The 101,795-nt window shown below is 38.5% G+C and overlaps 2 protein-coding genes across 3 annotated transcripts; both read right to left on the bottom strand.

The window, feature by feature from the left end:
• Positions 1 to 13,816: 13,816 nt before the first annotated feature.
• Positions 13,817 to 45,808, bottom strand: RH36 (RNA helicase 36). Of its 2 annotated transcripts, XM_008805205.5 has the most exons (6): positions 44,235 to 45,808; positions 37,514 to 37,836; positions 28,743 to 28,946; positions 28,562 to 28,643; positions 16,937 to 17,035; positions 13,817 to 14,394 (listed from the first exon to the last, which is right to left on the bottom strand). In XM_008805205.5, exons 1-6 carry the CDS (start codon positions 44,907 to 44,909, stop codon positions 14,263 to 14,265), a joined length of 1,515 nt encoding a protein of 504 aa, XP_008803427.4. In that variant the 5' UTR covers positions 44,910 to 45,808; the 3' UTR covers positions 13,817 to 14,262. The 2 variants fall into 2 exon arrangements, with proteins under 2 accessions (XP_008803427.4, XP_026664217.3); XM_026808416.4 differs by lacking the exons at positions 13,817 to 14,394; positions 16,937 to 17,035 and adding an exon at positions 17,115 to 17,842.
• Positions 45,809 to 56,080: 10,272 nt separating this feature from the next.
• On the bottom strand, positions 56,081 to 84,930 carry LOC103716983 (uncharacterized). Its single transcript, XM_008805206.6, has 20 exons — positions 83,456 to 84,930; positions 82,954 to 83,157; positions 76,173 to 76,277; positions 75,999 to 76,064; positions 75,749 to 75,913; positions 74,527 to 74,601; positions 74,288 to 74,442; positions 66,918 to 67,053; positions 66,756 to 66,825; positions 66,548 to 66,675; positions 66,374 to 66,430; positions 64,230 to 64,415; positions 64,020 to 64,112; positions 63,080 to 63,165; positions 62,928 to 62,994; positions 62,738 to 62,804; positions 62,521 to 62,657; positions 61,543 to 61,634; positions 61,317 to 61,383; positions 56,081 to 56,575 (listed from the first exon to the last, which is right to left on the bottom strand). Exons 1-20 carry the CDS (start codon positions 84,707 to 84,709, stop codon positions 56,411 to 56,413), a joined length of 3,375 nt encoding a protein of 1,124 aa, XP_008803428.3. The 5' UTR covers positions 84,710 to 84,930; the 3' UTR covers positions 56,081 to 56,410.
• Positions 84,931 to 101,795: the final 16,865 nt, after the last annotated feature.

The raw sequence follows: 101,795 nt of genomic DNA, 5'->3' as shown, positions 1-101,795 counted from the left end.
TGACCGGACAAGGCCGTCGTACAGCTCGGCATGTTGCTTGATCCGGTGCACGGACAAGTAAATAATTACACTGATGTCGGAGGTAAGGCCGTCGTACGACCTGAGCCGTCACGCGATCGGGTGAATCATTGCATTGATGTCGGCGGTGAGGCTGGGGTCAGACTTATCATGGCGGACAGGACTCTGCCGAGCTGATTTGCCGTGGAGAACTGAGGATCCGTAGATGAAAGGAGCCACGCGCATTAATTGTTGCGTAGGCCGGAGATTCACATTAATTGTTGCGTAGGCCGGAGATTCACATTAATTGTTGCGTGAACTGAGGATTTGCCGGGATCATGTGTAATAAATGCTGGGGCAGTGGCAGGATATGGCCCTTGGCCGGACATCGGAGAGGTACGGCCGCGGCAGGTGGTCGACAAAGACCCGCCTTTGAGGTCGGAAGTCCTCTAGGTCGGATGATCCGGGATCGGACGCTCTGGGGTCGGGCGCCGACCTCAGTCGTCCGGGGTCGTCGACTGCGTAATCTTCCGGTGGCAGGGTTATTGTATTACTGGGGGAAAACCGTATTTCCCCAACAGGAAGCAAGAATTGGAAAGTCTCCACAAGACCCTGCATATGAGACAACAAAAGTTAGTTCGGAAGAGTTATTTATCAAATAGCTAATAGGTGCATATCTAATAGTATTAAAGTATTGATACCTACCTTTTGTCTGTTAGACATGAATATCCACCTATGCTCTTCCTCAGACCAAATATCAGCAAGAAGATGAGTTAGAAACTAGAGCAAATTAACTCTCTTTGGTCTCTACCTTAACAACCTACTATTCAATAGGGTATAGGTTGTCGTTGCCATCTTTTCTAAATACTACTAGCAATTGGCCTGAAAAACATCCTTTTTGATGGCAGCCATAGACTAATCAAAGGTCTACATCCTTGTACAAAATCCTTTTTACAGGCATCAAGACAAACATACAACCTCTTGAATATAGGCCTTCTATTTTCACCAGACCTTTGCACATCCAACAACACTATATTGCCAATCACCTCACACTATTCCCACAGATGCCCAAACAGCTCCTTATGGCTTTCCTGTATAATCTAAATCGCATTTCTCTTTGTTTTGTAGCATTGTGTCTTAGATACAAACAACTTCACATCCCCCTAACATTCTCCTTAAATCCTTTCAAACTTCATTTGTTATCAGACCTAATATCCTCTATCTCTCAGCTAGACTCGTAGAGTAAAACTTTATATTTGTAAAACCACCTTTCATAATTGTGCATATGATGAAAGGTTTTAATCTAGAAAATATCTTCCCTTTGCATTGGAGATGCATGTATTCTCCATCTCTATTCCTTCTTGCAAATTGTTGTGACCCTCCATTTATCATTATTCTTATATTGAAATCAAATTCCTCTTGAATGGAGTACAACCTATAGGCTTTCTCAAGTACCTTATGATTATTGAGTTTCATTCCAAAATGGAGCTTGATAGGTTTCTTAAAGTCAGATCACTCATTGAATTTGGGAAATCTTAAAGTCTATTCCAAAATGGAGCTTGATAGGCTTCTCAGATCACTATCATTGTCATCATTAGACTGTGGTTCCTTTTCTTCACTGCAAGCATACACCAGTACATCATCTACAACATTAAGCTTAGACTATTTAATATACTTCCTCAAGTTTATCGACAATCTTCTCAAACAAGTCACCATCTAGTTCATTATTAGACTTTCTTAGTTTGCTAAGAGCAACTAAGTCAGTATCACTCGAATTATTGTCACTGCGACCTGCTCCATTCTCCTCATCTTCATGTTCAATAGGTGCCTTCCCATTGTCTTCTACCACTACCACCTCTATAGTTTCTTCCCCTACCTTCGCCTAGCGATCTTCATATCACCCATATTGGCAGCCTCGTTGGTTACTTCAACTGACCCACCCTTCTGTCTTGCATTCATCGGCACTTGTTTTAACAAGATCATGAACCTTCTCTTCACACCATTGTTCCTGGCACAACCAAGCCCCCTTTTTTATGTGGCTAGACCTATTCATGGGCTGGGTCGAGACCGAGCTTAGGATGCACTTTGCCTAAAGGTCAACACTATATTCTTAGGTCCAAGCCTAGCATTCGGACCTACGTTCCAAGCCCAATCTCAGCCATCACTCAAGCTTTAGGCTTGGAGCGAGCCTTTGGCTTCATGATCAGATCATATTTTAAAAACATGCTAAAAAAATACTCAAAGTAATAATTCATAAAAATTAATGTAATCAAGATCTTATATAACTAATTCTTACAATCAATTGTTTCAAAGTGACATAAGTCAGCATATGCTTAATTATTTATTTAAATCAAATAAAATATTTTAACTAGTCTAAATAGTCTAACTAGAACTCTAAAAAAAAAAAATATCTTCAGAAGATCTAGCGCACTCCTCAAGTCCTGAGCAATCATGATCTAGATTCAAAAAATAGAGAAAGAAAAGATAATGAGCTACACTAGCGCAGCAAGCAACATAATGCCTCAAATAAGGTCTAAACATGTCAAATAAATAATTTATTAAAGAGCAAAATATTTACTAAAAATAAATTAATTTTTAAATAATATATATATCTTTTTTGAAGTTTACTATTATTTTCATGAATTGATACTAGAAACCCAATATCAGGCTATGGCCACGTAACCCAGTGGTATAGTCAGATTGCACAAAGTACCAAATACCACTATTTTTAACTACCGGTGGTTCGATGTCCAAATACTGTTATTCTAATCACCGGTGATTCAGTGTCAAAACTAGTTTCTCAAATTATAAGTAGACAGGGCCAACAAGTAATCTCCATTAGCGGGGCCAGATCAAAACCGTGTTGAGAATACATACATATGAAACAAATTTCATAATTTATCCAATCATAGTTTTCAAATTTTATAACATAACATATAACATATTTTAAAATAATTACTATCATACTCAAATTTAATTATTATTTTATCAAAAATTTAGAAAATATACTTTGAAGCATTAGATTACTTACCTTTTCTTGCTTTAAAAGTCCACTTCAGTTAGACGGGCCACGTTCATCTGTTTTAATATAATTAAAATATAATTAATTTCATCATCTTAGAAGCCAAACAAAGTCAAAACTTAAAATATTATTGGGGATACGATCTTATGCCCCTAAATTTGATTGGTTAAGTGGCAATGCCTTACTGCTTGGGTCGGTTCGAGCAAGGTGAACTCAACTGGTCAGGTTAAGACATGATTTATGGCCTAGGTAATGGGTCGATCTACCGCCTAGATACCGGGGCGGTTCAGGACCTCCACACTAGGTTAACTTGGATCCGCGAAAAAAGAAAAACAAGGCTTACACTAAGATTCCTAAGCCTACCTAGATAGAGAAAGAGGTAGAAGAGAGATAACTTCAGTCTGGGTTAAATCAAGGGTTTGGTCTGGTCTTGGTTGTCAATGGCATGAATCATTCCTGTCTCTAATCTACAGGACAAACCAGAGAAGTCAATCATTTTTTTAAATAAATAAATAAATAAATCAGAATAAAATGGAAAGAAAAAGAAGAAATAAGAAGAAGAATAAAAGGGGAGAAAGAGAGGGAAGAGTAGAGGAAAGAGAAAAGAGGAAAGAGGAAAGAGGAAAGAGGCTGGGGTACTGCCGGAGGTCTAGCAGCACGGCCCCAGAGAGCCGGCGGCGGCGGCAACTATGGCGGCAGCCGGTGGAGGTGGCAAGACCGAGAAGGTCTCAGTTTGGCACAAAAGCAAGAGAATGGCAGCTCAAATTAGGTTCACTCGCATTGTAATCACATGAAGGGGGTGAGGGAGTTACCAAGGGCGGTGGTGGCAATGGAGCTTGGCCGGAGATGGTGGTCTTCGATGAGCTTTGCTGTGGCAAGGCTCGGAATAGGGAAAATAGGACAACAAAAGGCTTCTAGAGAGAGAAGATGGGAGTTTGGCAGCAATGCTCGGTTGAGGTGCTGCGGTGGCCACTGGAGAAGAAATAAAAAGAGGGAGGAGAGTTTTTGAGGTAGATCTAGCCGAGGGGACTCAAAAATTTCTAGAAATTTTGGGAGAAGTGATAAGCTCGAATCAAGCGACCTTCGCTAGTTGCAGCGGCCCCCAACGGCCACCGGTTGTTCGCACCGACTTGGCAAATCCTCAACGGCCACAACTAAGGTGGCCTTATCCCAACCGCCTGAGGATTGGGCAAAAGAGAAACGCAACATCCTTTTGTGTTTCGATCCCCTTTTTTTTGCGGTTTTCTGATTGAAGTCAGTGGGCATTGTCGACTTCAATCTGGGATGGGCCCAATTGGGCCAATTCTCCCATGCAATGCACTGATTCAAACGTAGAAATTGTCCTTTCAATGATGATGTGTGCCCCTCATTGATCTACATCATCATTAATTTTTTTTGTCTAGAATTGATCTAGACCTCTAAAAATCTAGTAGAACAAGCCCAAGCCATCTAAATTACTATCTAGGTTTGATATAAAATGCATCCAACCCAGTTCATTAGCCCGATCCAACTTGTTATAGTTAAAATCTCGTTCTCCAACCCAAAAACAAAAAAAAGGAGGAAATAACTTTATGAATAGTCGCTATAACTTTTTGAATCAAGTTAAATTTGGTCATCCATAAAACCATGTTCATTAGGGGACCGGGTTGTATCTTTTGCACGTGAAAGAATGATTAACCTTCCTTCAAGTGAAATCATCATTGGATCACATGCTACATAAATCTCAAAGCACTCTGAAGTCTAATATCTTCCATCGGCATAGATCTCAAGGCAGGCAGCTGATGATCCAACGGTGGTTTTGCACGGAGAAAGGTTAATCATTCTTTTTTGTGAAAGATACATGCTTGTCCCGTTCATTAGGTTTACCCCTTCTCTCCAAACTCCTATTAGAAACAGAGGTTAATTGCCTTACAATTATCAGGATTTCAATTCTCCTCTCTAATGTCAAATAGGAGTTTTGGTACCAGACCATTGGTCCATTCCCTCTTATATCTCTAGCCTTCCTTTGTTCTTGTCCTTAGCTCTCTCTCTCTCTCTCTCTCCAAATTTGTTACTTCTGTGATGACCGAGTGCCACTTTTCAACCAGATCCTACTTGGACTGGTAGCAACTCGGGATGATATATCAATACATTTAGCAATTCTCTATGGTCATGCTATCCATAGCAACAACAAGAAAGAGCATGGCTATATCACCTTCAAGTCCTTAACTATTCATTCTCATCTATTATGTATCCATCACAAAGTAAGGTAATACGCAAAAACAAACAAATAAAAGATGTTTTGTGGACCTCGAGCATCATGTTTGTACTTCAAATATATGTGTAGGAATATAGTGCTATTTTTTTTTCAATTGAATGGATTTGAATGCTTTATAGCATATGTGAAGCTTCAACTTTATTACATAGAGTTTCAATTTTCTGCAGACAAATGAGGATGTTATGGTGATGCTAATATAATTCAACAGTTGTAGGTTTCCATGTGATTTTTGATAAGTTTTGGGCACATTCAAGTGCAAAATAATTGATAGATGTGATTGTATCTGAGGAAGCACTGACAAATATATGATCCAAGACACTATTAATCCTTGAATTGTTATGCTAAAAATTTGACATAGAAAAAAATGTGTCTGATCTTGAAACAAAATATTTTAAATCTCAATATATCATCAGTTGTCTCAGAGGGGGCTGACACCAAGACAAATGAACGCTAAAAAAGAAATAATATTTTTTAGTACTATTTAGAGTCCTGACCGATGCTTATAAGCGTCGGTACATTTCGGGCCGATGCTTTCAAAAGCGTCGTGAAAGCATCGAGCAAGTGGGGGTGGGATTTTTTCTTTCCGACGTTTTTTGAAAGCGTCGGCATTACCTAACTCTATGCCGACGCTCAAAAGCCGACGCTTTTGAGCGTCGCGTCGTTTGGAGCTAACTGACGCTTAAAAACATCGGGCAATATAGGCCCATGCTTCCATGGGTCGGCTTGCGTTGGACTTTGCCGACGCTTATTAGTCGCGTCGGCCCAAGCTAGGGCCTTCGCCGACGTTTTAAAGCATCAGTAAAGACATGCCGTGCTGTGCCAGTTTGCTTAATGCCGATGCTTTAACGCATCAGCAAAGGCCAGCCGTGCCATGCCGAGTTGGTTATTGCCGACGCTTCCGAGTTGGTTATTGTCGACGCTTTTAAGCGTCGGCAATAATGATTTTTTTTTTTAAATTAAAGAAGGAACAAAACCCACAAACACAGGACGAAGAGCAGGAGGAGAAGGAGGAGAACAAGCGTAAAGGAAGGAGAGAAGGGAGGAGGAGAAAAATACCTCGAGTGGAGGGAGTTGGGGTCGGTTGGTCGACGCTGAAGAGGAGGGAGGAGGAGAAAAAATACCTCGAGCGGAGGCATTGGGGTTGGTCGGTCGACGCCGAAGAGGAGGGAGGAGGAGAGGAGGTTGGAATCGGACGGTTTGCACTGAAGAGGAGGAAGACGGGGGCTAGGACAGCGCCGGAGAGGAGAAAGACAGGGGCTAGGGCAGCACTAGAGAGGAGAAAAAGGGGATCGTGCCGAGTAACTAGGGCAGAATGAGGGCTCGGGGTCGGGCGCCAGGTTTGGATGGGGTCTTCGCCTTCCACGATGCTTATAAGTGTCGTCTTAGGTCTTAACCTTCGACGACGCTTATAAGCATTGTCTTAGGTATACATTCGACGGTGCTTATAAGTATCGTCTTAGGTAGAACGAGAACAACGACACTTGCAAGCGTCGTCCTAGGTGCACTCCCCATGCTTCCTAGGGTCGTCTTAGCTTGAGGCGTCGTTTATTCTTTCAAATTGCCGACGCTCATTAGAAGTGTCAGCAAAATTTGGTTGGAAGCTAAATTTGCCAACGCATCCCTCTAGCGTCATGAATCAAGAGTCGGCTTTTACCCTTTTCTCTGTAGTGGAAGATCTCAATTTATCTCGACTGATATATCTATATCAAGATTGAGACAAGTTATTTTTTAGTAATATTTATATACAATATATACAGATTATGAAATAATAAGCAAAGAATAATAGAAAAATTATAGAAATAGTTATTCTTTATTTATTTAGTAGATATAATATTATTTAATTAATCATTTAATAAAGGAAAAAGGATTATTAAATAATTAATAATAGTTAAAAAATTAAACTATTGACAATGAACTTGTATAATAGTGTAATATTGATAAGTACAATAATTTTATCAAACTTATAACAAAGTATTTAACATGCAATGAATTATATAGATAGTTAATTGGAGGATAATCATACTCATAAAATTTAGTGTTAAATAAATATGAATAATATATTAACCATTGAGATATATAATAATTTATATAATAATTTAAATACTTGATTTGTTATAATTTTTAACTTAAATATAACTAATTAGTGTAAATATTATGTGTCAAATAACATTATTTTAATTCATGATTATAATTCACATCATGAAATGTTAGAAAGGTTGCATCTTCATTCACTTAAGCATGAACTAGCATTTTGCATGTTCAATGCATGTACAAGGGTAACAATAATATGATTAATTTATATTTTCCATTAATGAAGCTTAGTTCTACTAAAAAGAGTTTTGGATAAGTGAAGCTTCTAACCAAAGAAGGTGAATTAGGAGACTCTTATGTGTGTGGAATTTTAGAAAAGGTAAATTTTAGCAAAATATTAGGGAAGAAGAGTCCAATTAGTTTGAAATTCATGATATGGCATGCTTGATTTCTCTATTATTTTCTTAGATTTTTTTTGAATTTTAAAGAGGGTAGAGCTTTCTCTCTTGTACACATTTAATAGATATAGAGATACAAAGATATGCAAATAGTTATGAAGAACAAAATTTACATCCTCACTAATATAGTTAGAAGTGTTTATATTGGCAACAAGCAAATTGCATCATTTTGTAGGTAGATTTCAGAAGATCATTGTTGATTACAATCACTAAGGATTTACTATTGTTTAAATAAAAAACAGAAAATTACACTTTAACTATCACGAAAATTTAGATTTTTAGTGATGAATTTTCAGTGACGAAATGCAAGTCTAGTTACTAAAAACTCTGTATTTAGTGATGAAAATAAGAAGTGATCACAACAAACCATTTTAGTCAATGTCTTTAATGATAAAATGAGATGTCATCACTAAATATGGATTTTTTGTGACTACTTTTCATTTTGTTACAAAAAATCCATCACTAAATAGAGCTTTTTTTTTATAGTGGAAAAATAACTTTGGTGCTAAATCAATATTGGTCAACTCACTAATGATGATTTTATGATTCGTCTAAAACTATTTCTTTGCAGGCTTTGCAGGGGTTTGGTTTTCATGAGCGGTGGATTAGATGGGTTATGGGCTGCATCCGGATCCCGTCCTTTGCCATTCTGGTGAATGGCACGCCGTTCCGGTTCTTTGTGTCATCTGGAGGGTTGCGCCAGGGATGCCCACTATCCCCGCTATTGTTTATTATTTGTGTAGATGCCCTGTCTAGACTCCTGCGCCAGGCTGTGGACACTCAGGAGCTGGAGGCTTAGAGACCGGCGATTGGGGCCCCTGCGATATCTCATCTACTCTTCGTCGATGACTGTTTGCTTCTTGCCAGGTCGACGCGTCAGTCAGCCCGGATTATAGGTCAGATTCTTCAGGCCTACTGTGCAGCATCAGGTCAGAGGGTCAATATGACCAAGTCAGCCATCATCTTCAGCCCAAACACTAGACTGGCTATGAAGCATTTGATAGTGGAGATTTTGGGGGTCGGTGAGCAGGTGGGCACGATGACGTATTTGGGTATCCCTTTGTCCGACCGGCGGCTGTGGAGCGGGGATTGTCTGCCCTGTGAGCTTGGTATCAGGCGCAGATTAGCGGGGTGGCGGATGCATACTCTGTCTATGGCAGGGAGGATCACCTTGGTACGTTCGGTTCTTTCATCAGTCCCTATCTATTTGCTTACCAATGCCATTGTTCCGGTGAGATTCCTGCGATCCCTGGAGCGGCTGTTCAGGGACTTCATATGGGGGAGGAGCAGTGGTCGAGGTGGGGTTCACTTGATGGCGTGGGAGGTGGTGTGCCAGCCTACTAGTTGTGGTGGTTTGGGGGTTCAAGCATTGGCAGCGAGGCGTGAGGTTCTACTAGCCAGACATGCGGCTAGATTTGTGCTTGAGCCCGAGTGTCTATGGCTCTCGCTGATGAGGGCTAAGTATGGCGCCTTGGTATCGGGCGTGCGTGGGGGTCGCCGTCATTCTCCGGTGTGGAGGGAGATGTGTGCCAGAGCTACGGTGGTGCTTCCGGAGATCGGATGGGCTATTGGCGACGGTCAGTCTATCGATGTGATGGAGGACAGATGGGTGACTGAGGTACCGCTTTGCAGTATGCCGACCATGGTAGACTCGGCGAGATTAGCAGGGTGGAGGGTCAGTGACTTACTGGATGCTGAGGGAGGGCGATGGAGAGAGGGGTTGGTTCGGGAGGTTTTTGGAGAGCAGTTGGCAGAGTTGGTTCTAGCCCGAGCGACCCCTAGGAGGGGGAGGCGGATAGGTTGGTATGGATACCGACGGGATGATCACGGGTGCGAGCTAGGGATCTTCATGCAGTGTTCAGGAGGGAGCCAGTCCGACAGTTTGAGGGGCGGTGGATATGGAGGTGCGGGTTCACCCGCGTGTGGCACTCTTCATATGGAAGGTGGCGTGGGGCTGCCTTCCGACTAGGAGTGTGTTAGCGCGGCGTGGTATGAGGATCCCTCAGTTTTGTGAGGATTGTGCAGATATCGAGGAGACTATGGAGCATGTTCTGTTGCAGTGCCCTAGGGCCCGAGACATATGGAGGAGTTCACCGATACTGCTACCGGCCTCGGTGGTGTTGGTGCAGGATCTGATCCATTTGCTGAGAGATTCCATGCGGCATCCCAGATCTATTGAGGTAGGGATCTTTGTAGCGTACCTGTCCTACCATATATGGTTGGACGGAATACTGGTATATTTGAGGGGAGGAGGGCGCCTCCGAGGATGGTGGTAGACCGGGCGATGTTGCGTGCGAGGGAGGTTATCGGGGCGACTTCGGCAGTCACCTCTGGGCTGGTCAGGGACATCTGGGGTGCTCATCACGCTGCTTCAGCGCCACGGTTTGCCATTGTTTCTTGGGCACCCCCACCCCCTGGCTATCTCAAGGTGAACTTTGATGGGAGTAGGTCGGTAGATGGTTTGTGTGGAGGGGTCGGATTCGTGATCAAGGACCATTGTGGTAGGTTGATAGCAGCAGGAGGACGGCGTACGCCTGGTTTTACAGTGGTTGGTGCAGAGCTACAGGCAGCCTGGGAGGGTATATCCTTTGCGAGGCAGATAGCCGGGGCCGAGCGAGTGTACCTCGAGGGTGACTCATCGGTGGTGATTGATTTGATTCGGGGTGTGGATCGGTTTGGGGATGGCCATCCCCTCATCCGAGAGTCCCGTAGGATGGCTCAGATGATGGCTGACTTTCAGGCAGCACACGTGTTTAGGGAGGAGAACCGGGCAGCAGACTGGGTCGCCTCCTTTGTCGCTCGGCACTCAGGTGATTTTTTGTGGACGTCTGATGTAGACGTCCCTTCACAGTTGTACTTTTTACTCTCCCGTGATTTGGAGGGCTGTACTCACGTTCGTACTATATGATATGAGTAGCCGCTTTTACCAAAAAAAAAAAAAAACTATTTCTTTGGTGGCGATATTTTAAAATGGTCATGCCCTCGGCTTGAGCCCTCCTCTAGTTTAAAAGTTTCCGACTTTCCGGTTGCATCCTACAACTTATTCATTTGAGCTAATGTCGTCCCTCCACTTATTAGTCATTCAGCATTGTTACAATGCCATTCTGAATGACCAAATTACCCCTTTCCCTTATTAACCCTTTCACTTAGTCCTTTTTGCCGAAATTGTTCCATTCCCATCCTTCAAGTTTCTGCTTGATGGTCCTCGAGGCCAAAACTCCAATGATTCTCAGGTTAGCCTCCGACGATTCTCCAAGACATGTGGTAGCATTATTCCTTTGGTGCAACCTGTAACCTTTTGGGCTTGGAAAGTAGGCCCATTTAGTAAATGGGCTAGGCCTTTGCTTGGGTATTGAAGCTCGGCTTAAGACCAACCTGACCCAATTTTTTTTTCCTTGTATTATTTATTTATGTTTGATTTATTTGTAGATTTAATTGATAATTATTGTTGATATGTGAATTTGATAGGATAATAGGCACGTAGTAGGTTGTTGTTAATATTCAATTATTCATATTTAGTATCTTAAAGTATTTTGAGCCTTGTAGCCTTGTAGCCTTGTATATTTTTATAGTCCGCCATGCAGATATACGGTGTCTGTTATACTTTAGATTTGGGGCATGAAATTACAAATGTGATTTATTGTGAAGAGCTCCCGGCAAGAAGCACCTTCAGCGAGAGAATATACGTTGACTTGCACTCTATTTAATGGCGAATGTTGGGTTAACAATGTTCATTTTGCAAGGAGTTAGAATGATGCTGCCAGAGTCCACAATTAAGATGCACCCACCTGAATGGTTATCTTCCGTCGGCGGGGGGTTTGACTTCTGGTCAATTTTTAGCCAATTTCTGGTCAATTTTTAGCCAATTTTGCGGTAGGTAGTTGTGTTCTTGGTCATGGGAAGAAGAACAAGGAAAGGGAAAGAAGATCACAGTGTTACCTCGGCTTCGGCGGTATCCGGTGGCCCCGATTTGCAGTGAGGACAATGACTTGCAATTGCGAACTCAATGTGAGAAAGGAGAGAGAAAGGAGCCCGATAATCACAAGTTTAAGTTCCATATAGTGGTAGAGAAGACTTGGGGCTCCGGTGGCCCAAAGTCTCCGACTCCTAGTCGGAGTTGCAAAGAGGAAGAAGACTCCCTCTGGGAGTCTTCCACAAGCATGAAACGCGCGGGCCAGTGGTGGGCTAAGCCAATCAAGTGGATCGGGCCCGGACTGGGCCTTCACAAAAATAAACAAAAAATGTGCATGATTTATTTATGTTACTTTCCACTTCAGAAGGTTTAGTATCCATGCATTGTAGCCATGCGAGGTTGAGGCAGCAACGATGACCCAACATATGATTAATAAAGGAAATTTAGATCAGATCATATACACTTCCAAGTCTCCAACAACCATGCGGCTTGGTAGGTAAGAGTATGTGCTTAGCTTATTGCTTGTCAGGTCTCCAACATTCGATAATCGACGAATCATAAGAGATGACATAAATTCCTCGACCAATGAAACGATAATGGACGAATCATAAGAGATGACATAAATTGCTCGACCAACATTCGATAATGGACGAATCATAAGAGGCTCCACTTCATCCTCTGGGACTAAATATAGCCCCGTATAGATTTTCATATACTTTTTTTATTCAAGCCCCAAAATCTTTGCCAAGCTAATAATTTAAATTTATTTAAATCCAATCATAAACACTAGAATTAACCCATGATGGATTCTAATGGATCTATGCGGTTCCCTAATCCATATGCTTTGTGAACCGGTCCTCTCTGTTTTTATTTGTAACAATCCAAATTGTCACCCAAAAGGATTAGCAAGAAAATGGTATTTAATTTTCTTGATCCTATATAAATACCAAAATCTACTTAATGCATAGCCGATGTAGGACTAACACACCTATGTAAAGAATCCTTGCATCTCCTCTTCATCCTCCTATCTCTATCTTCTGCCTTCTCTTGCTTTGCCTTCATCCATAATTTACCAGCATTCCACTCTTCATCACTTTTTCTCTCTCTTCTGCCATGCTCCACCTTCATCCGCTGTCCACCAATACCCCTCTCCTCCTTTGGCGCATCATCTTACCCTTCACCTGTCTCCTTTTTCTTTTAATTGTCTAACAATGCCCAATTACCATAGTTAATGATGACGATGAGAGCAGACCAAAATTTGAGCACATCCATCATTTCTACCTCAGAAACATCACGCATACCTAATTGTTTGGCCATCTACCCCATCATCATATGATGACTTACGTCGTTACTAAGAAAGATGACATAGTAACAATGATTTCAAAGATTTCAAAAGACAAGCCTTTCTTCCACGCACAACCGTTGCCATGAGACTGTCAAGTCGAACATGCGAACGCACATTATACAATTCTATGTAACTTTTTTCTTTAAATCTTTCTAAAATGTTGATTAGCTCAATAAAAAGTATAGCACAACCCCCAAACCTCTCGCTGTCTCTCTCATTCTAGCATGCCTAGCAAAATCTATAATTCAAATATTCATTTGTTAAATTTTATGAAAGAGTCTTCCATAACTATTGTATCATCCATCCTTTACCTAGATTTTCAGAATCCCAATATCTTCAGAAAATAAAAAAAAGATGTTCCACATACCAGTGCAACTAGAGCTTAACCTAAACCCATGTTCAAGTTTAGATTTTCTTCTTTATCTTATTTTATTTTTATTTAGTGAGATATATAATTTGAAAATAAACTAACTGATTGGATTGACAGAGTCGATGTGTCTACCAAAAATAAATGTTGCAGCCTTCGTGTAAATGGATTGTGTATGCATTAAGAATGTTTTCCACCCAACCAACCTGACCTATTGTCACCTCTAGGATTTAACAATATTCATTTTTTTCAAAAACGTACCACATATTGAAACAATGAAAAGTTTGGAACTTTGGATGTTTATTTATTTTTAAATATTGAGAAATTGCTTCCCATACAGAAAGTAGCAAACTTATTACCTCAAAATTTCACACATTCAGGTGGGCAAATCATAAAGCACAGCATGTTCTGGGCGGTTAGTTCATGTTGAGCAAGAAAAGGAAAACTATAGTTCATGATGATCTAAAATCAAGCTGAACAACTTATCTGTATTTTACTAATACAAAAATAATAACTATGCTAAGTACGACATAACACAAGAACATAGCCAACTACAAGGCCTAACTAAATAAGATTTTTCTGTTAGTGAAAGGAAAAGCTGGATGGGTAAGCCTATGTGCAGTGGAGACCACAGGTGCCCCCAAAAATCTATAACTTTGAAGTAATTAAGCAAAAAAAGAGCATACACACTGCTTACTACCCTACCAAAATTTGTGGAACTCGTCAAGGGAAGTGTGGGAATGAAAATGGTAAAGGAATTTGATGTTGCTTTCTTTCTTTTCTTTCTCTATTTTTAAGAATAAATAGCAAAAATTCCATCTACTGCTTCTTTAGCAAACCCTTCTCTACCAATGGTCTCAGAAACATTGGTTCTACCTTTTCCGCTTCTTTAGCAAGCCCTTCGCCGCCAATGTTCTCAGCTTCTGTGCTTTTCTAGCTTCTGCTCTCTCTTCAAACCCATCATCCATCATCTTCATATTTGCAACACGTCTGGCTTTGTAAACCTGCAAAACAAATAGCAAATTGGATTCTCCAATCATCAGCTCCAGCTGAATGAGCTCAAAATCTTTCAACAAATCTATCAACCATCAACATGGGATACGAAAAAGGCTCATTAACTAGGTACATGCTTTATATTTTCTAGACAGCAACAATATCACTTTGTTAAAACTAAAGCAACTAATCATCCATTGATCCACCTATCTACTTCTATCTCTATATACTACTTTAATGGGAGTACTTTTTGTGACCAGAAACTCCCTTTGAAATTGGGCTCCTGTTTTGTATCCAGATTATTTTATGACTGGACTACCCCTTTGTGGAGTTCCAATACAGCCAAACAACATTTTCTTTAAAAAAAATAATTAGTCCAGAATAAACTTCAACACACCCACCGTCCCGATGGATCTCAGATATCTCCAGAGTCCTCATCTACAAAGTGCTTTGGTATCCTAATAAATATGGAAATAAAAACAAATCGCATCCAAAAGATTTTTTTTCCCTTTTGGGTGTGAAAGTAGGAAAGGCCATTTGGGATTGAATGAATCATAACTATGCTCGATTTATCATAGCTACACTTAGGGGCTGTTTGGTTGCCCACATTTCTAGATGCAGGTGCAACTAGAAATGTTGCATATGTATTTGCATTTGTTTTACTTGCCTGCATCTGAAAAATGCAAATGCAATTCTTGTGTTTGTTTGTTTAATATGGAGGTGTGATCACCCTCACATGGTAAGATTACTTCTGCCAATATTTTTATTATCATAATATCATATTATAATTATTAATAATATAATATAATATACAATATTATAATAAAAGACATAAAATTATATAATCTAATAATAAAACAAAATATAAAATATTATGTATAACATAATAAGAATCATAGTATTCATGTAATTATCATATTATTTTGTTTTAAAAATTAATTAGCATCGCTAATATAATATAATAAAGTAATTATTCATATTTTTGTAATAATTATTATGCTTTTATATCTTCATATTAGACTTGTATTATATTATTACATTATAGTTACATAATATATTATAATTATATATAATATATATTATTATATGATGCTATGATATTTTTTGTTATTTAACATATAAAGAACTATAATAAGAAATTATGATAAAATCATGCTAATATTTCATTATTATGATCATAGTAATATTATGATCATATGATTATTAGAAAGAAAGGGAAGTGATGGTAGCCTTCTAATGCTGCACCTAAAGCCCGCATCTAGGATGTGCCCATTTTTGGCTACATCTCTAGATATAGTAAAAAAGGCTATAAAGTGCAACTCAGTTGCCTACATCGTGATCTGGTCTAGCTGCAGGCAACCAAACTCCTGCATCTATTTGTCTGCAGCTAGGATGCGGCATCTAAGACCCAGATGCAGGCGACCAGCACAGCACATGGCTAATGCTAGTTAGTGGTAATGCCAAAGGCCCTGCAAGGCTCTGTATGGCGTGGTCAAGCATGTCCATAATATTTTCCCCATGATAAGAAGGAACAAGTTGGATAGCGACACGAACCACATTTGCGTAGCACCTATCGGCACACAGCTAGATCAATAAATAGATAACCAAGACTCAGATCTGACAGAAGGAGACGAATAAAATCCATTGGCGTGTGAATCCCAGTTCACTGGTATCCCTGCCTCTTTAGCCAGTGTGCCACAGAATTACCTTGCTTTGAAGGATGTGAAAACCTCTTGACGAAAGGTCACACATCCTGATTCTTGAATCACCGGAACAATTCCTGCAGGCCAAGCCAATACTGTGCCAACCTTAATCTATATCGTTTGCTTCCCCAAAAAACTCCCCAAGTTCCACTACATTTTTCAGAATATCCGAAACTTTAAAAGGAAATGTCAGAACCTAATATCTAAGTAATGCACATCCAGTTGATGCCACTTCTGCAACATTTACAGACATGATAATCGTAGAAAAATGCATTTCCATCTTATATGTTCTTGAATTAAAGAAATTAATAATTCGGTTTCATTCTACATAACATTGATAAACCATAGATCATCTTAAAGTCTCCTCCCCAAACAAACATTTTCCTGAATTTTACTTCTATTTTTCATTTTTTTGTTCTAATATACTCAGTTTTGTTTCCAGGCATGTTAGTCAAAACCTGATGCTAATATCATAACTGTACAGGTCATGGATGATACGATACTCAATATTGGCCATTGAACCTTTATACATAATACCATGCCTGCATATTTTAGGTATTCCTTTTATATATCATTGTTTCTAGTTAAAATTTACTTAGTACCCATATATGACTGTATAAGCACAATAATGACTCAAAATAGCAAATGAAAATTCACTTCTTCTTTCCTCAAAAAAATCAATTCTTTCATTTCAGCTAAATAGTGATTACCATAGTACTTTACATCCTACTCACGAAGAATTTAAAAAAAAAGGTTAGGAGCATTCCTATTTTGGAAGTACAACTAGCAAATTGATAAGCTAATCATAAGAAAACCAATTGAAATAAGCTGATTTAGTAAGATAATGTACCTTTGTGATATCTTCCAGAACCACTTTTTCTTCATATTCGGATTTATCTAATTGCTTTCCAATAACAGCTTCTATCTCATGAACAAGATCTACATCATTCTGCAAATAATAAAAAAATTTAAATCTACTAATGCAAGGTAAGAGGAAAGGTAGACTAAAGAACATCTTTTGGATATTATGTGAAAGCATATATGTATATAAATACATACATACATATATATATAGACAAACACATGAATGCACACCCCAATTTAATGGCTTATATGAGAAATTTTTGATGATCCTAAATATACAAAATTCTGGTTGGAAAACTCAATTAACTCAGTATCGAACATCCCAACATTTGATTTTTTTTTTTTTTGGTATAATGGCGGCTTACACACAACGGGTGTGAATGCAGCCAACAAAATCAGAAAATAGGTGCCCACGTAGGGGCTCAGGCAGAGAGCCTTGGTTTCCGCATATGAATCCACCGGAATGGTGAGCAGCAAAGGAGACAACCCAGTCAGCAGCACTATTTGCCTTCCTGTAGACGTGCGTGGCCAAGTGGGAGCCATACTCCTCCAGAAGCCTGCGAATGTCGTGGAGCAGTGACCCTCCCTCCGCATCGCCTCCCTGACCCCCAACCCACTCGATCACCGTGGCCGAGTCCCCCTCGAGGAGGATCCAGTCTGCACCCAGCTCCCGCCTCGTGAAGGTGATGTCCTCCCAAGTAGCTTTAAGCTCAGCACAACCAGCAGACATGTCAAATATACACCGACCGCCAACCGCCACCAGTCTGGCATCGTGCTCTCTGAGAACAAATCCCACGCCTCCACAACTCCCGCCCACACCAGCGCTATCATCAAAGTTCACCTTCAAGAAGCCAGGAGTGGGGTCACCCAGAGACGAGCACAGTCCTGGACGCTGCAAGAGCAGAATGAGAGCCCCAGATTTTTCTAGCCGTCCCTAAAGGCGAAACCCTAACATTTGATTTTAAAAATTATGAAAGTATACTGCAAGTGGAGATCATTAAATTATTCGGATCGACTATTGCATATATTTTTCTGCAGGAAGAACATAATTGTCATAATTGTCAGCATAAAGGTTGGGTGCCTTGTTGATAGTTGAGATAACCCCCCTTAATAAAGGTTAAACTTTCTCTCTTGTTTTCTATTTATAACTTCATGGCAATGCAGTCGAAATCAATAGGAAAGTCGATAGGTTCTGTTTAACCAAATTTAATTCAATCTACAATTTCAAATCAAAGGTTTATTATACTAAACTGGCAGGTTGATACATTAGTCTAGCTCATGCATTAGCTTTTCTCACCATCTGAATATTCAATAGATGTCTATACTCAACAGTTTGGTTTTCTCTAAATGACATCTAGTCAACTATATAATCCAATATCAGAGGCGCACAGTAGTAAAGTCTCATGCTTCCACAACTTCACGGCATTGTGTGTTGCATGTGCCATTCTCTAATGTAATAAACTTAATTAATTCCAATAGTTTAAGAGCCTAGGTGACCTAAGCTCAAATGAACGTTGACATCAGGACTTCTTTATAAATCCTAATATAAATGTCGAACAAATATTTTGTTTTATTTTCTGGATAACCAGATTATTTGGATTTTTGACTCTTCATAGAATACTGAGAGCACTTTTTCATAGCATGACAAATCATATTCCAAATATCAGCATGAAGGCTGAATATTCTGCTCTTCCAATAAGTCCATAGCCTGAGTCAAACTCAAAAGCCAAGGTTCTTTTCTCAGATAGTCAACCCTAAACCCTTCCATTTGGTAAAATTTTCTTAAGGTTCCTTCTAGTTGGAGGCTTTTCATGAAAGAGCATTGATATGATACTCATCAAGCTTAACCTTCTAAATGAAGAGACTGGGAAATTCTTAATTTGATTATGAGCATTTCTAACAAGCCAAAGCAAGAATAGAATAATTTAACCTCGGTCAAGACAAATGAAGTTGCAAATTGGGGCTTGTCCCAATAGTCACAGCCCTCTACTTAGTAACCAAAGGTTCTAGGTTCTGTTCTTGGTTGGTGCATCCAAAATCTAGACCTAGGTAATCATAAAGCAGGTCAGTTTCCTCTCTCAAAAAATAGAAGACATAAAAGACCTAATAGACTAATTCACATCAAACTTAGCATTGAATGGAAACTAAATATATGAAAATCACACAACACATTATGTTTAGGGTTGCATTTCAAGAAGAGCCATATATAATCTAAGAAACAACATAGGCATTAAATTGAGTAAACAAACGGCACTTCATTTTGTGTAGACTGCTTCACCAAGCGAACCCTACTCTAGGTCACAGAGAATCTACAAGATATGATTTAGTAACAAGAAAAGGGGAAAGAAGCTATTTAATTACAATTAAATAGCAACAAAAAACAAAAAAGAGAGGAGAAAAAAAGGCCCTCCTACTACTTCTATTGTCCTTGCAACTCCTCCAACCATTCATTCATCCATTAATGGCAGAAAGTAGGGTCAACAATGGGCTAGGTCAGGCTGAGTCCGTCACGTCCTAGATCCGGAGCATGACAAGGCCGAGCTACTAAAGGGTACAGCCCACGACAACACGAAGCCAACATTACATTCAACTTTCAAATCCATCTAGAATATAAAAGAATATATAGGAATCCAATTTCATTATCCCTTAAATGCAACCAATACTGGTTCAAAGCGTCTAAATCCAAATATAAATACCAAACCCATAATCCTTATTATTCAGAAAATTACTAACTACAAATTTATAATCAACTGAAGAACTAAAGTTTTGCTCTACTATATAGATTGCCCAGCTTGCTAGCGCGAACTACAAGCCTGGACTATTCTTCATTCCTATTGACCATATTCGTTTAGAGAGAGAAAAAGAAAAATAAAGATATATGAGCGACACAACTCAGTAAGTAAACCTTTCACTATCTTATCAGATCAAGCATGAGTTTTTCCATGCCAATGCATCATTTTAGAAAAATAACAGATATTCCAAAATAAACATTTCATAATACAATATAACAAAACAAGTCATAAAGCAAATCATGCGTGCATAAATCATTCATATTCAATAAACATAGCTCCAAGTTCATTTTGCTAATAAATATATAAATTGTTCTTCTATTATTTAGCCATATCATAGTTCAAACATTACTCACAGATATTCGTGCTATGGTCACTTTATATCCGTGACAAGACCCGTGTTCGTAATCGGCATAATTCATATTTCGTATACCAACTTTATACCTATTGGCGGAGCTAGTGTTCATATGGATGCTAGCTTCGGATATCGATTTTTTCAATTCTAGAGACCATACATAGCTATCTGAGAGCCTTTAGTAAGCTCATATGTTTTTCGTAAAACATACATATAAATAGATGAAAAATACTAAATGGCATGATTAGATTCATATTTCATAACAAAGTTATTTTCATTAAAACATTCATATAACTATTTTTTATAATAAAGCATGATTTTCATAACACACATGATCCATAATTCTAAGAAAAGCATGATATTTTTACAAGCAAGTTTTAGCACGAAAAACATGATCATTTGAAAAATAATAAAGAGCGTAAGGTCTACTTACTTCTTTCTTCTTAGACCGTCAAACTTCACTAAGCAATTCAGTTAACCCTACTAAAAACATTAAAAGCGAAATTAATTTTTGATGACGATTTTAATCGAATTAAATAATAAAAAGTAGGGATGATTACCCGGATGATAGCGTTCGATGATTCTGGATGAGTCAGGCCTAAGTGATTCGAGAGTAAATCATAGAGCAGGGACTCGATCAAGGCCAAGGTTGTCTAACATAGTTCATCATCAGTGGGTTCCATAGACACTTGACAAGGCTGGGTGATCAGTCCAGTAGATGACCCGGGCACCAAGGCAGTTTTGGGCTTCTTTTTAGGGATCAATTCGGATTCGTAGAGCAGGTTGACATGACCCGATTCTGGATTTCTTGAATCTTCTAGGGAGAGTATAGAGGAGAGAGAGAAGGGAGAAAAAAGAGAAGAGGGAAGAACCCTTCTTCCAATCTCCCTCTTCTTCCTTTTTCCCTCACCGGCAACAGCAACTTGTGGCAGCTACGATGATCTGGATGCCCTAATCATCTACATCCTCCAGCAGTCGCAATCCCCGGCTGAACCCGGCAGCCAGCGATGCCAAAACCCGGTGGAAGAAACCGAAATAGGGGTGCCCGATTTTGGAAGAAGTTTCGGCGCTTGCTGGCTCAAAACCGTGAATCCAAAGCGTAAAACCCAAAGGAAGAGAAGAAGATGAAGAGTTCCTACCTTCGTTCGGTAAGGCTCTCCGACGACCTTTTCCGACGAGAAACAATGGAAGAACCTCGGAAAGAATGCTTGGAATCAAGAGACCTCTAGCTCTATTCCTTGATGGATCTCAAGGGGAAGCTTGGAAAATCTTAAATAGGCAATGATCCAAGCTCTTCAGAGTTCGGATAAGCTTGGGATTCCGCCTTTTCCGATTGCAATCGGGATCGAAAATGGGGAGAAAGGAGACTCCCAACCGAAGTCCTCTCGCATTCATCACGTGCGGCACACATGCAATTATTGGGCTGGCCTCTTTAGGTTGGCCCAAGCCCAATAAGAGTGCGGGCCAGTCAATGGACCAGGACCTCATAGAGTCAAGCCTAGACCCAGAGCCAACACAAGGTCTAAACAACAGGGCCAACCTTGGCCAACCAGGATCTGGAGTATCAGACCTCAACTCAATTGACTCAACATATACTTTCGAGCCAGGCTAGGCTCAAGACGGGCCCTTAATTTTTTTTAACAAATTTTCAGCCGAACCTGGCCCCAAATTGCTCGGGCCTCCATTTACAATCCATGCAAGCAAGTGAGAAAGTCCCAAATGGTAAGGTGCCAACAAGGTGACGGAGTTGATCTAGTCGGCTTGCACTCATATTCACAGATATCACCAACTAGCTGGGAAATAGGAATCTGTTAGATGCTTACAGCTTGATCTGGCTCGAAGTTTCAATTGGATATCACTAGCCTCAATCATGATACCTCTGAGTTTCACTTATTCTTGAGTCCGGACATTCGAATATAACAACTGGAGAAAACGAAAGAGGTGAAGTTGCAAGAGGTTCAAGCACTGAAAAGTAAAGCTTTAGCCTACAAAAAGCACAATATCTTTTATCAATGGCACCTTTGCTTCCGACATCCCTTGTATATGCTACATAAACTCTTCTATTGGAGTGGGAACTAGTTATGGCAGGCCAACGGATCCTTCAACAGAGCAAACAGTGGAACATGGTCCTGGTAGAATGAAGGGTTGTTCATCACAGCTTTGGTAATGGCAGAGCTTATTTAATACAGTAATGGAAGCAACTATAACTTCAAGCAGTTGACATGCTTAAAGTATTTGTTTAATGAGGTATCAACATGTTTACTTAACATTTGATGACTTAAGTACCTGCAAATGTAGAATAATCTTTCTAACCTTTAGTGCATTTTTCATTCAATGTTTCACATTGTCCGCTCCTTAAATTAATCTAGCAGATGCTCTTCTTTATTTGAGGTTTGTGGTGCATAATTGTTTAAAATCCTTCTGATATACTAGAAATAGTCTATGGAGACTTCTCATGAGAGGTAATAGGTCTAATACAATCACCTGAAAGAAGCAAATATCCTTCTCTACTGACTTGTGGCTAATGGATGTGAACTCTAAATATTTCTTTAGAAAAATATTAACTTGGAGGTCATCATGCATCTTCTAGCAGCTCAGTGTGCTTAAATCAGAGAAGTGCCAGCATTTTAACTCCTCTTGACAAGCCAGATTCTAACTACAGCAGGGTCCCGAAAAATGCAACTCTAAGTTTCACATTATTAATTAAGTATTCTTGAAAACTCCCAATAAAAAATTGGGCGTGCCGGTTCAGTATCGATTCTTGAACCGGCACGCCCCACCCGTACCAATTCGGAACGGTACTGAACAGGCATCGAACCATACCGAACACCGACCGATATGGGTTCCGATACCGGTTCGGCAGACCATGGTCTCAACACCACTGAAAGTGCAACCAGTGCAACACAGAGTTCGAGGGGTAACTAGGTTGAAGCAGCACAATAAAAAACACTTTACTAATTTCAGAACAACAAAGGAGAGGGTTGCCAAGAAGAAGGTGGAGTAGACCGCCGATCGGCAGAGCCACTTTTCTCTCTAGGGAGTCAAAGAAGGCACCCTCTCCAAACAATGAGGCATAGATCCAGGCTACCATTCAGGCAAGCCTAGATGATTAGTGGCAGCAGGATATGGTGGCCAGCCATAGAGCTCCATTTGGGCTCTCACACAACGAGTCGAGCTCTATTTCTGCAAGCAGTAGGGAAGATCTAGAGTTCAGAAGAATATTCTTAGTTAGAAAGGCCGTCAACAGAAGCAGTAGCCGTATTGCATCTATGATAGGGACTTTTGATAGCAGAAAGAAGTGCTCCAGGGAGATTCCACTAAGAGTCATCATCCATGATTTAGATCTACATGCCTTTTTTTAGCAAGAATTCGAAGCAGTAGAGCGTTGACACAATGCTAAAGAAGAATATGAAGAAGGATATGTAGCGAGCTATTGAATCCTGATTCTACTTCAGCCACATCCCAACGAATGCGGCAGACAATACGTTCTATAGATCTGTCATTTTCTTCATACAGGCTGCCGATCCCGTTGTAGATCCTTCAGGATCAAAGAATATTTACGGTGAGCTTCTTGACAACAATAAGGAGTTAGAGAAGTGGATTGTCTCATACAAGTGCAAGTGGTCCACATATGGACTGGCGGTGATGTGTGATAATTGGATTCATTTTGGTTTGTCCAGAAGAAATATTAAGAGGCTAGCTATCTGGATACTCTTCCAAGCGGTCTCCTCGAGTGGCTGAGTGCAACTGGTCCAACTTCGCCCTCAACCATAATAAGCAAAGAAACCGTCTGACACAAAAATACCTCAACGCCTTTGTATATGTTCACTATAATCCGAGGTTGAAGCTAAAGTGCACTCAGAAGAAAGTGGAGCTAAAGTGCATAAATCCGATCCATAATGCTTTCGTTGACAATGATGATCATCCTATAATCGGATGGCTTCTGGGCCAACGGCAAGAGCCAGAGTTTGATGAGCCAGGATTGCCTCCACGACCAATCAATTTTATAGCCAACGAGGCTAAGGTCGATACAAAGCAATGGGTAGATTGCAACTATTCCACGCATTCTTCCAGCTAATCAGCCAAGCTACACGGGTCACTAAAGAGTCAATTATCACATAATTGTCCAAGATATCCTCTCAGAGAAATGATCGAGAATTTCTTAGACGAGGCTACCACGCTATCCGGTCAACTCAATCAGGAGGGCGACATCCATCTGCGAACGTAGCCAGGCAGAAGGACACGAAAGGTAAGCAGGCAACTGCTCAGTGCAGAAAAAAACAAAAAGCAGTTGCAGCCTTGTTAGAGAGTGTGGAGTTAGAGACCAGGAGCAGCGATGACAATTTTGGTGGTCATAGATCTACTGGCCAGAAAGGGAGTGAAGGGCATGAGACCACCGTTTATGAGACAACCACAAGGTGGTCTTCGAATCACCGATAAGTCTCAATTTACGCATGCTATACGAGATAGAGATTATGAGTGCACAATCTGATAGAGCCCACGAGCCTATAATTGTACATAGGACACAGACTCCTCGAGGTTATTCAGGAGGATACGATCTAACTGCAAATGACCTCGAATATGGAGTAGAATCCATAGACATATCAAGTTTCAAGTCATATATTGGATCCTATTACTCGCAGCCACGACAGTCAATGACTCATAAAGATACGAATATGGATATGGTGCGTTTGAGGCATCGTCTTCCAATGGCTACTGTCCTACGCATCCCGTAGCATCTTATAGGTCAAATTTTTCTGCCTGCATATTCGAATAGACCCCTCCATAGCCATATTATCAGCCAGAGAACAACTCTCAGAGCCAAAGCTTCAGTGAAAGATCCGAGAATACTTATAACTTAAAGCGCGTACCTTATGGGATGAACATACAGAACTACAGGGTGCTTGGTTAGAGAGTGGGTTGATGTGCCTTCTGACTATGCTAATGATCCGGATATCTACAAAGACATCGCCACTCGACAAGATTTTAGATATCAATATGTATGTTGTACTTTAAATATATGTAATTGATTGTATTATTTTAGATTTTTTATCTCACTAATTGATTTTAGAATATTTCATATTGCTTCATGTAGCATTCAACATCTCACTTATTATTTTATATTTTGTATTACTTGAAAATAACAAAATATAATATTTAGGTTGTATCAGAATCATAGAAACATCAAAAAATATAAAAATATATCAAATTATACTTAAAATCATTAAAAAAGTAGAAAAAAATGATTACCAATTAATCAAACCTGAAAAGATTAAAAACAAAATTTGGGCATGCTTGAACCTAAAAAGATTAAAAAAATAGGCAAGCCAATTCGGAACCGGCACGTCCAAGCGTACCGACTCACCCGCCAACAAGTATCGGTACCCGTACCTGTTGGCGAACCTTACTCTACCCTAACCCTATGAGTTGGGTTTTGTTCCCCCAACAATGACAAGGGCTTTTAAGCCCTGTCTCCCCCCCTCCCTCTCTAGTTGGAAATATTCTTCAAAAGGTTCAAAACCTAGACTGACTTTAATAATTGGTCGACACCAAGTTAATAATGGTACCAAATCTTGGGACCATGGTCCATCGTACTGCCTCGAACCAACCAATTCGAGGCAACCGAGCCGAACAGATAGGAACCAGGACGATTTGCCCTGTTGGCTCAATATAGAGGCTGAATCGGCTCTAATCTTGGTTTACCATTTGATTAAACCAACGTCAACCCTCCCCCCAACTCTATTCGATCAAACCCCCCACCTCCTGCCCAGCTCGATTCAATTAAAAACCTTTCGTCCTGCTCAGTCTGATTAAAACCTCCACACCCCCAGCCCCCTTCGGCTCACGGTCTTTCGAGAAACCCCCCTCCCCTGTTGCTCGTGATCATAACCCCCTTGAGAACTCACAACCATCTAGAGCACACCAATGCTCACCCTCCCCCTGCCCCCCAGCATCACTAGTAACTAGTAAGCATCTTCCCCTCTCCCACTCTCGCTCTCTCTCCCTTTGCCTCTCTCTCTATCGCTCTCTTTTCCTGCTGCCTCTTCCCCTCCCTCTCCAGTTCTGTGTTTCAGTATATCTCGGAATGGCATGGTATGGACTCTCTCTCCCCCTCCCTCTTACTCTCTCCCTTTCCCCCCTCTCTCTCTTTTCCTCCTTCTGCCTCTCCCCCTCTCTCTCCAGTTCTTTGTTTCAGTACATCCCAGAACAGCATGGTATGGTCCATACCATGCCAAACCGGTCACCGGCCGGTACGCCCTCCAGTATCAATTCAGCAAACTTGCTTAGGATAGCTGGACATCTTGGTAATTCACTAGGACACCAAAACTATTATTTATGTTTAATAATTGTTATTCTGAAAATAATACAATTGCATAAAATAAAATACAAGGCCCAAAGAATGGCATTGTATGTTGATCACCAAACAACAACATATCAAATATCATGTCAAATGAAAAAAAAATGGCATGGTTTTCCCTTTTTCTATATTTTTTATTTTTGGCCAAAAAATGGCAAAAACAAAAGGCAGAAGAGGAGATTACTAAGTTTTGAATTTGGCAGGCTTCCATTCTTCCTCTCTTACTTCCTTCTGTCTTTCCTCCTTTCACATGCAAAGCAATTAAGGAAAAGAGAAGATGCTCAAGCACCCCTCTTGGCATGACCTAGTTGTAATCGTTGGGCACTAGCTAGTAACAATCACCAAACTAGTTTGTACTAGTTGCTACCAAACGAACTGAGACGACCTAGCTTCTCAAGACTTAGTACCCCAATGGTCCGATCAAGGACAAGTTCGTACACATTGGGTTTTAAAACCTTGCTTCAAAGTAAATCAAGTCACAATAATATTGTCCTGAAATCTTGAAAGGATGTAATTTGGAGATGGGCATAAAGACCAACCACATAATTAAAGTTACATTTAGCTAGAGAATAAGAAGGAATAGAATGTTTTTAACCCACTTATTCCATCTTTTATCCAAACACTTATTTGAGCACATGGATTAAACCACTTTTTCAAAGAGGCAAAATGAATATTTCAGGAAAACTGGCATAGCATAAATGCTTTACTTTTTCTCCTCCTAACCCACTTATATCGCTTAACTTAGGAGTAACTTACTCCAATAGAAAGATGGAACAATTTAACCCTCTTTTTTCCCTCTCTAACTTCATTTAACCAAACTAATCAAGCTTTCTATTCTACAATCAAATGCACCTTAAGGACTGCATTACAGCTTTAACATGTTTCAGACTTATTTTTGGTGTTGGGGTGCAGATGGGCTAAAGATAGCAATAGATTATTTAAACTGTTATAATCTAATTTAAAGAAATGATGCTTGTCGATTTGAAAATTTGATTGAAAACACAACTAATTGACCAAGATATGTTGTATCGGTTAGTACCGGTGCATATTGACCATACCATACCGTAACGGTACCAGTACTCGGTTGGAGGCGTACCGGCAGTCGATATGCCGAATCAGCCTCTATACTGGATGTACCGACACTGCAATAGGTTGGTACATTTAGTCTGCCATACCGCCCTGTACCGCTCAATACAGGGCATACCATACCGTACCGGAAGAAAACCAGCATGAAACTTAACTTCAAATTGGTACAGGCCCTGTACCACCCTGTACTAAGGCGAACCACCCCATACCGACCTGTACCGAGGCGTACCAAGGTATGTACCGGCCTGTACCAAGGCATACCGACCTGTATCGAGGTGCACTGAGAATAAAAAATGAGAAAAATAGCTAGAAAGCTATTTTGGTACAGAGGTATACTATACTGTACCATACCACACTGAACCGATGAGGTACCGATACGATACCCGATACCGAAATTGAGGACCGTGATGGTAGCAGTACAGTCCGATACCAAGACAGCGTACCTTAAATTTGATGTATGACTAAGCAATTACTTGAAAAGAGAGATGCATGTTTTGTCCAAATTCTATATCATATGAGACTTTATCTATTAATATGTACACAACAAAATAATATTTGAAAATTATGATCATAACGATGATGATATACAATTCAGATGTGAAAAATAAAATCATAAATCTGACTAGAGCTCAATGAAAAAAGTCAACATGCTAGGTATTGAGAAAATCAACCATCAGCAAACTATTATGAATAAATCCTCTCAAATCAATTAATTCAAGGAGCTGATCAAGCATTAATTTCAATGGATTGCAAAGAATATCTAACCTTTTTTGAAATGATCTAATTCCAATGGAAGACTAACCAAAATGTAAAATAACACACAAAAGGGTTAGCCATGTTCTGCACAGCTTCCAAATGATAGACCATTCTTACTTTATTGTTTAGGTAGTAACTATGTTTATCCTTCTTTTCTTTTTTTGGCAGACACCTTTATATTTTCCATTGCATCTGGTGACATGATACTAATTTAAGCAATACGTAAGTAGGTTAAATTAAGATACAACTTTCTCTATGACAGTAAACCTGCGTAACAAAGCTTATAGAGAGTCCTCCTCTGCCAGCTCTTGCAGTCCTTCCCACACGGTGGACATAATCTCTTGGATACCTACAGCAAGGACAGAAATAGGTTTCATTAAGTGCTTCTCATCATTCCCAAAATATTAAGTACAACAAAACATCAAGAGACTTTCTACTGATAATAAACCTTGGAATGTCATAATTGATAACAAGATCAACTGTTTGAATATCCAAACCACGGCTGGCTACATCAGTGGCAAGCAAAACAGGAACCTGACCGGACTTAAATCGATTTAATGCAGAAAGTCTCAGAGACTGTGACTTATGTGAGTGCAGAGCTACTGCAGCCTGATCGAGTTCTTCCAACAACAAACTCAGTAGATGACAAGTCCTGCATGGACATTGAAAGAAGCATCTGTGATCCCGAATTACCCAAACAAGAAAACAGTGCAAGTTTTGAAAACTTCGCCTCATCACAAGTATGATATTTCGAATTTTTAAATCATAATAAAGAATATTGTAACTAGTGAGGAACCCTTCTGATGTTATGAAGCATATGTTAATCAGTTTCCCAAGTAGGAGCATTTTAGCCATTCTGCCATATCTGAGACACATCAAGAGCATGGATGGCTACTAGAAACATTTTGCCCCCTCCCATAACATTCCTTTTCATTCTCTCCTCTTTTCTTTAGTTTCCCATTATTTTTTTTATATTCATTTGCAGTTAATTATTCATCTTTCTATATATTTTGTTTGTTTCATTTGAAGAACTGTATTTTATGCCCATTATTTTCAGATTTGCAGATTCTTGTGTTTATGTGATCTGTTGGTCTCAAGGATCTATGTGTAGCTGTTGAACTATAGTGTGTTCAGATTTAATCTATAATTATATGCAGTACAAGGATTGAAATCTAGGCCGTAATAGCCAATACCAGCCAAGTGCCAGTATAACCACACAGCCAGCATGCACCAATTAGGCTGAATGGGCTGACCTGCTCAGATTGCACCGGATTAAGGTGGGTCAAACATGAGCTAGTCCAAACTGAATGATACCACCTGATACCTATCAGAAAACCTTTTAAACCCCTTTTCATTGTGTTTTCCACAAGGAGTGTGAGAAAATGACAAATCATGCAATTGAAGCAAGTATTTCAGGATTTGGGATTATAAACAAGCTCACAGCTTGCTAATGGCCTCTCTTCCCCTTTTTACGTCTATTGAAATAAGGAGACGAGAAATTGAAGAAAAGGTAGGGATTATGTGTTAGGAAGGTCTAATGGTTTAGGAACCAAGGTATCATGCCTCAAAGCATGAATCTGCTATCAAATTAGGGTATATTTCTATGTTTCAGTTATATGGCAACAACATCCTCTATTCATCATTGTTAAATTAATACTTGTAGTAGACTATTTCATCTTGAATCTTAATAATCTTCAACATCATACATTAATTTAATGACTTCCACAAGCCTAGTTACATCACACTTCTTAATACACATAAATAGATATTCAATGTTCTTTTTTAATTGTAAGTTAGGTGTTTTGTAATCAACAAACAACAAAAGAACTTCAACACACATCGGATAGGATTCCCAGGATATTTGAATCAATAAACTTATCATATTTCCACAAAAATATAGCATTAAAATAATATAACATTAAAATAGGGCAAAAACTAAATTTTGGAGCCAAATAGTCTTCACTAGGGGCATACTAGCCATACGAAAGAATAAAGATTGACACCACTTGCCAAGAAAGTACACGAGTGCATACCATACTGGCTGCCCACTGATAGATCCATATTACCAGTATTTGCTTGATGCAGTATGGTGATTGAAAAAATAGTGGTATTTGTATGATCATGGAAGAAAGTCACCTATTATACGAATAATCAACTACAAAAGTGAAAAACACAAAATTCAAATTCAACTATTGAGGAAGTTACTAAGATGACAACAACATAAAAGAGAATGGAACAAAGTTATAAAAAAAATGAAAATAGAATTTTACAAGAAAAGGCCACTTTATTTTCATATTTTCAAAAAACAGGTCACGTCCTCCTTCTAGAACTTCAATAGAACAAATGACACCCCTGCCCTTATGACCACATGTGGTTACATCTTCACAATGTGCATCAATGTGTATGTAGGGTGCAATCATTACCAGCATCCATGCACCAATCTGTTTTATGTGCATCCATTACTAAAATTTGTGCATTAGTAAGAACTTATGCACTCAATCCAAGAGGAGGGGCATGTTAGTCCAATGAAATCCAAAACAGACAGTTGCTGCAAAATCAAATAAATAAATAAATGTTGCCAATTTCTGCAAACATGTAAGATAACTTATGCATTAGTCCAAAACAGACTGTTACTGCAAAATCAAATAATTAAGCAAATGTTGCCAATTTTTGCAACATATCATGCAAATTGAGTATGTTGAGTAGTTGCAGATATTCACGCGCCAGGTGTAAAAGTGTTTGAAAAATTTGAAGCTAAGCCATTTTTGCAAGAAGAAGAAAGTGGAGGAATGAAAGAAAAAAAATGGCTCAAATAAGACAGAAACTAAAGAACAGGTCATTTTTGCAAAACTCCCGTTTCAAGAATAAAGGGTAGTTAAGGATTTATGTTAGGATGCTAAATTATGAAAAATGTTAATTGCTTTCTTTACTAGGGTGGTTGATGGTTAAGAAAGGAAAGCATTTACTTATGGTCATTATTGACTAATGCAAATCATACAGAATTATGTTAGAGATTACTTGGTAAAGTTTGGAAAGAAAGTGCATTTGAAAAGTATACAAAATCTACCACAAAGAAGCAGGGAAAGACACTAGAAATAGCTGCAATGACAGTAGTGAAATTCCAGCCATGGTGAAACTACAACAAGGATCAACTCTATATATTTTTATCATTAACAAAATTATCAGCGAAAAAACAAAAGGAAAAGGGGAATAACCAATAGGGGATTTTCGGATCTCACTAATAATCAAGAAAATCAGAGATTTTGATTTAGGCTCAGAAGTGCACAGAAAACAAATGGCAGGATTTCATGGGATTTAAGGAACAAGGTATCAGTCTAACATACCAATGGCATACTTCATCCACAAAGAAGTAATTTATCATTTGAGCGACAAGAAAGTGCTTACTTTAGAACAAGATTACCATAGAAGAAGGAAGAAGAGTATTGAATATGTTGCAGTTGGTCCTATTGCACCTCCAATTGGATCATGATGTCAGTACAAGTTGTTCTAGACTTCTAGTTCTTGTACCAGTTATCCTTGGTCATAACATAACTATTTTCTTGTTAAGGGACTAAATAAGGGTCCTTGGCTATTTTCTTTGTGGTATAACAAGGATCTACTGCTGGGTTAAGGGGACAGAGGTCCAAAGATGATTGTGAAGATTGATAAAATGGTAGAAAGGGCCACAAATATGGACGATGGCTGTAACGGGATTTGGTGATGAATTTTAGACTTCACAGTGATTGGGAAGGGTGAAAGGATGGTGATTAGTACAAGGTGCAGGAAGCATCAGTTCAAGATTCATGCTACTACGATCCAACCATCACTGATCCAACAAGGGACTGTTTGTAGGAATTTCACCATCATTAATCCAAAAGGGGTTCATCAAAAGGATCTGACCAGGTTTGTTTGAAGATCATGATCAAGCATAGATTAATGACCCACCCAATCATGGTCAATAGCATTAAAAGATAGGTCGCCTCAATATCAAAGGCAAGAACCACCAAATGAGCCATTTAAGGCATGTTAGCATCCATCTATTTACAACGATTTGACCGTGTAGCTTGCATTTTGACATCCTCAAGGAGATCATGTAGCGAGATCTGTAAAGTGGACTGGAAGCATCTAACCTAAATTTACATTAGTTTGGGGTCTGGCTTTATGTAATTATACCTTTTTTATGGGGGGCATTTTGCAAGTGTTTTAGGATTTCTGCTCTAGTGGTTAAAACTTACATTCCAACATATTGCCTTTTCTATTGGTAATAAAGTGATAAGGGCCCTGATGTCTAAAACCGGAAAGAGGATAAGGGTTAGTAGTGCGGCTCCTGATGTCTTGAGCTTTCAAGGACTTTTAGTACCGATACCGCATTCTCGGAGGAGGAGACATTAGTAGCTAGAGCTACGAATCTAGGCTAGCAGCTACGAGCTACGGGTAAACTAAGGTAAAGCAATGTAAATAATGCAAGATCAATAAAGGTAAATGCAAAGCAAAGATAAAGATAAATGCAACGAGAGGTGTTTGATTGGCCAAAGGTATCTATAATCATGTTCTATTATTTATACATCGCATTGTAAACGGTCAGATAATCGTTTGCTTCCAATGCCAACACCTATCCATGTCTGCCTCCATGTCCTTCTAGCGATTCCAAACTTCAAGCCTATCAGATCTTTTGTGGCAACCCATCTAAAGTTGTCTTTTTTCATTCATCAGGTTTATTCACATGGCATCCACCTAGGCGATCCCATAAGTTATCAGGATGTGGTTTTTTTTTTTTTTTTTTTTTTTTTTTTGCGGCGGGGGGGTGGGGGGGAGATGGAGGATGGCCTAACCAGCCAAACCCTTCCCCCGACCAAACCTCTCAAAAGTCTTTTCTCCTTTGAAGGAACATATGTTGTTGCTTAAAAGTCTTGTGCAACTTTTAATGTAAAATAAAAAGGTACCTCCTGAAAAAGATGAGGTGACTGGTAATATTGTTTGACAAGTGCTTCTACAAGAAACAAAAGTTAGAAAATCACTTCTAGGAGAAGCTAGAAAAGGTGGCTTCTGAGTTCTAACTGCTACTTTTGGAAGATTGCTCCATATCATTGAGATCGTAAGCCTATGCATAAAAAATAGTTGTACAAAATGCGGTTTCCAAAATAAAATATATCAACCAGTACCTTTTAATTTAGAATTTACACGAGTCTATGTTTTGAAGACGGATCTTTTAAAAGATAAAGCAACACCAAGGACATCCTCAGCCAACTATTGGATGAGGGTGGTTGTATATTTTCTATAGAATAATTTATTAGAGCTATAAAAGTGAGACAACTGACAATTTACAGTCTCAATATAGGACCCCCTAGTAGTATCATGTCGGTACAATATTGATACGCCTAACATAAGGTTGGTTCGATGTATCGACCAAGGTCGGAGGAACTTGTACCGAATCCCATACCGATTTTCCGGCGGGACAGCTCAGTACGGGCCTGCATCGGGCCCGTACCGATACAGCGGAACAGATGGAGGAGAGGGAGAACGAGAGAGAAAAAGAGAGCGGGGGAAGGAGGGAGGGATGCCGGCGGAGGGCCGGCAGAGCCCGACGGAACCTAATGGAGGATGTGAGGAGGTCGGCGCCAGGGAAGAAGGTCCACTTAAAAAATTTACCGATTCATAAGTGAAGTCGGCACAGGGGTCGGCCGCTTAAGCGGCCCTTCTTCCTCGGCATCGGCCTCCTTGCAACCTCCGCCGGGCTCCGCTGGCCCTCCGTCGGCCCTTCGTCGGCATCCTCTTCCTCTCCCTCTCCCTCTCTCCCCCGCTCGCTCTCTTTTTTCCTCCTTCTTCGACTCCGAGAATACGTCCTATTTTCGGAGCCGGAACCATACCGATGAGCCACTGGTACGGTTCGAAACGGATGGAACCGCCCGGTTCGGGTCAGTTCCATCGACATTGGTATCAACACTAGGTACTCCCCCCATATCAAATATCAATTTGGTACCATTATGGTAATAGTATGCTCGGTACATGCTAGTACTATGAACTTTTGTTACTTCAGTTTTCTTCTTCAGCTTCTTGGTTCTTCGATCTTTCAACTTTGCTTTATTAATTTCAACACAAGGCTTGAGTTAAAATCATCACAATGGTAGATCATTCTCTTGGATCAAGGAGGAATGCAATACAAGATCTCTACATGAAAGCCAAAAAATTTGAACTCACAAGATAAAACAATTAGATTTGATTAGATATCAGATATAACATAATGGTAGATTTGGTACTCCATATCAGATCTACATTAGCTTTGGCCCATGACTTGGCTTTGCCAATCTATTTATTCTAGGTTGCTTTGAATTATCCATTTTGAACTACCAAAGTTTTAAACAATGTTCATATAATGCCTTTGTCATGATTACATTTGCCAAATGCCTTTATCTTTCCTTTGACAACTTCAAGGACAGTGATAACTTCAGCAGTTCGATGGTTCAGTACCAAATAAAAAAAAAAGATAGGGGAGAAACAAAAGAAAAGAAGGGAATGGAAGGAAAGGATAAAGAAGATAACATGGAAAATTCAACCTAAAGCTTTATTAACTTACTAGAAACTCAATAATCAAACTTTTAATTGTCAAACTTGTATTCCAAGGTTTAATATAGAGTTTTTTTCCTATGAAAAGCTTGTCGAATCACTGATCTAAGGCTTAAAATTAACCCTAATTACTGATCTAAGGCATTAAGGCAAGATCCGCGAAACTGACACATATGTCGGTAGGCCGGCGATACGGTACAGTAATGTTGTGCCATTCTATCATGAACTGACAAGCAAGCCAACAACGGAGGGGGAGAAGAAGAAAGAGAAGAGGGAGGGAGGGAGAGGGAGGAAGGGAGTGAAGGAGGCTGAAGAAGGGGGAGAGGGAGAAGGAAAAAGAGGAAAAGAGAGAGAGGGGGGGGAGAGGGAGAGGGCAGCAGTGAGCGGCAACTACCGGAGTAGGGCCGAGGGAGGGGGGAGAGGGCTTTTCGAAGCCCTCTCCTCCGTGCATCAGAACAGGGGTAGAGCTCCTGTTTCGAAAAGAAATAGAGGCTTCTGTCCCTTTTTTATTTTTTTATTTTTAAAATGCTATTATTTTCTTCTTTTGAAATTTTTAAGTGAAGTCAATAACGTGAAAGTCGAGATGGCTGCTGACTTCACTTAAAAAAATCAAAAAACTATATAAAAAGAGGCTGAAGCCCCTATATCCCTACGAAACAAGGTCTCCGCCCCTATTTCGACGCACAAAGGAGAGATTGCTTCGAAAGCCCTCCCCCTCCATCAACCCTATTCCAGCAGCTGCCGCTCACCGCCGCCCTCTCTCTCTCCCTCCCTCTCTCTCTTTCTTTCCTCTATTTCGTTCTCCCTCTGCCCTTCCCTCATCGGTTTCTCGATGTCATTGCTGGAACCATTCCGGTCCACCACTAGTACAACTCGGTATGCCCAAAATCGAGCGGTTCGGGATGGTTCCACTTTTCTTATTTAAGGAGTTCTACGATCACTACATTCGACCCATGTACATCCTACTAACTCAAGAAGTCAAGTGACCATCAAAAGTTCCAAAGACCACAAGTAGTCAGGTTACTTCTATGTCCCTATAGAATCTATTTTAGAAAATGGGAAAAGCTGGAACCTTCTGCAAAAGAAAGCCAAAAAATGCCAAGGATTATAACTGCTAAACCATTAGAAACACCAGCTTATTTTTCTACTTTGTTTGCAGACAATGGCTATTTTTGATTTAGTAATAGAAAGATATAGGTAATATAAAATTTGTTGGAATGACTACCAATTTTCAGTGCTTTCAGTGATTGATTTTCTCCAAGGCTTTGGGAAAACAATGCTGCTTTTACCTTTTTCTTGCCTTCAACTTCCCTGATTGCATTGTTCATTAGTCACTGTTTTGAAAGAAAACCCCCTATAAGCACCTAGATTGCCTACAAACAAGCTGCCAACCTAGTGTATGTTCCCGCAACTCAACTATGTCCTGGTCTGGACTGTTTGGAGGGCTGAGCAGATGTCGTGGCAATGATCAGCTATTATGAATGGTGAGTGATGATATTAGCAAGTCCTGTGGGCATATCACCATTCCATTGTCTATTTCACTGGTGCCCAAACACCTTTTTTATAATTTAAAAGTTTGACTAATTCTTAATAATTTGTATATATGTTCATTGTCTAGTAGAGCAGCTTGTTGCATAAACCTAAATGAACAACTTGTCCTTTTCATATAATCAATTTATTTGTAATTTATGAGCAGCAATTGTAGATTTATAGGTTCACAAGCAATATTATACAACGAATCTGAAAAAAACATAGAACAGTTTCTTTGACTAACAGTTATTTCCCTTATATTCTTCTAGCTGATTTTATTTTTTATATTTGTGAATTTATAAAAAAGGACAGCCCAATGCACGAGGCTCTCGCCACTGCAAGGTTTGGGGAGGGTCAAATGTACATAGCTTTACCCCACATGTGGAGAGGCACTTCCATATTTCAAACCCATAACACCCGGGTCACAATGGAGCCATCTTACCATCGCGCCAAGGCTCGCCCTCATATTTATGATTTTATACCAAAAATAATTAACCTAAGCATCTATTTAAGAACTTGCCTTATACCTACAAACTATGCAATTCCTTAGCCACTTGCACAATGCAAGCCCCTTTTAGGACACAGGGTCAACCTTGGAGAGTCTTTTCTAATTAATTACTGTGAGGTAGCAATTAGGTTTACAGAGAACAATAAGTGTAATGTCTAAACTAGATATTAAAGCTCTATGCCCTTTTCTGAACTATAGTTTTATGCCCATAACACTCTTTCTAGGCATAATTCCATGATTTATTAACACTGATTCTAATGATGCTCAATTCTCTATCCAATAGAGAAACAATTGATTGGAAACAATATATGCAGCATTTTGTTTAGTCATTGTAGGTAATCCGGTCATAAAAATATAATCACTAGAGGGATGTTTAGTATCACTGAGACATCCACTTGGCGTAACCAAAATGTCTCCAAGCAGTATAAATGAACTGCAAATGCAAAAGTAAATTCATTAGATATTAACAATCATAACAACTATTAGAGGTGAGCTTCACATATTGCAATGCAAAAGATACTATCAAAGAACTTATAAGGGCAGGGCAAACCATGACTTCAAGCAAAATGTCGAGTGTGATCTCACATATGTACAAAAGATTTTAACAGAAAGCATACCTGCAGGTGGAAACAAATACAATGGCTGAACGGGTACCCTCCTCCTCCATTTTAGACAAGACATGAAAAAGATAAAGATCCTTCAGATTTTTAGGGGTGAATATGTATTGTTGTTGTAAAGAATCTACTGTTCTGAACCCTTCATATGCCTCAAAAAAGTATGATCTGTTTGCAGAAATCTCAAGCAATGCCTGCAGCTCATTTGTCATCGTTGCAGAGAAGAGAAGAGTTTGCCTATTTTTAGGCAAACATTGAAATATCACTCTCAGTTCCTCCTCAAAACCAACATCCAAAACCCTATCAGCCTCATCCAGAACTAGAAACTGAGAGAACCAAAAAATAATAGTTAAATACCAAGGCAAAGCGACATACTAAGTACTTTCTGATAAATTTATAGGCACATAACCTATAAAGTTACAATGCAAGGTATAACTGATGAAGAAAGCAGGTACTAACTGAAGATAATAGAAGAGCAAATATCTGTTACGGCTTATGCAAAAGCAATAAATTCTAGACAATCCTAATTTCATTTTCACCAACACTTTTAAAGCAAAGAGGAAGCAGATAGAAGTCCATTGGCAAGTACATGGTATCCTCGCATTACTTAAGTATCTAGCCAATAAGAAACATTCTGATTAACCATCGTCCTGCAAATAACTTTTGCACTAATTTGATTTTTGGTGTGCCATCAGAAATCCTTCTAAAAATTCAATTGCTTTTCAAAATATGCAATTTAATTTCATTAAAATATTGTACTGTAGCTTAGATGCCAATATTTCTTCAATGCAATTTGCGGTTCGGCATCTGAAAAAGGATTATAAAAATCTGCAAACATAAAAACCATTTGACTTCCAACTATGCAGAACCTGAAACCACCAGGGAAGACCAAAACAAAGAAAAGGGAACAAAAGCTAGAAGCAGTCATTTAGCTACCTCCAAGATAACTGCAGCACCAAGGAATGAGATATGACAGCATCTCAAGCTCTTGTTTATCATGGCTGGCAAGAGATCAAATGCACTATTCATCAATTGATCATCTGATGCAAGAGTTTAGAGTTTAAGGCTACCTACAAGCAGGAATGAGCCTAGAAGTAAAGCATTCCCCCTCAAAAAGAGAAAGAAAGCAGGAGGGAGGGAGGAGGAGGAGGAGAAGAAGAAGAGAGAGGAGGGGAGAGGGGTGGCAGCTTGCTATCCAATACCAGAAATCTAGACAGTTTGGAACTGATTGCACATTGTCAAGAAAGAGGGAGATAACAAGTCCTTGTACAGATTCTGGGGTCAATAACTCGTGATAGAGAATAGGTTTTAGAGTTTTATGGATAGAGAAAAGGCAAATAATTTGTTTTCTAAGGGATTTGTAATCGAAAACCTTTATGTGTCTGCATGTTACCTCTGCGCAGATTTCATTTGGTGAAAAATGGTGAAGACATGGTTTTATTATTTTCAAATGGGGGGGAGGGGAAGGCCCTGATAAAACAACAAAGAACATAAGGGGTTAAGGAAATCCAAATATAATCAGATAGCGCTATAATACCTTCGCTCCTGCCCCTTTGACCCGACGGCATGAAAAGCAAGAGACTTCCAATAACCGGGAAGTCAGGAGAGAGCGAGCACAAGAAAGAAAGGAAAGGGAAAACCATCAGTTATGAACCACAGAAAATAAATAGTAGAGAAGACAGATCGATAAGAAGAAAAGTAGGCATTGATAAAGAATGAAGAATCAGAATCAGAGGAGAAGTAACACAGATGTGCATGCACACAGAATAAAAAAAGAGAAGTGAAGACCCGTGTCAGACTTTAGATTCTCAAGGTTTTCGAAACTGGTACCAAAATCTGTGCCAATTGCGACCGGCACAGTACGGGTTCGTACTATGACATGCCGGAGGCATTTTTTTTATTTTTTTTTATTTTCAGATTTTGAACTGAAGTCGGCAAAAGATGTGCTGACTTTCACTCAAAATTCAAAAATTTAAAAAAAAACATTCAAAAGAGTTCACACTTCCTTATTCCAAAACAGGAGAGGACAAGGAAAAGGGAGAAAGAAAGAGAGGGAGGGAGACAGAGAGGGAGGAAGAGAGAAGGAGAGAGAGGAAGAGAGAGGGAGGGAGAAAGCACCTCTCCGAGGAGTTCTTCCGATTTCCACTCCAGATCGCTCCACCACCGTGATGAGAGGCCGAAGAGATCGATGGCATCAGCCACCGACCGTGGCTAGTTGTCCATTGCTTGCTCTTCATTCGATCGAAACAAACCCTGGCTCAGCTAAGATTGGCAATAGACGTGAAGCAATGGAATGGAGCAAAGGTGTGAGAGAGAGCAGGAGAGAGGGAAAGAGGACCTTCTATGCATCGAAAAGGCTGAAGGAAGCAACAAAAGGCCCGAGCAAGTGCTTTATTGAGGCAAATCAAAATAAGTAGCTAAACAATGCCAATTCCCGATCAGTCTGATTCAAACATGGCCGAACCAGACCGAACTGCCTGGTTCGGCCCGAATCGAGCCAACCCGATGAGAAAACGGGTCGATTCGGCCTTTGGAGTCGGCTATGGCCTTGAACTGGCCGAAACTGGCCGAAAAATGTTTGAACCGGACCATATCGGCCGGAATCAATCAAAACCGACCGGTCCCATTCAAACTCGGTGCGAACCGGGGCCGGAATCAATCAAAACTGACCGGTCCCATTCAAACTCGGTGCGAACCGTCCGGTTCGCACCGAGTCAACCTAGTTTTGAACTGGGCCCTCTCCCCTCTCCTTTGTACTAGTGAAAAATTGATGTTGGAAAGGTCCGAAGCCTTTCCAACATCATTTCTAAACGGTGAAGAGCTTTCCGCCTTTCCCCCTTCCCCTCATGGCAAAAATCACACTGATTCAGTACTTCAAAATAAAAATCCAAGCCTAAATAAGGTGTGCTTCCTCTCTCCTATCTCATTCCCTCAAAAATTTTTTAAAGGAGCTTAAAAAAATAGATCAAAAACTGTAAAATAAGTACAGATCATGCCAAAATTTTGATTTGGGCTTCATTTTATTATATGTTGTATATCTATAGATGATCTACACGATGATAAAAATTTTTAACTTTTGAATTATATATAATTTTTAAAAATTAAAAATATATTTTTGGATTAAAAAATAAAAAAAAGTAAAATCAGAAGCATATTTAGGGGCATACAAGTTACTCTCCAACAAAATTTGATGTCCATTTATTCAAGTTTTGATGCGATCATGCACACAGTGGCCTAGGCCTAAATTTGAAAAAAAATAAAAATAAATAGCCTTTGATAGTTTGATGCATACCCATGGGCCTAAAGAGCAATATGGATGATGAACTTTTGATCGCTCTGCATAATTTAATTTAAGAGATGAAGCCTAATTTAAAAGTCACGGCCCTGTGTTGAGAAGAAGTAAATTAACTAAAATGACATGGGTAAGTTAACTGGTATCTTTAATTATTAACAATATATAATATAGTTTTTTTTTCAGACCAAAATATTTAAAGAGGGCACCGATAGCTTTGGAGTCTCAGTAGCGGTCATAAGTAAGAAAACATTTATCTTGCGTTAGATGGTTACTAATATGGCACTATCTTATATGCAATTTTTCTTAATGTTTTTGCAACTGAATGGTGAATTCATTTTGATTTGTCCGTGAAAAATCTTAACCGGCTAGCTATCCGGATGCTCTTCCAAACAGTCTCTTCGAATGGTTGTGAGCGCAACTGTCCACCTTCACCCTCATCCACAGCAAGCAAAAAAACCGTTTGACACAGAAGCACCTCAACGACCTTGTATATGTTCACTACAATCTAAGATTGAGGCTGAAGTGCATCCAGAAGGAAGTGAAGCTAAAGTACACATATTCGATCCATAGTGCTTTCATTGATAATGAGGATGATTTTATGATTGGATGGCTTATGGCTAACAGCAGAAGCCGGAGCTTGTTAAGCGAGGATCGCCTCCACGAACGGCCAATTTTATAGCCAACGAGGTTAGGGTCGATGCAAGGCAATAGGCAGAAAACAATATTCCACGCATCCTTCTAGCTGATCAGCCATAGCCACAACCACAATCACAGAAGAGTCGGTCACCACGACTCTTTTTTCGAAACATTCTCTCAGAGATATGATCAAGAGATGCCTAGATGAGGCCACTGCGCTATCCAGTCGACTCGGTCAAAAGAGTGGCATACATCCTCCCAACATAGCCAGATAGAGAGTGGCACAAAGAATAAGCAAGCGGTGAGTAGCATGACGGAAAAGAATACAGCAGCCCGACACACCAAAAAGAAAAGCAAAAAATACCTGCAGCCCCAATGGAAAGTGTCGAGAAGGAGTCAGCTCACTCAGATTTAGAGACCGAGAGCAGCAGTTCTAATAGTCATGGATATGCTGGCCAGAAGAAAGTGGAGGACATGAGACCATCGTTTATGAGACACAGTTGTAGAGTGGTCATTGATTCATCAATGAGTTTCAGTTTACGCATACTACACAGGATAGGAACGACGGTGCACGATCTGGTGGAGCCCGCCGGAATCCAATTGAATATAGAAAATTGACTCCTCGAGGTCATTCAGAAGGACACGATGCAGCTGCAGATGACCTCGCACGTGGAGTAGGATCTATAAATATATCAAATTTCGAGTTGTATACTGGATCCTATTTATCCGCAGCCATAAGCAGCCTATAGCCCATACAGATATGAATATAAATAGGATGCGTCTGAGACATCTTCTAGTAGCTACAATCGTATGCAGTCTGGAGCATTTTATAGGTCATATTTTGCTGGCGGCTAATTCGGATGGGCTCCGTCATAGCATTTTTTATCAATTAGTTTATCATTAGAGGACACCTCTCAGAGCCAGAACTTCAGCAAGAGATCTGAGAGTGCTTATAACCCATAGCGCATTCCTTATGGGATGAACATATAAGACTACAACGCCTCTTGGTTAGAGGGGTGAGCTGATGTACCTCCTGATTGCTGAGAATTCAGATATCTACGAGAGACATCGTCACTCAACGAAATTTTAGATATCGGTATGTATATTCTACTTTAAATATTTATAATTAGTTGTATTATTTTATATTTTTTTACCTCACTACTTGATTTGAAGATATTTCATGTTACTTCTTCTAGCATGCAACATCCCACTAATTATTTTATGATTTATATCATTTTAAAACAATAAGATGCATCATTAGGTTAAACCAGGATCATAGAAACATAAAAAATATTTAAAAATATCAAAAAAATCAAATTAGCCTTAAAATTATTGAAAAAGTTCTAAAAAATTGATTGCCAATTAAATCAACTTAAAAAACTCCACAAAATAAAAATGAATATGCCGATACAGAACCGGCACGCCCTACTGTACAAAACAACATAACGTAGTAAATCTGGTTCTCCTAATGACTGAGATAAAAGGCCTATTGGTTTCTATTAAAATTCTTTTTGAATTCAAAACGTAGTTAAACAAAAGCTTGTGATTAAATAGCAAACAGACCCCAACACTTACCTTTTCACATCCAACAGCACCTCCCTTAACAAATCCTTCCAGCATGTCAAATTTGGAGAGAAACTTGGGGCAATGGTTTGAAGGGAAATATTATGACACTGAACGAAGAAGTAGAGGAAAAACCATGTCTATATTCCAAAGCTCATCCACCTCATATCCAACCATAGTCCATAGAACCTTGGAGTAGAATAAGAGCAAGAGTGCAGTACTAATGGCACAATAGTTTTTTCTTGTCGTGATTCAAAGCGGACAAGAATTGGAAGTTGAAGTGTGCAAATTGGATTTCATAAATCATACACTAGTGAATCTTGCATTTAAGGTCCAAAATACCCTGGTGGTTGTTCAACTCCTGACCGGTGTATTTGAATTTGGTAGCTTGCACAGCCTCATGATGAGGGTGGAATGATAGGTCAGGATAGTAAGAGGAAAATGATTCTAAGGAAAATGATCCTCAAACAAAATCCTTCTAAATTCAAAATATCATTTAGATGCCCAAAGACTTGATAATTGGTTAATAGTTAAAGGCCTTGTGATATATTGGTTGCACCCATTCAATCATAACTTGATCAAGCAAGTATTTGCATCAAGAGTTGAGCAAACAATTTCATAAATGTGCCCTTATTTTGAGGGTTTGCATATATGAGCAACCATACTTGAGAATTATATACATTTCATTGAAACTAGTTATCCGTGTGTGAAGTTTTTCAAAGATAAAATATTAAAATCTTTAGCATCAAGACAAATTACTTTATAGAGAGGAAATAATAAGGAGGCAAAGGTTGTTTATACAGTTGGTCTAATAAAAAGATGGAACACAAGAGAGTAACATGCAAGCAGAATTATAAAATACAATAATTATCACGAAATCCATATGTACATAAAGATGAATCTTTAGAAGCATCATGCAGAACTCAAGATGGAAGCACATGATGGCATGTTCATTTTTCAGATTTGAACCTTGACTAAAAACCCTAACATTCACCTTAGCTATTTTCCATAAACAGGTCATTAAGATGTGTAACTAAAATTAACAATGAATAAAATTCCTTTAAATCCAAGGACTCCCTAGTTTTAATTGGTGCAAGACAGCAGCAGTTTCAGCCACTTCAAAAGATGTTCAAGAAATATTCGAGACTTGAAATTTCAAAGTAATTAAAAAAAAAAAGCTTCAATTGGAATCAGATTAGTTTCAAACTTTCTGAGAAAACTAGAACTCACCTTGGTCTTGGAGAACGCGGCAGGGATATCAGGATCCTCCTCGAGGAGGACTTTAATCCTTCCAGGAGTCGCGACAACGATGTGCGGCCGCTGCACCAGGGCCCGTGCCTGGCCGATCATGTCCATGCCCCCAACGATGAGGGTGCAGCGCACATTGAGGGGCGAGCCGAGGGCCCGGAACTGCTCGGCGAGCTGGCAGGCAAGCTCGCGGGTGGGGGTGAGGACGAGGGCGAAGACACCGTAGGGGTCCTCGGCGAGGCGGTGGAGAATGGGGAGGGCGAAGGCGGCGGTCTTGCCGCTGCCGGTCTGGGCGATGCCAAGGACGTCATCGCCGGCGAGGATGCGGGGAATGCAGCGGCGCTGGACGGGGGTGGGCCGCCGCATGCCGAGCTCGCGGCAGGTGTCGACGCCCCACTGGAAGAGGCCCAGCTCGGAAAAGGAGACGGGGCCGGTGCCGGCATCGGGATCGCCGCGGTCGGTGTCGATGGAGGCGGAGTTGAAGAGCTGGGGGGGAGGGGGAGGTGGAGGCGCCTTGGCAGGGGGTTTGGGTTTGGTGGAGAAGAGGCGGAAGGGTTTCTCCGAGGAAGGCTGCGACTCCGAATCCCCCATTGGCGGAAGGGTTTCACCGAGGCTGCTCAACTGGTAGGCGTGCGACGAGGGCTCCGTTTCCACCATCCCTTTATATATAGTCCTCTCTTCGTAACTTTTACTATTCCTTCACCATCCCTTGATGCTTTTATCTAGACTATAGAGGGGACTTCTGGAAATGCAGCTAACGGTTAGAGGTATCTTAGCAACACAAGGCCCAAGGCCGGCCCAACTCTCCGCCGCATCGCACTCAAGCTCCGCCTCGGCCCGATTTCAAATGTTCACAACGAGGTCCAATGGGTTAGGATTTTCCTTGAGGTTAGGGTTTGTCCAATGGCATCGCCCGAGCTCTCTTCCCTCAGTGTCCCTCTCCCCTCTCTTCTCCTCTGGATTCTTCGCCTCCCGAGCTCTCTTCTTTGCCGTCCCTCTTCTCCTCTCCTTCGGACCTCCGCCTCCGCCCTCTCCTCCCCCTTGCCGACTACTTCCGCCTCCCCGTCGACGGCGACCGCGGCGACGGATCCTCGCCCAAACCATGGAACCCTGCAACTCCTCCGTCGGGATCGTCGCCTGCATGAGCCCCGAGTGCATCAACACGGACCTCAACCATGGCATCTACAACAGCTCTACCGGTGACATCTGGAGCTTCGGCCTCAGCATCCTCGAGTTCTACCTCGGCCGCTTCCCCTTTGGCGAGAACATCGGCCGTCAGGGGGACTGGGCCTCCCTCATGTGCGCCATCTGCTACTCCAAACCTCCGGAGGTGCCGCGCACCACTTGCCGGAGTTCCGGAGCTTCATCGCCTACTACCTCTAGAAGGAGCTCGCCAGGCGGCTCACCGCTCTCTAGCTCCTCCAACATCCTTTCATCACCCATCACTCTCCTTCCTCATCCTCGTCATCTCACCCATGATAAAGAGGTTTTTAAGTTCGGATTAAGAAAAAAAAATCAATTGCCCCTGCTTCCTTCCCTTCCCAAGTGGATTCCATGAAAGAAAGGAGAGATTTTGATGGGTGGGTGAGACAAAAAGGCGTGTTTTCCCCCCTTTTTAATTGAAAGTTAGCTTTATTTATTTATTTCTTTTTCAAAAAAAAAATTCCTTTGATTTTGGTCATATTAAATGGAAGTTCCATTTTTTTTTTTGCCTTTTTTTGATGATAGTGGTGGGAATGATGAGCTGTAACGATGGTGGTGGTAGAAGAGGGGGAGATGGGCTGTGGCTTTTGATGTACTCTACCGTGGGGAGGGATTGGGATTAGACTAGATGCATGCGTTAGAACGATCAACAAAACCAAAATGAAGTGGGAATCAATCCCTTTTTGGTTTATTCTTCTTCTTCCTCACTGTTCTCATTTGCTTGGCTTGCCCTACACCAAAAAAAAAAAAATAGCCTGGCCTTGGGCTCCCAATTTCTTTTCCTGTTCCTGCTTTCTTTTATGGCTCACTATGAAATTGTAGATTGGCTTTAGATTTTACTGGTAGCTTTAGGTTAAACAATTAAACCGGTCAGGTCAGTTTGGATAAACAGGTTAAACAGGTCGGATCAGGATGGGTTGGGCTAAACAGGTTAAACAAGTCGGATTGGGTTGGGCAAACAGGTTACCTATTTATTAAACAGATTAAATGGGTTGGATTGGGTTACTTGTTTATTAAACATGACAGATTCAGGTTGTAATTTCTGACCTGTTTAATAAATAGGTAGGATTCTGGTTTATGGTTTTCTGATCCGACTTGTATGTGACTCGATCCGTTTATGTCTGACCCGACCTGATTGCCACCTCTACTTGACATGTTATATAGCTTATCATATTTCGATCGTTGAAAATAAACGCATTTTCCAAAATGTGGATCGAAGTCCCAGATTGATTATTATAAAAGCCCATGTCTAGGATCGGGAGTTCACCGAGGTGACTACTCGAGATGGATCTTTGATAGTAGAAAAAAATCTGTGGCTCTTCTTCAGTAAGATCTATGCTCCATCAGGTAATTTATTTTTCTTGAAAACCACCATCCTTCTATATCCTCAATATCAAATTCAATGGCAACACCCAAAATAGAGATGCTTATGGTGTCTCAAGTTTTATCATTAGAAGCTCTACAGATCTTTTCATAGTTGTAGATGGACTTGGAGTCTTTGATACTATGATTCTAATGGCTAAACTTTGTGTAGCATGGGAAGGTTTGACATATGATACTAAATTTTAGAGTCCCACATGTTATTTTGGAGATGATTCTTTGATAGTTGTCAGGTAGTTATCAGCCTCTATAGCTTTAGTGCTCAGTCTCATCCTTTAGTATAGGTCTGCTAGCAAGTGATTATTTCCCTTCATTCTTTTAAGGCACGTGTATCGAAAAGCAAATAGCATGGTTTTTTGGGCTGCGACTTACACGGCCAATCATAGTGGGACTATATTATGGAACTTTATGTTCGTGGCCTCCTCCTAGCTCTTAAATATTTTGCACGTGGATTCTAATGGTTATGTTTATTCAAGAAGTTGATAATGTATCCAACTTAATTACCAAGAAAAACACAAAAAATAGTTTCCAAAATATGTCATTTGCAGTCTTACTACCACGAGTAGCCGAAAGTGAAATGTGATCATATGGAACAAAGACTCATAATAGTTGATTTATAGATCAAATTAGCTAAGAATTGTTGCCATACAATTCTAGATATAACGAATTGAGATGTCTGCTATCTGTGACCGAGGAAAGAAAGCGCCTTTCAAGTAATAAATAAGAAAAATGGACTTGGATGGGCAGCAAGCAGCGTCATATACATAGTTAGCACATTCGTCATAGTTAGCAGCTCCGTATCAAGGTCATCATCAATATCGTCACTATCATCAATATCGATATCGTCACTATCATTAAATAAATGTTGATTGATTCATCATGATATCTATAAATATGCACAAATGATTAATATGAATACCTCTTCCAATGATAAAAATTTTGGTTTTTAAATAATTAAAGGCACCCATCCAACTTATGGCTAAAAATTTTGGGATATGACTCTTGAACCAAAGCATGCAGCTCAAAAGAGTACAAATTGGGTCTATTTATATAGTATAGGTTAACCCTTACATGAGTCATAATCAGAAGAAAAAGAGTCCTAAAATAATTATAACTAAGGCCTAGTTCTAAGGTATAGGTCAACCTTTACATTATTTCCTATCAATAAAAAGAACACTAAAACAACTCTAAAAAGAAAAAAGAGTCCTTAAAGAGGCCTATTTATAGGCTTCCTAGATTTAGAATTTTTATTTTCCTTCTCCCGTGCTACATTAACTCTCCCTAGTTTGGAAAATTTGGCTATTCATGAATGCTTTGCCATATACTCTTCGTAGAGGTCTAGGTTAAGCATATGCCGGTCTTTCATTTATTTATTTATCTTTTCAGCTTTTCATGTTTAGCTAGGCGATACAATAGTGAGGCAAGTTAGGAAGTATAGAACCTGATACTAGGTCGTATGTTGGATGTCTCTAATGAAAGGTAGACCATTTAGTGCTGTTGAAGTCACTCAATAAGTCCTTGATAGATACTGAAACTTCTCTTTTTTCAATGGAAGAGTTTTGTTCTTTGACCACTATTGCATAAACAACTTCTAACTTCTTTCTTTCTTTCTCGAATCATTTGATCACAAGGACTGGAGGCTGTTTGGTAGGAACTAGAGGTTGCTTCTTAATGGAGGCTTCTTCTTAATCTATTCACTCTATTCTCGACAAAACCAAGAAGCTCCTTAACTGCTATACTTGTGAACAATTCTTCAAAACCCAACATAAGAAACCTTATAATCATACTTTCATAAACATCCTCCAATACCAAATTTGGTGTAGGAAAGGCCAAACAAGAATATGGAATCCATGGCAAAGAATCGAAAGGGATAATTGATGGCCACTTGCCTACTCTTTGAGGATCTTCAACCTCACACTTCTAATCTCTCTGGGGATCACTTGAAGCTTCCAAGCTCACATTGGTCATCTCTCATGTGATTGTAATCTCACGTGATGGATGCAAGAAATCACTCCAAGCAAGAGATTGAAGAATTCCAAGAAAAAAATTAATGATGCTTTCATGAAGGAGATGCTAGGTGAGTATCTCATTAGAGGATTGTTAGCATGATCTTGGGCTTGGATTTATGCTCGAGGACTAGTATTTATTCTAAAGAGAAGAGAGACGAAGGAAGTGCACATGCCTACCCCCATAGGCTTTGGTGGAGAGAGCTCGATAAGGATGATAGCAACACCTTGCCTTCTTGCTACTGCCATAGGTGGTGCTGGACCACAATGAGAACAAGATCAAAATGATGATTGAGTACCAATTTAACATTGAGAACCACAAGGTCAATATCACTAGCTCTCCTTAGGTTGAGGCTGCGATAGCGAGATTGAGATCAATAGTGGCAGAGATCGAGGGATCGATATTGATAGTCTCTCTTTTGTCATGAAGGTGTCCCTTGATGATCTCTTTCTCTCTCGGCAAGCAAAAGAAAATAATAAGTTTGCTACCATGGATAGGGTCATTGACTCATGGATCTAGCAATAGAGGAGGCCAAGGCATTATGGTGGAGGAGAAATCATAACATAAGGGGCAACAAATGGAGTGCAAGAGGGCAGCATCGAGTAGTAGTCGGTGGAAGTCAATATATATTGGTGGAACAATGGGATTAGTGGCATTGAAAAATCAGTCTAAGTGTACTACCAATCATGGGCAATCATTTACACATCCATCAATTATTGAAAGGTTATGTTGAGATCTAGATAAGTCCAAAACGTATAGGTTTAGGCATCTACAGTTGATAGACACTTCTAGATGCCCACCTTAATGACAAGCATCATAGAAACTAATCAAAGTCTTTAGTTACTCTCATAAGACTAGCTAGGAGAAGGGATTATAACTAAGGCTAACATCAAGAAAAATTTGCTCTAGTACCGCACATGGGAGGATCCACCTCTTCCAACATGGATATCAAGAGTAATGCATATATTAAATTAAGAAGAAGTATTACAAAATATGCAAAAGTGAATACAATGAACTAAGATGATAGAATAAACTATTGTAAGAAAGATAATCATAATGTCATGTATATTTCCTTTTGGAATTTTAGACTAGTGCCTCCAGTTTCATAAGGTATGATAGAATAATCCCAATCTCACACCAAAATTTTCATTAAAACTCAATTCTAATTGTTTAAACTCTCGTCAAACTCTTTTAAAATAGATTTGACTTCACACCACAAGCTTTTGCATGGAATCGAACCAATTAAGAAAATAAAAGGAAAACTCCTAAATTTTATATATCAATTTTGTAGGCAAAGAGTAGAGTGCATTAGTATTTATAAGAGTAAGGCTATTTCATATCCTATAAAGAATTATATAGTTGCCTTTGACTAGGTTCTTAGATGCTATTTTAGGGATACATGTTGCATGCAATCATGATTCTACATCACTACCACAATTAAACACAATCCCATGTTAGCACAATTTGGTTCTATTTTTCCATTCCACTTTTACTAAATCATGTAATCAAAGTATTATTATGTTTGCTTTAGATAGCATATTTCCTTCTATTTTCTTTCAAGTAACATGAGTGAATTATATTTTTATCTTCATCTCTATTTTAGTTAGTGATCAACATTCATGGTATTCTCTTTGTTTTTGAAGATCTATGTTTAAAATCATACTCTCTTTCTTGATTCTATTTCTAGTAGAAAGCTTGCTTTTCATGGAAATAATGTTGCTCAAAAATTTTAAAGCAAGGAAACAAATATTTCAGGGCATCAATGAAAGTGAAAAATTCTATGCTATAAGGATCTTGAGGGCATCCCCTACTATTCTAGAAGAGGATTCAAATGCAGTTATCAAATAGCTATCATATATGACCCTTGAGACTAATGACGCTTGATAGGTGCATGAAAATGTACCTTTTAATACTACCACTTTAGGCTAAATTGTTAAGACTTAAGCATGATTTGGGTATTTTTATGATATTTTTCAATCTGAACTTTACTTCACAAAGTGTCCAAGTCTTAATTGATTTTGGTGATTTTATTATAGGAATGGAGTTAAGAAGATTGAATATTCCATTGCAATACGAATGAAATAAAACTTGGTGAGGATGAAGTAGACATGTTGAGGTTTCATATGCATCAAGAATCAGGTCAATTGGAGCTCCAGAGATAAAGTTATGAGGTTGCAAAGTTAGGTTTTCCTAAACCGCCAGCTTGGGCCCTGATAGATCAAATATTTGTGTAGTATTTTGATAATTTCGGGAGCTACAGAAGTCCAATTGAGATGATTCAAATTTTGTTGGAAACTAGACTTCTAGGGCTTTCTAATGACTATAAGAATGCAAAATTTGAAGATTAGATGCGATCTGGAGAGCCTCCCGAACTGCTAAGTTATGCTCCGTTCGATGCGACGTTCACAGCGAAATTCGAACGGAACGTCGTTCATCTCATGAACGCACCTCGGATCATAGAATTCAAAATTTTTTCTGGATCCGAATCCAGAAGATCTTTGAATTCATTAGGGAGGGAAGATTAGGATCTAAGGAAGGTTGATTAAGATTCATAAAACTGAAACTAAAATCAGAAGAAATTAATTTGAAGATCTCATTTTCAAAAATTCTGCAGGTGAAGAACACCGCAGCCTGATGATCTATTTAGGTTCCTGTTTGAGCCACACAATTGTCCGGCCTCTACAGGTATCCACACAAGGATCTAATCATCTGAGATAGGATCTTACCGGAGTGCTAGCTCTTTGCAAAGACCTCTCATGACTATCATATATATTAGAAGATAAAAATCTGCAACATACCTCCTTAAAGAAGAACCCTTTCTTCTTCAATCTTGCTCGCGATGGAGGAAGAGGAAGGAGGAACCTTGCACGTGGATCTTTCTTGCCTTGCTACCGTGGAAGAAGAGGAGGATGAAGACCCCTTGCTGCCGTGGAGGAGGAAGAAAGAAGAGGAGGCGTGGAGAGGAAGAGGAGAGAATTAATTCATAACTTCTTCCTTGCTACCCTTTTATAGATTGACTTTAGGGCTCCTCCTAATCTTATTAGGAGTATGAGACTATAACCCACCCTTGGATTAATGCCAAGTATCCAATCCTTGTGCTCATAGATGCATGACATGTGTCTATTTAATCAATTGATTAATTTCCTAATCACATTAGGATTTCTAATCTCATTAGGAGAATTAATTGATTTGGGAGCATGCATCCTACGACGCCATGTGGACTTTAAAGTCCGCATAGTGTAAACATGACTTAAGTCATATTCATCCTACGATGACATGTGGTCTTTAAAATCCGCACAAACCTTGGTTTAATCAAATTGACCCAATCATGAACCCAAATCAATTTGGGTCGAACCCAATTTGATTTGGCTCATTAAATCAGCCCAATTGCAATCCAATTGCAATCAATTCCACTTAATTCTTCTTTCATTAACTCACTAACACTTAATGGGTTAGTTCAATCACCAATCATATTGATGATTGATTTCTATTATGATTCCAAATCATAATTATGATAGTCTGACTAATTAAATTCTCTATGTGTGTGACCCCGTAGGTTCTATTCTGACTGGTAGTGAGAAATATTGAGATCTCCATCTCAATATCACTGAAACTCCTTTCAGTAGACTAAAACAATTTCAGTTCTACTCTTAGGGTTCACTAATCACCAAGTGAATGCCTTCGAGTCTCACAATCCACTAGTGACACCTAGCAGTATGTGGTGGCAACTCAGCAGAATGAAATATCTGAACCTCTTGGTGCAGTTAGCGTATGATACAGTCCCTCTATGATGGATCCCGACGTGACGGAGGTTATGGATATCTCGTCAAACCCCATCGTCTGTCATATATCAAATTTATACGACTTCCAGTTCGAGATATGGAAAACTCTTTTTCCAAAATATCTGGCCAGAAATTTATCGAACTCAGTCTCATAAATCACATAGGATCACTCCTAATCTATCAAGATCGATAGATCCCATCTAGATGCAACCCTATTCCAAAATGAACTACTGCAGCCAATTCGCACTACAAGGATCCGAATGACTAGGGCCCAAGTTCACATGCTCGTCAAACTACAGCAACCTCACAGTAAATAGCTGAGGCATCGCAGGTCAAAGGACCAGTTATACAACTGCAGCATAAGTAGTCACTGACGAGTGGATAGATATCCATGTGACTACTATCTTTGGTCACGCTCAGTACCTTGTTCTCTAACAAATACTTGCATAATCATTCCAGTGTCTCTACACCGTGGACTTGAGACTTGTCCATCTAACTAAGTGATCTATGCACTAATCTCAGCGGATCGATCACCGTCCCTCGTGATGGATCCATCGATCAGGAGCATTTAGAAATTAATCTATAATGAAACATGCCTCAAATTCTCAACTTCTTGAAATTATGTATCATCATCTATTAATTTCTTGGACAATTCATGGACACATACAAACATGAATGAAAAATAAATTGCCCAATCTTATTTATTAATAAGTGTCAAATTACAAATTTATATCCCAGATTACAAATATGCATCAGCCACGTTGGCTTCTAGGGCATACTTATAACATGAACTTCATGCTGACGTTGGTGCTCGAGGGTAAAGTCGGAAAACGCATGCAAACGTGTCTAAGTTGTGTTTCCTAGGATTTTTAGCCCCAAAACATATATATACTTGGAGGAGCACGTCGTTCTGGGAACAAAAAGGCTGCATTACAAAGAAATCATCAAGAGGGGCCACAAATTCATGGAGAGCTAATTCTTTGGTGAAGCTAGGGATGAACTCGCTTGGATGATGGTAGTTTTATTTATATTTGATCTATGTAATAGATTCTCATGTTGATACAATTCTTGTTTATCATCTCTCATCAATAGATCTTTTCTTATGTTGGGATAATCTTGAACTGATTCTTTTCATAGATTCAGCCATGTCTTTTTCTATAGAATTGTTGAGGTACTTGATTATATCTAGATTTGATTGTTTATCTAGTTAGTGTGATTTTTTGTTGAAATATTATCATTAGGTATATTTTTGTCTTCGAATCTGAGTCTAATAGGATAACAATTCTTGGTTTTAAAAGAGGAGAATGATTTTCTAGAATTACCACTAAATATTTTGATTGTAATGCTATATCTTCCGATTAGAGAATCTGGTGCTATGATCTCTAATTGAGTTATTCAATGGATCAAATATGAATGGAATTATAGTGAGAAATTTCCGATGTTTTGCTGCCATTAATTCTGGTCATATCTTTTTACTACTACAATCTAATTGTCAATTTACTTTTAAACATTCACATCACATTTTACCGCTTTGATATTTCTCCTTAGTTTTGTATTTTCTTTTAGTGTTTCTACCTTCTTCATGTGAAATCGACACCTCAATATATACTGCGATAGCCGCGTTATTCTTTGGGCGTAATCAAATTTTGGCGCCGTTACCGGGGAGAATGGTACAAGAAGCGCTTCAAAAAATAGGTTTGCTGAATTAATTCGTCAAAGCGGTAACCTCGTTCCATCTTCTTCTTTTTTTTTCTCTTGCTTTTTGTTTTCAGTTTATTTCATTCATAGTTTTGATTTGATTGTGCAAAAAATAAAATAAATAAATTATTTCATAGTTTTTTGTGTTCTTCGTATAGCTTAACATATCCCATTCAAAAATTCACAATATTTCAACATCTTGTACAACATTCAAGTTAAATTTATTCTTTTTAATATTTCCTTTTTAATATTTTCCTTTTTACAATATTCTGTTTCTTCTGGAACAAGCAAGATGGAATCTGCTAGTTTTGCTTATAATACATCCATTAAATAATCAATGATTGATGATGTGCTGAGAATGAGTCAAGTCTAATTACTCATAGCAATAAAAGCTCAAGAATGTTGCTATACTTAAAAAAACTCATGACCCCCAATCCTTTTTTTCTCTTCTGATGGACTCGTGACCCTCAATAACCTTCAAAAATTGCTCCAAGGAGAGACTCTTTTTGAACATGTAAATATTCTGTGCTTCTGCATGCTATATTATGGATCTTTGTGCCTGACCCAAGATTCCTCCGTGCTTAAAAAGAGCCCGTACTTTTAGCTTCTGACGTTTGCGTATCACTTTTTCCAGTCCAATGACATCAAAAAAAAAAAAAAAAAGTAAAATAAAGAGAGGAAGAGGGAGAGAGAGAAGGAAAAAACATAGAAACCACACAGAAAGATTGCGAGCTAAATGGTAAAAGAACAAGTTATTCATGGACATCTCATGTTCTGCTTCACAGAGCTCCTAATATAATTAAGCATAACAAGAATGCATATTTATATATGACACACAATATCTACATCTTACACACTATTTTGTTATACTTTAAAACAATTTTTATATTTCCTTGCAAAATATTAATAAATTTTATATAATGTATTGTGTACATCAATGATACAATATCAATACGGTGGTTTTTATGGTTGCTTGCGACTCGTTCTAGATTTTGGATGTAGTTGCTTAGCGCTCATAGCGATTCATGCCAAACCGAACTCATTGCTTTTCGCTATTTCAATTGATAAGGGCCACTCAACCGCTAGTCGCCTATGCCTCCCTCCCATCCCGCTCCCTTCTTGACCTCTAGAGACTCTTCTCTAAGGCGTCTTCATAACACCACACCATCGAGCTCACCCACTTCCCTCTGCTTGATGATGACAGTCTACGGTGTGATCTACAGTCAGTGATCTCGACGGAGACAATTGCAGCAACTGGGGACAATAACATCTCGGCATTTGGACCTCTTGTTACGCTGGCACCTCTCCCCACCCAAAAGCTCGCCTTTCTCACATTCTCTGCTGGTTTTCTGACCTGGCGTCAGTTTCGCATCTGAGCAAGCCTAGCTCGAGTTGGCTCAAAAATAAATAAGCCAAGCTCGACCGGAGCTGAACTCAAATTGGTAATGTATAATTTGAGCGAAGCTCGAGCGAGCTTGCTCATGACGGCTTGTTCACACTCCTAGCATCCAGCATCAAGACCGACGCTATAATTTTTGGGTTCTTTATTTAACGACAGCTCAACAACTAGCCACTAAGGCCAGTTTTTTTTTTTTTTTTTTTTTTTGAATCTGTTTGAATGTAACACGGCTTAGATTACACATATCAATAAATAATATGCCCATTAAGAAAAGACAGAAACATTCAATTGGAAACGCAACAGAAAGATTTGAGCTCAATATTCCAAATTTTAAGAGAACAAGCACGAAGACCAACACGAGCATTTCAAGAGTTCTTTATTGAGAGAGAGCTTTAGAACCCAGCCAAAAAAGAAAAGAAAAAGAAAAAGCCACCAATAACCACTCTTTCTTTTTTTTATCTTCTCGATTGTAACAGATCGGTCACACAATGCACTTACCAACAAATAATATACATATTTTACAGCAAAATCACAACCATCCTCTCATACCCTTGACATTCCGCAAGTTACATGCAGATCACACGCAGTCCATTCAAACTATGTGGAGACAAAGAATGAGTAATGATGATAAATACAGAGTTAAAAATTAGGGCAGGATTTGCAGTTCACAGCCTCAGCAACTGAAGAAACTACGATGACAAGACAGAATGCAGTGCAAGCTGCTGCTGGGGCTGCAAGGAAGACCAGGTTGAAGCCAGAACTGACGGAGGCAATGTCTGCTGAAGCTGCCTCAAAAGATTGATCATCCTGCTGGCAGTCTGTTCAGTGGCCAAATCCTTGCCCCCACATAAAATCTATACAGAGAACGAGCACCCAAGTTTATGAACGCCCAAGAGCTAAGTGAAAACATGATCCAATCCAAACTAATTCCATAGGCACTATTAGATGTGCTGTAAATGTAAGGCTTATTTTTTCCCACTATTCAAATATTCCATCAGTCTGTTGAGACAAAGTTGGTGTACATTAAAGAGTAAAGACATGATTAAAGAGTGACAAATCCTCCAAGATACGTTACCAAAAAGGTTACATGCTTCATTCATTTTCTACTCACACTCAACTTCTTGTCATTTTCTTTATGGTAAAAAAAGTCCATTAGATTATAAAAAAAAAATATCCATTAGATTAAAAAAAAGTACCCTTGTATTACACCCTAGTTCTCCTGTTCTATCTCAAGATTCAAGAGCCTACAGTGCAACATTTGATTCCCACTTTTGAAGCGTAGACACAGAAATATACAGATATAAAAAGATATAGTGCAGAAAGCCAGTAACAGCAACAGTAAACAAGCGTCTTGTGCACATACAATAAACATCAATGTTTAATTCTTAAAAATTTATATATTTCTAAGCCGCTCTTCTACAGGCTTCCTTGCTTTTATGGTTAGGGCATGAATAATGGTGAAGACCAATAAGGTTTCTATTAACACAACAAAATATTGCGGCAATGAATGTTGCTTGCTTGATCTAATTCAACTATAAGCAATCAGAACCACACTGCCGCCCACCTCCCCCTCAATATTCCCTTTCAATTTTTCCCTCTTGCACCTATTTCTATCATAACTGAACTTAGCACCTTTCCCCGATACACCTGGATTAACATTGACATGACAAAGGATTGAGTACAGAACACGAACCTGACCTATCACTAGAACTCTCAAAAACATCAAAATTAGGAAGTTTAGGTGACAAGGGAGAGAAAGACACAAGGAGTTCAAGCAAGAGAAGGATCAGAAAAGGGGATATGAGGTCCCTGCCAAGGATACTGTGGGCCAATCAGGGCCTAGATCGGGCAATGAGAGCAGCATGGAATGACGAAACTCGGTACAAGTAGGATGACCACTGCAATGGGCAAGGTAATGAGCAACGTTGAACATGAAGGCCATGGTAGGCAAGGTACGCAGAACCGATCGAATTGATGTACTGGTAGGAACCGGTACCGAACCAGCCAACCGCAAAAAAAAAAAAATTCGCGACACGCACGCGTTTCAGCCACGGAGTGGCATTTAAATGCCCATGCCGGCCGCATGGGCTCGCTGCCCCACGCGCGGTTCCCTACGTGCGGAATCGCGTGCGGGCTGCCCCACACGCAGAGCCCTTTTTCTTTTCTTTTCTTTTTCTTTTCCCTTCTCTTCTTCCTCCTTCCCGAACTCTCTTCCTCTCCTTTCTTCCCCTCTCCTCTCTTCTCCTCTCTTCCCCCTTCTCCCGCAAGCAAAGAAAGGGCCGAAACCGCGAGCAAAGAAGGGGCCGAAACCGCGAGCAAGACGGGTGATCCTCATCGGCCCGAGGCGACAAGTAGGCTTCTTTTCTTCTCCTCTTCCTCTTCTTCTTTCCTCCTCTTCCTTCCTCCTCTTCCTCTTCTTCCCCGGTGCTGCCAATACTGGGCTTGTACCGGTTCGCACCAGTACGGGCAAGGAGCCGTTCGGTTCTAACCCTAAAGGGATCAAAATTGAATTCAATGGCTGTACCGTACCAGTGCTAGCTGGTACCGGTCCGATACAGGCTAAACCAGTCGGAAGACCCTGATGGTAGGTGCAACTGGTCAGCATTGAAAATGAAAAAAGTTCCATTAGTGTTAGGTGGGATTTTAGTCAAGTAGCCAACATGTGCTCTACACATGGTTTATTTTAGTGGATGGCATTAGATGGATGGGTACAACCCATCAGTTTGATGGGCAAATTAACAAAAGATCCCTACTTTGCCAATCATTTACTCAATAGTGACTATTGGAAAGAACTTCTTATTCCCGTCCCAATAGCGGAAGGCCAGCTAGTTATGGACCTTAGCTATGTACAAACAAGGCACACACGTGTATAAAACAAGCAATAGAGTGAAACACATGCATAATTGTGTAGAAAACAAGGGATAAGCATACTAGGTGATATACAGCATATCCCTCTATCCTCATAACCACATCTGATGCTACATCTGAATCCATGTAACATAAATCTCTCCCCCCCCCCCCCTCCCTCGCTCCTCTAGAACTATAAAGACAATGGCTTAGAAGTCTACTAGCAAAGAGCTTAATTGAGCTCGAGACCTTCTGCCTCTCTGTGGTTCTTCTCCTTATGGTGCTCCTCATCACTTGGGTGGTCAGATCCAAAAGCAAAAACACCTCATGTTCAACCTTCCTCAACAAGCCAAAACATCTTGAAACTCCGATGCTGCTTTTGCCTTTGTCATGCTTCACAATGCTTGAAAAAGCAATTGCAGTATGTAGATTGTATATAGATTGTATAGGGACTATATAGCACATAGGCAGCATGAAAGCACCTAGGCAAGTACCAAGATGGAAGCAGAGGATGTAGAGGTGGGAGATGAAGAGGTAGAGAGGAAGGAATATGAGAATAGGAGGAAAAATTGGCAAAGGACGAGATGAAGCAACACAAGGAAGGAGAAAATGCAAGGTACCAGATAGCATCTGACTCATTGTCCATGCAAATTACAAAACATCCAAGCTGCAATACGAACTTCCTAGGCCTACGCAGGTGCCCAGGCTAATACTCTGACCAGCCACATATCAAGATAGCTGGAGGCCCTATCCAGGATGGCTAGGGAGCTACATATGTGGCCACATATGCAGATCCAAAGATCAATTTTAGGAGAGCACTTTTTACTTTTTCACTCATATATACCATAGCTCCTAGTGTCAAAAGCTTCTTTTCCAATTTTAGGAGTCCAATTTGTGCAGTGAACCGCTACCATGCATACCCTGACTCCATATCACTCAGCAATGCAAGATAGCAATCTTGGTTCTTCTTCTTACATTTTTAGCACGTGAATTTCCTCTATTATATGCAAATATTTAATTATGGGGCTTGAGTTAATTCTCATTATTAATCTTATACTTGATTATTGGACTACAATAATCATCTAAAATGTGGATTACACTCCACCTTCCACCAGTAAAATGGAAACTCTAGGGCTGCATTTTGACCCTCAGGTTCCATTCCACCATTTTGGTCTCCACTTCACCGAAATACTACATTAGTTCTCTAGTGAATAAGAGACAGCTCTGCTTTGGAGCCCAACAAACAAGAGGAGGTCTTGGTGTAATCTCTCACATTAATTGCTCATGCTTGGGGCTTTTTTTTTCTGAAAAAGAAAAAAAACTCCGTCTGAATTTAGAAACTTGATTTTGAATGTTAAAGAGTCCTTCATAATTACTACAAGGAGTTTATTGAACCATTGGATGAAAAATCACGAAATTTCTCACTAGCACCCTTCTTCCTTGGTAAATTTCTTGATGTTGACTAGCTTATCCCTACACTTTCTTTCTAATTATGTATTTGATCCCCAACAACTCTGTGGCACTCTCCTAGATGCATCTATATCAAAAATGAACACTAGAAACCACTGAAACAAATAGGAAGAAAGAATCTTATCTAACATATACTCCTTAATTTAATTAGTTTGGACTTATCTGAGTATCCAGAAAATGACTTTATTAACTCTGCCAAACTGCTGAATTGTTTGGACTAACATAGGCTAGTTGGCGATGGGATTTGGACTCTTCAGGCTGGTGGCTTGGACTACGATGTTTCTAGTGGACCCTTCATCCAGAAAACATGGTTGCCTGTGAATGGTATGCTGTACCGGTCGATACAAGACGTACTGTACCTGTACCGATGGGTACCGATATCGGTACGCGTATGCTTGGCGTACCGCATACCGTACCGACACTCGGTACGTCTATACTAGTATAGCACCGGTACGGGGTTCGGTACCGGTACGGCGAACCTTGCCTGTGATAATCTTAACATCGTTGACTGTTTCCTTGTTCAGTTTTCAGATGACAGCTAAGCTGCCAGATAGTAGTGGATAATATATTCCACTTGCAAAAGATTGACATTGAAACTAAAAGAAGACAGTATTCCCCTCTCTTCCATAACCTATGAAAGAAAGCTTAACCAAGAGAAGAATCTTATCTAACATGTACTCCTAAATGTAATTAGTTCAGACTTATGAGTGTCCATAAATGAGTTTATGAACTCTGCCAAATGAGTTTGCACTGACGTAGGCTAATTGACAATGCACTTGGACTCTGTAGGCCTATGGTTTCAGCTATGATGTTTCTACCAGACCCTTCAACCAGAAAACATAGTTGACTGTGATAATCTTAACAAGGTTGACTCTTTCAATGTTCAGTTTCCAGATGACAGCTAAGCTGTCAGATAGTAACTGATAACATATTCCACTTGCAAAAGATTGACAATGAAACCAAAAGAAGACATCGGTGTTCCCCTCTCTTCCAGAACCTATGAAAGAAAGCATAACCAAGAGCCAGAAAGAAACAAGAATGTATACCTGCTGTTACACATGTAAGCATACATAAAACTCAATGAAGTATCACGGTTATATATATAACTAAAATACAAATGCCAGAAACAGATAATAAAGATTATAATTTGCAAAATGACAATTGAATATTAGTTATTTTAGGTCTAAAGTATATCTGAAATGAGAATGTAATGGGCTGACAACAGAAATGGTTGTACAGGGGTACAAAAACACAAATGCTTAACAAATAAAAGAATACCTCAGCAAAAACAGAAATGATCTTGGGGAGATATTGATTGTTAGGACCCAAAAGCTCCCTATCTGACCTGTGAACAAAAGCAAAAAAGTACTGTTCATATACTTCTCAAATTATGCAGCTCACAGAAAGTAAAAACAATTCACCCCAACAAAAGCATGGAGAATCATATTTTCACCAAATAGAGCACCATTGATCAGTCTCATAACAAAGCATAGCACAAATTTACCTTTCAACCATTGAACAGAGCTGGTCGTGTACAATTTTTGCCTCAATCAGATCATTTTTTATAGGCAAGCAGCTTAACCAAGCAGGAAAAACCTGCCCAATGTAAAGAGAACTTTGTGATACAAGAAAAACCAACGTATGAATCATATGCTGGCCTTTTCGCCAAACATAATGCAACCAACTTTCATTCTTATGTTCAATTTATGGAATGACATTAAAGATGCATTTATGAAGAGAATAACAGACTAATAAGATGATGTAAACTTCACACAACTGAGAGGACTAAATATGCTAGATTGCCTTCTCCGTATAACTAAGAATATTGTCATGAAACTAAAGATAAATACAGCAGGAGAACGATGATAGCCAAAGCATGCAAAAAGAAAGATGGAAGTCCAGACAATATCATAGCAGATCAGCTCAAATTAAGTCTCACGAAAATGGGATGGGAAGCCCATGCATTCATCACCACTACAAATAGCCACTGAAAGGTCTGAGGAGGTTTGGCAACAATGAGAGTACTTTAACAGGCAGAAAAGTTTTCCGCATTAGCTACTAAAATATCCATGCAATTCTGATCACTCAGTCTTCACAAAGTAAAATATGCTATGAGAACTGCAAAAGGACCTTCGACTACTGTTAATGACATCAGAAGCTAGATCATGAAAAAAGATGATATGCACACTAACCATTACCTTCGTTAAGAAATTTAGAATCACCAGAAAATAAAGAAATATGCAATTAACCAAGATAAGTTGAAACTAATTTTTCATGTAAACTCACAACATAATGAATCTCAATTATTTTTGTCTTCCTACCAGTAAATATCTAATATGCTTTTTCAAAAGGGAACCCCTAGAGAGAGTGTTCCAAGAATGTCAGATCTCATAAGCACAAACTGTATTGGATGCACCTTCAATATATTTCATGCTTCTTTCTTTAGAGTAGATTTACACATACAAGAGCAATACTGAAATACCTGAGCTGCATCAATACTATCCCGATGAAACTGGCATATTTTCCCTAGAGCTAAAACAGCATTGTCGTAAGCCATTACATTGTCTGAATCAAGTGCATTCGGATGTCTTATCACATTATTTAACCTGCAGAGAGCCTCTGCAGAAAGACAGTATTTCATATAATGTATTAGATAAAAGGTCACAAAGACTAGCAGATATCAGAAATACACAAATTACCTCCAACTAGAGGTCTAAATACAGAACCACCAAACTCTGCACAAACCCCAACACCAAACACTGCAGCCTGAAAGTAACACATACACTGAAATCAATCCATGGTGACTTAAAGAGGAAGATGGGAAGTATGTGTTCGTGAAGATAGAGACAGGCAGAGAGAGAGAAAGAGAGGAGGCATCCAAATATGCACCTGTCTGACAGCTGCATTTCGGTCATTGCAAGCTTCTAATAAGAAAGGAAGATATGTGTCATAATACCTGACATACAGACAGATTAAAAACTATTAAATACAAAAATGCATATAAAATCACATTAAAATCAAATTTCATGTAAAACTCTTACTTAAGAGCTGCTTCTCGACATTGTTCTGCAACATCATCAAAAATACAAATGGCAATCCTTCTTTCTTCAGCTGTTTTATCCTTACCCTAAAAATAAAAGATTGTGGAAGTCAAAGAAAGCAAATGCAGGAAACTGTTGCGAAGCTAGAGCAGAAAATAATTTGCAAATATCACTTGTAGTACACATATAAGTAATTCGGTTATCTTTTTCATTGAAGGAGGTGGTTTCATTCAAATGCATTAGAAGAGACAAAACATTAGTCTCTGAGAAATTAGAGCTCTCACCGGTGTAAGGAACACCTAACAGTCTATTTTACAGCTGTGGTGAGCCATAAGAGAGGAAATTATTATAGGTCTTGTGAAAATTTTTGTCTACTAATATCAAATTAAGTGCAAAGGACTACTCAGCCACCACTTCGCATCATATGGATGACCTGAAACACTAACCTTAAGGAAGAAGTACCTCAGGTTTTAACTGGAAGATTATCAACTGAACTTATTGTGCAGGATCTTTATTTTTAAAGCTAGGTAATTTCTCTAAAATTTAGCAAAGGTCTTTCAGCACACTCACCTTTGTCTAAGCTTGTCTTCAGTTTGGAGGTTTATGTGACGAATATTGTTTTAAGATTTTTCCTGCCTGATGACTAAAGGTGTTTCATAGCAATACTTGCATGAAAATGGACATAATTTATCAACAATATCACAAACAAGATTTTATCCTTGATGTTGACCCCATCGGCAAGCAAAACAAGAACTGGCTTTCAAGAGTAAAAACAACAAAAATGATGATATTATGAAAAAGTGCATCAAAGACCAATGTCATCCAAGCCGCAAGTCATTCTATCTCAATAATACAGGTCCAATACTCTGAAGTAAAACATGCATACTACAAGCAGCTAGAGAAAACATATGAAAGGTAGCATGTCAGCTATGGAACATACCCACATGGGTGTTATATATATGGAAAGTTCATCAAAAAATGGTATAAAAGAAGCCTTGAATGTTTTGATCAAAGTGCCCAAGCAATCACCAACCTGCATCAAAAGAATAAAAAAAATTAAAGAATTCAACTGTCATAACTTGTAACAGATAGCAGTGACCAAATTAAATTTCTATGTTAAACATGATATATTTTGTGACTGAAAACACACTTGATCAAAGACTTCTTCTTCTTGTTCGTTTTCTTCTCTGAGTACTTCCCCTTCTTCAGCATCAAAGTCCTCTGCTTTTGTCCTCTCTGCTCTCTCTCTCTTTCTAGTTGTGCTAGCTGTTATCACATGCTTGATTTCATCCACTATGCATCTGACCTGGTTTTCATCGAGAAGTGTTCCAGAGAGCTGAATGAATACAACAAACACAGAAAACGTTAAGGCTCAGAGCTGTTTTGGTTGTCATCCTAAGAATAAAAATACCTGAATATATGCATGTTTTCATTCAAATTGATATATATAATAAGTACTGCACGAGTTAAACATCTAACAATAATTACAATAAAAAATCTGTTTTCTCTTCTACTTTCCTCAGAGCTTGGTGTGTGTACCATGTTTGTTAGTAGAATAGGTTTTCAGCCCTGAGAATTCATCCTTGCACTTGATAGTGGACTCGGTCAGAATACCAAACCCCTACTTCTCCTCATAATCTAATAAAATAATCAGATCTAAACTTCTTCACAACATTTTATTATCTAGCTCAATTCTCACTGTTTCGGTTTGGAGACACGAATCACATATAATCTCATTAATATTTTCAGAGACACAAATCACATGTGATCACATTATAATCTCTATGCTCAGAAAAAAAGTGAAGCCAAAGCTACCAATTTTGTGAGAGTAAGAAGTTGCTAAGTTGAGTCATTGATTTTTCCTACCATGTGAAAACTTGCATAAACTCTTATGCATCCTTTCTTTTGGATGATCAATCGCTTACAAGTGTCACTGGTGACACGAAAAGGCATAAATATGCCAACTTGCATTCCAATTTAATTTGACCTATTAATATACAGTCCACTAATTGTGATATGTAAAGAAGATAACACAGAACTGTCAAAAAAGCATTAATAACTTATCAAGGCAATCAAAAATTTAGCTAAGCCAAAAGGCTGTAGGATGCAAGCAGATTGCGAGGAGTTGTGTTGCATAGCACCTGCGCTTTAGATGAGTGCCTAGGCAGGCGCAACACACATCATAGGCAGCCCTAAAAAATAAACTTATAAAACTGATATAAATATGGAGAAAAAGTATGCACATAAATAATACGTATATAGATAACATGCATGTGTACATACAAAAATGCATATACACATATTTATGTGTGCGAGTATGCATGAATATGGAGAAATATATATGCATATATATATATATAGTCCAAACAACTTCATTGATTCCTTCAATTGAATCTTCCCCCCATGCTAGGGGTTCTTTGTCCTCTTTAATAACATACTCACAGATGGTTGACCAAGCTTTGTGAAAGGTGACTTTTATTTGTACCCCATCGAATTTTGGGAATGCCTTTCTAAGGATCTTAGGGGCGTTGCTTTTTCTTGCATTGTTGTTTTTGATCCTAGCAAGAAAATGGTATCCTTGATCTTGGTGATCTTCCCTCACGACTATAAAGGATAGGCATCCAAAACACTTCTGTATTCTGTCTAAAATCTGTCCCGTATCAATTCTACTCGTTATCTCCCTGTCTGCTCTATCGAGTGTATGCAAAACATACCTTCGAATATTTGAGTGTTTGTTTGTCATGGTTTTTGTTTGTTTTCCACAGTTCCTGTCAGCGAGTGATAGTTTCTGCTCTCTCTACGATATTTAATGTCCACTCTCCCCCCTAATCTTGATAGGATGAGTTCTCTTAATAAAATTCTTCTTTCTCTCGGTTTTCCTATACCAATAATGCATCTGGTGTTTTCTTTTCATTAACACTTATTTCCGATATCAAATAAGTGTTACAGCTGCATTGGAACCCTATCCATATCCAATAGTGTCAGATGCTGCCATGGGACCTATTTTGGAGCACCCACTTCTATATTTTGTGTATGTACTGCTGAATTTCGCCACGTTGGTTATTCCCATTGCTTGGCTGCATATCTTACTACATGTACACCTAAATAAGTGCCCCCCTTCCCCAGCCCCCTCTTCTGTAAGTGGCCATCTAGACAACCAAGATCGTTCTTCAAAGCATTGACAATAGTACCATATGCTCAAAAGCAAGCAAGAACCTTGGTGACATAATTCGTAAAAAGGAAAAATGAAGCTTCAATTACTGCAACTAGTCTAACCATATCGAAAAGACAAACCTGTGTGCATTCATTCAATGAATCCAGCATGCTTGCACAAATCTCTGTCTCAGGTTCCTACAAACAGATTTTGCTCCAAGTATAAAATCTCATGCTTAAAAAACAAAAATTCAGGTGATACAGAAAGCAAAAATAAATTAAAAAAAAAAGCTCGATAATGTGTTTTAGGATTGCCTTATGCAAAGCTTCAACCAGAGCTGGAATTATATAGTCAGATAACTGTTTAACATACGATTCATCACGGCCTTGAGCTTGCCCCTTCTCTACTGCTAAATTGGCTGACCGTAGTAACTCTGGCATGGCTGAGACCGGCACAGGAATTGCACAGAATTTCAGATGTCCTCAGAGAAATAACTATAAAAGAAAGATTTAGGAGTAATACCTGAAACTGCAGCCTTCCTAACTTCTTCATGGAAATAAAATTTCAGCAGTGGTACCAAAGTAGGAGCAACCTGCACTAAGTTAAATCTCATTCAGTTACCAATATTTGTTTGAGCAAATAAATAAAAAATGAATAAGCATTGGATTATAGATCATTACCAACCTGATCAATCCACGGGAAGAACCCCTCCTTGAGCTCATCAGCATAACAACAAAGCATGTTGCACGCTGTAGCTTTCTCCTCCAAGACGCTAGTCCTAATACCAATCCTTTTATCCCCAAGAGTGATTGTTTCAATGCTGCATCCAGTTTGTAGATGTTTGCTATTAGTGGGTTTTTAAGTCAATCAATGTTTCACCTATCACATTATAATATTAATGAATTTTCAGTAATATCAATCAATTTGTAGATATACATGCACATGTAAACATACAAACATATGCATATACACATAAATTTGTGTAAACATAACATGAAAACAAGCCAATTCCCCCTAATTTCTATATTCCTCCTTGATTTTGATATTTGTACTTATTTGGAGGGTTGTTCCTCAATATTCAAAGCTTTGGAGGAAACTTTTTTTCTTGGAATCATCTCAAACCAATTTAAGCCGAGTGAAAAAAAAGAGGCAGTCCAGTGTACAAGCCTCCCACCATTGGTACATCTAGGGAATGTCAAATGTACGCAACCTTACCTCCGTGTATAGAGAGTAATCTTACCGTTGTGCCAAAGCTCACCCTTAGTTTAAGCAAGGCAAATGTCCTCTTAGTTTAAGTTGTTTCAAACCTGTGACCTCCAGATCACAATGGAGCAAACTTACCATTGCACCAAAACGCACCCTCAGTTTAAGCAAAGCAAATATCCCATTTTACATTGTAATTGATATTCACCAATTTTGTTTTCTCAGTTGAAACATTTTTTTCATTCTCTAGTTCATGTAACTGATGGGAGGCCAAGTAGACTGCATGTGGAACATATATCTAAGATTGGCATCAAAATTTTCACATGGAGTTGAAGACAAAAATGATCATATTGCCTCACAAGAGGGATGCTATTAAGCTTGTGGAAAGTCACATTTTCTTTTAACATTGCTATCAAGAGGGATATATTAACAAAGTAGAACCAGCCCCTTCAACTTCTTTATCTTTTTCATATCTGGAAGATGTAAGGTGCAATTTTTTAATACTTAAAAAGTTTTACTGGGAATATCTCAAAGATGATGGAAACATTAATCTGGCACATGTGTTGTTTCTAAGCTCCAACAGTCAAGCACCAAGAGCCCATAACATGGCTTAAAAATTATGCCTGGAACATTCCAGATTTTATAGGGCAATACAAAATTAACCACTAGTTAAAGGAATTAAAATTCTATGTTATGGAGCACGAGTTTAATTTTGGTTTTAAATTTTCCATAAGGAGACCGACCATAAAATGACAATGGCAAATGTCTTGACACGGAAAAAGCATTAAATCATTCAAGTCATTAGTCTGTCACTAGAAGAGATATTTTATTCTATTTCAGTTTGAGCCCCTTTATGTCGAGTTTATTTGGGGCAAAGGATTCTTATGTAATAATTAGGGGTCTATTTGTAAACAACCATTACAGTGAGAAGTTTTCAACAAATGAAAATTTGCTTCATCTGATGAAGTCCAAACCCCTTTTTTGGGCATATGGTATACATCAAATGAAAAATAAATTGTTGAGCTTTTCATCTTCCGATTCCCACATATGAGATATTGTTTGAGATGCAATGCCTCTACAGAACCACAAAATTCCTTTATTTTTCCCCTTCACATTTTTTCTTTTATTTCTGCTTACCTGTACTTCTGCTGCTCTGGACAGTTCTCTTTATTATCCTAAACCAATCACAGCACTTTAAATCCTCAACGACTTACAGTCCTCATCACTCACACTGATCTATGATAGACCAATTCATTGACCTTGAGGACAGCCGCCAGACACCTTAGGTTCAGCCAGCCTAAACCCAGGCCTCATATGTCTGATCAGATTTGCTGCCATTGCAGAATCAGCCAGTCCTCTGAGTCCTCCAAATTTTCCCTTTTTAACCCAATATTCGTCTCTTATAAACCTCGATCTCTGCTGTCTTTTGATCAGCAGAAAAGAAAAGGAACTCTTCTGTAGTTCTCAACCCAAATCACCCTTCATTGACATCAGAACAAATAACTGGTTACTCCAATCTAGTCGACTCACTATTTAGCAAGTGGACATTGTACCTTTAAGCCTTGCAAACTGAGATCATCCATTTTTCTTTTTAACCCTAGCCTCTAAACTCCACATATGTATGACCTATTTCCTTCCCATATTGAAAACCAGAACCTGCAGCTTTAAATTATTTTTCAAATCCATGTAGGTTAAATTATAATTGAAGCCTATAGTAGGTTTCCAGCCTCTTATCTCTTAGCTCTTTAAACTCACTTAAGAGGAATTAAGACTACTATAGGCCCTGCTTTTTAAGATCTTCCCTGCAGCAGCAGATTCCATAGGTGAAGACGAGGATCTTGAAGCATCGGTTCGCATCTAACTGTGGCAATCCTTGACATACAGGACTTGTTAAACTAAGCCTTTCTTGCATATTTCCATTAGTCAATTGTTCTTTTGCATACATTCTGACTTAATTAAATTTTAAGTCATTGCAACTTGCACGCTATAGAAGCTAGGTCACATATAGGTTATCCCCCAGGTCCGTTCCATGCTAAGGAGCTTCATACAGACTGGGCTTTGTAAATTAACAAACAAAAAATTGATCCCAAAAAATAGGACATTAGAGTCCAATGAGTTGAAAAGGTTGTGTAACTTTTTGCCTCTATAGCACATCCATAGTTGCATAAATCAAAGTCCCCAGTGAGAGGGAGGGTAAAGCTTTGTCAGACCTATAATTTAGGCAAAAACTCAACTCTACAATGTGTAAAATGCAGAGACACGATAGCATCATAGTGTTGGTCTTTCTTCCACTATGATTGATCTCAAGTTTTAATTAAATTATTTCAAGCAACATGAAATCAAGAAACAATCATTTCAGTTTGTCTGGTGCATGGTTTGTGCTTAACACTGATTACAATTAATTTTTGAGATTTTCTTCTCATCAATTAGTCTCTGTTGCAACTGCAATTTACCAAATAAAAGTATATGTTCTCTTTAAAATTAATAACTCAAGTGGCTGGTGATTTATTCCGAGCTCAACAACAGATCGGGATTATTCACTCCTTTCTGCCTTCTCCATTTTCTTCCTTTTTCACTCCTTACCATCTTTACTTGGAAAGAGAGGGGTGGAGTGAGGGAGGGATGGAGGGAGGGGGGAGAGAGAGGGTGAGAGAGAGAACATGTTTAATAACTTTTGTAAGAGTTCTCTTGGACTTATCCCATAACTAGCCACAACAATAGGTTGGGTACAAGTCCGATCAGCCATTGTCCCAGGCCAAACTCAAACTACATTCCTGAAATCCAAAGCAGGATCTAACTTCATGTGACGGTTAGATCTATACCACACACTGCATCAGTGGTTACTCGATATGTTGTTGGACTGTCTTGGGCATAGTGCCTACCAATGTCTGCTAAACCAGGCCGAACCGTCCGATTCGGACAGTGCCGAGCCGACCCGATGCAAAACCGGGTTGGTTCCCGTTATGAATTCGGCTCTGGCCTCATACCGGCCGGAACCTCTACCGAGCCAGCCGGAACCGGTAGGCCCCAGAAGGCATTCCCAACAGCAGATAATTTGCAGCGGCTCTCTTCACCGTTTCCCCTTCCCAAATAATCAAAAAAATCACCGATTTGGCAGCTCAGAAGGAAGATCCAAGCCTAAATCAGGTGTTCTTCCTCTCCCCTATCTCATTCCCTCAATTTTTTTTGGAGCTTGAAAAAATAGCTCGAAAATTGCAAATTAGAGAGGCGAGTTGATGTGCTTCCTGACTATGCTAATAATCCGGATATCTACGAGAGCCATCACCATTTGACCCAGATTTAGATATTGGTATGTATATTGTACTTTAAATGTATGTAATTGATTGTATTATTTTATAATTTTCACGTCACTACATGATTTGAGGATATTTTATGTTGTTCCTTGTAGCATGCAATATCTCACTAATCATTTTATCATTTGTATCATTTTAAAACAATAAGATGCATCATTTAGATTGAACTGAGATTATAAAAACATCAAAAAAAATCAAATTAGACTTAAAATCATTGAAAAAAATTCAAAAAGAGTGATTACCAATTAAATATTCTTGAAAACTCCCTCCCAAAAAAATGGACGTGCCAGTACGGAACCGACGCCCTACCCGAACCGGCCTCGATACAGTACTGAACTGGTACTGGCCGCCGACCGGTACGGGTCCCAATACCAGTTCGGCGGACCTTGGTGCCTACTATTTGTCCCATATGCTAAGCCCAATAAACCTATACCTTTCCAAATAATCAGAATATTTTGGACATGCTTCATAATCTTTAGTCATGAAGATTCAGGACACTGCTGGACTTCACTTACTGCATGATTGGCTAGCTCTTTGACAAGATACAAGTTAGACCCATAACAATTTAAGTGGATATATATATATATATATAAGCCATTAGACTAACATGGGTTTGCAGTACAAATCTATGAGACACCCTTTAGAAAACCTAGATGGTAAGGTGCTCATAAGAGCGATCAAATACTTGGAGGAAGAAGGAAATCCATACAAGAAAAAACTGAAACCAGAGCCGATCAGATCAAATCCGATTATTGTCCATGCCAACATATGACCAATGTAAAATCTCAAAGTTGGTCGGTGTTTCAGGTTTTCAGATTCCACTTCACCTACATCTGAAAGCAGATCCAATGAACTCTGAATTCAATTCTAGGATCCACAAACATGACCCAGTAGCCAACCAGCCCCTCCTTTTAGACTTAACCCTAAGATTTGGTCAAATTTAGGTCAAGTTATTAAGCTATCAGCCTTCAATGAATGTCTCCTCCACTAAGCTTTTCTTTTTGTTTGTCCACTACAACTCATGAATCTAAACAATGGAGTAACGATAGAAACTGAAAGCTAGGAATAGTAATCCTTGAAAAACATGAAAAAAAAAATCATTATTGTTTTGCTACATGATGAAAAGAGAATGCCGTGGAAATAGACATCATAAGCTGCACCTTTATTTCATTTTCCTGCCCATGATTTTTTTTACATTCATTTTGACATGCCACATCCATTTTAATGCAAGCCTTATTAAATGTATCCTTAAAATTATTTCCTTCAAATTTAATCCCTGATCAAGAAAGCTTTACTAAGTCCAGCACACACAAACTACAACAATAAGAACATATAAAGAACCTAAGAAAAACAATAGACCTCATAAGCTGCAACTTTATCCCATTTTTCTGTCAGCCTAAGACTCCTTTAACATTCATTCTGAACATGCCACATCCATCCCTAATGCATTCTTTATTAAATTCATCCTAAAAATTTTCCTTAATATAAGCTTTATTAAATCCTACATGCAAAACATTTTTTTCAGAAGTTCATCAATGGGGTGCTAAACTGGTAGTAGGCCTTAATGGACCAGCCGGTTACTACCTGTTGACAGGCCTTAATGGGCTTGTCTGGGAGGTTGCCTAGACCAAGCACCATATAAAGGCATCAGGTCCAAGCTCTCAAGGCAGAACAAAAAAGTTAGGAAGAAGAGCCTTTGCAAGAAATACCATTCTCCTGTGTTTCTACTTTATTTCTTCTCTCTTGATACAGGTTGGGCTAGGTTAATTGTACCTTGGGACGATATCGCCGGATACCTGCACGAGGGGCGAAAAATCGTTTTTAGGGCAGCATGTAGTTTCTTCAAAGATTTTATCCGGAATACCAGTTTAGCATTCACCATTACTTTTACCTATATATTTCTACAAACACAATATCATTGGACAACCTCTCCACCATGCGCAGTCAGTTCATCTATGTCGAGCAAGAAATATCAACTTGAGGTTAATGTTTACGCAAGCCCCAGAATTGGCAAATAATCAAGAGAGCCAGGTGATGAACCAAGTCTATTGTATTGGCAGTTGAAAAGGCAAGAGACTTGCTGGAAGTCACTCATTCTTTAAATCAGCCACTTAATTTATATTAGCAGATTTTCACACTATTTCTATAAATTAACAGTTTAACACCTTAAGGCGTACATCGTGAATGTAAACAACTAAAACACTTTCAAAATATGCAGAAAAACTTGAAATTTATACTAAATTTCCAAATGAACAAAATAGAAGTATGACACCAATAATGTTGCCATTATTGGGATCTAGTTAGAAATTATAACAAGGCTAGATTAGATTAAGTCATTAATCAAATCGTGGATCCTAAGATGTTGTCCTGGTTTCTTTGAAAAATAAAAATGTGGAAGATGAGAAGAACTGAGTCAATCATGAACTAGATGGATGAAGAATAAAAAGTCATTCTACACAACATCTAGTTTCCAAAAACCCAGACATGTCATGTCTAGTCAAACAAACATCATATCCAGGTATTCAAGATACATCCTACCTGCCAATTGAACCACCTATTTTTAAAAAAATTTAGGAAAAAGAGAGATAGGTATGAAAAGAAATTTCTAGAAATACAAAAGTTTGTCCCAAGGGCCATACCGGCCCAAATCGGGCGGTATAGGGTATACCAAATCGGGCGGTACAGAGTATACCGAACCATACCGCTTTAGTATCGGTATCCTGTACGGATGGCCTACCGATACTCAGTACACCAAAAAATTCCATACTATACCGTACCGATACTATGCTAGTGTAGCGCCAATATGGGGTCCGATACCGAGACGGCGAACCTTGGTTTGCCCCTTGCTTTTAACTTCATAATCTCCAAAATTTCTTGTTCTTTACTTTGTAGAAGTTAAAAAGACTAACAGGTTTGTTAAATTTACATGTTAAGACTTATTAGTGTAACATGATCAAATTAATTGAGTTCAAAGAAATTTGACTCCAACACAGTTTTAAGTTTTATATGTACCATGATCAAGTCGGTTGATTCATAATAAATCAAAAGAATACTTTTATAAAGCCTTACATATCAGTACCCATAACCTATAGAGACAAGTCACATTCATTTCTAAGCATGATTAGGTTGAGACAGAGTAACATGGAAATGCCCAAGCATCAGAAAGGAAATCAGCGAGGAAAACTTGTATAGTTCAATTATGCAAACTATTTCCCTTAATACCAAAAAACAAGAGGGACAACATTGTTTGGAGTATTAAATGTTGTGGCAGGTCCAAAAGCAGATTCATAATTGGAAAGAGGTATGAGCTAAAATTATATCATAACTTTGCCAAGTAGGACACAAACAAAAGCCCAAAGAAACAATAACTACTAGAATTCTAGAATAAAAAAATTGAGAAAATCATCAATTACATACAAATTACAACATGCTTCTCATGTTAAACAGCTTATAAAAAATGAGAAAATGACTGCATAACTATACTTCCACAGAGTATCTACCAGTGCAAATATTTAAGACGTCAAACTGATAATAAACCTGTCATCATCGGATTCATCAATATCATCATCTGAATCTGCAGAAGTAATTGTAACATCTGGTTTGAGCTGAGCAGATTGAAGCAATGGGGGCATGACCACATTCATGTATGGAAGAAAATCCTGGCCTAGGCATTTACAAAGTCTCGCCCATGCCTATGACATAAAATAGGAACTTAGGGAAGGAGAAGAGCAGACATCAAGAACACCACATAATAAGCTCAGAGAACTAAAACATACCTGCAGCATGTAGCTTGTTATAGGATCATCCGTCTCCAACTGAGATCCTTGCAATGTCATCAGCACTTCCATTACCTAGCATTAAATATTCAGCTAGAGGCATGAGATTGTCATTGACAATTACTGAAATCATCAGCCAGATACATCCAGCTGCAACCACTGAGAGTTTTAATACCGCATCTAAAGAAACCCGGGAAAGAATAAATAAGAAGAGTGACAATGGATGGCAAATCTATGAGTAAAGTTATATATGTAAAACAGTAAAAAAAGAAGCGCGATAATGGCAAGTTGCTGTTTGCTAGGCTATTTGTGTCAGTTTTGGAATACAAGATGTTCCTACAAATCTTTGTGTAAACCAACTCTGTCTCTCCCTTTGTAGGGCCGACGTTACGTATCAGGGTATTGTCCAATGAAGGTCACAAACATTTTTGAGCCAAAACTAGAACAGATGTCATTCCTCTATGAAAAGGTGCTGCTATGAGTAACTAAATAATGGCTTCACCAAATAGAGGAAAAAAAATAAAATATCTACATGAAGTGCAGAATTTTCACACTCGCACAACATTTTCTAAATGCTTCTCTATTTCAATTTTTCCTGAAAGATCTACTTCCCCGTATCCAAAAGAACCTCCCACTTTACATAAACTGGCATGAAAACAATTAGATAAATTGACATAACATTTTGAGCCATGCTGTAACTAAGCAATCCTGCAAGATTTCTCCAGACTTGGGAGGAATGTATGCAAGGTCAAATGAAGATGACTTCTGACATAGCGAAACCACATTTATTTCTGAGGCACCTATTATGTTCCAAGAACTCTGTTAACAGAAAATGTTCTGCAGTTTAAGCCTGTCAATCATGAATGCGCCAGTCCATTACAAAGTTCAAGTTTTGCCATGCTTTGTGAAAGGTCAGTCATGAATAGATTCCCCTAATGGCTTACAAGCATTTATATTTCAACAATGTGCTGTCTCAAGGTGAGGACTTTATATGTGTGTATTAGTAATTAAATCACTTAACTAGATAAAAAATAAGCTTCACCTGGATTTATATTCAAGAATATTTATAAAATAGGGCACATAAAAAAATCAATCCACACCATAAATGACTATAACTAACAGAATGGACATTTGCAGCATATTACATTAGGAATCGATTCACAGTGCCTTAAAAAAAGAAGCGTAAAGGCATCAAAAGTAAGTAACATTTTAAAAATCTGACCTGTTTAGCATCATCCCTGAACTTATCCTTGCCTACAGCCATTCCAACCAAACTAATGCACTCCATGGATTTGGCACGGAGCATTCTAGTTGACTTGTCAGTAGCATTCGTCAAAATAGCTTTCAGGTATGGCATAACAGCATCATAGTACTTTTGGAAGTATTCCTGCATAGATAATATGATGTCAAAAAAAAATATCCAATCAAAGCAAATATAATTTTATCAGCCTAACAATGCCTTCAACAAATACCTGTGATGAATCTGCCACTGATGCCAAAGCTGTCAAAGCTCCTTCTTGCACCATCTGCTTCCCATTCTGAATATAACATGTCCCACATTTCACAAACCCTTGGTAGTCTCATTCTCAATAAGAAACCATGCAGCATAAGATGTTGCAATAGCAAAGATAATAATGATGACAAACCTGTAGCAGCACAAGCAATTTGCTCACAATTCCATCCAAGTAAGGTGTCAAAATTTCTGGAGTACAGTTTTCGCTGAAATTCAGGATTGCAGAAGCAGCGTGGGCCTGAAACATCAATCAAAATATAGATCAGGCACTTCCTACTGAGAGACAACTTGAAAAGTAAAGAGAATATGACCTAAAAGCCTATATAAGCAAGAAGACTTGACAAATTACAGATTAAGTATCTGATTTCAAGGCAAGCACATACGAAAGTTTCAGATTAAAAATAATAAATAAATAAATAATCCCCAGAACTGAAGGTACTAGTAAGTGTGCATGATAACAAAATCAATAGTACGAATGGAACTGTGAACGAGAACAGCAAAATTATCTTCTTAAAGTACGACTTATGCACCAGAAAAAGTCAGAAAGGTCATATGGACAATTTACCCCATAAAAATGTAAAAGTGAAAACAGTCCACTGCATCCCATTTTCAGCTCCCACTCGATTTTCAGAAGTTGCATTTCCTAACTAAGCTTTTGAGATGTGAGCTCGCTTTTGGCACTCCCAGAGCCCCCACACCCCCACCCCCCACCCCCTACCCCGAAAAAAAAAAACAAAAAAAAAACAAAAAGGTCGAGCACTTAGCTCATTGATTGCTTAATTTGCATTCCAAGTCATGAAATAGTTAATTTTTAATTCACCATTTACATACTACTCAATTTTATTCTGTTTCCAAAGAGCCCCATTAAGAGTCAACTTGCGAATGAAGTTAAAAAAATGGGAATTGGTTAGTGGCTCTTTAAGAGAGAGATAAACAGAAGGGATATTAGGTTCAATGAGGAGAAAATAAAGATTAGAGCAAAATGACTACATACTACATCATTTTCACAAATGATTCTTTAAAATTTACACTCAACAGGAAAAAGGCAATCCAATATCAAAGTTCTTTAGAAACTACTCAAAACTTTTTCATTAAAGGAATGAGTACGGCCAAGTACCAAAACGTAAAGAAAAGGTAACATTCCAAGTAAGATTTGGTCAGTTGCTTCCTCCCAGATAGATATACTCAGATTTCCATGAAAACAAACACGAATGCAGATCATATTATGTACGTAGATTAAGTAACACAATAAGAAAATATCAGGATTTGCAAGAACCACATCGTCGCTTCTAATAATTAGTAAACAATTATGTCAAAGTAATTTATAAGCTCAACTGGTAATGACAGTTGAATGAATGAAGTTACGAAGCAAAGTTGAAGCATGAAAAAATTGCAATACTTTGTCATAAAAAATTAGTAACAATGCAAACTAAGAATTTAGAGAAAATTCTTTATCATTTTTCTAGAACTTTAGAAATATAATTAACAGAATTAATATTAGGAAGCTGAAGTCTTAATTGAAGACTTTGATTTTTAGTTATTAAAGTTGTAATTTTTTGTATTAGGAATGTAGAGTTTATGAACTAGAATTTTTAGTATTAAATGTCTTAACTTACTGTTATATGACTGGTTTAAGAAAATTTCAAATCAATACCATCATGTTTGACATAGTGTTTTAGAATCTATAAGGGCTCTAAGGAGCTTTGAGTTTGTAATTGAAAATTTATCACTAAATGAGGTATTTATAAGAAATCAACTCCTTGTTTTCCTTCCCTTCATTCTCCTTTTCACATTCTCCAACTCGGGCTTGCTCCTTATCTTATTTTTCATATACTTAGGGCATATATTTGTCAATTATCCTCAAATTTGATATCAACAAATTCAAATAAAGCATATAAAGAAACTAGTGAGGTTTTCAGCTTCATGGATCAAATTAATTAAATTATATTAGCTTGTTGAGTAAACAGCATTTGAGACTTAACAAATATAGTTCACATAAAGGCATTATTAAGGTGATAGTGTAGCAAAAGGTAAAAGAGGAGGAAATCAATAATGAAAAGGTCGCCGTAATTAGTAAAGATATCTTTACTATAGTGGAGGTTTTCCTTATTGAGGTCAACAATATTGTTGCTGGCAGTGATTAGATAAGGTTCTAGAAGGATGTGTGGTGCTAGGACTAGTATATTAAGGAAAAGTTCCCTAAGACCAGTGCTCTCACCCTAATGTTTGAAGATATCCATATGCTTTCAATGGTCTGGCAAGCATATTTTATTCCTCAAGTCTGAGAAAAACTCAAAGATTTTTGAAATCACTATTCATGTCCACATTTCATGTTGTGCTTAAGCTACATTAAGTCAGGATGAGGCGGTTAGGTCTGATATGGTAAAAGAAAGAACTATATAGTTTACTTGCACAAGCATGGAACCCTAATTTTGTAGTCTAGATTGTGCTCCTTCATCTATTTGCCCTTGCCCTAGGGAAAAGTCCAGTAGAATTCCTTGTCAATTCCATTAACTGTTTTATTATGTTAGATTAATCAGCTTCATCTCATTGAACAAACTTCATAGATAGAGAATCGAGATATCTAATTTGACAAATGGTCACTATATTTCCAACTTATTGAAAAAATCTCAAAATATCCATTAATTTTTAATTGGCTATCAGTCCACTTTTTACAGCCAAGCAAATATAGCAAAAGTTAACAGTGATAAACATAATAAAAAGAGTAACAGGCTTGTGGAATTGAGGAATGACTGTGTTAAGATTCTCAGGGAAAATGGTATTGTTGCTTTGAATTATATAAATCTATTAAAAACCACGTAGATCCTCTTACTCAAGGTTAGCGCAAAAGGCTAACCCAAGATTCATAAAGAGGGATGGAATCAAAGCCCACATTTAGTCACCAATAGTACCAACCCAACCTATTGACTGCAATCCCAATTTCAATGGGTAAAACAAGCTATCAGAGTGATTGGTACTAAGTTGGAGTTTCACTTCAGATGCCCATCCCTATAATGTTATTGCTCGACTCAACAAATAAAGGAAGACCTTAAGCTCTGAATGAATGCTAGGCCTATAACTTTTTGCTGGACATCCCTGAAAGCTCACCTATGAAAGTGTTGCTATGAAGTTGCAGCCTATGGGAGTCAAGGCAAAACCCCAGAGTGCATGTAAAGATCAAGATACATGCACATGACTGCTAAAGCACAAAATTGAATTATCCAGACCTTGTATCCTCATATCATGTGCTTGAGTTGACAAAGCGTGCACTCCAAGGTTCCAAGTTCAAGACAAAAGTCACTTAGAACCTGTTTTAACAATCACCCTCCAATTTTAAAGCTTGTCAATCCTAGATGCAAGTTCAACTCCGGTAAGACACCTATCATCAAAAACATAATATACAATGTTGCCCTATTTTTTATTTTACCAAAATTTTAAAATTGGAGGGTGATTGTTAAATATTTGTTTTATATTTTATACTTTATACGTTTCTTATAAAACAAGTTTTGGTTGTTTTAAAATTCTTTTCTTTTTTTATTTTATCATATTGACTATTATTGGTCTTTTCTCCCATTGAGATATTTTTAACTTCACCTAACATGCTTGTACCAACCTCTTGATTCAATGGGGAGTGGATATTGGAACTTTAAGGTCGGGGCCTACATTTATCTCAACTCTCCCCTTCAAGAGAATAACAGAAAAAGGGCTTCCCAACCTGAATGGTCTTTCCTATTTTTCTAAATACTATCAATAATCTGTTTCTTGAGGCAACCGCTAAACACACCATCTAGATCGACTTACCTCACCAGAGTGCTTCATTCGAGGGAGTGAGATTGTTGTATCTTGGAAGAAGACCTCCAGCAGCCCATGCACCTCAAGAGGGTGCAATCTTCTTTAAGGAAAGCATCTGTGGATGTGCCTCGATCTGCTGGTATGGCCATTTGGTACTATGTTTATTTAATTTAATTTCCTGTTTAATTTTTATAACATGATTTGTGCTGTGTCAAGGATCAAGCCAACAAAAAGTATAAATGGGTATGAAAGGTATCGCTATTACACCCTTGGTAGCCTTTTCTTTGGCTTCTAAAATCTAGTTTTTGTCTTTTTATCATGTTTTCTTACCTTAATGCTGTGCTTTTGCAAGAAATAAGGTGGGCGTAACAATTGTAATGCTTCAGTCATGCCTTTTTTTTGTGCACAATGAAGTAAATGATATACTGATATGCATGCTTATCACAAAAAAACACGTAACTTGAAATTAAAGACATACATCTAAAGCAACTGTTAGAGTTAATAATTGAAATGTGATTATGTAACAAACATAATTGAATTTTGATGAGTCGAAACTATAGATAAATATTACGCATTGACATACTTATAAATATAGAGATTATAGAACTTAATATAATTGAAATTCATTATTTCATACTCTATTTTAAGTTTCAAAGTTCTAAACCTGGTCAAAATTCTGAATATCATTTCTTTCGAGAAAAACTAAGAGTTCCATTTAAATTTCTTTAGCCAGACATACAATCTCAGAAATTTTGAGGTTTCACGTTTAAGTTAGTGCAGATTTTATTGAAAATTAGAAGTAATATAGACAAAAGAAGGGCTGTCATAAATATAACTTCAACAAAATGCTTTTCATTGATTTTGTTAACAAAAAAAAAAGTCGAGAGACTTCAAAAAAAAAAAACTCAAATAGGCATTAAAAAAAGGAGAAAAGTTGTCAATCATGTATTATGGTCATCTACTTAAGAATCGGTCTCTATATATAGGGTCAGAACTTGCCAGAATATCTTAAAGGTTTGTATCACATGTTCAACTAAAGAGTCGAGTAACGATGAAGGTATTCAATGCACCACCACATACTTTCACATTAAGGAGTCAATGGAAGGCAAGATTAAAGTTCACGTTGTAACCGAATACCCTAACATAGATTTTTTTCTAGTTCCTAACCATAATATCAGATAAAACCTAGGGAGTAGCCATTTTCTCCCTCATTTTCATTCTATTTACTTGAAAGCAGTGCCCGAGCCAAAATACTATGATTTTAAATTAGGAATTGATCCATGTGAGAAAATAGGAACAAAATCAAGGTTTTTAAGGACAAACTTCATGTAACTATTATGTACAAACTTAGTAAAGACTTTAATTTTCTCCTATTCTTCTACAAGCAATAAATAAGAATCCTTAAATTAGTATGATTTCTCTATCATAATGAGTTTCTAAAATTCAACATTTTTTTGTTAATAACTACTTGACGATAACTTAAATTACATACGATGATAAAATAATGAAACAAAACGATACTATGATATCATGGCTAATGCATTACTGTAATGTTTGATGATTATAAAGAGTGCTGATTGTTAAAAAATGCCAAAAAAAGGTTTACAATTTTCAGATATATTTTTAATTTATTCTTATTTATAGCTGATTCATAATTAGTATATCCAGAATTAAACCAATAAACCATAACTCAATCGCTATAAACCAATAAACCATAACTCAATCGCTTTCTTCATTTGATCAACAGTCCAGGATTTAAAATCACAAACATTCATTTGCATGACATATGCTCAAGAAGCAACTAGAATAAACGTTATTTTAAATATTACAAAGCTAGATCCATCTCCTACTCCAAAAAACTTTCATAATACATATAAATACCTGTAAAACTTCATGAATATTCAAAGTCCAAACTTTTAGCTTAGACATGTATATTCTGTATCCTGGACTGAAACATACTCTAGAATAGAAGCTATCAGATTTCTTTCATTTTATTGATAAAATGGCATAAAATCATGATCTTAAGGTAGTTTTGTTATATTTATCACTAATGCATTAGGAGTGTGCAGTTGCAAGAATATCCTACTGAACCTAGAAAATAAAAAAATAGATTCCTTTAGCTTTTGGCCTCAAAAAAGAGTTATGCCCCAAAGTAGAAAACTAGAAACCCTTTGTAAGACAGAATTTTATGCCCCAAAATAGCAAGAAGCAAAACCTATTGTTTCTCATGCTTATCATTAATCTCTTCCTCCTATCCTTGTCATCTCCACCATCATCACCATCTTACACATCATAACCACCTTACATAACAATTGCCACATCCTTGTGCCATGAACTACTCTCATCCCCTACTAACAAGACCTAATCTTCAATATCAACACCAGCTTGGAATAACAAATAAATGGCATTTCTAGTACTTGCTTGATTATCATCTATCTTATCCTAACACGCTTTTTTCACTTCCACCAAGGCCTTCAATCTTTGTAATAACAACTTTGCCTATGATACCATCACATGATCTAATTTTCTTTCCTTGCTACATAAGAACCCATGATTTTCTACAACAAACCACTGTTATCAGCTACCTTCCAACCAAAACCTGCCTTTACTTGGGTATAACAAATGTTATCCAAGAAAGCAAATACCAAACAATATCAAGTTTTCCTTTTCAAACCAATTTAACAAGGTCTTGACAATGAGCTTATCATTATGGCACTGACATCCATGGATATATGTTCAAACAATGCCATAGATATCCTTCATATAAATATGTAATAATTTCCTATGTCTATGTATATATCCATGTAAAAGGATGTTCGATAAGCATAAACTATTCTAATTCATTAGGAGTTCAGATTGGTCATATCTATAACTAGTGTATGCCAAATCATTGTCAGTAATCCTCCCAACTTTCCTCACTTAAATGTGAAGTAGCACATCTATGGCATCTTGCAAGCACCTTCTAACATGTCAGGACATTTCTTTTCAAATGTGAAGAATCGTGAAATGCATAGGGTTTGCAATGGTAATTTGCCATCACATTCACCGTTATAGACTCATAGCATTGTCCTATGTAAAAGGCAAGCTGCATAAACCACTACTGCAAAGCTGGAATTTCTTGCCTGTACACGAGGATTCTGGAAATCATCCATAGCAGATGCCAGTGCAGGCAACACAAGATGGTGATGCTGGATTTGCAAATCAGGACCCAAATCAGTTGACAGCTGCCCAACAGCATTTATCGCTGCCCAGCGTACTCTAGGATGGGGATCTTGGAACAAGTTCAGGACCACATTTATCACTTGTTCAAGGTTTTTGATCATGACCTGCATAAGAAAACCAGATTTACTTTCAGCAAATATTCAAATCAAGGAAAAATTGCATGCAACCCATCAAGCAAATCTAGGACACAAGACTACAATAACGAAATTAATTAAACCTTGTATTCTGCAATAAGCATACATTGGAATATCAAACATTAACTTAGCATGACATTTTATGCATCTAATTTATTTTTAATGAATTCTTTTGAAATTTCATTAGCAAAAACAATGAGAAGACAACTAATCAAGAGCTAAGAAAGGAGACAGCTAATCAAAAGATGGAAAAGTAGAATTTTGGTACCTTCGAACATCCCTCTGCAATCTGGGCAAGCATGATTAGGGCAGCGTGGTGCTTCTGCCACTCAGGTGCAGCCAAGTAAGCCGGAAGCAGCTCAGACACGACAGGGACGATAGTGTTCCCCCCGAGGGCAATGGAGATCCGGTCCAGGCACTCCTGGCCGACACTGTAGTTGCTGGTCTCCCCGGCATCTTCATCCTCGGTCTCGGCACTGTGCCAGGCGGGCTCATCCTGGATGTCAAGCAGCATCTTCATGAGGATAGCAAAGAGGCGGCCGATGTACTGGGGGAGGCGGCGCATCATGCCAGGGGCACGCTCACGGGCCTCAGCGAGTGTGACGATGAACTCGACAGCGAGGTGACGAGTGCCATCCTCGAGGCGGTTGGCCTCAGCAATCTGAAGCATGGCACCGACAACATCAGGGAGCTGCCGACGAAGGAAGCGGGGCTCCGTGCTGGCAAGCTCGATGAGGAGCTCGAGGGCTTCCTGAGCAGTGGCCTCCTGGCCAGAATTGAGGGCCTCGGTGAGGGTGCGCATCATGGCGGGGAGGAGGTCCTGGAAGCGGTCACGATCAGAGGCGGAGGGGAGGCACTGGATGAAGTTGATGGTGGCGCTGAGGGCGGCGATGCGGACATCGGGGGAAGAGTGGTGGGAGAGGGAGGAGAGGAAGACCCCATGGAGGGTGGAGAGATGGGGAAGGAGGGCGTCGCCGATGTATTGGGCGAGCTGGGAGAAGATGAGGAGGGAGGACTCCTGGAGGCGGGGGAAGTCGGTGGAGGTGACGGCCTGGAACATGAAGGGGAGGAGTTCCGGCCAGGCATCGTCGGGGAGGAGGCTGGAAGCGAGCTCGGAGACGGTGTCGCAGAGCTTCTTGGCGATGGACTTGGAGTCTTCGCGCTGGACGGAGGAGAGGAGGAGGGACTTGAGGGAGGATTGCGTCACCGGGGAGAGGCGGGGCCAGAGGTAGGAGGAGGGCGAGGTGGCGGCGTCGGACGAGGAGGAGCCGCGGGTAAGGACCTTGCGGAGGAGGATGGCGGACATGGCGCGGATCTCGACGCGGGAGGAGGAGTGGAGGAGGTGAGCGAGCTTGAGGGCGAGGGCGTCCGGGTGGCGGGCGCGGCTTAGGTTGAAGAGGGCCTCCGCCTGCGATCGCTGCTCGTTGGCGGAGGACATCAGCTGGGACACCAGGGCCTCGAACGGGGCCGGGTCCGCCGCCCCAAGGATCGCCACCACCTCCTGCTGCTGCTCCTGCTCCATACCAACCGCACTAGGGTTTCCGGTGAATGAAGGATTAGGGTTTGCAAGCTGGAGGGGTGGGGCGGTTGAGTGGGGGAGGAGAGGGTTTTGGTTTTGGGTTGGGGTTGGGATTCTAGGGGGAGCGAGGACGCGATGGTGTCAGGGCGACGGGGTGGTGGTGGTGGTGGTGGTGGGGCACGTCACGCCGTCACTCGTTGTTAGACTGATTAGAAGGGATCTCCACGCAGGATACGGATTGTATCCTTCATGCGAAAGAAGGATTCACCTTCCTTCCCGAGAATCCAACGTTAGATTGCGAAATGTCGCTTCGCGATATGTGCAGAGGATGAATGACGAGTCGTTCGAGGAGAGATCCAACGGTCTACATTGTAAAAGAAGATTAATTATTTCATTTGTGCGGAAGATACAACCCGAACTCATCCATCTGATGCAGCGCGCGAGGTGGTATTTATGTAATTGAGTGCTTTCAGAGAACACGAATATTATTATAACTGTTCTATCAAGAAGATAGGAGTCTTTGATTCTTATATTTTTTAATTATTTTAAAAAAAAATAAAATGGAACGTGGGACTTGCTTTGCCGGGGGTATTAAAGTAAAATAATAGATAATCGATTGGCAGCCCGTTACTTTTTTTTTTTCCTTATCTTTTAATCATAAAACTCTTCCTTTTTTTAACTTCATCGTCCCGAGAACCCCCCCTTCGCCTTGTCCGAAGCTCCCCGATCCCATCCGTCCACCCAATTGCCTCCCAAAGCCTTTTGAAGACCAAAAATCATATAGAGTGAGCATCATAGAATATCATATATATGGAATTTTTTGCTTCACCATAGATTTCTTTGACATCCATCTCAAAGAAAAAGCCCAAAAATCGGACTCCTCCTACTAAAAGTGTCCATCAGCCTTGAAACTTAGAAGAAAAAAAAAACATACGCCAAGAGAGATTGCCTACGGGGAGAGACCATCCATATCCTTTTTTTTTCCTTATCCAGCCTTTCCAATCTATCTTCTTCTTTATCGAGCTGTCTATTCCATCCGTGAAATCTTCCTTCTCCTTCCAAGTCTCTTTTTTCTCCTACAAATTTCTCTCTCTTTTTTAGTATCTTTGCACTTAAGAGTTTATAAAATCTACCGAATGATATGTATATAATTTCTTCTGTTAGACAAAACTATGAAACTGTGTATCGATACTGATCAGCACTATATTCTGAAAACTATGTATCAATTTACCTAAAGGTGTGTATTGGCTGCGAGATGATTAATTTACTTGATATATATCACCTGACCATGTAGTGTGTATTGGTAAAAAATATATTCTGAAGATTATGTATCGATTTATCTAGAGATATGTACTGAATCACTACTAGATGTCTATCAAATAAGCTTACAGTATATATCAGAAAGTCGACAAGTGTGTATTATCAGCCATGTAGTGTGTACTGGTGAATATGATTTTCTAGAAATTGTGTACAAGTTTGCTTTGAGGTATGTATTTGGTTGCTAGATGGTTAATTTACTTATTGTGTATTATCTGATCGTGTATTGTGTACTGATGAACATTATGTTATACAAACTATGTATTGATTTATCTAAATGTATATATTGATTTGTTGCATAACTTATTTACTTGGTGTGTATTACTTGCCCATGTAGTATATACCACGATTTTTTATATAATTACGGGACTGACAACTCAATTAGTAAAAGAAATTTATGACTTTTAGGTTTCTTCTTTAAGATGAACACTAGAGGAAATATGGCAAAATAAGAAGCTCACTCCATTTTTTTTTCTTTAGTGCCTGCCCTATATGATTTTTGTTCCCTCTTGAATGTGTTTTGGACCCTCTTTGATTCCACCCCATCCCACCATGACCAATCCAAAATGTACTAATTTCAGCATCAGCTGTCTCGCATAAAAAGACCGACCACTGAGCAGATTCTTCGGTCAACCATGATCCTCAACGGTGCGGCCCATGCACTACAGAATGTTGTACATTCATAGATAGCCACCATAAGAAAATGGATGATCATCAAACAACATGGCTATATTTGACATGGCATACTCTCATGAACTGCCTTATTTAATGATCGTCCATCTCTTGATAGTAGCCATCCACAACTGCAAAATATTCTGTGGATTCGTGCTTTTCTTCATTATGAGGAGAGAAGATGAAGACTTGCTAATTTTGTTCACATTAAAGACATGTTTGGTTCATGACTGGATCGGAAATAGAAAGTTTTTATTTAAATTTTTGAAAAATTAATAAAATAGAAGGATATTGTTAAAAAATTAATTTTTTAAGTAAATTTGTCGGAATGGAATTTAAATATTAAAAGGAGAGCCGGGATTATATTTTGAAGGATTGGGATATTTTTATTCCTCCTTGGAATGGGAATGAGAATGAGACTTCTCCCATATATATTACCATATCTATCTATACGCATATGTGCGCCTGTGTTTATGGGTATCCATGCATGAGTGTGTATGTATGTTTGTATATGTATGTATGTATGTATGTATATATATGATTTTTTTAAGAACCATGACAAAGAAAAACAAGACTTCATTAGAGAAATATGGTATAGCCAAATGAGGACAGAAGAAAGAAAAATCTTCTTCTTCTAGTATAAAAATGAATATTTAGAAAGGCTTGAAAGTAGTACTTACAAGTAGTATTAATCTGTACATCCACCCTATGAAACTACAGAGGGAAGAATACAAGCTAGCCCTTTTAAATTTTTTTCAAAGGTCTTATTGAAAATACTAAAATTGAATATCTGGATTAGATTATAGGGCAAAAATAATTTACAAATATATCTCTAAAATTGATAGGAAAATAAAGAGAATGGATAGAAACTATTATTCTGGAAAGCAGGGAAAAGATAGGTAAGGTAGTACACAAGATCCCAAATAGCAAAAAAATACTTTAATTTAAGCAAATTAAGCAATCTCAAAATAATAATAATAAAGCTTCTTCATCAAAAAATGTTCCTCCAATGTTCATAATGGTATTTGCTATTGATAAAGAGGAAGTTGAGATACTTCAAGACAAGTCCAAGGCCCTCAGTAGTGGATGTTAGTTATACCCGTTTGAGCTGAGAGGGCGTATTTTAGGGCCTTTGTTGAGCTAATAAACTATTGACAAGCCATTGTTCTCAAAGAATCAGAACTGGATTCAAATCGTGGCTAGATTTATTAGAGCCCTCACTAAAAGTAACACTAGGCTTGATAGCCAAGAAAAACCCATGTTTTTTTAAGATTATGTCTATAAAAAAATTCCTCATCTATATGTTTTGACAGCTAAAGCAGAGTATTGCAAACTGGAAAATCCCAAATAAAAAAATTTACCACCAAGGAACCATTTTACCTAGAGCAAATTATTATATAAAGACAATAGAAAAAACTTTGTCTATTGATACAACCTAGAAGACTATTCAGCTTTTGGGATAAAAGGATCTAAAAGATGTCCAATCTAAGGCAAAATATAACTACATATATATAGGACTTGTTCAGGTGGCTGTATGACCTTTAAGCAGAAAAGGTTTTAACACTGTTGTTCTTGAATGCCTAAGGGATTGTAGAAATTTAAAATTTTTTGCTAACTAATAAGATTAATAGAAGCTAGTTTGAGGGACAAGCCAATATCCTTCAATACTTTTTCTGATTTTTTAGTTTCTCTGACTGACCCTAACATCTTAGACTGCATGACCTTAAACTTGCAAACATCAGATTATTGGATGAAACCAGGAAGAGAAAATGTTGTTGTGACCTATAGAGTCTATTACGAGACCATGACAACAATTAGCCCTAGAGCAAGGAGAGTCACTCCTAAGGGACTTCTAGGTTTTTATGGCTAATTCCAAAAATAATTTTGTCATCCCAAAATAGCTTAAATGAGAAGAAATCACTCTTTCTGAAAAATAGACTCTGACCTAGGTCATAGAATCAAAAAAGGCTAAAAAAACTGAGGTCGAAAAGATTATGGAAACACCAGATGGTGACAGGCTTGTGGACTCATATTTTACACTTTAGACTTACTGTTTGTGGGGTGCTAGGGGGGTTGGAGGACTTACCGATCATGAGCAACCTTAGAACCAAGGAGCATCCCAAATAGAAAAGTTAAAAAGAAAGAAAGCACCCAACATCAAAATTTTTCAAGTATACTGATCTTAAGCCTACTCGAGGGAAAGCGGAGTCTCTGCATATCAATTAACTGGGTGCCTCTAAAGCTGTATCTAATTTGTAATAAAAGAAATAACAAAGAATAAGAACCCAAACTACAGAACTGAAGCTTCCCAAGGCCACTTTCAATAAGGTGCGTTTGGGCACGGATCCAATAGCCAGTATCACTAGCAAGTCCCAAGTATTATAACAATAACTTATAAAAGAAAACCAAAAAATAAACAAATAATAGACTAACGATACTAGCAAACCAAGAAAGTACTGCATACACAAGTTGAAGAAGGGTTTGGGTTCCACGGAGCTATGGAGCAGGGGTTTTAACAGCCTTGATAATAGGGTGGAGCCTTGGACTTCCATCATAGTCCTTGTAGGGATAAGGTAGGGTCAGAACTTTGACTGTGACTGCAAACTCTACACGTTGACCCAGGAGGTGAGGTCTCCCAATGTTGCTGATTGGATGCATTGAGTCATTTAGTTTGGAAAGGGCTAATCCAAGTAAACTAATTTCATCAAATTAACTTGAAAGGGTTAACCCACGTTCACCTCGTTTTGCCAGACTTTCCAAATTACCAATCAATTCTGTGTTCTCTCTATCTTGATTAGTGATTTGCTAATCCAAAGTAGACTTCTCCGTACACAATTTGACTAAATTCCATGCATGCAAGCCAATTAGACCCGACTAGGTTAACTTTTGAGCCTAAATTTGATAGTTTTTGAAACTTGGTCAAATGAGCCTAGGTTATGCTGAGAATTAAACCATGCCCTCCCTTGTACCCTAGGTATCCTAATTAAATTTCGTAATTTTTAGACATGTCCACCCAACTAATTAAGATCAATCCAATTTTTAAAAATCTACCTGAAAGTCATCAAAAGATGAAAAGAGGGCGAGAATATCAATTAAATGTGATAGTTTTTGAAGTCTAAAAGCCTTTCCTTCCCCAAATTCAAAGGAAAAAAAGCGTTCCTAGCTAATACATCTAGGACAAAGTATTCAAGTCATCAAACCAACTCTTGATTATGGCTATCTTCTTAAGCCAATGATCGGATGCTACTTGGCATCATTTCAACCCTTTTTAATTTAAACATATTGAAATTTAGCCATTGATCATCCATTCTCCATCAATAAATGCGCTCCTGGAGGAGAAAACTGGATCCGTGCCTTCTCCCATTTTGATCCCCTCTTAGCTCTTTTGGGGTTGCTTCCCTTTTATAAGCCCTTTCAACTCTCTTGCTTTAGCTTAGGATCTTTTTCTTCTTCAATTTTTTAATATTTAGAAAGCTTAAAGATTTAAGAAATTTAGAGGAAGCAGAGTTCCGAAGAGGAGGAAGTGTATTAGACTATGCCAATTTGACTTTTGGAGCCCCTAATCTGTGTTGCCCCCTATAGTAGATTTGCAGCCCCTTGCTACCCTAGTTTCACAATGGCTCCTACTAGTACACATTGTAGCCCATGTGCTACCCTAATTCCACATTGATTCGTACCAATACACCTCGAGTGTAAGATTTTTAAGAGGACGATGCATGAGGATAGCCTCCACGGACTTATGCATGGAATTTTGTCAATCTTAGCTTGAGTTATTAAAGAAACATAAAAATCAAGTTAATGAGAAATGGATGAAATACCATAAGAAATTGTTATTGGACAATTAGATACATTGTTATATATATGTGTATATATATATATATATATATAGATATAGATATATATATATATGTATATATATACGTATATATATATGTATGTATATATATACGTGTATATATATATGTATGTATATATATACGTGTATATATATATGTATGTATATATATACGTATATATATATATATGTATGTATATATATACGTATATATATGTATGTATATATATACGTATATATATGTATGTATATATATACGTATATATATATATGTATGTATATATATACGTATATATATATATGTATGTATATATATACGTATATATATATGTATGTATATATATACGTATATATATATATGTATGTATATATATACGTATATATATATATATGTATGTATATATATACGTATATATATATATGTATGTATATATATACGTATATATATATGTATGTATATATATACGTATATATATATATGTATGTATATATATACGTATATATATATATGTATGTATATATATACGTATATATATATATATGTATGTATATATATACGTATATATATATATGTATGTATATATATACGTATATATATATATGTATGTATATATATACGTATATATATATACGTATATATATACGTATATTTTATCTTTATGATAAAATGATAATGTGCATATTTTTTATATGAGCTTTCTGAGTATTGATATGATATTTACTTTATCTGGTATTGCTAATGGATTATTTTTTTATTATTTATGGTGTAGCGGTTCCAGATTCTTACTGGGATGTAAAGCTTACAACCCTTCCTTTTTTTCAGAGTTACAGGTTGCAAGTGGTTTAATACTTGGATAGGGTTGAGATCACATGAGAAAGGGATGAATAGATAGAGTATCACTGATACTGGTTGGATAATTAAATTTTGTAATTGGATCAGTTTTGTTGATTCGTTATGAATTGAGATCATTTTTATTATGAGTAATAAGGTTGTAATAAATTTTCAAATCTAGCATATTTTTTAGGGCCCTACCCTAGGGAGTATGCATCCATCTTACGTGGTTAGACCTGGGTGTTGAGTTTGAGGCGTGACATCTACTCCCTTCCCAACCTCTTTCTTTCCCCCTTCTTCTTGGATGACACACCCGAAAGCTTCGGTTGTTAGCCCTACCACGCCCTGAACTCGGAGCGCGACAGACGCCGCATGCCTGTATGGCGGACCATACAAGCATGCAACGCTATAGATCACATCAAAGCAATAACAAATTTATTTAATCAATAATTTATTTAATTTATTCTGACAATAGTTTCAATGTAACATGTGTTAACATAAATTAAATATTCTAACTAGTCTAACTAAAATGCTAATAAGTGAAAGAATCTTTAAGAAACCAAGCGCACTCTCCAAGTCCCAAGCGATCATGCATCTATGCATCTGGATCTGAAAAATAGAGAAATATAGTAATGAGCTATACCAGCCAAGTAAGCAACATAATACCCCAGAGTGGGGTCAAAGCATGCCAAATATTTAATTAAAATATAAAATATTGTCTGGGCAATAAATCATGAATAAACATATTTTTGTTTTGAAATTAATTATTCTTTTTATAAAACTAATACTAGAATCTCAATATTAATAGGCTATGACCACATAACCTAGTAGCATAGGTCGTACAAAATGCCAAAAATTATTATTATTAACCACCGATGGCAACAGTGTCCAAATACCACTATTTTAATCCCAGTGGTGTGGTGTTGAAACTAATTTATCACAGATTATAAATCGATGGGCCAACGAATAATCCCCATTGACGGAGCTAGATCATAGCAATATTGAGAACACATGCATACAAAATAAATTTTTCATAATTTACGTAGTCATATTTTTCGAATATCATAACATATAACATAATTTTAAAATGATTATTAATATGCCTCGCCTATTTTACTAAATATAAAACAAATATTAGAATTTAATCAACTAATTATTATTTTATAAAAAAACTTGAAAAATACACTTTGAAGCATTACGTTACTTACCTTTTTTACTTTTAATCCCACTTTAGTCCAATAGGTCAAGTGCATCTATTCAATATCATTAAAATATTATTAACTTTAACATCATTCCATAGGTCAAAATTAAATATTACGGTCTCATGCCCCTAAATTAGTTCGGTCAGGTCATTGTGCCTGATTGCCTAGGTCGGTCCGAGCAAGGAGGATTCAATGGTGAAGATCAAAAATGGTTAAATCTAGCTGGAGTTGAAGTAATGGGCCGGTCTATCTCCTGATTATTGAGGCGGTGCAGGGCTTCTACCTCGGGGTCAATTTGGATCTGAGCAAAAAAAAAAGCCAGGGCGAATTAAGATCTCTAGGTCTGGCTTAGAGAGAGAGAGAGATTTAGAGAGAGAATCTCGATCCAAGTCTTGGTCTAATCCTGATCATAGATCTGGTCCGAGTTGTTCGGGTCGACCATTAGGAGAAATCTAAGCCTACTCAATTAAAGAGAGTCAAGGACTGGTTTTTTTTTTCTCCCCTTGGCCCACAATAAATGAACACGAGCTCTCTGTTCTAGGCAACAAATGCACAACTATTATCTCTGTTCTAGGTGCCAAGATCAATTCAGAACTAGTTCTTGTTTTGGTAGTTCCTGCCTTTTGCTCCAAACTAAAATAACAGAGAGAAGTTTGTCGCTATAATTGTCATAGACTGGAATTTCCTGGTTTTCACTCAAGTCGCCTCTTGCATGTAGTTGGTTTTGAAAATTGAAAGTATTCACTGCAGACTTGCAATAAAGACTAATGTAGTATGTAGGCTTTTGCTCCAAGATAAAAGTAGCTTTTTGCATGTAGTTACTCTGAATATAAAAGACTAAATACAGTAAGTATGGCCAAAGTGATTATGATTCTGCAATTGGTTGCTTCATGATGTAGATTAGATAAACACGCGAACTTCTCTTCCGCATGCCAAGAAAGATGACTGTTTTTATTCTAGTAACAGTACTATCCAACCGCACGAATCAGAAATATTTGCTGCAACAGCAACTAGTTATGCTATGAATTCTCGGCGAGAAGATCAAAAGAAATATCGTTGAATTATAAAGTAGCAGATTGTTAACGAAATCTAGAAACAAGGAGACTTTGGAAAGTTTTGTTTTGGTGAAATATGAGAAATAAAGAAAGTCTCTTTTGATTTATTATCTGCGTTCAAAAGAAGATCAAAACCAACTAAAAGCATGGATCTAGACGTTTCTTACCCTTTTCATCCGATCATCATTATTACTTCGATGGTCCTAGGAGCTTCTGGCATCCTTCAACGTTATCCTCCACTGTAGCCATCGGCGGCGCAATCCGAGAGCTCTCTTCTTCCTTGATCAATGCCGCCAGATCGAGAGAAGCCGGCACCCTTCGCAGGCCTTGTCGTGGGGCTTCAAGGGCTTCTCGGAGCACCTCAGAGAAATTCCAAAGTGAATCCTTTTTCTGGTTCTCCGGCGTATTGCGTTGCCCTCCTTCCATGGTTCAAACGGGACAACAGGATATCAGAGTAACAACTTCAAAGAGAAGAGTTGAGGCAACAATGGTTGATGGAGGGTACTCACGCCACCCAGCCCACTAAATAAGTAGCTAAACTCCATAATAGGTAAGTAAAGATAGACGAGATCATTAACAAGGATACCAGAGAAAATCACGATGGGAATTACCCTGAGACAGCCATGTATTCCCAAAAATAAGTTTTACCATATTACCAATCTGGGATCTTTGCATGTAATACGACAAATCAAACTATATTTATAATGTGTTGTTTTTTTGGTATAAATAACGAAAGGGATCTCCGCAAAGTCCTTGGAGAACACAAATTTCCATGTCAGAATCCCCATCATACTTGTATAACAATATCTTGACATGATCTGTAATGACATATAAGAACGTTAGTTCTTTCAAAAAGACTTAGCATGCTTTTCGCAAACTGTAGATATAATATTTTATGAGTTTTTACATGTATAATTCAACCTTTGTCATGTTTTGTGATAATGCAATTTATTGGCCCCACCACCAAAAAGAAAGAAAGAAAAAAAAATTCTAGCTCCATCCTTCTGGCCAATCTCTTCTTTTCAAGTTCAAGAGAATTTTTTTTTTTTTTTTTTGAGTCTTGCTAACTTTTTGCGCACATAAATTTTTTTGGCTTAATTGAGATAATTGCGGCTGTTCAAGTTAGATTGGAACTTCTGTCTCTTCTACCACCAATCCATAGGTGTATCCCTACCTCCGTCATACTGAACTTTTGGGCTCCATGGTTGCCATAGCAGCATTTAAATCTCACTCCCTTTTGTGCTTTCCCTATCTTGTGTAACTCCTGTGAATAGAATCTTTACATCATATATGGCTGCTGACTTTATCTCCCGTACCACCTACTCGTTCTAAACAATAATCAAAATATGGCATTTTCAAGATTTCAATTTCAATTCTTCTAAAGTTTCACTCAACTTGCTTAAGAGAATCTGTAGCAACTAGCAACACAAGGTAAATAAATGCTTGTGAAGATCATAATTGGTTGTAACAATCAAAAGAAAGAAGAAAAGAAGCACCCTTTTAGAAACAGAAATTATAAAAAATTTCATACATAATATATTGAAAGTAGTTATATAATTAAATATAAAGAAATATCTAATTTTATTAAAAAAAATAGACTTCGTCAAAGTCTACCTATAAAGTGTTGCTATTACTCGAGATTAAAACAATAAAATATACTATTCGAGCCTGCCACTATCTTTTACACACCTCTCCACAACTTAGCTGAGTTTCTCTCCCCACCGCCTCATATCTCTCACACTCTCTCTGCCTTCTCACATGCACCTGATGCTCACCAACTCATTCTCTCATGCTCTCCTCCTCTCTCGAGTGCTCCCGGCACCCACCACCTCTTACTTCCTCCTATCGACATTATCCGACCTCCTCATATCTCTATTTCTCTCCTCTCCCTCTCTCACTCACGCATCCTAGCACCTCCACCTTTCTGTCATCTCTCTTAATGCAGCCTTTTTCACCCTTCTTTTTTCCATCTTCCACAATTTTTTGCACAAAACTAGTAAGAAAACCTTCTCCATATCTCTCTCCCTATTTAGTTGGGTTTTTTCCTCTCTTATCTAAACCAACTTAGGTTTTATATGTGTAGAGAGAAAAGACAACTTTGTCTGCTTGGTCATTCTCCCCAAATAATATTAGTTGCGGACTTTTCTAGCTCTAAGGCTGATGTGTTGCATAACCTAATACTGTTTATGACTACATGTATAAAGGAGATAGCCGTTATATCACCACTAACTTAGAGCTGCAAATAGGTCAGGTAGGACTAGGGAATGCTTGATCCCGACCCAACTTGATTTCACATACGATTCTTGATATTGGTCTCGGTTCCAATCCAATAGATCATCAGATGTTATGTGAAAGCCATCTACCAAAATATTTTTGGGCTGGGGCAATCAATACATCTTGTCATATTTTAAACAGAATTTCTATAAGATCTATTTCGAAGAAAACACCCTATAAACTTTGAAAAAATAGAAAATCTAAAATTAAATATTTTCATATTTTTGGGTGTAAATGCTTTGTACTTAATAATGAAAAAGATAGTTTAGGTAAATTTGATGCCAAATCTTATGAAAACATCTTTTTTTGATACTCCTCATCCAGCAAAGCATATAAAGTGTTCAATAAAAAAAAATTTGTTGTAGAAGAGCCCATTCATATTATTTTTGATGAAGTTAATGATCTTTCTTCAGGAAAGAAAAAAGATTTTAATGATGAGGCAGGTCTCTGAGCCAAGAAGTAAAGAACCTCAACTTAAAGGACACATCTACACAAGATACAATGGACAATGAATAAAAAGATAATAATGATCAAGAAGAAGAAGAGAATTAGCCACAACAACCTCAAGGTAGACATGACTTAGCTAGAAGAATGGAGGTATGTACGTAATCATCCTAAAGAATTAATTGTAGGTGATCCTTCGCATGGGGTAAGAACTAGATCATTTATTAAAGATACATAAAATTGTTTAGCTCTTGTTTCACTAGTAGAACCTAAGTCATTTGAAGAAACTCAACAAGATCATAATTAGTTAAATTCTATGCAAGAAAGACTAAACCTTTTTAAAAGAAACATTGGTTGTTTGAAAACTTGGAAATAGACCCAAGGACTATCTTAAAATTGAAACAGAATGGGATTACAGGAGCAAATTAAATGAAAATAAAGTTGTCATATGAAACAAAGTTAGTTTGATTATTAAAAGGCATAACTAAGAAGAAGACATTATTTCTGATAACAACTTTTCCAGCTATAGCAAGAATAAAAGATATCTATTTATTATTTGCATCTACTTGCTCCATGAAATTTAAAGTATTTCATTGGTTGTCAAAAGTGCTTTTTCGGAATGGTTTATTACTAAGCAAACTTTTGTGGTAATTGAAAATGATAAATTTCCAAGTATGCATTTAAATTAAATAAGGTTTTATTTGGTTTAAAGCAATCTCTTAGAGCTTGGCATGAAGGATTAAGCAAATTCTTATTAGAAAATGATCTTTCAAAAGAAACTTTTGATATAACCCTATTCATAGTTGAGAGGATTATAATACATTATTTGCATAGAATTATGTTGATAAGGTGCTACTAATGAAATGCTATGTAAAGATTTTACTAAGCTCATACAGAAAGAATTCGAGATGAACATAATAGGTGAACTCACATTATTACTCGATCTTCAAATCAAACAAACAAGAGATGGGATCTTCATCAACCAAAGAAAGCATATGGAAGAAATCCTGAAGAAATTTAGCATGAAGAATGTAAAATATTTCGGTACTCCTTTAAGCCCCTCCTATAAATTAGGCAAAGTTTAGCATGATAAAAGTATTGATTCAAAGCATTATAGAGGCTTGATAGATTCTTTGTAGACCTGATATTGTGTTGAATATTTACTTACGTGTTTAATTCTAAAGAATCACATTTAAATGTAGAACATATGTATTTGGAAATCACAAAATATAACAAGTGCTATAAATTTAACTGAGAATCCTAATCAGCACTCAAAAATCAAACACACTGGAATAAGACATCACTTCATAAAACATCATATGCAAAATAATTAAATTTGTATGTTCCGAAAATTATTTGGCTGACATCTTTGCAAAACCTCTAAATAAAAAAATAAATTTTTGTGATTAAAGATGATTTGAGAATTTATAATCGCTTGTGTTTACTTCTCTCTATTGAACTCTAGATTATTATATTAAATCTATTCTATTTCAATGGCATTCCATTGAAAATCCTTAATTCTGTCACTTTGTGTGCCAATCTTTAACCTGAGGAGTCGGCTCCAGATAATGAGGAGCCGACCCCTAGGAGTAAAGAAGAGCTTTAAGTCGACTCGAAGCTTTATGGGGGTAGAGGAGTCAACTCTCAGAAATAAGGAAACAACCTCACCACTTTGGAGTCGACTCGAAAATAAGTTTGAGCCGACCCATGTGTCGGGAGACGTGATAAATCCGAACATTTCCTATTTTGTTTCATCTCATCTCTTCTTCATTCCATTCAAAACCCTGCTCTGTCTCTTTCTCCTCCAAAATTCATCCACCCTCAACCAAGTTTTTCCTCCTTTTGGGTTGATTGGATTCTTGATGGCCCCCAAGAAGCAAGTTGCATAGTAGTTGAAGAGAATAGAAACCCTAGTTTTGTCCGAGAGAAGGACAAAAGCTCGAATGGACAATATGCCTTCTCAAACTAAAGCAACATGACCTACTCCTCCTTAGACCGCTCTAACTCAGGTTCCTCTCTCCACTAGAGTGGTCACTATCGGCTGAAAAGTTGATTTTGATTTCTTGGAGCGAGAGAACTTCTCGCTTGGAAGCAAGTTGAGGGAGATGGGTTGAGACTTTATGTGTTCACTTAACCTTCCTACTTATCCCAACCTAGTTAGAGAATTCTATGGAGATGTGAGGTTTAGAATTGGAAACTAGAGTCCTGTTGCCCAGATAAACAACCCAAGAGGGGGGGTGAATTGGGTTTTAAAATAATTATTACAATTATTTGATTTGCGAAATACTAATTAACACTTTTTGCAAGTTGATTAATTAGATGCTATGTGCTGTGAATGAAATGAAAGTAAGAGAGATACACAAACAATCACAAATACAAGGATTTTATAGTGGTTCGGAGCTAATCCTTGCTCCTACGTCCACTCCCCAAGCCTCACTTGGGAATTCACTATAACCCCTCGGATTACAGCCAGTTGTTTTACAAGCTCACAACCAAACTTGTTGTTTTACGAGGTCACAACGAACTCGGTCGGTTTTCCCAGGCTCACCGACTAGAACCACCCCGATTGTTTTTCCGGGATCACAATCGAACCCTTACACCGTTGGTTTCAACCTAGGCTCACCAACAAACCTATACACCCTTGATTCAATCCCCTGATTGAATCAAGTAAAGACCAAATGGAAAGAACAAAGACAAACAGAAAAATAGAGCTTCTAAAAAGCAGATATACAGCGATATAACTAAGAGAGAAGTTTAGAGCCCTCAAACACGTTTGAGTTGGAGTAGAGAAGGGCTTCTTGAACTTTCTGTCTCCTCTTAAATGTCTGGAAGACTTGAAGGCTGGAGGAGACTTCTTTAATGCTGGAAAGAGTCGGTTGAATGGAGTTAATGGTGCTCTTCCTTCTTTTCCGTTGAAAAATCGTTTGCAGATGAAGGATTCTTGTTTTCTTTGAGTGGAATGTTGCTTCTCTACTTTGCTACAGTCCTCTGTGGCTATTTAAGCCATTCCCCACGGAAACTAGCCGTTAGACTCATTTTACTAGCCGTTCTGCACACTCTGCACATCCTGACAATGTGTCCGTTGGGGTCGGAGTCGACTCGCGCGATCTGGAGTCGACTCGGCTGTAGCGGGAGTCGACTCATGCTTTTCTGGAGTCGGCTCGGCAACTGTTCCGGATTTGAATTAAAGTGAGCTTCTCGATTGGGAGTCGACTCGACTTAACCCGGAGTCGACTCGCCAAAACCTGGAGCTGACCTGGCATTTTTGGAGTCGGCTCATCCCATGAAATCCACAGAGCTATTCTTCAACTTGGCCCACTCGAGTCGACTCGAAAATACTGGGAGTCGACTCGACGCTCAGAGCCCGAACTTCATATCTTCTATCTTTTGGCTCGTCCTGTCTTGGAGTCGACTCGAGCTGTTCCGGAGTCGACTCGGCTCTCAGTTTCCGAAACACAGCCTTCTGTCTTTTTGGTGTAGCGCTGCCTTGGAGTCGACTTGAGCTGTCTTGGAGTCGACTCGCGTCTCAGAGACAACAATTCGGTCTTCTGTCTTTTTGGGGTCGCGCTGTCTCGGAGTCGACTCGAGCATTGCGGGAGTCAACTCGGATCTCAGTGTCCGAAAACTGCTCTCTGACTTTTGCCTAGTATAACACTGAGAGTCGACTCTAGCTTTCTTTGGAGTCGACCTGCCAACCATCGGAGTCGACTCGCGTTCCTCAGGAGTCGACTCGGCTCTCAGGGTCGAAAATTGCTCTCTTACTTTTTGTCTGTAACTCCCTGGAGTCGACTTATACTACTCCAGAGTCGATTCGGCAAGCTTCGGAGTCGACTCGCGCTCTTCAGGAGTCGACTCGTTGACAGGTTTTGAATTGAGTCTTTCTGTTCATCTGTCTGTTCTCAGTCGGAGTCGACTCGTAATGTTCCGGAGTCGACTCGAGCCTGTGCCAGTGCTTCTGATACGCTTGGAGTTGACTCGTAATATCCCGGAGTCGACTCGAGTCCCAGACTTTGGTTCAACTTGACTTCTTAACTTATCCAAAATATCTTGAACCAAGTCTAGACGCACTTAACCATAAATTTATAAGATTTTCACTGAAACACTAGATTGAATTCATTAGTAAGCATAAGATATACTCAAATGCTTTGATCTCATCAAAATCAAATAGGGTTATGATCAATCACTCCACAATCTCCTCCTTTTTGATGATGACAAAACATTGAGTATATGTACAGTGAATTGCGCAATACACAAGGAAATTTATTGATAAAATTTTGAAATGAATTCAAGTGTCTGGTTATTTAATTTATCCAAACTTGAAAGGTGTGAAACAATAAATTTTGGAGTTAAAGCTCCCCCTTTCATTTGGAATTATATAAGCCTTCATGTCATGCAATCAATTGTTTGGCTTATATGTCTTTAATGATTTTGCTTTCTTAAAAGTTCAGATTCTCCCCCTCAACATATGCATTCAACTTGTTTTGATTCTCTGAATTTTCTTTTAATGCATTGAAGCTTTTGAACTTAAATTTTTGGTTTTTAGAGGGAAAATCTGTCACTTTGTTCTTGAGTAGGATTCAACTAATCTCCGAATATCCCTTGAATAGATTCTGGAGATTACTCCATTAGGAGCCCCAACAGAGAGATAATGAGCCTCGAGGTATTGAATCCATTTAGAACAAATTATTGTGTGTTTTAAAAGTTTTCCTTTTTATTGATTTTCTTTTTCCTTTTACATATCTATTAAATATATTCTCCCCCTTTTTGTCATCGTATCAAAAAGGAAGTGAGTAGAACACACAAGCAAGCAGAGATCAATTTGCACAATATTGAAGAGAATTTGTCTACTCATTGTATTGATGTATATGTAAGTACATTTGTGAATACAATAAGTAAAGCAGAAAATACATGTCAAAATAAAACAAAATCAGCTAGGGTCTCCTCGAGGATGTGGCTCCTCCTCTCAATCTGTTTTGCTCCATGAGGAGACCGACCCCGTCCACAACATTCCCTAGCTGGGAGATAATGGCCGAGGTGGCCCTGCTATGTGTCGTGGAGAGCTCGGTCAGAGTCTCCTGAAGTGTGTCCAGCTTGGCGATCAGCACATTCGCCAAGCACTCGGCCCCCTGACTAGTAGTCCTCATATCGTGTCGGATGTCATCGCGCATCTTCCGAGTGTTGCTCGTGACATCGCTCATGTTGGAGAACTGGGCTTGTATCAGGCTCCTGACGTTGAAGATCTCCTCCCTCAGATGAGCCGTCATCTCGGTCATGGCTGATAAGGAGGGAACCAACGCAGAGGAGGGTGCAGGGGCTGGACCTCGGAGCTCCCTCAGCAGGTCGTCCCGAAGATCTCTAACAATCTCCTGCCGCAACTCCCGGAGCTGCTCAGGAGAAATCCGAACCTCCATGGGCTGAGTAGGTGGAGCTGAGGAGGAGGGTCCGGCTGAGGTGGTGG

The sequence above is a fragment of the Phoenix dactylifera genome, chromosome 5 (genome assembly GCF_051530095.1).
Source record: "Phoenix dactylifera cultivar Ajwa chromosome 5, Ajwa_hap1_PhDact_Kaust_v1.1, whole genome shotgun sequence".
Lineage (NCBI taxonomy): Eukaryota > Viridiplantae > Streptophyta > Magnoliopsida > Arecales > Arecaceae > Phoenix > Phoenix dactylifera.
This window is presented reverse-complemented; position numbering and strand designations above follow the sequence as displayed.

What these genes read in the sequence shown, in the direction of transcription:
- RH36 (XM_026808416.4), bottom strand. Translation starts at nt 44,909, where the DNA reads ATGGTGGAAACGGAGCCCTCGTCGCACGCCTACCAGTTGAGCAGCCTC. An exon ending in CCGCGTTCTCCAAGACCAAG is followed by an intron (nt 37,837 to 44,234) that starts GTGAGTTCTAGT and finishes TGGTTCTCTCAG; the next exon opens with TTTCTAGTTCTGGATGAGGC. An exon ending in CTATAAGCTTTGTTACGCAG is followed by an intron (nt 17,843 to 28,561) that starts GTTTACTGTCAT and finishes CTGCTCTTGCAG; the next exon opens with CGTCCAGGACTGTGCTCGTC.
- LOC103716983 (XM_008805206.6), bottom strand. Translation starts at nt 84,709, where the DNA reads ATGGAGCAGGAGCAGCAGCAGGAGGTGGTGGCGATCCTTGGGGCGGCG. An exon ending in TCAGGGATGATGCTAAACAG is followed by an intron (nt 74,602 to 75,748) that starts GTCAGATTTTTA and finishes ATTTAATGCTAG; the next exon opens with GTAATGGAAGTGCTGATGAC. An exon ending in TATATATAACACCCATGTGG is followed by an intron (nt 63,166 to 64,019) that starts GTATGTTCCATA and finishes TTTTATTTTTAG; the next exon opens with GGTAAGGATAAAACAGCTGA.